Raw genomic sequence first — 144,179 nt, 5'->3', positions numbered from 1 at the left:
GCAAAACTCTTGAGGCCCAGGCTTGGGACTTGCGTAATGTCCTGTTTTATAAGTTCTATTATCCAAACCAAACCACAAGGTCAAGATGGAGATTCTACCTCTTGATGGGAGGAAATGCAAAGATTTGTGGCAATTTTTTGCAATCGACCCCAGGTGTCCTCTGTGCTTTTGTGAGTGGTAAGGGTTTGCCTTCAGCCCTTTGAGGTCCCTCAGGTTGTCTGGGAAAGGAAAACCTGAGAAATGATAAGGATCGCTTTTTAACGTCAAATAGTTTCAAAAATCCCACAGAAGAGCTGATGGACTTCCACAGTCTAGGGTTTGAAAAAGCACTTAATAACTAAAACTTACTATGCATCTGAGACAGTTTTGAAATAAATTTGCACCTTTAAATCTAGCAGCATTGATATGCATTAAACAAGTAAAGGTTATATGAAGTAAAACTTATTTAGCTTGCAGGCATTGCTTAATATGCAGGCAGCTGCATGGGCCCCTTGTGATAGGTCTGCCACTTGATAAAGATCCAGGGCCACAGGTGAGGATCACCGTCCTGTATGAGATGAAAAACTGGCCTCATGTCATTGTCTGCTGCCCTCCTCTGACTCCATGGGCCGTGCACGTACATGCAGTGACCCTGGGTTGAGAGGCGACACCAGAAGCTTCCCTAGGCCCTTTCTAGCTACTCGCGCAATCCATAAACTATCTTTTCCTCACGCTGATCAGTGAGGTCTGAGTTCCAGCACGGAGAAGTCAGCTCCCACGGTCCCGCTTCCCAGGGCTGAACTGCAGTTCTGCTGGGGGGGCGCAGTGTGTGGCCAACCTCGGTGGCTTGCTCTACAGTTCTCTGCCCTCAGCTGGGGCAGGTGGGAGCAGCCTTCTTGGCCACTGAACAGTGCTGGATGTTGGAAGTCCTCTTGCCTCTTCTGGACTTCTATTTTTCTCATGAAAAAAGTCAAAGGCCCTTTTAGGCAAGTCAAGATTGAAATGGGTGGCCAAGAGAAGGCAGGCTTCCAGGCCAAGCATGCATGCACACACACACACTAGTTCTCCCCTTTCGCTCCCTCATCTTCCTCTTTGTTCTTCTTACCCCATCCCCATGCTCTGTGCCAGGACCTGACCTCTGCAATGGCACAACCTTCTTGGTTGGGAAAACCTTGACTTTGAGAGGCGGGGTCTCCTGTGGCTTGTGCGTTTCTGCCTCACATTTGGGAGTTGACATGACTTAACACACTGGGAACCTGTAGCTCTGGCACAGGGCACCCTAGTGAGGCCCCAGGACCACTAGCCACTCTGTGCTCAGAGCCTCCTTGTACCTGCAGAGAGATGCTGGGACAAGAGAGAAAGGGAGGAATGGGAAGGAGAGTAGGAGAGAGCCAGCTTTGGTTTCTGGGGCTTTCTCTTACCTGGCAGGGTTTCTCGGAGGCCTGGTCTTCCCTTTGATGCCACAAGAAGCCTCGTTACCTTCCAACGCACCTCCTTTTGACTTATGCCAGTTCGAGTGGTGTTTTCATTACTAGCGATCTTGAGAACACTGAGTCAGACCCATAGATTTCGCAGATGAAGGCGTTCATCCACTACGTTTGTCTGCGCTGGGTGCTGGCAGCTTCAGCGTTTGGGTCATGTTTCTGTTCTCCCAGCGTAAAGTCTGGCACAGGGGAACTACGCATGGATAGATACTTATAACGTAGGGTGAGAAGTGCAATGCAAAAATGCACTTATGGAAATCATGAATTAATGAAGAGAAGGGAGCAAGGTGAGCAGAAAAGGAGGTGTCATGAAAGCTGGGTTTTGAAGGCTAACTAGAGGTTCAGCAGGAGCAAGACTGAAGTTGAGGGGCTGTAGGACAGGGTGTTTGTGGGGCTTTGAGGTGCCGGAGTTTGGGTTTTTCTGGTGTGGAGTGAGGGGAGATGAGGCCAGGACCAAGAGCCGTGTCGCACACACTGTTCAGCCCTGCTCAGAGAGCCCTTCCCAGCTTGTCTGTGGCTGTTGGCTGTTGAACGGTGCAGATCTGGTAACGTCATTTTCCATATTTTCAGCAAAGGTGTACTAACAAACAGAGCTGTCTTCTGAGCTAACGAAAGACTATCACCAATTTATGTGACAGAATCCTTTAAAACATTCCCACCCAGTGTTCTCTATATTGGCAAGGTGGAGACAAGCCTCCTTAAGAAATGGTTTCCATCCACACCTCCTCTCCCTGACACCCACAGCTACCCCTTCCTTTGTAAGCAGAGACAAATGTTTGGAAACAAGAATGGGAAATGGCAAAAAGCTTCCTGTGTTAGAACATTGTCATCATCCAACTCTGTGACTTGCCTGGCTTGCTGTCCAATGCTTAGGGCAGCAGTGAGGACATGAGATGGGGTCCGCTAAATGGGTCCCCCCGGTAGCCGACCACACTTCCAAAGCGCACTCGGTTCTGAAGACACACGAGGAATGTGGGGAAATGGATCCTTTCCAGCCCTCCTCAGAAAATCCCACTTCCAGAACCACCTCTCTTAGCCAAGCTCATGCACCACCACTTGTAAGAGAGAATGTGGAGCTGCCTGGAACTCTCATTTTTTTTCTTTCAACTGGGATTGAAAAGAAGCTTTAACATTTCCTCCAAAAATGTATGTCAGGGTTCATGTTTGCTCCTGAGGGGCTGCTTTGGCTGAGGACTCCTTATTTCAAGACTGATTTAATCCAGGAAGTGCCTGGGAATCAGGTAATGCCAGCAACAGCCAGAAAGCTCAAAAGCTGCTCTGAGTGGTTTGTCTGCAGCTACCCCTGTGCACCAGAGTCAGGAGTCTGCCCACAGGTGGTTCCCGAATGTTTAGTTTTCATCAGCATTTGTGCATCCACTGTCCTGCCTCCATCACGTTCTCTCCCACCTCTTCCATCACCCTCCCTACCATCATGAAAGTCACCATCACCAATATGGTTTCCACCATGGCCTCCTCCTCATCTTCACCCTTATTATGGTTTTCACCACTGTGGGTGCCATGAGCTCTCACTCTGGGGCCTGTCCCATCATGGGAGGGTCTGCAAGTCAGCTGTCCATCCTTCCCTTTGTCCTCCTGCAAAAACAGAAGCAGCAGATTTTGGCCTAGCAGTTCGCTCTAGAGGAAGATAGAATGAGCTTCTTGAACTCGTCCCCCTGGGAGGGGACTGCACGTCCCATCACGCAAATGAGAGAGATTAACCAGTACCATATGCTACGTAGCAGCTCCTAGCTGGTTGGGAGCATTCATGGGCACAAAAATCACGTTTCCTGGGTCAACTATGCAATGACACATGTTCATTGATGGGGTCAACAAGATAGGATTGTTGAATTTCAACTTTCTGGGGAAATCTAGGATGTTAGACTATTGAGAATAGGGCCTAGAAGAGTGAGTCCTATTTCTCAGAAAACCCCGGAGGCTGAAGTCTTATGTGTGACTTCTCAGCCTCTGGGCCTCAGTAGGTTACTGGTGGCAGATGCTCCAGAGAATATTCAGAGGAGGCCCCTGAGGTGACTCCCAGTGTCTTACTGGAAATAAAGATGTTCACCTTATAGAGCCTGAGCCTTGTCCAGGAGTATGGTGAGCTTGTGTCTTTCCAAAACAGTAATTCTCAGCTGGGATGATTTTGCCCACAAGGGAGCATGCAGCCAACACCTAGAGATATTTTTGGTTGTTGTCACTGGGAGAACGGTGCTGCTGGCATCAAGTGGGTAGAGACCAGTGTTGCTGCTAACTGTCTTAGAACGAATAGGACAACGAAGGATTATTTAGCCCCAAAAGCCTGTAATACTGATGTTGAGAAAACCAGGCATGTGGAGTGGGGATATTTCAGCAAAGGCAGATGCGGAGATGCCACACATGTGTGTAGAATGAATGAGAGGAATTCCCAGGAGTTGGGACTGATGACATGTGGGAGAACTCCAAGGTGACAAGGTGACAATCCTTGCGTGAGTAGTATGAAGAGACTGAGAAGTTAGTTAGATTTGGTGGTTAGCATTCGGGGATTGATTTTGGATTTAAGGAACTTGATGGTCTTGGAATAGGCAGGTCAGCCAAGCTCAGGAAGGTGCCAAAGTTGCATTCATACTTCCCTCTAGGGGGCGCTAACATACAAGGGCAGATTCTCCAGCAGGGACACCTGGGACAGATAGGCTCCCTGGGATGCAGAGATTAAGACCCTTCAGAGAAAGAGTGGGACAATGCTGACTCACTGGAAGAGGGGGAGAGAGTCAGACCTCTTGGTTTCTCTCAATCTTATCCAAGTCCCAAGAAACTTGTTCCAAGATCCTTAAGAGGTTATTGAAATAGAAAAAGCCAGTTTGCTTCAGGATCCCCATCAGAGCTCTACTCCTTTGAAGGTCATTTGAAGTTTGGCTGGAAGTTGAGCTCACGGTTGGGAAAGCCCTAGTTTCAAGGCCAATTCAGAGGCAAGAAGGTAACCACAGGGAAGAAGTCCAAGAAGCATATTGGGGGAAACAGCAGAGCAAGTTTGCAGGTAACTGTAAGGAGAGCACATGAGCCTCAGGGCCCAAGGAAATGAGGGAGAATCTTAGGGGCTTAAAATTCCAGAACTTTCCAGGGTGGAAACCTAGGGTCGAAAGTCACCAGGATTGTTCTGTATAGCCTGGGCAGTCCCCAAGACCGAGGAAACTTAGAGAGATCAAGTCTATGACCCCCCAAAGGTGGTCCATGGAAACTTTGCCCTGTACCCAAAGAACCCAGTTTAACTCAGAAAACATGTTCAGGGTTGAACTGATACCCCTGAAGAGAAAAAATATACCTTTTCAGGGCTGAAAAGATACCTTCGTCTCCCATGTAGGCTCCCTAACAGCACAAGGAGAAGCTGCTTGTCCCATGGTAAAGCCTGTGGGGAACTGTTCCAAGCGTGGGAAATGTGGCTCAGCCCCCACTTGGAAAAGCCAGTGGAGAGCGAGGTTGGCAGGCAGGACCCACGTCCATGGATAGGTTCTCCAGTGGGAAATCAGGCCTGCATTGTACCTAGACTGCTATGAGACTTGCTCTTGTTAAAACTCCCTCACCCTGAGGCAGCAAATGTTTACTGAATATCTTTATCTTCCCAAAATCTGAGCTAGACCTTCCAGGTATGGAACATAGCTGTTTGGACCATTTATCCTTTAGATTGCAAATATCCTCCTTTGATGTATTCAGTGACATCCTCTCCTTTGTCTGTAAAAGATAACCACCAGAAACAAACCTTTGCATAGTAAAGGAGGACCATCTTTGATGTAAGGGGCCTAGAAAAACAATAAAAGCCTGTCAAGGCAAGGGTAGGGGTGTTCTCCTCTTGAGAGAGTGGCCGAGGTGCTCAGAGGCGCTCTCCTCTTGAAAGAGTGGCCTCACCATCCCTTTTCCTCCACAGGATTTCTGTAGTCCGTGTGTATTTGCATATCACTGCCACAACACAGGATTCCGCAGGCCGGGATCCGCGTCAAAAGCCATTTGATTCAGGCAGCAATAATGAGGGGGCAGAACAGAAGACAACGGTTCCACTAGTCTGGAAGGTCACGGGTAGCTAGCTCAGGAGTGCCTGGGCAGCCACCAGCCCCATCTTCCCTCTGGTCTGGGCCCTGGGGACAGAGAGGAAGCGGGAAAGAAACCACAGCTGGAAATGCCTGCCAGGGGCCATGGGTAGAACTGGAGGGTGAACGTGAGTCATTAACTGAGTTCCATGGCAAACTTCTGCGTATTATTTTATATTTGTGTTTGCAAGTCATCATTCTGGGTTGTGACAGAGAGGGATGTTCAATACAGAATTTCTGCTTTGCCTGAAAAACTAGCTTTTGGCTGGGGCAGTGACACATTGTCGATGGTCTGTATTTTGCCTTTCACTTTGCATTTCCTTCCCCAATGTGAGGCAGCGACCAGCCACATGCCTCCACTCAGCCTGCTGCCCGGCTCATCAGAACCATCCCTGTCCTTATACCAGAACCATGACAATTCTCTTGAGGCAGAGACCTGGTACTTGAGCCACTGCGTGTTCCTGGACAGAGGTCCCACCTGCAGACCATGACCCCAACTTTCTGGGAGAAGAACAGAAAGGAATTCTCATTTGTTGAGAATCTTCGAATCACTGTAACTCGAATAAATGCTTGTTGTCACAGTGACAAGCTGCAGCCAGCACCCTCTGGGCATGGAGTAACCAGCAGGGGCATGGACATTGAGCCAATGGGCCTGGCCTCTAGCAATTAAGACCCTAGCTTTTGGAGTTAGTCTTGGGTTCAACTCCCTGCTGCATCACCTCCTAGCTGAGTATTGTTGGCTGATTTGCTTAACTTCACTGAGCCTCATTTTTCTCACTGGAAAAACGGGCATAATAATATCAACTTCAGAGGTTTGCGGTGGGGATTTAATGAGAAGTCACAGGCAAAATGCTTCTCCCAGTGACTGGTACCTAGTATGTACAAGGAAAGCATTAGCTTTGTTAGTGTCAATGCTGTGTTTGCACTCTGCCTGAGCTTTAACGGCTGGTGTAGACAGTGCAGCGAGGCAGGGAGAGCTCGTGGCATGCCTTAAATAGCATCTTGGAAGCATCTTTCACGTTCTGGAGATGCCAGCCAAAGAACATTTTATTTCCAGCCAACCACCTTGTTTGTCCAGCTTCAGAGTGTGGCCTATTTTTCTGAGACAAAGTCACCCCAGCCCCATTTTTCATATTTACTTCTCAAGAAGTACAGCCAGAGGAGGAAATTAAGTTGTGGCTTGGTTGCAGCCCAAGATGCAGAGCTGTTGTTTTTTTCCTTTGCCTTTTTGATAGGCACATCCGCCCTTCCAGTGGCCCCGTGAAACAGGCAGGAACTGAGAATCACTCACGGTCATTGGAGGAACTGATACCCTTTGAAAGAGGGTTGAGAGTAATGCAAATGTCACGTGACATCGGCTCTGCACAGCATAGAAGGAACAAACCAATTAATGATGGAATGTGGAGCATCCAGGGGAACTGCAGGGGCCAAGAAAAGCAGCAAAGTGCATCCCCGCATGGGCAGGATTCTGCTGCTGGTGCTAAGTTTGCTCCAACTAAAGGCAGTCTGGTGGCTTCCACGGGCTCTGGGGCATCCTCCTAAGTTCTCTGGATCCTTATTTTCTTTCTAGGTGGGTACATCTCTCTTTGAACTAGTAAGTTTCTACATCAGGGCCCAGGCACCATGCTCAATAAATGCCCCCTTTTTGGAATCTTAAGTCTCTACTTGTTTGTGACTTTGCTTTTCTGCCGCAGTGCTGGCAGGTGTGACTGAATCTGCCTTGTTTGTTGAATTACCAACTCGGGCTGAGGACACTAACTCTTACCCAGCTTTGAATCCCAAAGGACACCCTTCTGTTTGGCACATGAGGCAGAAGTAGATGTTTAGCAGGTGCCTAGTGCACCAAGTGAAGGATCTTTGGGAAAGTGTACAGTCGACCAGCAGTGTCTGCTATAAACAAGGACACACTCAGCATAGGCTAACAGGGGCTAGTGCACAGCGAGCGATTTAGAAATGTCTTTAAAGCAAATTGCCAAATGAAGAGAGAATGGAATAGGTAGGTGATGTGTCTTCCTGAAGGCCACTTAGGCAGTGTGTTGTAGATTATAGGACCAGAACTCTGTCTTTGGACTGGCAACTGTGAATTCTTCCTCCATGTATCATTTGCTCTTGCCCTTGGTTCAAAGCATGGGCATTGTGGGAAATCACTAACAAAAGGGGGAGAGAGAATCTGATAAAGGCCAAAGCTCGTTCTCCAGCTCCTGTTTGATCTGGTTTGAAACGGGAGCATCTGGAGCCAGCCTGGGGAAGAGACCTCAGCTGAAAGGAGACAGACTAGCCCAGGGGGACCAGGCTTCTCTACCACACACAGAATTTGATACAAGTTTCAACTGGGGGCTGCCAGTCACATGTAGTCTCCATCTAGAAATCATTTGTTAATCAATGAGGGTTTTTTTTTTTTTGGTATGTACAATCACATCTGGAAATGATCTATCCCCAAAAATTGATGTTCAGGAAGATGATTAAAAAATTCTGATTGTGCCCAAATGAGTATGGAAATGTTTATTAAGGAGCAAGGGTCTGGGGATGCCTGTGAGACACATTTTTGAATCCTCCTGGCCTGGGCTTCCCTTCGGGCAAAGGGACCAAAGAGAGGATTAGGGAGGTGCCAATTTACTTAGTTTTGCATCCCGGTGTGGGTAAGCACTCCCCTGCTCCCTGCTCACCCCTTGCCTGTCTTTCTGGAGCCTGAGTTCCCACTGCTTGATTCGCAAACACATCACTAGTCCTGTTTCCCAGGGCGGAGGGAGGGAGGCAGGTAGGAGAGTGTGGTTATTACAGTGCTGGCATCTCACAGAAATACCACGTGGGTCCTGGCACGTGGGGATTGCCATCCGTTTTCACCCTCGGAGTGGCTGTGGTGATCTGAGGTCTTTGTGAGCCTAAAGTCCCACGTGACTTCCACAGGGTCATGGAACAGGCCAGCTGGCTCAGGGCTGGTTGGCTGGAGCTCTCTGCCCAGTAGAAGCCTGAGTGCAAATGCTGGGTGGAAGAGTGAGGGCTGTGTGCAGCCCAGGTCACTGTCTTGGGGACTTTGCTATGTGCAGTGACGTGGGAAGTCTGCCGGACACCCAGAGTTGGGAGGAAGGGACCTTCTGGGCTGTCCCAACTCTCATTTCCTTCGGTCTTCCCTGTGAGTCTAGGGAACCTGACTGCGTGTGTGCTTCTGAGGGCTGAGGAGAGGGATCCTGGCCTTGCCCCTCAGCCAGCGCATTAGCCTCATAGATGGTCCCCAGTTGGGCCCCAGTTGCCTTAGCACCTTCTTCCAGGGAGGCAGCTCTCCAGGCCCCTCAGAGGTGTTCTGCTCTTTGGCCTCCCTCTGAAGAAACAAAGGAAACTGAAGATGAGAAGAAGGTATAGATTTCCCCAAGATCTCATGCCCACTGGGGGCAGAGCTAGGACTCCTGCCCGTACTCCAGTTCCAGCATTTCCTGACGCCCTTCTATGTGCCACCTGGTGAGTGGGCATTTTCCCTAAGCCCCCAGACATCTGATAAATTTGGTGGTGCCTACTTTTTCATACTCCAGGCAATAATTATGGAAGATGTAATCAAATAAAAAGCTAGAAGTAGGAAGAATACAGAGGGAGCCGAAGCTGAAGAATCAACTGGTGCCAAGAGCCTTTGGAAGGGAGAGGAAGCAATGCTCTCTCCTCTCAGGAGGCGGTGGAGCACAGGGCCCTCGGCCAGGTTTGCGTTTAGTCCTGTGCATCTGGGTTCTCACCGGCCCCCCAGTGCCTGTCTTCTTGGCTGGGCTGGAGATCTACAGCTTCCTTTGTGTGGCATAAACATAACATGGTGAGAGTTTTAAGAGGGAGAGATGTAAAAACAGACAAAAAACAAATCAAATGAAAAGAAACAACTTGGTTCCTGTCCCTCATTACAGAATTCTAGATCGATGCTTAAGAGTGTCTCAGAGGGTAATGCCTCTACAGCCAGGCCGTAAAAAGGCTAATGACCACCTTGCTCTGGGTGCTGAGGTTGGAGTACAGAGTCCAGGTCTCCATGGGGCTGTCATTTCACGGGGCACACTTTATGTTTCGCAAAGTCTTGATGCCACTGAGTGGGCTGAGTTTTTCTAAGTAGTTTTCTAAGGAGGAAATGGTAAATTTCCCCATTGTGAGTCAAAGCAACATTGTGTTCTTGTCTTTTGCTTCCTTGTTCTGTTCCTGGTGAGGGCCAGGAGAGAGCAAGAGAACAGTTCTGTCCAGTGGGCTGACCAGCAAGGCTTCCTGTCACTGGCGGTGCCTGAGGCTTTCTGCTGTCCAGCTGGCTGTCAGGGGTAGGGACTTCGGAGACCCGATACAGAGGACCCCTGTGAATTGCAAGGTTGGGTGGCGAGGCCAGAGAGAAGACAGATCCCCATTCTAGAGAGGACTCGGGCTCCGAGAGCAGCTCCAGGCCCGCTGCTCCACACGGGTGAGAAATGCACAGTCAGCTTAACACCCATGGCTTGGCAACGCTCTGCAAATTCCTATCGTGGGCTGAGCATTTTTGGCACATTTCGAGCTTTAGCTCAATTTTGAAAGTTGGCTTGGAGCCAACCATGGGCCTTCCCCTGCACCTCGAGGTTGTGCATAAAATGTCAGCCTCCTCGGGTTAGGGACAGCCGGTGTGCAGATGTTGCCCCTCTGCCCGAGTGGCTGCAGGTGCAGAGGGAGGCTGGAGGTGAGCAGTGGGGATGATTCAAGTCAGCTCCCGGAAGGCTGGAGCTATCCCACCAACTGGCTGCCCGCCTTGACCCCTCCAGCTGATGTGGACCTGGAGCAAGGGGGACAAGGAGAGAGGTGCTGGCTGGCAGGGACGGGGAGATGCACAGGACACATGGGCGTGCAGGGAAGGGTCAGAAACAAAGACTGTGCCTTTGTTGAACTGATTCTGCTGGAGGCCAATGCAATCAGTGTGCTAATGGGGATATTCCTCTGCCGGGTCCTGAGCTGGGGGTGAATATGTTGTGACATGTGGCCCTTGCGAACTGGGAGAAGCGCAGGTCTCTTTCAGGCTATGCACAGAAAGGCGGCCTCTGTCGAGAGTGGCTTGGTCCCACGGCGGCGGCCCTGGTGAATGACTTGAGAGCACGGAAGTTTGCCTGGAACTGTCTTCAAACAGCCCTTTTGGCCTTGGCCGTCTGGCCCTGTGGGTTCCATTCATCAGTGTCACCTCTGGAATTCCCCCAGGCCCTTTTACCTGGAATGAAACAGACACAGCACGTGTGTGCCTGGAAGTGTGTATCCCCAGCATTCAGGGCCCTGGAACGGTCGGCAGGAGTTCTTTGGGGGAGGTGGGTTTTATTTTAGAGGTGGCTTATTAAAGCTAGGTATTCCCTGGAGAAGCGTAGGTCTGCAGCCTGTGCTGGGAGGGAGTGCCTTCTCCTGCAGGGACCTCTTGCTGCTGTGCCCGCCACACTCGGACCCCACGAGGAGACCGAGGAGACCGCCGTCGCTGCTGTGCCTGCCACGCTAAGGCCTTGCGGGCCTCCTTTTGGAAGCTTACCTGCTCTCCTGGCTGTGAGAGATTAGATGTGTCTGGAAGTTACCCTGATAAAAGTCCAAGCTGGGAGGGAGGTTCTGAGACCCAAATACTTTAAAAAACAGAGGACGAGTCTGTGGCCCCCATAGGAGAAGCACAGAGGCCAACAACTGGCCGGTGCCTGAGGCTTTGTAGGCTCCAGGCAGAACCAATTTGCATTTCTGTTCTCTCCAGGGAGAGCCTCCGGCCCGTAGCAGGTGCTCATTGAACCTGTGTTGACAGAGAGAGGAGAGCCCCTCTACTTCTGAGCCTGTCTCAGCACCGTGACCCAGGCTGGAGTCGGAGGCAGGGAGCCCCAGGAGCCCCCTTTGTGCTCAGGCCAGGGAGTGTCGCCTGACCTGCGCTGGAGCGCAGTTGGGAGCAGTCCTGTGACGCACTCTTGTGGGGATTTCTGTCACTGTTCCAGGAGGGCCACCCCGTGGAGAGTGACAGGCCTGCGTGTATCGGTGTGCATGCACGTGCCTGGTGTCTTTAAACAGGTGTGAAAGGTGAGCTGAGGCGTATGAAACATTTTAAGGGTTTATTTGAGCCTGGGAAGAGCTGGCAGAAGCGCCTATGCACCAATGGGTTCAGATGCCTCTCTCCACTTTCACAGCCGGCTCGGTCTTCCTTGTGCCGGTGGGAAGAGCAGAGGTCCTTTTGTCACCAGCGGTGAGCATGGGTAATTAGGAAAGTATTCTGGCTAAGGTGAGCTAGCGTTTCCATCATGGGAGTGACAGCACCAGCCTCGCACGTTACAAAGGGCACTCTGTTGGCTCTGGACAAGTTCCTTGATCCTCCCATGAAATTGGGACGACCATACTCACCCGTGTGTCAGGTTGGTGCAAGGGCGAAATGGGATGACACATATGCAGTGTGCCCAGCCCGGGGCAGTTGTTAATATAGGTGTCATCGTTTGTATTGTACCAATGGTACCACTGTACTACTGTTATCCCAGCTTTATGTATGGCCAGGTGGAGATCCAGGACAGCCCAGTGACCTCACAAGGCCACGCACTGGCTCACAAGGGAGCTGGGGTGAGATGCGGGAGGCCAGGCCCTAAAGTCTGTTCTCTCTGTGTCCCTTGTCGGAGGGTGGAACTGAAGGACAAAGCCTTTTTTCCCCTTTGGGGAGACCAGGGCTGAGTGCTGGAAATTGTAAGCATGGACATTTCTCCTGGCAAGAGGGAAGCCCTGGAGTTCGCTGCGGGCTGGGTGGCGGGAGAGGCAGCTCGTTCTGCATTCCACGGCAGCCACGTGCAGTTGCTTAGAAGCCTCTGGGGAGCATCATTAATCACGGTGTGGCCCCTCATGGGGACCAGCTTCACCTCACCCTGCTTCTCTCTCATTTGCTGAATTCTCACCCAGAAAGGAGTATGGCTTTCCTTTGGAGGGTGGGTTTCTGGCTCCCCGCAATGTATGCTGTTGGGACCAACTCTGCCCAGAGTTGATATGCAAGGTTTTGTGCCCTGCCAGGGACCTGGGCCTGGTGAGCTCAGAGGGGACGAGAATGGTGAAGCCCAGGCCTGCCAGGGAGGGCGCACAGGCCACAGGTCCAGGAGAAGAGGGGGTTTATGGCTCAGAGGAATGCGGGTCTCCGGGGTTTGGGGAACTGGGTCAGAGAAGGGTTCCTGGGATGGGGGATTCTGGGAGGTGGGCAGACACGATGTGGCATGTCACCAAGGAAGGGAAGGACAGGTTTGGGGGCTGCTGGCACAGCCCTGGGGGCCGCATTGGCTGAACGCCCTGTTCCTGTAGGAGCAGCTCCCAGTGCTGGGCCACAGAGACCCTGCGCAGGCTCATTTGTTCACCGCTGTGTGCGCACATGGCCCCTTGAGGAAGGACCCCAAACACACGGGAAGCACTTGGAGGAACAAAAGAACCGAGGCTGAGTAACCAGGTAGCTCCCTGCCCTGACCTCGGAGCCTCCGCAGAGTGCATGGAGCAGAAGGGCTGGCCAAGCCAGGGGGACGGAGGTGTGGCCTGGACCTCAGCTAAGCCCTGTGCCTGCCCAGCTGTCACAGTCTCCAGATTCCCATCTGGGGCCTGGTGCATGGCCATGGGGATCCCTCGGCCCTCTCCCTCCCACCCTCTCCCATCAGGCAGGAGGAGGGGAGATGCTGGGCAGTGCCAATGGGAGGTCTCAGCCTTGGCAGGTGCCCCTCAATCATTAGCTTCCATGGGGCGCACCCCAGCCTCACTTTGGCTTAAAGTGACCTCAAGGCAAACACAATGGTGTTTCCTGGGAGCCAGACTGTGGAATGAAGAAGTCTCCCCCTCTTCCCCAAGGGAAGACCACAGCAACTTCAGGGGTCCTCTCTAACCTTCCTCTCCAGAAGGGGTGAGACTCTAAGGGGTGGGCACGTCTGTGTCTGCCTGTGGGCAGCTGGGAAAACCAGCAGAGGGTTTATGTCCCGGGGAAGTGGGCTCCTTCCTTCCCACCCCTGACCAGGCCTCAACCAGACCCCATGGTCCCACCCCAGCTAGGCGGGGGCATGGGAGGAAGGCGGCTAGATCCTCAGGGGTCCATGGGGCTAGAAACGTAACCTCCCCTGGGGCTGTTTTATATTCTCACCTCCAGCTTTATATTTTGTTCAGAACCGATCACATTATCCTTTAGCACTTAATTCAACGGCCATAAAAAAAGTGCTTTTTTTTTCCCCATCTGTTTGACCTAAGATCATGTTGGTGCCAATTTCCTTTAAAATAATTCATTACCTGTAGGCCACTGGTGTGAAATCCCAGTGGTAGCCCTGCCGACCCTCTCTCTGTAATTCCCGGCCTCCCCTAGCTCCCCCTCCCCTCGGGGGGCCTTGGCCTCGGTGTTTATACACTAATGTTTTTTCTCACACATTCATTGTGCGGCTTTCCTTAATTTGGTGTCCCGCGGGCGCCAGTGGGAGGCCACTCAAACATTATGTCAGTGATCTCAAAATTGAACCCCAGGGCTTTTCTCTGCCAGCAGCAGGAGCAGATGTGTGGCACACTTTATTAACTCAAGTACCCGCGAGTTGAAAATTTCATTAGTTTGAGGGGAGGGCTAAGTCCCATCCAGAGACCTGGTCTGGAGAGATTCTTTGTGTCAACCTGACCCCTAGCAAAACGGATTATTGTTCTAAGTGAGACAAGTGACCTAATGTTCTGCCTGTTACGCACACATGGTCTGTAACCTTTTAAAATACGAGTGTGGGAAAACAGCGCATTCGGCCACATCCCGGACCGAAAATTCCTGACAGGTGGCAGCTGGGCTCTTAGCAACAGCTGAGGAGCCTGGAATTATCCAGGGGCCACCGTGGTTTCCTTAGGCCAGGTACGGCCGGGTCGGGGGAAGGCCTGCTGCCGGGAAGGAGCCCCAGTGCTGGGCAGGGCCCATCCTTAGCCCTGTGGTGAGTGGGTGGTGAGCACTTCTGTACCCCCTGGTATGGGTCCTGGCATTCTGGCAGCTTCGAGGGAGCTTGGCCACAGAACCCAGAGACTAACAGGGAAGCACTGGCTTGTTCATTGTACAAGGACAGTTTACCAAGGCCCTTTGCTGGGTGTTGGGTGCAACGACATCTCTGCTTGGAACACTTTGCACAAGGCCACCTGCTTGCCTGGGCACCACCCCTCCCCACTGTGACCTCCTGCTCTGTAACCTTTAAAACAGCACGTTCTGCCACATCTCCAACCACAGATTCCTGTCCCCTGGTAGTGGGTTGTGTGTGAGAAGGAAGGACATGCTCTGTTGGGTTCCGCACCTCCTGAGGCCTCCTAAGCAACCCTGAGCTGGGGCCCGTGTGGGAGGCAGGGTGTGTGCACTGGCTGGGGATGAGAGGGTGGGTGAAGGGCCAGGTCCGGCAGGAGGTACAGTCACCATTTGAGTGTGGGCGACTTGGGGAGGGCCCCCAGTGGGGAAGGGATTGAGCAAGGCTTGAAGAGGCCAGAGAAGTAGGGTAAGTAAGGAGGGGTCCTTGGAAGGAGGGAGACACGGTGTGGGTCTTGACTAAAGGTTTGGGGGTGCTAAGGAGTGGTTATGATTGTCTGCAGAATATTTACTCTGGACGGTCTGTGTCTGTGGCTCAGACACGGGGTAGTCCCTGGGACGAGAGAGGTTTCCACTAAAGAGGGTTCAGGCGGCCTTTCTGGCGTCCCTGAGGTCTCTGGGGCTGGTGGGGGGTGCTGCTGTGGAGGTCCACCCTGTGACAATCCCAGACCTCGTGGCTGCCTGAGAATGCCGGAGACCTAGGGACACGGCCCCCGGGCCCAAGCCCGGCTCTCCCTGGAGCCCCAGTGACCTGGCCTCCCAGGGAGCTGAGGAGAGGGCTGCCCTGGCCTCTACCTTCTGACAGACACAAAGCAGAGCTGGTTGTAAAAACTTAATTAAATGAAATATTTTAACAAGAAATTCCAAGAACAGAATGCCCTGCTCGCAAGCAAGCCCTCACAGAAATAAAAGCTGACGGGAAGCGTGTGTTCTGTCCAACAAGAGAATGTTTCTGCAGGAATCGAGACAGTGCAGAGAGCCAGCCTGCGCTGGCCAGAGTGGTGGGCCGGGCTGGTTCCGGAGTCCGAGCTGGGCAGCGGGGGTAGAGTAGGGGCAGGGCCCGGGAAAGCGAGGGCTCTGGTCACCCTCGCCCACGCTGCACACCTCTACTGAGCATCACTGTGCGCCGGGCAGCGTGCGAGGCTGCTTGTGCCAGGTGTGTGAGCAACGCCTTCAGCAGTGGCCAGGTGTTTCTGTGCTCCTGTGAGATTTTCAGATGAAAAATAGAGGCTCAGGGATATTCAGTGACTTCCTAGACTTAGGTCAAAGGTATGACAGAGGCAGAGCTGAGATCAGAACCTGTCCCCCTGACGCCCAGGTCCAGTCTTGTTTCAACCTGACCTTCTCTTTCCACCACAAAGACATTCCTGGGTGGCCTGAGGAAGGGCCACTTCCAAGGCTGGGCAGTGCCATCAGACCTTTGTTTGGGGGAGCACAACCAAATCCGGTCCTCACAGGGGGCTGAGTGGGAAAGGGAAGCTCATCCCCACTCTGAGGAGAGGGCCTGCAGGCTAGGTGAGCTAGGCTGGCAGTGCTGAGGGGACCAGCCTATGTCAGGCACAGAGGGAACATCAGACCTGAAGGAGGGCAGTGGGGGTCTGCAGCGGGCAGACAGATGGTCAAGGCTGACAGAACTCAGGAGAGGGTTGGCAAGTCTTGGAAGGCTTCCTGGAGGAGGTGAGACTTGAGAGGACACTAAATATTCCATAGAGAGTCTGGAGAGGATGTTCTGGACTCGGGGAAGGGAGGAAGCAAAGCCTGGAGGAGGGTGAGAAAGCATGGTGTATAGCCAAGGGGGCAGGAGGAACCCAGGATTGGAGGTGAGAGTGGAAACTTTATTAGTTGACTCTTCAAGGAAACCTCCCTCTCAAGTATGTGTCAGCGAGAATGAGGCGACGGGAAATATCTCCTGTTCCCATGTCAGTCTGAGGCCTCTGTGAGGAAAATGTACTGTTAAAGAGAAAAATCACCGGCCAAGATGGTGTCACTTGTGCTAAGCCCATGCGACCAAACCTAGACAATACCCGACCTGATTGCAATTTCCACCTCTCCCAGAAATGTATCTTAATCACATGGTCTGAAAGTTTCTGGTCAAGTCCCAGTAAGGTAATCTGTCACCTGGGTGGGCCCCCTCCATCCCCCTTCAGGAAGAAGAGGCAATCTGCATGACAAAAATCTTTTATTCTCACCCTGACTATGTGCCTCAGTTGGTTGGAACCTCCTCCCCATACAACAAAAGGTTGCGGTTTGATCCCCAGTCAGGGAGTGTGTGGGAGGCAACCAATTGATGTTTCTCTCTCTCCAGTCAATAAACATATTCTCAGGTGAGAATTAAAAAAAAAAAAAAAAACAACCTCTTGCATTCTCTTCTTTCCAAAAAGATGTCTTGGCCTAAAAATAATCCTTTGTTTTCTTTTTTTAAATATATTTTATTGATTATGCTTTTACAGTTGTCCCATTTTTTCCCCCTTTATTCCCCTCCATCCTACACCCCTCCTCCCACCATCATTGCCCCCTTTGGTTCATGTCCATGGGTCGTACATATAAGTTCTTTGGCTTCTATGTTTCCTATACTATTCTTAACCTCCCCCTGTCTATTTTGGTATCTATCATTAATGCTTCTTATTCCCTGTACCTTTCCCCCCATTCTTCCCCCTCCCCCTCTCCGCTGATAACCCTCCAGGTGATCTCCATTTCTGTGATTCTGTTCCTGTTCTAGTTGTTTACTTAGTTTGTTTTTTTTTAGGTTTGGTTGGGGATAGTTGTGTTTGTTGTCATTTTACTGTTCATATTTTTCATCTTTTTTCTTTTTCTTAGGTAGGTCCCTTTAACATTTCATATAATAAGGGCTTGGTGATGATGGACTCCTTCAGCTTGACCTTATCTGGGAAGCACTTTATCTGCCCTTCCATTCTAAATGATGGCTTTGCTGGATAGAGCAATCTTGGATGTAGGTCCTTGCCTTTCATGACTTTGAATACTTCTTTCTAGCCCCTTCTTGCCTGCAAGGTTTCTTTTGAGAAATCAGCTGACAGTCTTATGGGAACTCCTCTGTAGGTAACTCCTTTTCTCTTGCTGCTTTTAAGATTCTCTCCTTATTTTTAATCTTGGGTAACTTAATTATGATGTGCCTTCATGTGTTCTTCCTTGGGTCCAACTTCTTTGGGATTCTCTGAGCTTCCTGGACTTCCTGGAAGTCTATTTCCTTTGTCAGATTGGGAAAGTTCTCCTTCATTATTTGTTCAAATAAGTTTTCAATTTTTTGTTTTTCCTATTCTCCTTCTGGCACCCCTATGATCAGGATGTTGGAACATTTAAAGTTGTCCTGGAGGTTCCTAAGCCTCTCCTCATTTTTTTGAGTTCTTGTTTCTTCATTCTGTTCTGGTTGGATGTTTATATTTTCTTTCTGGTTCAAACCATTGATTTGAGTCTTGGTTTCCTTCCCTTCATTGCTGGTTCCCTGTTCATTTTCCTTTATTTCACTTTTCCTAGCCTTCACTTTTCCCTCTATTTTGCAACCATATTCAACCAGTTCTGTGAGCATCCTGATAACCAGTGTTTTGAACTGTGCATCTGATAGGTTGGGTATCTCTTCATCACTTCGTTGTATTTTTTCTGGAACCCTGATCTGTTCTTTCATTTGGACCATATTTCTTGGTCTCAGCATGCCTGTTATGTAGTAAGGAGCAGAGCCTTAGGTATTCTTCAGGGCGGGGCAACCCACGTCACTGCGTTGTGATGCTGTATGTGGGGGAAGGGTCCGAGAGGGAACAATGCCATTTGCTTTGCTCTTAGCTAGCTTTCAGTCACTTCCCCCACTACCCACAAGCACATTGGGCCCTTCTGATGCTGATTTCTGGGTGGCTAGTTTTGTGTACATTCTAGGATCCTATGGGTCTCTCCAACGAACTCTCCTGTGAGGCTGGGAGTTTCTCCCTCTGCTGCAACACCCACAGGTTTTTTCACTCAGAAGTTGTGAGGCTTTATTTCCCCACTCTGGAACCCTGGGTTGCTTGGTTTGTCCCACTCCCGTTGTTCCTCCTGGTTCATCCACACATGAATGTGGGACTGCCCGCTCCACCAGCCACCGCCTTGCCTGGTCCACCAGCTACTGATTCGCCTGGTCTGCCAGCTGCAGCCTTGCCACGAGTCCTCTCCACCTCAGCTGCCCATCTCTGTTCCTCCTACGGGTCTGGGTGATGTTTATTCTTTTAACTCCTTGGTTGTTGGACTTCTATACAGTTCGACTTTCTGGCAGTTCTGGTTGTTTTTTGTTTTTAAATTTGTTGTCCTTCTTTGGCTTGTGCGAGGAGGCAAAGTGTATCTATTTATGTCTCTATCTTGGTCAGAAGTCCCTGTTTTCTTTTGCTAATATTTTTCTCACCCCACCCTTCTTCCTATAAACATTTCCATTTGTACAACCCCTTGGAGGGCCCTTCTAGTTGCTGGATGGGACACTGCCCGATTCATGACTGCTGTGGTAGGGGTGGGGCTGGGTCCTCCTGAGTAGTGGCCCTGGCTCAGAAATGGCTGCCTGCCCACTGGCCGGATGAGGGACTCCTGGGGGGCCAGATTTCCACTGGGGCTTCCCAGGACTCAACAGATCTTTCCAGAAGAGAGTAGCATTTGAATCAGTAGACTGAGTATAGCAGATGGCTCTCACCAGTGTGAGTGGACATCTTCCAATTTATTGAGGCCTGGATAGAACCAAAGGTGGAGGAAGGAAGAATTAGCTCTCTCCTTGAGCTGGGACATCCATCATCTCCTGCCCTTGGACATTGGTTCATGCTGAGTGTTGGGTTTGAACTCTGACTGGGACTTACACCCTTGGCTCCCAGATCCTTAGGCTTTCAAATTCAGATACTAGCAGTGCTCCTGGTTCTCCAGCTTGCGGATAGCACAGAGTGGGATTCCACATCCTTCATTTCCTAGACAATTCCTGTGATAAACCTCCTCTTACAGCTCTCTGTCTTTTCAGTTCTGTTTCTCTGGAGAACTCTAATACATCCATCCTTTCTCCTGCCTCTATCCACCAGCTGTGACCTATTCTGAATCTTGAGTTTATCATTCCCTTTCTCTAAAACTATTTATAATCCCAGAAAGCACATTGTTTGGCTTTAGCTGTTTCTAACTTTATCGAAAGGGTGTTGTGTTGCGTTTAATTTTCTGGGACTTACCTTTTTTACTCCATATCTTATCCACAAAGTTCCTCTATATAGTTGTGTGTAATTGTAATTGTACTGCATTCATTTTACCATATTCTTCAGAATATAAGAGATGCACCAGACCATAAGATGTACCTAGGTTTTAGAGGAGGAAATTAGGAAAAAAACCCCCAGCTCCACCGCCGTCACCCCCCCACCCCCCAGGGAGCCAGGTAAGCTACATTCGGACTATCAGATGCACCCCCATTTTCCTCCCAAATTTGGGGAAAATAAGTGTGTTTTATAGTCTGAAAAATACGGTAACTTTCATCAATATGATACAATCAATTTATCCACTCTCAGCGTGCAGGCACTTGACACGCACTGTTTCATTCAATCTTCATTGCAACCCTGTAACAGAAGAGAAAACACCTTTCTACTCCTGCTCAGAGTGCCTCACCCTATCCTTTTTTCATGATCCCCATTTTCAAGACGAAACTCAGGTTTAGAAAGATTAGGTTACTTTCCCGAGGTTACAAAGCTCATGAATGGTCACACTTGAATTTGACCTCAGAGTTTAGAGACATAATTGGCTGACCCAGGTTCCTTGACCTCAGCTCAGTGGAGCTACAGGTGGTACTTCCCCTTCTCCCTACTGTTCTTTCCATAGTCTTCCAGTGCACTGTGTAATTCCAGACACGTTCTCGTGATGCCAGCTCCTAGCCAGCTAGCCCAGCCCCAGGACAAGGGCCTTAGGTCTTTTGGAGTTATTCAGGGCCCACTGCTCTATAGGGATCTACATGCCAGCCTGGTCTCACTTGATGGGAGAGAAGAGAAGGAGTGGAGAGTCCACTTGGGCAGCTGAGGCCTGTTGGTGGGGCTGGGCTGTTGACTGAGTTGCCCTTTCCTCAGGCCACTCTCTAGTTTAGAGTCTAAACTCTGGAGGCCTCTGCTCAGTGTGGCTTTTGGTACAGCTGCAGCCCTCGCCATAGCTTAAAACCCAGGATAGGGCACCGATTGACAGCTCATGGGCCAGGCCAGCTACAAGGCTTGGGTTATCCCTCTTGCCCAAACTGGGCCTTGGTGGTGCCAATCAAAGGGTAAAATTGATGTGAGGGTCACAGTTGAGTGCCGAGTGCCTATTATCACAGATCTGCAGGACTGCTCAGACCTGAGGCAGTTCATAGAGGGGAAGAAGGCAGGGCCCTGTCCTTGGAGGAGTGTGTGTATGTACTCCATCAACTTTTATGAGGCTCTGAAATGTTATTTGTTGGTGACCACCCAACCATCCCACCAACAGCTGAAGGGAGTTGTGGCTGGTTTCTTAATGGGAAGACGCAAGACGAGGAGATGAGCTAAGAGGTAGGGTCTGTTTCTGCACATTCATCTCCGGTTATTAGACAATTTTAGAGGGGACATCTGTTTGTCCACTCTGGCTCCCATATTGCAGGCCCCATCTGAAGGCCAGTTTGGCCCCTTTTCTGACTGAATAGGGACTGTTATAAATTAGAGCCACAAGAGGGATCTACAATATGAAGTCAAGGAGCTTTGCTCAGAGCACCAAAAAAAAAAGGGGGGGGGTGCAATTTGGCTCCTCAGCTGACTAGAGTTCAAGGGAAAAGCGAAGAAAATGAAGGTTGTTTTGAATGCACCTGGGGATGCCCAGTCCCAATCAACCCATTTATTATAAGGCACATCCTGGGGACAGCATGGCCAGTCTAGGCAGGATGTGGGAGTCACCTCAAAGCACACAACCTGAAGGTCCTTCCAACACTCCATGGACCTGGGCTGTGCCCCCTTATTTCCTTTCTCCTTTGGTTTTGAACTTCGGATATTTGTTTTATAGGAGGAATAACTGTGTTTATAGAAGGACTTCCCATGTCCTTGCACAGCATGTTCTTAGGGGATGGACCCATTGGCTGGTTCTCAGGACAATAGGCCAATTAATTGTACAAGAGCAAAAGCTCTGTTTTCTTGTGAAGTGTGTAAAGGTTCTTACAAGAACATCAGATCAGTACAATCATTGGTTGAAATATTCCTTCGGGTATTGTTTCTGTAGCCCACATTTTCGATTTAATAGCCTGCTAGATATTTCTGGTGGATATACCACCGAAGCTGGAAACTCACCATGTGACCTCCTAGTCCCTTTCCAGCTCTGAAAGTCTGTGAGTCCATGCCCTAAACTAAGAGTCTCCCTGCCCCCTCCCACTCCTCCTGTTTCTAGTGGTGCCTGCCCCATAGCTCTTCAAGTTACACAGGTTCGAAATTTCATACCTCTCACCTCTCCTTTACTCAGTCTTCTCCCTCTCTCTTCTTATCTAGGCTCCAGGGGCTTACCAAGGCACTGTCCCGTCTACCCTAAACAATCAGCCATCTGAGTCTGTTGGTTGTGCCTTCATAATGCTTCTTGTATCAACCCCTCCTCACCATTCCTAACACCTATGACTTGGCCGAGGTGCTCAGCATCTTCTACTTGGACAGCAGCACAGTCTCATTCCAAGATTCATCCCTTTATAGTTCACCCTGCATGAGAGTTGCCATATCAGTTTTTATGAATCACAACTCATTCACCCTCCTGCTCAAAAACTCTCAATGGATGTGTGTATGGCAAAGAAGGTAAGAGTTTTTACTTCAGTTTTTAAAAAAAATATTGTATTTATTTATTGTCCATCACCATTTATTCTGCACTGTACCATCTTCCACGCCCCCTCCCTACCACATCTGTGATAATAGCCAATTACCATGTCCTCTTCAATAAGGAAAAACCTGCCTTCCCAGTCCTGCTTCCCCTTCACTTTTCCTGTGCTCTGGTTAAATGAGATGTTCAGTGTCCTGCAAACATACCTACCTATGTTCTTCCCTCACGTTTCTCTTCTTCCTACCGTGTCTTTCCTTCCCTATCACTTGTCAAAATCTATGTATCTTCAAGCTATGTTTCAACCTTCTTCATGAAAACTTCTTGGTCCTCATTTTTTCCTGTTTTAAGCCCTCATTGTACTTTGTTTATACCCACCATAGGACAATGCATTCCTCCTCTGACAGACAGACAGACAGACAGACACCCAGGAACTGCATCTCACTGATCTTTGTCTCCTCTCTGGAGCCTTTGTGTTCAGCACGTGGAAGCATTTCATGAACGCTCATTGAACTGGATAGGTTTCCCTGATTCCATTCTCCCTCCTTGCCAACAATTCGTTTAAATAATTATCTGATAATAATGGCACTTTGTTCCTATACAACATCCAAAGTTACAAAACTCTTTCACATCTGCTTTTCATGAACAGCCCTTCAAGGATGGCAGGATAGATATTATTCTCATTTTATAGATATGAAAACTGAAGCTCACAGAGGGACATAAGTTGCCCAAAGCTGCAAGCGAGTAAGGAACGTAGCCGCTAATTGAACTCAGAGAAGTATCCTGATGTGCAGGCGAAGGTCGAAGAAGAGAGCAACTGAAGTCCAAGTCCTCCCGAAGACCCCTTCTTCTTCTTCTTCCCACTTTATTGAATGTGATGGAGATATTCCAAGCCAGAAGGGGGTACCTCATATCGGGTTACCAGGTGGGGAGCTGGGCAGGTGGTGCTGTGTGATTACACGATCATTTTAAATTGGTGCCTATTTTTCCCCTTCAGCCCCAGATACCCATATCATCATGTGAGCAACTGTGGACCCCTCCTTCCCATCCAAATTAAGCCATAACTCCTATGGCTTCCTTTCAATTTGCACACTCAGCAGATTCTGACTGCTCATACCTCATCAGGAAACTCTGGGATCTGGGCCTCATCTTCCCCCTTTTCTCACACTTGGAACTGACCCCAAGTTCCAAGGGTTTACCTCCTCATTCATTCATTCACATATTCACTCATCCATGGATTCATTATCCAATAGACTTTTCTTGAGTTCCAGATCTGTACACTGCCATCGATTCCACTTCCCTAGGATTCTCTCTGGATCTTCAGTTTGAGGCAGAGAATCCTGCTAAATTCTTAATGGGGTAATGTGTTCTCTTTCCCAGATAATACTTGTACACTTTAACAGTGGGCTTCACCAAGAGAATGTGAAGACTTTATGAAAGGACAGTGGAGGCTGAAGGTGTTTTGGTTAAAAAGGATCTTTCCCAAACAGCCCTTGTGTAGGACTCAGGGGGTGGGGGATGATCTCTAATTTCCTTCATTCTTCAGTGCTGCTGTACTTAACCTTCCCAAGGGTATTAGTGAAAGTCCCCTTCCTTTCCCTTATTAAAGCTCACCGTGGTCACCCTCCGCAGACCTTGCCAATGTTTAACATCAGAGTTTGAAGTGAGTGGATGTGGCAAGGGAAATCCTTGGGTCTTAATTACACTTGGGATTGTTAGATAATAAATTTGGAAAAATAAGGAAATTCAAGAGAATAAATATATTCTGGTCCCAGAAATGTGAGGAATCCACATCCCCCTACCTCATCTCCCACCCTTACTTTCTTTGCGTTGAATGGATCCTGGCTGAACTGTAAAGAGACTTCTGGGGTCCCTACTGCCAAGAAGCCCTTGGAGCCAGGACTTCCTAGCTGCCCCTTCTCCACTCCTGGAAGGTTGAGTGAAATAAAGGGCTTGTTGGCTTGTCTCAGAGCCTAGCAGGGAGCCTTGCCTGGCAAAGGCAGATGGCTAGTGAGCAAGATTGTGTGGTACATAGGGACTAATGAGATTTGAGATCAAATTATGGGAAGGCCTTTGTAAATCAATTTTCCTTTCCATGTGGTAAATACAATCCCTGAGATTAGTTACCTCTTTCTCTTTTTATCAAGTGGCAAAATATTTCCCTCCACAAATTCTCCCTTTTCCCTTTGTCACTCTAAACACAGTGGGTGTTCTTCTGGGGTTTTGAAACATCAGATATTGGAATCGATACCCTCATTTTGCTATCTTTCAATATGAATGAGCCATAATGAGTGGTATGATACACAAGAAAGAATTCATTTATTTGTTCACCCTTCCCTCCCCGTAGTTCAGCAAAATAATTCAGATCCTGATTTTCCTCAACTTGCCAAAAAAAAAAAATGTTGTTTCCCAGAGTGCAGAGACCTTCCGAGATCCCACACCAGCCTCAGTGCAGGCCCAGCTCACATGTGCTTCTGCTTGTAGTCAGCTGCCTGCTCCAGGGCTGCTCATTGTATAATTATATCGATGCCTACAGTTTGGATTTTTTTCTACTATGTGGAAGCTAAATTGGAGTACAAGAATAAATGACAATTGCTTTACAAAAATTAGAAGGTGATAGTAAATTCTCCTGGAGCAATCTTTATATAATGGCTCATGTCACCGACTGTGGCTGATTTCAGCTCTCTGAGTAACTCTGTGATATACCTCAGAAACATCTGGTATTTTTGAATGGACAGGTCAATCAATCTTTTGGACTCAGCAATGAATTTTTCATAGTAATCAGAGAGTTGGTCTGAAAAATTCTGTAGTTTATATTTGAGCTGCTGGTGGTAATCAAAAATGATTTTCTTCATTGCAGCGGTCCAGCTCTTAATTATTTCCTGAGCACTGGTAGAAAGCTCCATAATCTTTTCTTTCCCTTTTCCATCTGCATCGGCAAGGATGCTAAGATATTTCTGGATATCTTTCTGCACAAATTGCTCAATTTCACTTGAGAGTTGGGAAGCAAAGCTAGTGGCATTGACAGTGTATTTGGAATGGAAGTCCTTAAGGATATCTACTAACATTTTGATCAGGTTGATTATCTTGTCTTCAAGTTCATAATATTTCATTGTCCAGTTGATCACATTTGAATCAAAATATTCTTTGCGAAGAGCCTTTATGTACTGATGGATCTGCTCTAACCCTTGAGAAGTTTCTTGAAGTTTGTTTTGAGTAAATTCATTAAGCTTACCCAGGTCAAGGTTTAGGTTTTCTTTCAGAAATGTAAAAACATATTGAGTATAACTGTCGAGGGTTGTACTGATATCATGAATGAGATTAGTAAATTTCTTCCCCTTTAAGTGGTTCATTGCTCCTTCGATGTCTTGGAAAACATTTTGTACATATCTCTGAAGATTACCTAGCATCTCTGTAGTGTTGTTAGACTGGAGGTCATTAAATACCTTTTGGATCTGTTGTGATAAAGATTTCAACAGTTTTCCATACTCCAAGGTTACATCTGTTAGTTTGTGACTTTTTGAATCAAAAGGAAATTTAATCTTTAGGTCCTTGATTAATTCAGATTTCTCCATCAGGTCTTGGAAAGAGGAAAACAGTATTTCTAACCCACTGTGGACTTTGGCATGTACCTGGGACAGTACCTTCCCTACTTCTTTCATGACCATAGTACAGAGTTCCTCTATAGTGTATGTCCTGGCTCTTCCTGGGAGCTGGAATCTGGTGAACTTCAGGTAATCAATGAATGAGTCAATCAGACGTGTGACTATTATTTTGTATTCCCTAGTAACTCCTATTAGGCTGTCAAGCACCTTATTTTGTAGTCTCTGGAGATCGACTTGGCCTTCCTGATCCAATAGTTCCTGGTATAGATTCTGGGCCTTGTCATTCCACAGCTGGTAGGTTCTCGTAGCATCTCTGGCTACCCTCCTGAGTTCAAGTGACTTGTCCACCTCATCAATCAGACCCACCGCTTCTTGATAGGTCTGCTCAGCTGTGTACTGCAGACTCTTTCTCAGTTCTAAAGACACATCTCTCAGATCGAGTCCTGTGCACTCCTTGTGGTACTTGTTGACCTGGTCATAAAGGGCCGCGGTTGCCTTGGGCATGTTGTCTTTCAGAGAGTTCAGCAGTTCAGACACTGCCTCTTCTTCCCAGTTAACTTTCACCTCAAGTTTCTCATGAGATTCAGGAAAAATAAACTCAATTTTGAATATGCTGAGTTTTTTATCTGGAGATGTCTAAAACCAGGGGGACAAAAAGGATAAAAAGAACATGTTTTCAATTATCCCGATTACATAATATACTACACTAAAACTTCATTAGCAGTTAAAAGATCAGAGGATCTTTCATATTCTGAAGGGGATTTATCTTTCTTATGTCAGCTCATGTGTTTGTCTTACTGTGAAACAAGCCTACTGTTGTTAATTCCTTTTTATCACGTGCCTCAGAAAGGATAAAATTATGCATAGCATTTACACAGTAACACTTAACATTAAGGCCTTCCTAGGACTGAAGATCAGAGGGAGGGGGGAGCGGGAGAAAGAGCCTGGAAAAGATTATTTCAGAGAAAAAAAGAAGTAGCAAGAAAGGAAAATGTCCAGAACCCATCCAGCCAAAATCCATTGTAGAATACCAGCATCAGGAGCCATTCATTCGCCAAGCCTATGCCAAACTTCCAGTAATAGAGCCTCATAACTTCTTCTTGTCTACTAAATCTAATGGCATCTCTGATTTGGCCCTGGCAGGGCTTGTAAAGTACAGAGAAGTCTGGCATACCTCATATAAAAATTCTGTTGTGGGGAAGCATTGTGAAGCCTCAGATACTCAGAAACCGCTATCTGAAAATGCACTCAGCATGTGGCAGAATTTGCTCGTGACTTAGGTGGTGGTGAGCCATAAGCCCCTCTTTCTAGATATGCCCAATAGTAATAAAATAGTAGTAGTAATGTGATGTCATAGGCACATGTAGTAATTAGAATTAATAAAAGACTCATTGCAGTGTTTCCTAGAGAACAGTTCCTCAAGGGAGAAGCGTGGCCCGCTCACCGCTGTGTTTCGCCCAGTCTGGGAAAGCCCTGGGAGAGTATGTGGTGCTGAATGACATTCATCTGCCCCAGGTCTCTACTTGCTGCTAAGGGGGGTAACCTGTTAGGTGGGACTCACCTGAGGGCGGTAGTAGAGATTGTATTTTACGGTACCGTTATCCCGTTCCGAGTCCATGGCCACTGTGCCTATGGCTGGAAAGCCTGCTGAGTAGTAGGTATTTCCATCTGAGTAGTAGTGCAGATGGACATCAGTGAAGGTCGGGCTGGTGATGTCCAGGCGAACCTCTCTTTCCCAGTCCCTGCAAGCAGAAAAGCAGGTGAGCCACCAAGAAAGGGGTATGAAGATCTGAAAAAATCATAGTGATCTGAAAAGGGATGACATTTCAATAAAAGTTTTATACAGAAGTCCTTGATATTTGCCATCTTCTTTATATTCTGCACTGATGTCACGGTGAGCAAATGTTCCTTTAGCCTTAGAGACTAATGTGCCATCTTCAATCTTGTGTGTTCCCACAACTGTAGAGGAGAGATTTTTCATTTGGTTAATGACTGTAAGACACAGACATTTTCATTGTGACAACCAGGAGAAATCCATCTTAACTTAAAGGGCTTATTTATATATTTGAAACATGCAGCCCACACTTAAAAAATAAATAGGAGATATTATCAGTCCTAAAATCATTACAGAAAAGTCTATTTTCTTTGAACCTATTCCTCTGAAATGTCAGTAGGTTTTCTACAGGATGTTACATGTGGGTATATAAGTATCCCTTCTTTCAAACTTTTCTGTAGAGAGGAATTGTGCCTCTAGTCATAACTAAATACACAATTATTGGTCCACAACTCTCACTGAAAACACGTAACATATAGAATTCTTATACAGAAGAAGTCAGGACGTTTCCTTACCATTAAGGTTATATTCCAGGAACTGCATGGTTGAGCTGCATGTGGAATCCAGGAATGTTTCAACGTGACCTTCTCTGTCTTTCAAACCAGCACTCCAAGTAGTATTGTACAGGGGAGAGGTCACCCCGAAACGTGCAGTCAGGGCTCCAAAGGAAGGGATGTAGATTCCAGCAGGTACAGAGAACTTCATGGAAGGAATCTTAATAGTCTGATCGGGCAGGGTGATGTTCGGCAACTTGAAGTCTGCAGTCCTGCCAGCCATCTCATTTAGATCCAAAACAGCAGTGCCAATGGGAATACTTTTTGGATAGGTGAATGGAGGTATAGTTAATTCATATTCAGGCACCGTTATCTCAAAAAATGGAATGGAAGAGTCTTCTGGTTGAGAATACTTTGTTAACATATGAACTTCAGGGAATTTCACTGTGGGTAGTGCTGGTACTTTGAGGGCAAATGGCGAGGTACTTAGCTTCTTGTAGATTTTGATTTCACTGAAGTCAAGTGTGTAGGATGGAACCTGCAGATCTGTAAGCGGGACTTGGAACATAGGTGTGACAAAATTGGAGTTCAGATTATTTAGTTTCAGTCCAGGAATAACAAATTTATCAGCCAGTTCTTTCACAGGGACAGAGAAAATATAGCCCCTGGGGTTTTTGGTGTACACAAGGGCTGCTGAAGCATGAAGAGACTGTTTTCTGTCGGTGCTGGTGGTGACATCCAGCTTTAGAAGTTCCCATAAGGTCTTGGAATAAACCGGTAGGGGAATGTTGAGGAACTGTAGGTGCCCTTCTAAGGAACCTGCAATGTCAAGGCGTGCCTCTTCTTGGTCATTGGAAAGCTGTACATCATTCTGGAGAGACCCAGAGAGGACCTCAATATCACTTTTCCAGGTAACCTTCTGGTTCTCAGTGTTAACATTTAGGGACATTTCCTGGCCAAAGTAATCAAAATCAAGGAAGTAATTGGGCTGACTTGCACTGACCTGAACAAGGGCTGACAATTTCCATGGGGAGAGTTCCAGAGTAGCTTTGCCTGTATGCTCTCCAGGTTTCAAAAATGGGGCCCCTAGCTGTAAGTGGTTTTTGGTATTGTGTTCCCAGATGGCATATATGTGTTGGAGAGTGGCTTCTCCAGCAAAACTTTCTTTTACTTCAAGGTTCCAGATACCATCAACTTTGGAAGCCCCTTGTAGCTTCACTGAAGACCGGGTACCCTTGGAATTTAAATAAGTGTTGACCTCACTGGCAATCATTCCTGAATATTCCTGTGAAAGGACTGAACCCTTGACATTTCCGTTGTGGGATGACTCAATGGAAAAGTAAGAAGTGAGGGTTTCTAAGCTGAGTTTGTGGTCCACGGTCCCCGTGGCAGTAGAGTACAGCTTGGTGGAATTGAAATCATACTTTAATTCAATGGATGAAGAGACAGTAGGATTTGACTTGGGATTTCCATTAAGTTCTTGCTTGAAATCCATTTTCAAAATTGGACTTTGGACTTTGGCTGTTGTTGTCACTGAAGCTTCCATGGCCTTCTTGGTTAAGCTAATGGTGCTGTCATGCTTGCCTTCCACGAATTTGTTACTCAGAGATAAAGCTGTGGCTAACTTCAACCCCCGTTTCCTGGTCAAACTTGAGGTGCCCTCTAATTTGTACTGCAGCGCATCAATGACGGAAGAAGCAGAAGTAAGGAAATGAGCAACGATATCTGATTGGTTGTAAAGTCCAACATTGGTATTCAGAGTGATGACACTTGATTTAAAGGAAAAATCATAGGTAATATTGCCCATGGCTGGAATTACAATATTGTTTGGGGTATTTAATACCTTGACTTCTGGAAGAGAAAACTCAAGAAAATTCCTAGGGACATTAAGGACTGGCATATCTAGGATTAATTTTTGTGAGGGCACATAGAAGCCAGAATCTGGGATGGTGACATTGGGGACGCTGATCTCTTTTGGGATCACATAGCCGAATGGCAACATCTCTACTGTGAATGGAGATACTTCAGCGTTGACTACTGGGATAGTATATCCAGGAATCTGAAAGGTCCTGGGTTGCTTGTTCAGAGATGTTTCAACTTTGTACTTATCAACTCTAATTTTTACATTATTATAGAATCTGGTAAAGAGATTTAATGCCTTGCTCCTACCTTCCTCAAAATGCCTGTTGAAGGATTTGATGTTCTTATTCATAAACACATACAACACATCCAAAGGAATTGGGATGGAATGTTTGTTTTTCTTATACCGAGCATTTACACTTAAATCAAATGACTGCTTTGTTGTTTTCAAGAATTCTTTCAAACCGGTTTTTTCCCATATGGAGAAATTTTTCACGTGGGGAACTGTGAGTCTTGTATAAGGTAGAGTTGTTTCAGGAATTGTTAAAGGAATGCTCAGGAAATCCAGGTTGGCTTCTCCATTTACTCCTACATGGGCCTCAATGCTGTTCTCATTGTTGGCAGCGGAGAAATTTTGATTGTATTTATACTTATTGAACCTGGCGCTGGCTTGCCAACTTGCTTGCTGGGCATTTGGACCTAGAAACAGAGCATAATTATTCAGGAAGTCTATTTTCCCTGTCAGTTTTAATGGAAAACTAACTTTCAGGTTTCCTTCATTATTAGTGGATGCAGTAATCTCAAATGGCTGTGCTGAAAGGAAGAGAGAATTCTTCAAAGTTCCACTAACTTTTCCATGTAAATGAGCATCATGGTTGCCCGTTACCTCGACCTTCCCCTCTCGAAGCTGAGCTGTGCCTTTAGCAGTGAGAGCACTGTGGCCCACGTGCCGGGATTCAACTTGTGACTGAATCTCCAATTGGTAAAGGTCGAGAAAGCTAGACTCATAATCCAAGGTTTGGTTTACTCTCAGGTGTTTGCTATTGATCTTATTAGACAATTCAATGGATGTGAGGGGTCCTTTCACAGCGAAGTTAATTTGTGATTCGTGTGTTCCCTCATCTGAGAATGTGGGGCAGGCCCATTTCCAGGATCCCATCCCAGAAGAAGTCCATTCTATGTGTCCAGCTTCAAACAGGGTTTTGATGTCATTGTGGAGGTTGGCCTGACTGGAGAAGTCCAGTTTGGGGATGTTCAGTTTGTGGAAGTACTTGGTGTTGCTGTCCAGGGTAAGCTGATGGTTTACCTTGATGAGGACGCCATTACTGAGCTCCACTGTATTTTTTTCTGTGTGTAAACCTGCCACTGTGTTTGATTTCCCCTCAACAGCATTTCCCAAGAACAGCACTTCACTCTTATGCTCTGTTTTCAGGTACTTGCTGGAGAAACTCACGGATTCCATCAGAATGAGTGGATTAACCTCAGGGTATGAAAGTTGTGCATTTGCCTGAAAAACAAATTTGAGAACTTCTAATTTGGAGTCTCCTTTGGCAGTGACGGAAGCCATAATCCCTGCCTCGTTCACTGAGGTCGTTACATTCTGAACGTCAGCATTTGCATCTAATGTGAAAAGAGGAGACTGGATTTTCAAAACGCTATGGAGCTTGCCAAAGGTAGGCACTGCGATTGTGTGTGAGATGTTGGGAAGCTGGAAGTCTGGTATGTGGAGGTCAGGAACTTGAAAATCTCTGAGGTCCAGATTTGGGATTGTGAATTCTGGAATTGTGATTTCTGGAACATGGAAGTCTGGCAGAGTGACTCTAGCAAGAATGGTGTCCATCCCCTTCAGGTCCCTCAGGTACACTTCCGAAGCTGGCCACTGCAGCTCACTGTCCAGCAATTGGTCAATGACTTGGATGATCTTTGCTCTGATTTCTACCAAATCAATTGTAAAGGAAGGAATGTGGAAGGTGTTGAGGACAGTAAATTTTGGTGTGGAAAACCTGAGTGGGACTTGTATATCTCCTAACTTTTTAAAGTTTATCTGAACGGATGGAATCTTCAAATCTGTCAGGGGGACAATGAAGTCCGGAGTCTGAAATGTAGCTTCCTGAAGGGCACGGAGACTGACTTCAAAGGCAGGCATGGTCCCGAAGGTGGTCTGGATTTCAGGGACAGTGAACCCTTGTTCTACCAATGCTTTCAGGTTTTCGGCCCAGCCTTGGATAGAATACTGTTCTGCAAAGTCAGTAAGGTTTTTAGCAGCAGAACTCCACCACTCAGAAATGTAAGTAACAACTGTGTCGTAAACTTGGCCTACCAGCAACAGGTATTGCTGAACTGTCTGTTGAAAGTTCATTTGATCTATTTGGTCTCGGATATCTTGTAGGGCCTCTTGGAATTTAGCTTTCATGTAACTTAAAGATTTTGAATTTAAAGCCTCCTGTAACCAATCAATGAACAAGGTTATATTGGTGCCTTTTATATTTTCCAGGTGCTCTGAGACCACAGCGTTGATGTCCTCCACAAACAGTTTTAGTGCCCTTGCTTTCTGTGGAAGTTCCAGGGCCTGGATTTCACCATTGATTCTCTGAGTCACCTCATGGATTTTGGTATTGGTGTTATCTACAAACTGGTGGTAATCAAATGATCTTAATTTCTTTATCAACATGTCAAGGAATCTGTTTACTTCTTCAATGAATTTTTTGAACGACAATGCTTTAAGCCGTGTGACTGCATCATCAATAAACCCAACCAATTTCTCAAAGTGATCTTTTATCCCAACTTGTTGTAGGACATTGCTCAGCTGCTGAACAGTCTCCTTCACCTTATATTTGTGGGCCAACTGTACTGATTTATTCATTAACACCTGGATGTGTTGGTCTATTTCATACATCTTAATTAACCTCTGAACCATAGCTCTAAAAGCATTGATTTTCTCAGTTACTTCATAATCTTCATTGAAATTTCTAACATAGTATTTGACATGCTTAATCATTTGCTTTATTTTTTGAAATGGAATTGCAGTTTTCAATTGATTTAAAAGCACTCTGACATTGATAGCTTCAACCTGTTGTTTTAATGTTTCTGCAAGGTGCTGGATGTCAATATTCTGAATTTGTGTCTTGAGCTGTTGCAACTTTTCTTGTACCTGGATTCTGATTTGATACTTAGTATCCATGTTTTGAATCCAAGATGCTATACTACTTCCACCTTTGTTAAAATCAATCTTTTCAATAAACAAAGATAGATCATGGATTGCTTTTACTAAATTCACACGAATATGATACTGTTCATCAAGAATTTTTAATTTTTCAATGATTTGATCAATAATCTTAGTAATAGCTGTCTTAAAATCATGCAAATCATAATTATCTTTAATATACTGATCAAATTGTATCACATATGCTTGTAGTTGAGATAGTTTTTCATTAAAATTGATTTTGGCATTGTCCAGTGCAATTTTTAGATCATTTTCTGTAATTCCATAATTTTCTGTGAAAGCAGCTAGTTTCTCCTTGGCGCTTGAAACTTGTTTCTCCCAGCTGATTTCATTCAGCTGGTCATTAACTTGCTGTGAGAGTTTGTCCAAGGATGTTCTGTATTTCATCATGAATTCGTCAATATTGACACGTTTCAATTCTTTCTGTATGGTTTCCAATGAAGTTATAATGATTATTCGACTCTTCTCGTAATGTTCTGGCAGGAGGTTAAGGAATGGGAGGTTGATAGTGTGAACATCTTGGTTCTTATCATATTTTACAGAGGCGACCATAGTGAATTCCTGGGGCTGGTCAATACTGTCCCTCATCTCCAGAACATCAATTACATTGACAGGAATCCTGAACAAGAATGGCACTTCAATCGGGGAGTCTAGCACGGTGAGGTCAGCCAGGGCTCGTCCAGTGAGCTCCACACCGACTTTGTCTTCGGTGTTGTACGCGTCAAACTCATGACTGTATTCATTTTTGTTGAGCTGGGTCTTGAGTCTCCAGGAGCCCGACTGCTCAGCTGGAGTGAGCAGGGCACTGGCTTTGTGATCAAGCGCAGTGCTGATGCTCCTCCCGGACCTGAGATGGTGACTCGCGGATCCTTTGTAGTCATGAGAAAACGTCAGGGCCAGAGGTTCTGCTTTCAAGAGGAATTTGCTGTACAGTTGCCCAGTGTGTTCTCCCCAGAGAACCAGCTTCCCATTGCCGTTTGTCTGCGCACTGATGGCCACGGTAAAAGGGGCCATCGCAGAGTGGAAAACGTTGCTGAAATGCAGTGAGTCCGAATTGTAGTTTGTACTGATGTCAACGGCTGAAGCCAGCCCGGCGATGTTTGTGCTGAGCCGATGGCTAAACTCTGTGTCCTGCACTTTTGCTATGGTGTCTGCTTTGTAACTTGCTGACAAGTCTGTGTAAGACATGGTGTAGATGTGTTTTATTTCATTGCTTTGGTAGGCTCCTTTTATGTTCCCACCCACGTTCAGCTTCAGGGGTGCTAGTTGTAGTTTGCCATGGTTGGTCAGCTCCAGGGCAGCGAATTTCAGTTCATTGTTCAAGGTCGTTACAAGAGAATAGGGCTGCAGCTGTAAATTATACGTTTGCTTATAAAACTTGTCAGAACTATAGATGTTGTCCAGCTTTGAAGAGAAGTCCAGCAAGAACCCCGCAATGTTCAGACTGTTTGTGTAGTCAAGTTTCATTTCAGAGTAGGAGCCCATCATGTCATTTGAAAGCTTAAGTCCCTCCGGGTTAATTTTGAAGTTGAAAATATTTTTGCTGTCGACACCCAGCATCATGGCCTGATAAACACTTCCCAGCGACACCTCTGTAAGGGTAGCCTTTCCATCGAGACTGAACTTTGCATTGTGTTCCCTGAAGCGTCCATTTGTCGTCACCTTTACAAATGCTCCGGACAGTCCCAGGGCTGCATTCAGCTCGTTCTCCAATATCAGGGGACTGTACTTCAAGCTGGTCGTTGCACTGGTCGACATTCCATCTCGGGAAATCCTTAGTGTTGCTTTGTGAGCCCCAGTATTACTTCTGTCAGTGCCCAAGACGTCAGCATTTATTTCAAGCCCTTGGGAATTCAGTGACCCAGAAAGCAGGGTGAAGGACCTCAATGTCTTGTAATCAGCCTGGTACTCAGAACGCAGCAATGCATGTTGCTTAGAGAAGGTCAGGTCTACTTTGTTAGAAGTGGCAAAGTCCTCATACTGCCCGTTGGTGTCAGATTTCAGAGTCAGTTCATAGTTCTCATATTTCAGGGAGGCAGTATTTTTAATCATGCCACCCTGCAGATCCGAGGTGGAGATGAGGGAGACAGTTCCATCTTCATAACTTCCTGTTATCTGGTTGGTGCCCTGGAGGTAGGTGGAGTTAAACCTCAGACTGGACTCTCCGCTGCGCTGGCCAGTGGTAGGGTCCTTTCGGTAAGACAGGCCATATGCACCTTTAGCGTAGATGGAAGAGACGTGGAACTGCCCATCGATCTTGACTTGATTGATATACAAATGCTCTTTCTTTCTTGAGTCCAGATGTACTGAAGCAGACATCTGCGGTCCCCAGGCACTGGCTGCACTGAATGTCAGCAAACCTTTGGAGGCTGGATTGTTTCCAATCTTTTCTACATGACTGAATTTGACATTTGAATCCAGGAATTTGTGGTGTAGAGATCCATCACATGATAATGTGAACATATTCCTGTGGTCATATGTTGTTTCTCCAGATCCTAACCAAAAAATTAAATCACATGGGTTAAATTAGGCAATAAATTTCCAGAACAATTTCTATGTTGTAAGACTTTCAGTAAAAAAGCCCCGTTGATCTGGGTCAATTGTGCCACAGTCTCCTCCATCTATAACATGAGCATAAAATCTGATAGCAAAAGGCATTCCTGCAGGAAGACTTCCCAACCCCCTATAGACCTTGCTGGGTTCCCTCATTAAGTGTTTCCTCTGTACCTTACACTTCTACACAATATGCTATCACAGCACCTCTTCCATTAAATTATAACTGCCAGTTTACCTTCTGTTTTCTCTGTTACTGCCTAGTGGAATGCTGGATATATTTAATACATATTGCTATTGGTTGAATGAATGAATGAATGAATGGGTTTCTGAGTAGCAAGAAAAATATCTGTAAGTAAACCCAAGTCTTTTTCTTCCTGGAGAAGCCTATCCCATCAGAGCCTGCGGTAACTTAGCCCTGTGCACCCTCTACCCAAGCATGGCTCACCTTGCACACTGTAGGACAGCAGGTCGACCACAGAGTCAGCCTTCATGTAATAACGAGCCTGAAGGCTCAAGTGGTCTGTGCTGGTGTTGCCGCCGGTGTAGGAGGCGGACCAGTTGTACAAGTTGCTGTAGACATTTGTGGAGAGGTCTAGGACGCCCAAGTGAGGCACCCGCAGTTCATAAACTGTGGGAATGGTAAACGTAGGGACTTGGAACTCTCGTGATGGCAGGTGGAATCCCACAGATTGCAAGTTGATGACTGGTGTCCGAATAGTGTCCACCATCTTTAGATCTTCAGAGGATTTGCCACCAAAAGGCAAAGGAATCTCAATTTTCAAACTGTTCTTGTTCAAGGTGTATCTGGCCCGGCCATCACTGAAATGAACAACAAAGACAGCATCCCCATGGTCAGGTATCAAGAACTCAAAATTCTCTGCCATCTGACCTGCCAAGTGATGGCGCATATGCCTCATTCCCAAACCCATTCTCGCTTTTCCTCATGCTGCTCCCTATGCCCGAATCCCTCTGCAAAATTTCGTCTCCATCTATCAAACACTCACATCCATTTGAAACCCTTCCAAGAGCCGCTTCCTTATTAGTACCAACCAAAGTTGTAGTTAGTTGCTCTTGTTCTAATAGTGACACAGTCCCTTATACCCATCTCAAAGAGCATGTCATAATTCTGCTTATGTAATTAGAAACTATTTGCTCCATTGTCCATGTCTACATGTTATCTTCCTGGGAGGAAGGGTTACAACTTGTCCAGTTTTTTTCTTCTCACTGTACCTAATCTAGTATCTTGCCCATAGGGGACACTTGGTACATATTTGCTGAACTGAATTCAAGCAACTTGACATGTGGAAAGAACACAGGTGTGGGACAGAGTGTTAGCTTCCACTGATGGTGATACCATGTTAGTGAATTCACCTCTCTGAGTCTCAGTGATGTTATCTGTGCAGTGAGGGTAGTAGTGCCCTTTCTGCTGACCTCACAGAGCTAAATAGCAAAGGAGAAAAATAGCCAAACGACTCTGCAGTCTTTTCAATACCATGCATATATCATGGACTATTATAATAACTTATGAGGATAAAGTAGAATGGCCGAGTTTTAAATTTTGTAAGGAAATCAACTGTTCATTGCACTACTCCAACAGCAACTGGATGGTGTGCATCCAGCCAGCATCCTGACATCCAGAAGAAGGATGCTCGATCAGACCCTAGATGAGTCTGAGATCCGTGGTCCTATCTTGTCAGCACAGCACAGGGAAGACTGCTGGTCAGAGGCACTAGTGGTGAAGGAAGAGGTTTCTGAGTCCTATGAAGCTGCCACTTTTTCCTCTTATCTTGAATGGTTTTGCCCATGTAAGGGCTTTAGCAGACTTCCTTCCATTCACACGTATGTGGTTTATTAAACTCTGCTGCTCAGCCGCAGACTATGGAAAGGCCCCTGTGACACAGGCAACTTGTTTTCTTAACCCTGAAGATCATACAGAGAACAGCCAATCTAAAAAAGACAATTGTCTTTTTAGATCATGCTCTGATTCTTTATTTTCATGAAATAAAGAAAAGCACTTGCGTATTTCTGTAAATACAAAAGTGGCCTGAGTAGTTTGGAACCTGACTTCCTTGTAAGGATGAGGCTTTTTGCTAAAGGGAAATATTCTCTCAGAATGCTCCCTTCGTTCAGCGCTCAATGACCCTCTGGAGCTCCACAGCAACAGTCAACAGTCAACAGTTCCACTAGATATTCTTTCATTCTTTAAGTCAAACAAGTATGAGTATATTCTGATCCTGAACAAAGGGGGAATTCACTTACAATGGAGGAGAATGGATTGGCTTTCCAGTTAGGTTGTGTAAATAAAACGTTTTAGGGTGAAAGTACTAGAATACTCAATTATTTCTTAGGTTCTTGCTAAATGGGCTGGCATTGACATTCTGACCTCATGTTGAATAATACAAAAATGCCACAGTGTGTATGCCACCGCTATTAATATCCTTAAAATGCTTAAATCATTTCCCTTAAAAATGTGAATTAGAGTCTCAATCGTGCTAAGTAGAATCTTCCATTTACTATGCATGGTTCAAGAAATATTTCTGGTTTTTTTTTTATACCTTTTCAAGAAGAGGTTTTCTGGGATGTGGAAGTCTGGCAATCCCATCGTCTGAAGGTTCAAGTCTTTTAGGCCACTAAGGTAATCTTGCAAATTCTGGGCATAAGGAAGACTCATGGACACCTTCTGAAGCCATATATTTGTTGTCTACAAAGTAACAGAAAATTTTCAGAGCAATGGGCATAGATTAGGCGATAATCCATATTTGACAGATCAATCACTAAGCAGGATGATGCCCCGAAAGGCAAAAATAAATCACAGAAAATTATGAATTTTTAGTCGTCATTGATTGCTTCCTGTATTTTATTAAAGGAGCATATCACATAGTCAGACTCCTAGCCAGTGTCCTGAAGCTTCCTTTGATATCTAGTCACAGCAGATTCTTCCTCTTAGTAGTATATTCACTTAGCACTTACCGTATCCAGCCATGTGTAACAGTGTAACCAGGCATGGCTGTTTCTTTTCTCCCCAGAAAGTCTCTGGGGGTAGGAAGCGTGCCTTATCCATCTTTGGATCCCCTCCTTCACCTAGCTCAGGGTTGGGTATGTAATTAGCACTTCTAACCATGTATTTGTTGACTGATTTGTACTTACAGCTATTAATTTGGAACCCATGTGCCTGAGAGTCATGTCTGTTTGAGGAACTCTGTGATCCAAGAGACTATTGGCATACATGTGCAAGCTTTTAGGATAATCAGAGAGATCCACGGGGAAATTGGAAGCTGCTTTTTTTGTATTCACGTTGGTGCCTGTGTTCCATTCAAATTCAATCTTGTCCTCATCTGAAAACACACATGTGAAATAGTCGTCAGTGGCACCAGGTCAGCCCCTGACCAAAAAAATGGCTCTCAACACTGCACCTGAGTACAGAGTGCTCTTGGAAGCTCTCCCGGGGGGAAGAGGCACGCACCGTAACGCCAGGCCAACTTTTGGGAAATCGCAGAGCCATAGGCTGTAGCGGATGAGTCCACTTGGAGGAGCAGTTTTGTGGGAGACCACTGGGCGAGGGTTTCACTTCTGGCTTCTGCTTGCAAACGGGGTATGGAAATGACACCTTTGATTTTGCCTTCTTCCTTCTTGTCACAACTATTGAAAAGAAAATCAGTTGATAGCAATGACTTTGTCCCTGCCAAAGAGGTGTGCAGGATTCAATAGAAGTTCGACTTGTGGTGATGAAAATGAAATACGTGGGTGGCTCAGAGAAAATGACGGGAGATTATACTCATTGCCTTCTACAGTCAGCACAAACTCAGGACTTTCCAGGGAGGTAGGGGAGAAAGAGGTTTTCAAAAACTTTTTGAAAGCTGCACCACCACTGACTAGCTCTATTATCTTGTCCGAATTATTTAACCCCTCTGAGCTACCATCTCCTTATCAATAAAACAGGGAAACTCATACCTACCTTGCAGTTTATTATGAGGACTGAGATCATTTCTTTAAAGCACCCAGCACAGGGCCTGATGAATAGTAAGTGCCCAGTGCATGGTGGAAAAATCTAACTGGGCATGTGCAGGGGGTCAGAAAGCTGAGGGTTCTATCTGCCCCTCGGGCTGTAGACCAGGAATGCCCTTGTCTGGTCAGCTTCAAAGATAGGAAAGAACCACGGGGGCTAGCAGCTCAGGTCAGGTCACCCTGAGCCTTCTGTACCTTATCTGGCCAGTGAGGGTGACCTCCGTGATTTTCTTGTTCTGAATGTCCAGGGTGAGTTTGTAAGATGTTTCTTCCTTAGCAGATTCATCACTAACTCTGAGGACTGTCCCAAGGTCAACGTCAAAATCTGGAATTTGCATTTCACTGGTCAAAGTCATAGTCTGCCGGTTATATCTGAATGTCATAGAGGCCTCGGTCTGCTTTACACCTAAAAGAATGTACAAGGTAATCAAAACGTGTATTCAGAAGCTCTGTTTAGGAAGGAGAGAGAAGAAAAGGCAGAGAAACCCCAACTACTTACTCCATGGGCTTAAATGAGGACCCTGCAGAATTTTACCCTCATATTTCAACTCAGTGATGCTCATGTATTTATTTGTTCAATCTGAAAATATTTATTGATTGCCTATGTCATGTGTGGTGGTCAGAGAAGCTGTCCGTGGTAAGGGGATATTTGGGCAGGGACTCGAATGAGGAGAAGGGCTGAGCCATGCTGCATTCTGGGGGGAGAACGTTCCAGCAGAGGGAATCGGAAATACAAAGGGCCTGCTGTGGGAAACACTCCGCACACTCTGGGGACAGTAAGGGCTCGAGGTCCTTCTGTGTCAGGCAGATGTGACAATTCTATATGACTCTCCTCTGATGACACCCTCCCTGGTGTTTTGCCCTTCCCCTACACCCTGCGTCATCCTTCCCAAACTTCTTCCTTTCCGACAAGGACCCCATGTTTCCTCCAATCCACAGGTTTACGTATTTTATGTCTTCTGTAACATTGTCAAATGACATATTTTTCCAGCATGCACCCTGTGGATTTCCCCTGTGGATTTGTTTTCCTAGTTTAATTTGGAAAGACACTATTCCTACCTAAGAAATCTCTCAAAGTGAACATCTAAGTTTGTCTTATCCCCTAAAACCCACTCCTCCAGTGCCTTTTCCATCTCAGTGGATGGCATCTCCGTTTTTCAGTTGCATAGGCTGAAGAACGTAGTTGTCTCGATTCCTTTTTTCCTTACACTCAACACCCACTCCATCAGCACATCTTGTCAGCCTAATCTTCTAACTATGGCCAGAATCCAATCATTTTGCAGCTCTCCACGGCCACCACTCTAATCCAAAGCCCCTCCCTGCAACCAACCTTTGGCTTGGATTAATGCCATAACCTACATACTAATTTCTCTGTCTATGTCCTCCTAAAGTCTTTCCTAAAATAAACATAAATCAAATCGTGAAAACTCTCCAGTGGCTTTTTATTGCATGTAGTAAAAGCCAATGTCCTTACCAAACCCACAAGACAAGACTACCCTTCTTCCACATTGCCCTATCTTTCTGACCTCATCTCCTCCCTGCTCTCTCTGTTTCAGCCATACTGGCTTCCCTCCTTTTCCTCAAACATTGCAGCTATACAACTACCTCACGGCCTTTGCACCTGCTGGCTCCTCAGCCTGTAAAGCTCTTTTCACATGGCTTATCCCATTACCTCCTTCAAGTTTCTCTTTTTATGCTCCCTTTGGCAGTGAGACTTTACTTCCCCTTCTCCTGCCTCCTCCCTCCACTCCCGCCATTCTCTGCACTCCTCTATGTCCCCTTTTTCTCCTCAGCACCACTCTGACGTTCTAAATATTTACTGGTTTGGTTGTCTGCTGCAAACTCCATGAGGGCAGGGACTCTCTCCACTCTTTAGTGTTCTAGCCTCCACTCTTAGAATAGTCTGCCACTGATCAGGCACTCAGTACCTATTTGTTATACACATTACCTTAAAGATGTTCTCCTCATGAGCTCTGGACCTGCGATGGACCTGAGAGCAGGGATGGAAGAGCCCTTTTCTGGATACCTACCTTCTGCCTGAATTACAAACTTCAGCGAGTCCACCCAGGCTTCGCCCTCTTCCTGGAGATTGTAGATTGCACTGGCAGAATACTGCTCAACTTCTCCCGTGGGCTTCAGTTCTAGTTCATACCTAGAGATGCTACAATACATGTGGTGAGTGATGTTAGAGCTTTCCATGATGAGGATGCCAACAAAGCAACTCAGCCTCAATAGCAACAAAAACATGGTCCTTATTTTAAGATTGACTCTTCTCCTTAACTGATGATGAGCTTTACCATCCCTTTCAAGTCCTTGCCCAAGGCAAGGGCAGAGCCCAGTATTCCCAGGGCTCCTGGACAAGCTGAAGTTGCTGGTTATGTCAGGAAAGCTGAGAATAAGCAGTGAAAGTGGGGGATGGGGAGTTGAAGACAAGTTACTTTTAAGCATGGCCAGGGCTTTGAACACCTGTGGGCTCTAGGCAAGGCCTCCCCAATGTGTCTGGAGGCTCAGAAACACAGACACTGAATTAGAAGCAAACTGGAATATGTGCTGTGATCCCCTTATCATATGGGAGAAAGGGGGCACCAGCTACAGGGAGATGCTTTTACAGGAGTGGTTCTCAAGGGCAGTGGGTGCAGGTCCCTTGAGGAGTATGAGAGAATTACTTTGGCTATTTATTTTTGGAGCTAAGACCTCCCTTAGTGGTCAGGACTCCTCACCTTTCACTGCCACCACTCCCCTCCTGCCTACGGAGGAACCCAGTCCTAGACTCAAAGTTTAGGCAGGAATCTGTGTGCCTTTCAGGTGTGTTGGGTAGAGGACCACTGTTTTAAATAAGATGGTACAAACTCCTGAGGCTGGTGACAGAGGCCTACAACACAGCAGTTTTTCCTTTGCCCTGTTAGGTAGAAGGTAATCAGACGCTGGGCAGGACTTGGAGTGTGTCTGACCTGGTGTCTCCGATCAGAGGATAGTAGGAACTGGTGTTGGAGTAGGCACTCGTGGTGCAATAGTTCAGGCCGGTAATGAAAGGCTTGCAGATTGACCGGGACTCCATGTTCTCCATTAAAGATGGAATCACTTGCGTTTTGGTGGTAGAGACCAAGTGCAATGTGTTGCTAGTGAAGAAAGAAATACCCAGAGTTATTTTGAAGTCATGAATCAAAATGAACATCACTGATTCTCATAGTGCAAATGCCCTCTTATCCTGCTCTCTATCTCCCCTCTGTCCACACCCACCTCAAATTCTTTGCTTTACGAAGACACAAATCATACTAAGAAGAGCATCACAGTGACTATATTTCAGGCACTGCACTGAGTTCTTTACATTTGTTATCTGTAATCCCCACAACAGTAGGTATTAGGGGCTTCCTTTTATACAGGAAACAGGCTCAGCGGTGTAAAGTAACCATCTCCAGGACTTGACCTCAGGTGTGTTCCTTCCTTCCTATGATGCAGGGTAACAGGTGCCTGTCTCCTTTCATCTGAAATCTCTTAGTCTCTACGGGCTTCTTTCCACCAGCATTACACATACTAAGTGTCTTCTCCCATTCTACACGTGTGCGCGCGCACACACACACACACACACACACACACACACACTTTTTCCCTTCTTCTCCCTCTCACTTCCCTCGCCATCAAGAAATTCGTCTGTCTTTGCAGTCTCCACTTTCTTTCAACACCCTTCTCCCTGAACTTCCATCTGACTGCCACCCCCATTGGGCTTCTGAAACTGCTCTCATCAGCATCTCCAATCACCTTGCTCCCCACTCCAATGGACATTTTTAGGTTTCATCTTCCTTGATCTCTTAGAAACATTCAGTGGAGTTGCGCACTTATGGCCAGATTAAGACTTTAGAGTCCCTAACCTACAAAACAACTATGGCATCCTTCTCCCAAGTGTGTACTTAAAAAAGTAGTCAGTACGAGAAAGTTCAATGGTATCTTGGTTTCACCCAAGTATTTCTTTGATTGATCATGCTCTTTCCTCAGTATTGTTTCTGCATCTTGGAGGTGCCCTAAGATGCAGCTATCCTGGTGGGCCGGAGCCCTAAGTGCCAGATCCACCTTTCTGGACACTCCTGGGCTTCGGTGACCTTTCACAGCCTTGGCTCTCCTTCTGTGTCTCTGGTCACTCCTTCTCACTCTCTACTGCTAATCCCCTCCTCCTTTACATGTTTATATTCTCCACATTCCTGTTCTAGTCCCTCATGTTTTACTCTATACCAATTGCTGTTTGACTTCAATAACCTCTCTATGCCAACTCCCAAATCTGCATTTGTAGCTCAAACCTTTTTACTGCACTCAAACCCATTGGCCCAGTTGCCACCTGGATATTCTAATTGGTTCCAATGCAATATATCCAAACTTGAATTTGTCATTTTCCTCCACACCAGCCCCTCTCCCTCATTAGTCCCTTTTTCAATGAATGGCACCCCCTACACCCCTTTCCTCCTTCTTTGGCCTCACCCCACCCGTATCCAGTCAATCACCAAGTACTCACGTTTCTAAGACTTTCTAGAGTTGGCTCACTCCTTTCTACGCCCAGCAGGCCACTGGCATCTCTCACCCATGTATGATTGTGACAGACTTCTAACCAGTCTCCCTGTGTCTGGTCATGTCTCCTGCCCACCCGTATTCCACTCTGGAGTCAGAGTACATCTTCTAAAACACCAACTTATTTTATTTATGTTCCCATTTTAAACTCCTTTGCCTTCAGAAGAGGCCAAACTCCTTAAGATAGTTCAAAAGACAGACCCTTGCCAGCCTCTCATGTCATCTCTCATTCTGTTCCCTGGGCACGCTATTACACTGAATTTATTGTAGCTCTTGAACCGTATTCTTTCCCCCCACCCCAGGCTACCACGCATGCTTTTCTGTTGGCCTGGGGACAGTCATTCCTTTCTGTTTTGTCTGAGTAATTCTGACAGAACTCCAGATATCAGTTCCGGTATGACTTTCTTCAGGAAGCTTTCCTGAAGCTTTCCAGCACAGGCTCCGTGCTGCAGAACTTCACGATCCTCTAATACATCCCCTAACTTAGCCTGCACTTTACAGGTACTGCTCGCTTCTTCGTATGCCCTTCCTGTAACTGTAAGCTCTCTCACTCAACATGCTTGGTCTATGGTAGGCAATTCAACACTATTTTTACTATTTTTGAATCAACAAATTAATGTGCCCCACATACAGAACCTACGGTAAATCACTATTTGAGGAGATCACTGAAAATAAAGCTCTTAATCTGAGGCTCTCTATCCTGTAATCATGAGATAAGGACTCCCATGCTGTATCTACTGAGCTAGCTGCCACCTATCAGTATGTCCTTTGGTATTTTTTTCTGGGAAAAATGTTCATTTCCCAAGCATGATTTATCTAGAGCTAATGCTTTTTTCATTCTCAAAACAATGAACAAATAAAAAACAAAAAACCCCATAACCTAATAACAACTAGGTAATCTAGATCTTAAGTCTCCATTTAGTAAAATGCAGAAAGTTGGGAAAATTATTTAATGAGTGTAGGTTAAAAATAGGTAATCCAGCACCTTCTCTCCCTCTGTCGCACCAGACACACTAAGGCCAAAACCATCTCAATCGGCTGTCTCGCTGGGTCAAGTCCTGCAGATACAGTCTCAATTCTCCTGCAAACTGGCCAGTCAGATCCAACTGAAAGAATCACCTGATGCTGAACAGCTTGACTGGCCTCTTTGGAGCTTCAATGATGAACTTCAGATGCCCAGCACCTGGGACAACTCGTGCCGTCAGGCCCGTCTCGTGGAAGAAGTTGACGTTCATTTGGACACCACTCCTAGCAAAGTCTGGGATGATGATGCCCATATTTGTCACAAACTCCACAGACACAGAGGGCTTTGCCACCAGTTCCGCCTGCATTCTCTGTGAGTCAGAAAACGACCTATTCAGCTTTGTTAAATAACTTAGTCCTCTGCAATCAAATCAACCGTCTTTCCCATCTCTGGGCAAACATCTCTGGATGGCTCACACCTCAGGAAACATTACTGTGCTTGTTTGAAGGGAGAAAAGCCAAGTTCTCTGTTTTCCAGGGCCAGACAACACTGATATCCAGGACTAGGAAGTGCCCAAGTTAACTTTAAGCATAAGATAAAAAACCAACAGGAATCCCCATGTACTGAGAGAATAGCTGGGTTCTCGTGTGACTGCCATGCCCCATGGGAGCTAGCAAGGTGGAGCATCCTAATGGATCCCTAAAGTTTTTCATCCGAACTAATGAGGTGATTACATTGACGAGGCACTTCACCTTGAGCTTGAAACACATATGAAAATGGCAGAAGATACCCGCCCCGGAAGAAAAGAACAACTGGAGGAATCTGAAGGGAAACAGAGTCTTACATTGCCTTCTTCCAGTTTCACCCCGGCCTTCATTCCGGGAGTGAGGACTCCAGAGGAGGACACTTGCAGTGGTAAGCCAAGGCCGGTGGGGAGTTCAAAGGCATTGTCCATGAAGATGTAGTGAAGAAACAAGTCACTCATTGAACCTCTCTTTATGGCCTCTGCAATCTGCAGTTACAACAGGGGAGAGTAAGTGAACCTGAGCCTCCTGGAGGTGGGCTTTGTGGAATAGCCCCTCCCACACATCAGCAAATAATTCTTCTTCTTTACCCAGAAAAAAAAGTCTAGCATATTTTGATTAGCTGAATAGTTTAATTAGTAAAGATAAATTATTATTATTTAAAAGATTTTATTTATTTATTTTTAGAGAGAGGGGATAGGAGAAAGAAAGGGAGAGAAACACTGATGTGTGAGAGAAATGTTGATCTATTGCCTCTAGCGCATCCCCAACTGGGAACCTGGCCCACAACCCAGGCATGTGCTCTGACCAGTAATCAAATCGGCGACCTTTTTGGTTTGTAGGATGATGCTCAACCCACTGAGCCACACCAGTTAGGGCAAGATGAATGATTATTGATTTCAAAAAATTGGGATATAAAATATTGCCCTGGATAGCTATCATATCATTTTCAACTGGTAATTCAGAAGGCGTTTAAAAATATTGCTGGGCCTCAGCGCTTCATGAAGTCCCATTGCTCAGCATGGCTTCATTCTGGATTTTTGGAGTCTAAATGTAAATGAAGGATTATTTGAAGTACAATATGTTACAGTAAAACCAATTTTTTGAAACCAACAACTTATTGAGATGATGTACATATTAAGTATGGATTGCTTTTGTTTTTTAAGACATGCCTAGAAAATACTTGAGATCAGTTTCCTTAAGCATTTTTATTTATTAAATCAGGGGAGTAAATTTCCATATTTTCTCCCTTCTTAGTAAATTAATAATAACAAAAATATAGCTCATAATTAGTAACAGATTACAGTTAGCCAAATATATTCTTTCATAATCACTGCATCATTTCAGTATTAAAAGAAGCCTGTAGCATAGGTAGAGAGAGATATACTCAGCATTGTTTTCCAGATGAACAAATGAATGCTCTTCAAAGATACATCTAAGTATGAATAGCTTAATTTCTAAATGTTACCAATTCCTGTGATCCAAGAATCTTCTTCACTAAAATTCAAGACAAACCTGTCTCTTTTTTAAATCCTCACCTGAGGCTACATTTTATTGATTTTTGGTGGGGGGAAGAGAGAGAGACAGATGGGAGAGAAACATCAATCAGTTGCTTCCTGCATGCACCCCAACCAGGCATTGATCCCACAACCTGGGTATGTATCCTGACTGGGGATTGAACCCGCAACCTTTTGGGATGATGCTCCAAACCACTGAGCCACCCAGGCAGGGCCAAACCTGTATTTTTGAAGAAAGTATGAGCACTTTTGCTGGTTTGTGTGACCAGAATCTTAAGGGAGTCTGAGAGATCTAAAAGCAGCACAGGCTAACCTCACCACCTGTGATAGGGCCAGGCCCACTTACCACCTGCGGGATCCCTGTCAGAGTACGGACACTGTTCAGGAGCAGCCTTCCCAGGAACTGGAGGTCATGGAGCTTGACAAAGCCAAGCTCCTCTCCTAAGATGCGGAGGTAGGCTCTGGCTTCTGGGAATTCTTTGGATTTCAAATCTTTGAACAGCTTCTCAACATTGAGCATAATTCCTTTGACCATGTCCTGGGAATTAACCAATAAAAGACCCAGTGAGATATCAGCACTGTCAAACACCTTTAGATTTCTGATGTGGGTCCTGTCTGCTGCAGCTGCCATGGGCCCACACAGAAACACTCAGAGCTGGGGATACAGAGCAGACACTGAAATCAGGCTCTCACCTCCTATTTGAAAGATAAATAGCTTCTCCAAATTGAGATGAAATAACTGAGGTCTGTCAGGGACAGTGGTGTTTCCACACTATTTGTAACTTAAATAATGTATGAATAGAATGGGGAATCTCTACTCTCCAGGATGACAGCGTCCCTAGGCCCCCCAAGATGAGAAGACCCTCTATATTCCACCCCCTCCCCTGTTTACGCCCTCTCTCCTTTGAGTAGGGAAGAATAGTAGGGGTTTCTTGGGAAAATTGGCTGTCAAATAAATTGGCCAAAAGATTGAAAACACCTGATGCTAGACAAGTTCTTCTTAGTGATAAGAAAAATTCCATTGACTGATGCTTAGTCATTGAGAGAGAAAACAGTAAATGACAGACTCAGAATAGATCAATGTCCCTCAGCCTCAAGTAGAAGTAAGTAAATTGGAAGAAAAAGGTAGGGCCATCTGTGAGCACCTAGAGGTAAATTATTGCCCTGCTTTTCAAACTGAAATGTGCAGGCAAGCCACCTGGGGATCTCGTTAAAGTGCAGGTTTGGATTCAGCAGATCCCACTGGGCTTGAAAGCCTGCACTTCTTTAAAGCTCGGCTTTGATGCCAACGACTAGACCACACTCTGGGTAGCAAAAAGTTAAGGACTGGGAAGCTCCAGATTACACTATCTATTTTCTACTCCTTCCGTGGGGGCTTATGCAAGCTTCAAAGTGAATTTGGCTTTTATTAGCTAATGCACTGATGTGGGTGACACACACAAAAAGAAGTTAAAAATGATGAAAATAAGAATTTAAAAATTATAATAGCATCTGCTTATTGAACAATCAGTACCAGAGTCAGGCACTCGGCTTAAAGGTTTACATACTTTATTTCATTTAGTCTTTAAATAACCTTGCGAGGTATGGGTTACTATTTGCACACCAGGGATGCATAAACAGGTAGACATAATATCAAGCAACATGCCCAGGGTTGCATAGCTTGAAGACAGCAAGGGTAGAGTCCAAACCTATGCCCTGGAGTTCACACTCTTAGTATGCTAGAGTGCCTCTGAAGAGTCTGGTTCCTGGGCACACTGCATCTCCAGGAGCCCCATAACTGCAGAGGATACTGGCTCTTACTTTCATAGGACCAATCAATAAAAGCCATAGTTGTCACTTAAGTTAAACAGTTCCTTGATTACTTCCAGGCTTAGATAAGAATATTTTTGTACCGAGACCCAAGGCTTTCCTTGAGATGACACTTAACAAAAACATACCTGCTCATGTTTATCATCTTTGCTGTAGCCAAAGTGGTCCACCAAGACCTTGGAGATATGATCAGGAACTTGGCCATCAACCCAGTACAAAGCCTTGTTGACACTGTCTGGGAAAAATCCTTTCTTCCCAAAGAAGGCTTCCAATGTTGGCTCGAACCCTTTTCCTTCCAAACCAAGCTGAGAAAGAAAATCGGGCAAGAAATGCTATCAGGTTTCTTTGTTGTATGTCAACCTCCTATTCCCCTCTTGATGTCCATTTAATTAAACAAGTATTTGATGAATACTATAAGACAGGAACTGAGCTTAGCCCTTCATAGGAGTTGCATTATTGAAATCTTAGTAGAATCTTGAAAGGCAGAACTTATTTGCCTTTTTTTTTTTTTCCAGAAAGGCAGCTAAGGTTTAGAGAGGACAAATAATTAAACCAAAGATTCAGAGTTGGGAGTGGATTTGGGGTTTGAACCAGTTCTGTCTGAGTGCATACACCATGCACTTCCTTGTATTTTGGGTCTAAGGACTTCTATGAAACATCTGCATTTCCATTCATGATAAGAAGTCATGCTTCAGGTGACCCCCTAGCAGGGAGGAAGGGAGGTGGGAAGAAAAAGTCCTTGAAGGGACGGTGTGGAGCTACAGCCTGATGATTCTTTTTCCTCCTCCACCTGGCTCACGAGTCTCTTGACTTTTTATTTATGGTGTAGAACAGAATGGACTAGAAAACATAAGACTGTTCTTCAGTCTTGCACTTACCTCAAAGAGGTCAACCGAAGCAAGTCCAAAGACAGTAAGAGTAGTTTTCAGCATGCTTTCTTTAGGCAGGTAATTATTTGGATCAAATATAAGATTGCCTTCAATTTTGGCTGAGACTGGGTCAAGTGATGGGAGAGAAACAGATTTGGAAAAGTGGTAGTTCCGGGAAAACGCTCTGAAGTCCATGAGAGTTGGAAGCTGAGAGTTTTCCAGAGCTCCTTTCACGAGGTCTTTCAAACTAGAAGAAAAGAAGGATGATATTTTGAGCTGACACATCATGTAACTTATGCTTTGCCCCTCTCCCCCCAAGTAAAGATGGATTTCCAGGTGCTACCAAACTCATGAATCTGCCCGAAGAGTTTGGCTCAGGTTTGTTGTCCTTTTGTACCACTGTTTGCTGCATAAGAAATAATGCTCTATAAAGGGCAGGCAGGGGCTAAATCCAATTCGAGGTTTGGAATTTCAGCCCTTTGTAACAGGTGGGAGAAAATTACTCTTACTTACTTCTGGACATACAATTCTTCTGAGTTTAAGATGTTGGCAATGTGGGAAGCCACAAAGTTCTTCACTTGCTGATTCTGTTCCCCTGGGAGAAGTTGGGTGATTTTGCTAATATCTGACTGAGAAGGGTCCCTCATCAGCATGAGATAGGCAGCCAGTCGCTTATCCCCTGGAGCAGCAGCATCCAGGAAAGTCTGAAGAAGGACTTCCCGGACCTATAGCCAAAAGAGGGGACTGTTATCACTGTCCTTGGGTCAGAGAACAAGACTTGCAAACAATTGGCATGGTTGCAAGCAATTTATTATGTGTAAGCTGAACTTCTCTCTAATAACTCTTCAAATGATGGTATTGCATCTTCTTGCTAGTGTTCCCCAGAACAACGAGCTTGAGGAAGGTTTCTTGGAATACTCTTATCAAATGCATGTCAAGTTCAATTTCATTAAAATATGCAAGCTACAGCCAAGTTATGACTTGTTGGAGACCTGCCACTAATTGAAAATGAAGTTGTTTTCCCATAAATTATTTCAATATGAGGGTAAAGGTGGAAAGGGATAGTGAGAGTCGGGGCTAGTAAATAAAGTAGTGTCCAAAGATACGGAGCCATTGCCATCGAAGGTGCGGGCAGGCTGACCATCAGAGATTTGGGAGATTGGAGGAAATTAGGCCTGGCTTCCTAAGATAAGAGTGGGAGCAGTGGTAGATCTGATAGGAGGATAACATGTGCTAAAAAAATCTCAAATTCTGCATTTTGGAGCAGCAGCGAAGTCAAATATTTCTCTCATGTTCACATACTGCTAGGCAGTCAAGTCAATAGGCTTGTTGAAAATTTGCAATTAGCAAGCAGCAGAATAAAGACCATAGAATGACAAGATTAAGAATCTTATTCCAAATCCTTGTCGATCTGGATACTTTTCCCTTGCAGCCCTCCTCTGTGGGCTTTACCTCATCTTTATTTTTCATTTTCCGCAGGGCTTGGATGGCAGCCTTCTGAATCAGCAGTGATGACTCTGTACTTCTGACACATTTCAAGAGGGCAGATGTGAGTCTTGGGGTGAGCTGCTCCATGGTTCCACCAATATTTCCAATGACCTGCATTGAAAGGCACCAAGAGGAAATCAGGATGCAGGAGAAGGAAGGGGTGTCCAGGAAAAGGGCTTCTGAAATGGTGCAGATTATACAACAGACAAAAGTTACCCTCAGAATCAAGTAGGTGTGATCTTCGTTGCCAGTGCAGTCGTCGCGGATCTGCTCCAGCAGGTAATCCTCGATGCCCAGCAGGTCTTGAGTCGCTGTAGGGTGTGTCTCACGGTAGCTGCAGAATGAGAGTTAGGACTCAGTGAGCAAGGCTAGGTTTATCTGAAATTCCCAACTTGCGTTGGCTGATTTTGTATTTCAGATCATTACTCTTAAAAAGACCAGCAGAAAAACAGAAGAGGAAGCATCAGAGCCTGAAAGTAGAGGAAGGGGTACAATCTTAATACAGGGATGCGAGGTCTTCCTCAGCTCCTGCGAGGAGAACCAGGGTAAAACTCACTTGTTGATCACGTGACTCAGAGCGTAGAAGGCAGCCCGGCTCTGCTGCTCCTTTGCTGTGTTAAAGATCTCCTGTAGCCGCTGGGCCGAGGGCTCTGGGATCAGGGCCACCAGGTAGGTCACAACATCTATCAACAGTGGGTTGGCTTTCTCACTTTTCAGCCACTGGAGAATGTAGGTGTAACACTGGGGCTGTCCGCACTGAATCAAGGCTTGTAGAGTGATGGGGCTGAGGGAAAGGACCAAGAGAGTCACACAGATTGCCTTCAAGGAAGCTACAATCGCCTTAGCCCACGGTATTCCCTCTGGCCTTATTTCCCTTACTCACTGTCCAAATCCAACCATATTTCAACAACCAACTCAGATTCCCAGAACCATTTTCCCAAGAACAGGAAGTCTTCCCTCTGAGCATTCTCTATGGAAGAGGCATCATGGACACAAGTCTGAAGGAGGACCCCTGGTCTTATCACCAAAAGAGCACTGTTATCCCTGTCCTTTGAACAGAACACAGAACACGCTAGGCAAACATTGGCATGGTCTTGTTTCCGTCCTCACTTTGCTCTCTGCCCTTCACCGCACTGAGAGCTGTGGCCTCGAAGTATACAGAAACCCCGGTATTACTTCGTTTGCCTGAGTTCCCTCTCTATTAGCCTAGAGGCTTCCGACAGGCCCGGACTTGGTCTCCCAAACCTTCCAGGGTAACTGAAAGAGGAATGGGAAGATACCCATCAGAATGTGGCAAACAGCTCCGTCTTATTTTATCACACCAATACACGTCTGCCTTGGATGCCACGTGTGTACGTGTGTGGTTCCCATGGAACTCTAGGCACCTTAGCTGATATTTCTCCATCCAGCAAACAAGAACTGATCGACTAAGTGACTATCTGGGTTGATGTTTCAGTGGTCCCTGAGATTCCCTGTTTGGCCAAGGATCAGCAGTGACCCTAGGTTTGTGACCTCTGAAAGACTGAGTTCCAGCCATTAAAGAAATACCTGGACACCTCGACCAGCTTGGGCAGGAGGGATGCGACTGCCGCACTATCGAGGCCTCGCAGCTCAGTGACCAGTTTATTGAAGAGGTTGGCTCTTTGGGCGTTCTGCTCGGAGACGTGCAGCTTTTGGAGCTCCTGGAGGGTCTTGACCACGGCCTCGGCCTGCTGGGGTGGTGCCGTGGATTTGGTGCTCTCAAAGGCGAGACCTGCCTCCTTGGACCCTGGAAGGAGGAACGTGTCAAAGGTATTTTTGCTTACTTCTCCATCTCAACCCCATCTTGGTCTGCTGGAAACTGGACATCAGCAGAGGATCAGCAGAGGGGAAAAGAAAAGAAATCTATCCTGTACTCCTTGCCTACTATGTATCTGGCTCGGCGTGAGGTATGTGACTCCAGTGTTTTCCCCGACTCCTCCTGCTAGCCCTGTGGGTGAGTATTATTCCTCAATTTAAAGGTAAGGGAACTAAGAGCCAGATTTGAGCAACTCGCCTTGTCCGAGACCTCTCTGGGTATAGGAGGCAGAGCTGGAATTGTATCCAGGCTTGTTTGAATCTGGTTATACAATTACCTCTTTGCCCAAAAGGACCTGTGAGAAGGTGCTGCTGCAGATAGGGCTACTGCTGAGGCTCGTCCATGATTTCCTCCAGTTGAATCTAATAGCAGAGTGTGGGGAGGGGAAGACCCTTTTGTGTCCCCTCCACTACCCTGCTCTGACCTGCTATGGAAGGGCGTTAATTCACCATGGAAGTGTGGTGTGTTGGAAAGAGCACTGGCTTATGTTAGACCTGGGGGCTCCCTGTGTACCACCTCTAATATTCTGTGACATCGAATACATCACTAAGCCTGTCTATGTGCCATTTTCCCTCCTGTAGAATGAGTATAAAAGCATACATTGTTACCACCTGACATCACAGGTTGCTGAGAACAATGAGGTAATGCATAAGACAGATTTAAATACAAGACAAATGAAGGGCTTGCGATCTCTAAAGTCCCTTCTAGCTCTAAAGACTGATTTCCATCCCCAAAGGCCCTCTGCCACTTGCCCAAGGGTGTACAAGGTTATCAGATCTACAAACGGTAGACTTAGGAGGCCAGTTCCCTGCTTTAAAAAACCTAGGTAGCTTTGGGAAACTTCTCCTTTCCTGGATGCCAATGTCACTTGATGTTTTGATAGGAATGTGCTTTCTCTCTAGTGTCGCCCGCAGCCAGAACACCAGAGCCCACTTAACTGGCTAGTCAGCAGAGGTTTCACGGGCCCAGCAAGGAGCCAAGCCACGACACAGGGACCACGCTGGGCAGAGTCCTCACCCTGGCAAACACATGGGCATAAAGTCTCTTACCTTCATCAAAGAAGCGGCTGTTGATCTTAGGTGTGTCTTCAAGTTTCAAAGTCTGTGTAACCTGTGCCATCATCCCAAACTGCTTCCTGGAAATAAAGGAAGGACATCAGGTAACAAAGGACAGGCAGCTCCCCAGAGCAACTTTTCATGTTGAATGTTCCCCTTGTTTCCACTTATCTCCATATCCTGCCCACCTTTCAAACCATGGTTAAACGCAGACGTCCTGACACCCCTAATAAACAGGACCCACCTCCTCCTCCTGGTCACACTCGCTGTCCTTCCAATCCAAGGACATGTGTGCCTTATACCGTCATCCAACCTGGAGTGTCTAGAGTGTAAGGGACTAACTCTGTGCCTTGAAATCCCTTCTTATCTCCCACCACACAGTACTAAGAATATAATGGTTATTCAATAAACATTAGTTGATTGATCAATTTTCAAAACAGATTTGGATACATAGGTCTCCGGTCCAAATTCCAAATCCTTCACAAAGCCTCTTTCTAACCAGGGCAGTCTGCCAAGATCCCGGCTTTTTATGACCTATAATCCTTAGAGTCTGGGTCTCAAATACCTTTTGTTGGTCTCAAATTGTTTTGAATGTCTAAGATTTTCCTAAAAAATCACCCATTAGCTTGAAAAGGGGGACAGGGATGGGCTCTGCTTTGTACCTCGTCCCAGCCTAGCCTGAAACAGGGCACCTGAGAAGTATTCAGCTCCCACAGACCCCATCGATAATGAACCACGGGGCAGTAGGAGACCTACTTGAGGAAGAAAGGCAGGAACAGGTGTTCTTCCTTGCAGGTGGCTTCTGACACATGCTTCCTCTTGGGGTCCAGGGTATACTGGCAGGACTGGCTGCTGCTGATCTGAGTTGACAAGGGGTGGGTCTGTGAATGAGATGAGGAAAAGCATTTTGATCAGTCCCTGGGGCTTGAACCTGAGTCTTCTGCCACAGGCACTTACCTTTAAGGAAGAAGGAGTGGGGTGGAGGGAGAGTGGGAATTCTGAACCACTAGACAAGTTCAGTTAAAGAGGAGAACTTGGCGCTTGACATTTAGACAAGGGGATGCAACAACTTGGCATACCCAAAGCTGAGTCAAGCCATAGACTTCTTATTCTGCCCCAATGGACGTCTCATCCTGTACAAAGGATGTGTAGCCTAGTCTCCTACACATACCTGACCCACCACACATCAGTACTTCACGGGCTACTGCTCCCCATGTTGTCTTTGCCTGGAAGTCCAGCCTTATGTGTCTCTTCCATTCCTACATCCTCTGTATCTTGCAGTCTCATGCTCCACATCTTCCATGCAACTTCGAGTTAAACTCATTGATGCTCACCCATCATTTCTTCTAACTGGATTTACTTGCTATTTGCTCAATGCACTTTGTGAACAGTGCTTTCTCCTCCATGGTCAGGCCTAGGACTGCTTGTCTCCCTTGCTCAACTTATGACTTTGTACAATACGCCACGTATTGTCCTTCACTGGCATGTGTTGGAACCATGCTCCTGCATTAGACTGCAAACACCGCGAGGGGAAGGTCCACACTCATCTGCCACTGTCCCTCCCTCCAGGCTGCCCAGAGTAGGGCTGAGCACACAGCAGCTGCTCAGAAAAAAACACAGACGCCAGTGGACCAGCCTCTTCTGGGAGTGGCTCTGTGGTCACTAGACTCCCTGTTTTCCTGCCCAAGGACAGTGACCAGAAACATGGCCAGGCATGTCATGATTGCTCAAGTCCTTCATGTTTACTGAGATAAGCTGTGGTTCACTTCCCAGAAGATATCACAAGGCATTAGGCAAGCTCAGGTGCTGTGGTGCTACACGACCTCTGTGACCAGAGAAGGTCAGTACTGAGGGGGCGGCCCAGGGAGGAGGTCGAGGGCCAGGCATCGATCAGGGTCATGCATGGGATGGACAGAGAGGACTTGGGAGTGCTCTCAGCCAAGTGTCCCTTCATGGCAGTGGGAAATAGGAGAGCAGAGCACAGGTCTTGGGGCTTCCTTGGAGGCTAGAGGCTTAGAGCTGGGGACATCCAGCCCTTGAACAGGGGGGCACAGTAGGTGGATTGCTCCCCTACATGGAGTCTTGGAGCTTTCTCAGGGATGGACAGTCATTACTCTTAAGAGATGACAGAGAGTTTGGTGCCAGGGACAGAATGGCAGCAAAAAGGACAGAGCTCTGGATTGGGGAGTCAGAAACCTGATTCTAGTCCTGGATCAATTAAAAACAGGCCACGTGGCCTTGGGCAGTCCTTTCCTTGTCTGGTCCTCGGTTTCCCAGTATATGAAGAAGAGGCTGGGCAGGTTCTTCTCTGAGGTCCCTACTAGCTCTAGCTTCCAGAATTCTAATAATGAAGAGGATGGTGTGAATAGCCATGCTGATGAGAAACTCACCATGCCTTTGATCAGAGCCAGGGGGCTCACCCCTGTGCTAATGGGCTTGAAGTGATCACACATCTCCAGTTTTCTCTCGATGGATATTTCTGTTGCCACGTTTCCCTTCCTTGTTTTCACGGTAAAGTCACTGGAACAGTTTCCATACACAGTATCCTATGGGAGCAGAAGATGCAACAGGTGCGTTCAATGCGGGAAAACATGTTTAAGTGCTTTGGGAGGGGCTGGGAAAAGGGGCCTGGAAGAAAAGGCAGGAGCAGCATGGATTTGGAGGGATTTTTTCCTTCCAGGCAGAGTGTGGGCACAGCAAGCACCTGGCCAGCCAGAGAAGCATCAAGGACACCAGTGATGAGGGTTTTCATTCAGAGGCAAAGCAGCCTGGCCTCTTAGGAGCCCACCCACTCTGACTTTATGCTCAGTCCGCTCCCAGTACTGTCTCTACTGCTCATTCATGGCATGTATTCCAATCTGCCTTGTATTGTGTGTGTCACGGTTATCCCCACAAATCCAGAGAAGTCTCTGCAGGACGCAAGCCTGTATTCTCCAACTGGAGTGCGTTCTAGAACTTAGAACATGGCAAGGGCTCAAATCTGGTCGAGGGACTGAAGGAAACTGAATTCTCTCTCAGATCGAAACCTGAACTTCTTAAATGAGGCTAGCAACCGATTCAATTACTTTTCTGTGTTTACAACACACATAGGCTTCACTGTGCTACACCGACAAGGTGTAGAACAACCAGAACAAAATCAAACAAAGGAGTAGGGTGGTCCAGGATCCTACTTTTAAATGAGATCTGCTCAGGATGATCTCACAGTGAGCCCAGAGGACAGGGGGAGCCTTGTGCACTGGTATTTCACATGGTTGTAGGACCCCCATGTAACTAGCACCAGCTAAGCCAGCACACACAAGTGAACAGGAGATCAAACGACCATTCTTATTGGCTTTCTAAATTCTCACCAGAAACAACACTTGTTTGGCCTCTCTCGTTTCCGGGGGAACCAGGAGGGCAGAAATGATGCCTCTCTTGATGTTCAGGATGTGTTCTGGCTCCTCCTCCTCCGGGTAGAGTACCACTCGTTTCCCTTCCGGCATGGCCAGCCTGAGTTCGTACCTGTCCCAGATAGAGGGTGGTCACAGGAGTGTCCTTTCTCCATCGGGAGCCTGTTTGCAGAGGCTGGGTGACTTGGCATTTTCTTTTTCACTTATTATATTTTACCTCTTTTCTTTATAAGTGTATCTCTATGTTTTTAAAAGGTACAAAAGTATGTGTGATTGGCATTCTTTTCTTTCTTTTCCTTTATTGCTGGCTCACCTGCCCCCTCTGTGGGCTCCCCTCACAGCCGTGCATATAAAAAACCCCATCTCCATACAAAGATTTTGTCATTCCTTGTTTTGTACAAATGCATCGCCTTGTGCACACTTTTCTTTACCTGCCTTTCATCAACTGTACTCCACAAAAACCCTTCTGAGTCATTTGGTTGATCTCTCACAGATTTTTTCCCCCTAAAAGTCTGCAAACCATTGCATTCTATGCTTACATATAATTTATTCAGACATTCCCCTATTTAATGGCATTCGCTTTCTGGAACTTTTTTTTTTTTTTGCTACATGAACAACGCTGCAGTAAACATCTTTGTGCCTATCTCTTCACACATTCCTGCTTTTCTTTTCATGGGCTGGAGTCCCAGTTTGAATCTGCTGTGTCAAAGGCTACAGAATTTTAAATTATAATAGATGTCTGCTAATGGCTCGCCTGCCACCAGCAATGCATACAAGCATGCTTTCCGCACAGACCCACCAGCAACAGGTGCCTCAGCTGTTCTAACTTCTCGTAGTCCTATGAGGTGATAAATGCCTCACTACATTCATTGCATTTCCTGACTGCCAGTCCATCGGAGCTTCTTTTCATACATCTGTTGGACATTCACCCTTTGATAGAGTCTCAGGCCCTGTCTGAGGCCCAGGTCACCTTTGATCTCAGGGATTTTCCTTTGGGAACTTCTTCTCGGGGGTTTCCAAGCACCTGGCTGCCCCTGCTCTAGTTAAGTCGGAAGGAGGAGAAGGACCACAGGCGTGTCTCCCACAGCTCTACACTCTTCCCCCCCTTCAAAAGTTCTGGACGCTGTGATGCAGGCTTGGAAAGCTCTGAGGTGGTCAAGAGCAGGAGTCCCTTTTGTTTGGAGGAGGGTAGGGGCCAACACGTTAACTACTGCTCACTCCCTTCCGGCACTGTACCCGCTCCCTCACACACATCTAAGTCTCAGCTAAAATAAGGTGCCTTGGTGAGAGCCAGCTGCATTAGGGCTTCCTCTGCCGACAAAGGATTGGCTTCCTGGTCTAATGGTCGACAGATTGAAAGGTGGGCAGGGAGTTTCCAATGCTACCAAATCTACAGATCTATGACTGCCTCTATTTGGACACTGACAGGACATTACAAACTGATTTGACGATGAGGCAGGGGTGATGTTCAAAATATTTAGCAACTGGTACAGCTTGGCCACTGATTGGTTGGAGGAGATGGCAGCTGTAAACCACAGGACTGGCCTGGTCAGTGTGCACTGGCAGATGCTCGGGCCTGGGCTCTCCCGGGACTCCCTAGGCTAGACCTCGACCCCTGCTGACCAGACCCTGCACTGCCACGTCCTGCCGGGACCCTCCTTGAAGACCACCACATACTATTCTTGCTTAAGTCTTTATACAAGAATCTCCATGTTTAAACCAACCACCTCAGCGTTAGTATCTCAAGTAATGCAAGCATGAGATCTTGTAGAAACACAGTTAAACGACAATTAGGGGAACTTCACTAGGGGAGGGTAAATAATGCTTTCCTCTATTGGATGGTTGTGAAAACTCAGCAATTCCCTGATCCATGGTGAATGCAGACTACAAACACTTACACTCATATGTATGCCTGCTATGAACATGCATATTCATACGTCAGTGGAGACACCCCCCCCCACTCACAACACATCTGGCAACACCCACGGAAACTGAAGTGTGCAGGCCCACGCCTTACTTGGACATGGCCTCAGAAAACTCCTCCGAGTTCCTGGCCTTCTTCAGCAAGGCCCTGCCCTCCGGGTTGAAGCCATGCACCTCTCTCAGGGTGCACTGGCTTGTCTTCAGGATGAAGCTGCAAAGTTGGGGAACCTCCAGCTCGACCTAGAAGACAGGGTTGAGGCCCATGAAGACCCTCGATGGAGGCATTGAGACTGTGAGATCCCCACCCCCACCCCGTGGTCCAGGAATTACTCCCTAATCAGGACACCAAGGGGAATGCAGTAGGGGAACATGACCTCCGCGCCCCAACACCACAGGTGTCTTCAATAAGCCTCATGAGTTCTCCATGGATTATCCCACCCATAGTCCTGTTTGTGAGCTTTCCCATGTCCCGGGGTACCAAGTCTCTAAGTCTGACCTTACGTGTGCAAAGGAGGGCATCTTTTTATCTGCTCTGGATGTACCTACTTTAGTTATAAAGAGGTACAATTGATTAGAAGAAATGTAGCCTAGGAATGAGAGTTAAGAAGCAAACCAGAAGCATGAGGAGGGCCCTCATTGGTTTTTAACATCACAGGTTTCCTTAAAGTACCCCCCCCCCCAATCCAAACCATTTATATCTATTAGGGACTCTTCAAACCTTTACCTATAGCTGGTGTTCAGACAGATCCCGAGGTGTTATTCAGAAATGTTCAAAGAACTTCCTGCAATGATGAAAAGGTTCTACATTTGCACTATCTTGTATGGGGGCCACCAGCCCTGGATGGCTATTGGGCCCTTGAAACGTGGCTATTGTGACTAAGAAACAGAATTTTTACTTTTTATTCAATTTAAATAAACACCTGTGGCTAATGGCTACCTTACTTGACCACACAGACAATGGGGCCTTAGAAAGAGGGCAGCTTCCTGGCCCGATTTCCCCAAACGAGCCCCAGTAGTGGCCCTTGGCTCTGCCCCCCGTGAACATGACCACGGGTACAAGCAGTCTCAGTACACAAAGTTTCATTTGAGAGCAAACAGCATGCTTCCATTTTTCCTTTTCCCATTTGTTTTAAGTTAAGAGATGCTATTTTAGATTTTAAAAACTGCGCTCCAGGATGCTTTCCTGAGATGCCCACTCCCTCTGCTCACCCCCTGGGCTTCTCCCATCGCGCAAATCTACTCTCTGGGAGTGCTGGTGTTCTAGATCACATATTACAATGATATCTTGGAAGCTGGTGTGAAAATAATTCTGGTTGGTAAAATTTTTTTTGTGGCAGACAAGCTCTTGGCAAAGTGGCTGACTTTCAAACTGAGGGCCAGGGGCCCACACTTCGACACTACAGACATCTCGGCACGAGGTGGGTGTGCTCGGCAGTGGGCTCCGGCGCCTCCAGCGGCGCCCCCACCTCCCCTCATACCTTGCAGTTGATCTTGGTGACACTTCTTGAGTCGCCTGTCCCGGGGACTCCGCTGGAACTCTCAGCTTCATAGTTGTATACGTACTTCCTGAGGTGCTTGAATCGAGTTGCATCTTCTAAATGAGGAGAAATGAGTCAGCCACCTGGCAGAAGTAACTCTCCTAAGGATCAGTTCTGGGCAGAGAGGGGCAGTGTCATAGGTAATTAAAAAAAGGTAATTAAACTCAAATTCTTTTAACTGACTTTGTATTATATTTAATTTTTCTTTATAGGCTTAACTTCTCCACTATGTTTTGCTGAAGTTAATGTTTATATCATCTGGAGTTCCATGAATGTATCATCTGAGATACAAGGAGGCAATTTTCAAGTAATAAAGCTCAGAAAGGCAATAGGAGAAGACTGATGAATTAAGAGTTGAGAGCTTTTTCAGCCTGAAAATAGTACAGTTCTCTGGCTCTTTTTTTGGTTCTACTAAATACCTAAGGCAAAGTTTATTAAGCATTAGGGGTAGATGCTGACTGAGAAACTCCAAGAAGGAATATCTGGATGTTTCCACTGTGCTTTAGAGGAATTTTCCGAACAATTTGAGAAAAAAGAACCTTTGAGTCCTGAGCCCAGATGCAGTGATGACAGATGCCCAGAAGAGGGCAGTGCTTCCCCATCACAGACCTGCCTCCACTCGAGGAGAATTCGGTACCAATGCAAGGCCAGCTCCCTTGACCCCTGGGGGTCAGGCAAATACAAAGGGGTGGGGGTCTGGGTTTCTGCACAAAGGTTAAAGTCAGCATTTCCACACCCTCATGTGCTCTGAATCAATGATTAGCCACTGATCAACAGGATGGTGATGTCTCAAAGTTTCCAGTCAGGGGCCATCAGAGTGACATTCCTTTCCCCTCCCAACCCCCCGGCCGGGGATAGAGGCAGAAGGTCAGCCGAAGAGGGTCCAGACCCCTTGGGGGTGGGCAGAGTCTTCGTGGGACTCAGTGCAGAGCGCATCAATCACGGCATCACAGCACCCGGAGGTGCCGGTGGGTGGGTTGGGGTTCGGGGGTGCCCTGCCTTGCCCACTGGGGAAATGCCTTACTTGGACAGATCGGGCTGACATTTTCCAGCACTTCGTCTTCTGTAAGAAATGGAGAAAGACAACTGTAGGTTTTTCCCCATCTTCCAGAGGCACAGAGCTTTCCTCTTTCAGGAGGACGCAAGGTCTGGAGAACTAGCTTCCCAGCCCCTCCTTCCCCCGCCCCCACCCCTACTCCTACCCTGAGGCTGGAGGAGGCACCCACCCGCCCTGCCCCGCTGTCTCTCGACTGTGATTGCCCTCCGTCTGACCCAGGTCCCAGCTGCCCCAGCCACCCCTCCTGCTCCTGGTTTTTCACCCTCTGGCTAGATTCTTGGACACTCCCCAGGCTGCATCCCAGGGGGGCCGGTGGGTGCCTCACTCACCTGCTCGGGCGCCTGTGGCCAGCAGCAGCAGCAGCGCCGGCAGAAGCAGCGCAGGCCCCGGCGGGCCCATGGCTGAGCTGGCTGGTCTTGGCTTCACGTCGCTCGCTGTCTCCTCCGCAGGGACTGGCACCCGCAGGCAGCCTCCGCGCACTGTAGTGAGAATGCACGTCCAGAGTCCGCACCCTATTTATTTGAGGCCGCCCGCCCAGGTCCACCGCAGCCTGGCTTAAAAGAGCGCCCAGCAAGTTGCAAAAGGTCCAAAGGGCAGCTTCCCGGTCTGTTTGCTTTTCGCGGACAGGGCTCTTCTATGAGCCAGAGGAGGGACCCGGCAGCGAGGGGGCTCAACTGGGACCCAGCGGGGGCCCCACCGGGTCTTTCCGATGGCCTGGCCTGGCCTTTCCCCGGGGGTTTCAGAGGATGAGGCCATGGGGACAGTGGGCTTGGCACCTGAGAAGTCCGTCCTGACCCAGCAGTACCTTCAGATGACCAGGCACAGGGGACAAAGCCCACCCTTGCTCCCTGCTCCCTGTTCAGACTTAGTAGCCATTTGGGGAGCCAGCCCTTCATATTGTCTTGGTGGAGACAGTTTCCTCTCTTTTGATCTTTCCCATTTTGGTGGATTTGGGGTTTACCTGGGCACCCCTAATCCTGATCAGTACCCATGGCTGTGGTTACCTGCTCTGGCTTCAGCTCTTGGGGAGGGAGAAGAGAGGGGGGAAGGGGGGAGGTCTGGTGAGTGACTGACCCTGTCACCCTCAGGAACAATGATGTCACTGTCTCAGCAGGAGCTAGGGGCCCAGATCGTCCAGAACGCCCAGTGAAGTGCACCCCCGCCCCCACCCAAGCCACCCCTGTCCAGACGCCACCCCCTTGAGCATGGTCTTGTTGGGAAATTGAGGGGAGGAGCCTTTCCCCTACATGAACCAGCTCCTGGGTTTCCTCCAGAGATGGGCAGGCCAGAGAGGAGAAGGAGAGTAGTGGCCTGGACATGCCATGTCCTTCCTAAACATCCTGGAACCTCCTCCATGAATCCTTCCTTTCCCACAGAAGATGCCCTTCCTCTGCCCACCTGTAGGAAACAAGGCTATCTAGGTAACCCAGCCACGCTGGTTTGGCTGACCCTGAAGCAACCTTCAAGGGGGATGGGTGGGGTGGCCTGACACTGGCCGTGTCCACGGGACACCTCCAGCCTGGTTGGGGAGCCCAGATGTGTGGACAGGAAAGTGCCTGTGAGCAGCGGAGGTAGGCTGTGAGCAGCGCAGGGCTGCGTGGGGTATACCTGCAGGAGGAGTGGGCGAGAGGGGGCCCAGCAGCAATGAAGAGGGACTGTGGGCTAGTGACTACCCAAAGCACCTGTGGCAGAGTCACTATTTGTTGTTATAGTTTATTTGTGTGCTATACCCAGATGTAACCAATCACTGGGAACTCACTGAAATATGGAGGCAAGGCCGGTGGTTCCAGAGGGGTCACGTTCTGAAACAGTAGTAGGGTACAAAGACCGTGGTTCCCGGCCGTGCTCCTGGCCAGAAGGGCCTCCACCCTTCTCATTGATGTGCAGTATTGTTGTTTTTAACACAAAACCCCTGTGGGCAGCTAAACTCCCTTCAGTGGCGGGTTGCTTTGCAGCTGTGGTGTATTAATACCGTAGAAGGGGGCCAGGACAAAGGCTTCAACCCAAGGCTGGCCAAACCTACACCACGGGACTGCGAAGGTTCTGGAAATACTAATTGCCCCCAAATGCCATTTCTCTGAGCTTTATTTTTTTTCTTAATTTTATTATTCACTTACAGTTTTCATTCAGTATTGTTCTGTATTAGTTCCAGGTGTACTCTCTGAGCATTTTCTTTGAACTAGGTTGTGTGGGCTGACTTACCACAGAAGGAGCGGCTATAGTTTAGGAAATGGTCCCGCCCCACGCATACTCACTCCTAAGGAGAATGCGTGAGGACACTCAGCCACAAGCACAAACCCAGGCTTTCTGTTGGATGACAGATCACCTCACTGTCTTATTGTCAGCGTCAGTAGAGAACGTGATTTTTTTACTATTTGGGAATCAAAACGAGTCTGGTAATTTGGATGCAGGGAAAACTTGTGCGGTGTTTGAATGTCCCCGAGGAAGCCTAAGGCTGGGGTCAGCTTCTCCTTCTTTCCCTCGGCTCTGCTGGAAGTCACCCTGTGCTGGGCTTCCTACTTCTCTGACAGGGCCAAGAATCCTCCCGCATCACAAAGCACATGTTGGATTGCTGAGTTGACTTGAGCAGACTCGCAGAATGCTGTGAGGATTAGTGCATAGATTTTTCATAAATTACAAAATCCACTTAGATCTTTTTTTCAAAAGTTGTTTGAAAATACAGTATTATTTGTGACCTCGGATGCCACCCTTCATCCCTTCCCTTTAAGTAGAACATTTCTCAATTCCCTCTCCTAAAAAATGTTTTACATATCAACAAAATATCGACCAATTTTCATAGAGAAATCAAAGAGAGCATCACTCATTGAATGGAGAAAGTACTGGTCCAGAGAGGTCAGCTTTATGTAAAGGAAGTAAGTGTGAGTTTCAGATTCCAGAGGACCTGGAGTTGAGTCTTAGCTGGGTTTCTTGTGAGGTTTGAGACCTTGGCCAAGTGTCTTCACCATCCTAGGCTTGTGCTTAGTTATCTCTAACACAGGATTAAAAATATTTACCTTCCTCATAGGAATTTTTGTGAGAAGTAAATGAAACAATTAGTTAATAATTGCACTGACAGCGTGATGCCTGGCAAAAAGAAACCTTTATAAATGGTAATGTGATCATTTCTTATGTGTGAGTTAAGAGTGGAAGTGTATTTGTAGGGTACCTATTTGAGCGAGCTAACCACAGTGCACGTGAAAACAGGGGTTAATAGAACAAAAAGAGGAAATCAGGGCTGAGGAAAGGGATCAGAAGCAAAACCGGGCAGTCCTAAGGGCTGTGAATAGCTGTGGCCACACATGCATTTGTCTTTGACGATTCCTAACATTTCTGGGTATTTGAAGTCGCTGTTCTTTTGGGGGAAAAGGGGCCTTCCCCCAGCAGGCAGACTAGTGACTCTAGCAGAGACATATTCTGGTGTCACAAAGATTAATCTCAGTGACTGGCTGTGACTTATCAGCTCATAGATGCAGGGTCCCACGGAGTGATGCATCAATCTGAGTAACCACAGAGCTCTGGGTACCTATGAGCAAGCAGTCTGACTGGGGGAATTTCAAGGACTAAGATGATGCAGAATACACCAGCAATGGCCTCTAGAAGTCAAACTATGCACTCCGTTTCTCTGCAGGTGACCAGAAGGGTCCTGGCCAAGTCCAGGGAACTATGGACACTATTCAAGGCCCCTGAGAAGCCCAATATTCTCAGTTCAGTGTAGTTCACGTACTGAAATAAGTGTTTGGTACCTAATTTGGTGAATACAAATGAATGAATCTACCAGTCACATACTCCATCTCTACCGGGAGATTTATGTACGGGGACTATGATGCTAAATGACTCTTTCAGTGACACAAAACAAGGATATGAAACTTGATACAAATTACTTTCAGCTATGCTGTTCAAAAACACATTTGGCAAATAGGGACCAGTATTGACAATGACTAATTAGTTTATTCTTTTTTTGCCTATGACAGCATTATAATTGCAAGTGATGCCCAGAAGCTGGAAATTTTGCCGACTTCAAGAATTGTAGATGAAAAAAAAAAAAAGAATTGTAGATGGAACTATATCCAGCATGGCCTGTACATGCCAATGATCACACACACACACACACACACACAAATGAGAAATATCCAGGATAAAAAATGAGGCATTTAGGTGAATGGCACAGGTGGGAGATGGTGGCGTGGGCCAGTGTTCACCAAATGGAGACATGACCCATGCATGATGAGCTTCCTGTGAAGAGGCAAAAGGAAGCTGTCCTACTCTGTCGTCCTGCTCTCCAAGAGATAAGGCCAGAATGCTGAGCAGCAGTTCTTTCTGGGGGAAATAAGTCAGAAGTCAGCACTGTTCAATGCACAGTGCCATCCCATGGGTGTGAGGTCTCACTTCCCGGACGATAGGGATCTCGTCCACCTGCCCTTCCAGGCCCGCCTACTGCGAGGAACCTTTCCCTGGGCCCAGCCCTGTTCGACCTCAGGGCTGCTGACCCCGATCTCCTATCAGTTTCTATGTAGGGCAACCGATCCTGAAGGGCCTTCATACAAACTATTGTTGCCCTGAACTTACATTTTTCTCTGGTGATCTGATTTAATTTTCACCTGTTTACGTATTACCTTGCCAGCCAGAGAGATAAGCTTGGAGGGCAAGACCTGTGTTCAGTTTTCACCTTTGTATCCCTCTCCCCTCCCCCTCGCCAATACGTCATCCAGGCAGGTGGTAGCTAAGGAGCACTACTGTGGTTACAGTGTGGGCTGCTTCTTGTGAGACAGGTTTTTGTTTTTTTCACGTGCACTTTGTTTTCACTTTTGGTTGCTGCCACATATGTTTACAGCTTCCTGTCGAATGCGGTGAATTTGAATCAGTGTGGGAGGGGGCAGGCTCTGGAAGCTGGGGTCATGGGACAGTCTCGAAGACTCTGAGTGCAAGTTCCTCATCCGTGTGATGAGAGGGACAGGACGAGGTGACCTCTGTGTCCCATTCCAGCTCTGACTACTTTGGTTCTATGAGGACTTGGCAATTTTTAAAAAAAGTACATAAACTACATGGGACTCAACTGCCTGGCAGTTGGGGGCTGGGGATTCAGGATCATTCAGCAGGATGAATTTTCTGGAAGGCCACCTGAGGAATAGAACACTTCACCCACTGAAACCAGGTGTCCAATGAGAAGATGGCATGCCCTCCTAGGGGTGCTGGGGACCTCTCAGGAAGTGCTTCCTCAAGTCCAGCTGTAGTCCTCATCCTTGCCTTGCTCTGAGACGGGTCCTTCCTTAGTTTTTCCTTTGAAAGCCTTTTTTCTCGTTGGCTTTTGTCAGTTGCTCGTTACCCATTTTGTTGTCGTCGTTATTTTATGTCCTCCCAGGACTAGGAGCCAGACAGCGCTACCCTGACAAGGTTGGGAGCGAGATCATGGTAAACAGATGGCTGGCTGGATGAACAAGCCTCACCACTGATTCTAGGGATTTAGGGAGCCCCCGAGCCCTCTGTCCTCTGAGAGCTTACTGATAAGGAGAAGGGCGCGAATGCACGTCACAGCTAGTGATGAGCGTACAGCAAGTTCTGGGAGTGGGGCCTGCACAGCTAGAGTGCAGTGGTCCAGTGTGGTCTAAGGGATCCTGGAGAAGGTGAGACAGGAGCGGGATCTTGGCTGATGGGCAGGATTTGGGCCGGGCGGTGCCACTGAAGAGCAATGGCAGGGAGCTGAGGCTGTGTTTGGCATGTCTGCCAGCCTGTAACCCAGCCGGCCAGCCAGCTGAGTCCGTGGACGTGGAGAAGGTGAGGAAGAGTGGGACAAGAGGCCTGGGAGGGAGCACAGCATTGCTGTGCCTGGGGTGAGACAGAGCTTTCTGTCTCATTCAGTCTTTGACTTAACTATGGAAGGCCATGTGTACTGGCCTGAATTCTCTTTGCCCAGAGCTGTAAAGGGAAACGGAGGAGGAACAGTGTGTCAGACAGAGAGCATCTGAGAGATGGACTCGAGATATTGTTCTTTTTATAGGTAGAGAAACTGAGGGCTTGACATCCTGAGGATTTTTTCCCCATGAAAATAAAAGGAGGTAGGGCAAGAACTTGGGTCTCCTAGTTTATAATCTAGAATATTCATTCTACTCCAATTGCACTCAATCTATGTTGATGACATAAAATTGCTTGGAGATTGCTTTCTGAAGATGAATCTTTGATAGTGTATTTTCATGTAATTTACTAGTCATTAAAAGTGAAAAACTGAATCGATTTTTTGTGGGTTTGTATTCAGAATAAATATTGCTGTGAAACTGATTATATAGAATCACAGATACTCGGGGTCTCAAAGGGCCATGTAGGTCATTGAATCCAATTTGTCTTCCAATATGAGTGTCCCATCGATCTGAGAGTACCTGGTCACCCATTCGCAGGTTGCCTAACTGGTAGAATTTTGTGAATTTAGATGCTGCTCTAGTCAGCGTAGCAATTAAGAGTCCCTAAAAGGGGGGCTTCTGCTGCCCGTCAATCTACCGATGGTCAGGTGGGTCTTGTATATGGGTAGCAATACTCTGTGGTCCTATCTCAGGTTTCTTCGTGTTCTGTCCCCCAACCAGGCCACAGAACATCCATTATTGGGAGGGCTGGGAAAGGTATCAATTTTGGGATGGAAATTCCCCTGACACTGTCTTCACCTCTATTCTGAAGTCAAATACAAATAACGACCAGAATGCCTGATGCCGTTTTCATCTGTACATTGCTGCCTCTCTGTTAGCATAGGGAGGAGGAGTCAGGCCATTCCCAGAACCCATTTGGCTTTGGTTACTTGGCCTCCAAAATAGAAAGGGGGTAGAAACATGTGCCAAGTAGTAGCAGGAGTTCCTTCTCTTCCTTTTTTTAAATGATGACATTTAGCATTTAATACAGTCGTTTAAAAAAAAGAATTACACTACACTCTTCAGTTGTTCTGTGGTCAACCCTGGAAAGGAACTTCTTTCTAAAATAGTTTTATTGAGATAAAATTCATATAGTAAAATCCACCCCTTTAAAGTGTATAATTTAATGGTTTTTAGAATAGTCACAGACTTGTACAACCATTACCACAATTAATTTTGAAACATTTTTATCACCTCAGAAAGAATTCTTGTACCAATTAGACAGCACTTCCTAAACTCCCCATTCCCCCCACTCAGGACAGCCACGAATGCATATTCTGTCTTTATAGATTTGCCTGTTCTGGACCTTTTATATAAATGGGGTCATACAGTGTGTGGTGTTTTGTGATAAACTTTTTTTGCACTTAGCATAATGTTTTCCAGGGTCATCCATGTTGTAGCATTTCATTCTTTTTTATTGCCAAACAATATTCCATTAGTATAGATAGAACACAGTTTATCTATTCATAAATGAGGGACATTTGTGTAGTTTCCATTTAGTAGCTATTTTGAATAATGCTGTTGTGAACATTTATATACAAGTTTTTGCATGGACATGTGTTTTTATTTCTCTTGGGTATAGGCCTAAGAGTGAAATTGCTGGGTAATATGGTAATTCTGTGTTTCATTATGTGAGCAACTGCCAGACCCTTTTCCAAAGTGGCTGCACCATTTTACATTTTCACCATCAGTGTATAAATGTTCCAGTGTCTCCACACCCTTGTCAACACTTGTTATTGTCTGTCTTTTTCATTATAACCATCCTAGTGGGGGTGAAGTGGTATCTTTCGTGGTTTGATTGGCATTTCCATGGTGACTGATGATGTTGGACATCTTTTTGTGTGGTTATTGGACATATGTATATCTCCTTTGGAGACATGTCTGCTCAAATCCTTTGAGTTCTGAACTTTTTAATTAGTCGATTTACTTTTTATTATTAAGTTGTAACCATTCTTTGTATATTCTGGATATGTCTCTTATCAGATATATACTTTTCAAATATTTTCTCTTATTCTGTGTGTTGTCTTTTCACTTTCTTGATGGTGTTCTTTGAAGCACAAACGTTTCTAATTTTGATGAAGTCCCTTTATTTTATCTCTTGTTACTTGCTCTTTTGGTGTCATATCTTAGAAACATTGCCTAAAACAAGGTCCAGAACACGTATTCCTATATTTTCTCCCAAGAGGTTTGTGGTTTTAGGCCTATGTTTATGTCTGTGTTCCATTAATTTTTGCGTATGGAAGATCCCTTTTGAGCCTTGCTTTTAGACATTACTGGGTTCCATGAGCTTGAACATGGCCCTGAGTAACCTCTTCCGCCTTCCTGCTAATAGGGTGTGACCTCTTCCCCGTGAGGGTGACATCAGTCCTCTTGCTCAATGGGTGCTGTGCCTCCCTGGTGCTTTCCAACCAGTGCCCAGTCACCTAAGGCTGAGAGCCATAGCCACTGAAGGGCCAGGCCCTAAGCCCTGGTCTTTCCAGAAGGAAAAAAAGAGATATTCTTGGTCTCTGAAGCTGGAATTTCCCACTGGCTGCAGGAGTCCATCACCCTCTCATAACCATTCTTCTGTTTTTCCCTCAGAAACTATCCAGTGGCTAGAGAAAGGAAGCTTTCCTGCACCCAAAACGGCTCAATACATTTTATAAGAAAACATACAAAACTAGTAATAAATAAATTAAGTAAATGAAGTGACGTCAAACACCTTAGAATGGCTGCTTTGAGGTGAAGTGAAGAACAGGAGTTGGGAATAGAGATGTGAAATTAGGGGAATAAGCAAACAAACCGAAACAATGAGTCGGGGGCCTCACGCTTCACACACCAACAGCGGGCCAGGTGCTGAGGAGGGGGAGTAGTCATCCCTCTGCTCCTGAGCGGCCACAGAACAGCAGTCACATCACTGCAAATATTTATCAAAAACCTGATATTTATTGACCGCTAAAAATGTGCCAATCATTGTGATAGCTAACTTTCATAATTACCTCACTTAATATTCTAACGACAAATCCTGCAAAAAAATACGTATCTGAACCCCAATCCCTACCAATAAGGAAGCCAGAGATAAATTCTGCATAACTCATCTGATCCTGCTGTCTTCAGTAGGCAAGGACAGGTACCTAGAAGGATGATTATGGATGTGTAGCAGCATCAAATAAACACCATCAGGTTGCATTTCAGTGACTCTGGGCACACACAGACACGCACACACGTTTCCCTCTATCTGGGGAAATAAGCCAGTGTTTTATTAATGAGAGCTGCAAGTGCACATTGCTTTAAGGTTTTTAGGGCTTTGGCATTCATTATTTATTTTAATTCTTCTAATAACCCTGTGAGTTTTATGTTATGTCACAGGCGAGGCAACCAAGGCTCTCTGGAGTTAAGTGCCTTTCAGGATCACCCGGCATAATAACCAACTGAGCTAGAGCTCAAACTCAGGTGTTCTGATCACATTCCAGACAGTTCGCACTCCACCACCCTGAGTCTCGGTGAGAGCATTAGGAAATGCACTTCTCTGAATTTGGCTGTTTTTAGAGAAATAAGGCATGGGGGTTCTGAGCCTCAGCTGGCTCCCAGAGAGGACACGCAGAGGGACGACATGAAGATGCCATAGAAATACCGCTACCTGCGAAGGAGGTAGGTGGCTTAGTGGCATTGGCTAGGGTATGCCTTTGATAATATCCAGATTTCTGATGAAACGTGATTGGGGAAAAGACATGGATGTGCTGAGACCCCTGTGGTTGTTGCTCCTGGATGAGTCCTTAATGAATGTGCTGTTTATTGTCATTTTCCCCTTCTAAATGCCTGCATGCATTCTCCCCAAGTAGGTAAAAAAGAAGCTGGCTCAGACAGCTCAGCTTCCGTACTTACCCTGTAATGGTCTTTGCGTGGTTAATCCTACTGGATGAATACACTGCATCACACCCAGAAAAATATCTCCAAGGATGTGTCAATAGGAAGTGGTGTCTGACCTCTCGTTCCAGACCGGGTCTTGGGACTGGAGTCTCTTGGCAGAACACTGGCTGGCAGCCTTCTTTGTCACTGCTGACCCATAAGCATAGCTAAAGGCCATTTATGTAACTTGATTTGGACAAGTCCAATATAAAATGGTAAATTGAGGCGATTAATTCAAATCAATCTATTCTTTTTGACTCATAGACCTTTTTTTACCTGGACATTTTATGCGAAAATGATGATGGATGTCTGTATTATCCAGAGAATTACTTCATTCCCACTTCATTAGTAACAGAGCTGTGTCTCCTTGTTAGAGGGCAGATGAGCTATTTCTCCCTTAATGCTCAGAGAAGCTGGACCCTTCCAGAGAGGAGGGGGATAGAGAGGTTGGGAGACTCATAACTCAAGCAGCTTCTGCCCTTCCCACTGGTGACGGGATCCCCATCTTTGGGGCAGATCAGCCGCTGCCCTTCTTTCACCCCTCTGTAAAGGTCTTCCCTCCCTAAAGTTCTTCCATGGGGAGACAGCTTTGCATGTGACTTCCCCCATCTCCTATCTTCTCACGTCACTCCTCTCCCCCTCAGTCTTGCTCTCCGTCCCTCTCAGTGCACTCACTCCCTTGCGCCTGTCACCAAACCTCAGCCCTGAGCTCCACTTTATTAAGGTTGTCTATCCTGCTGCTCCTCCTCCTCCACATTTTCTTTATCATGTCCACCATTTGGGTAGCAAATTATTACTGAACTGATTTATTTTTTGAGTTGCGTTATGGGCCCATGTAGAACATGCCACAGTGACTCCCCACGTAGCCTGTGCGTTAGTGTCCTAGGGCTGTCACACGGAGTACCTCAGACTGTGTGGCTTCAACAACAGTTTATTTCCCCACAACTGTAGAGGGCGGGAGTGCTGCTTCCTTCTGAGGCCTCTCTCCTTGGCTTGTAGACATGCGTCTTCTCAGCTGTGTCTTCGCACGGTCTTCCCTCTGTACACGTCTGAGTGTCCTAACATCCTCTTCTTATAAGGACGCGAGTTATATTGGATTGGAGCCCACCTTGGTGACCTTGTTTTACCTTAATTACTTCTCTAAAGACCCTCTATCCAGTACAGTCACATTCTGAGGTGGCTTGGGACTTCAACCTGTGCGCAGCCTGCTCAGGAGAATATGCTGAAACACAGACAGAGGGCTCAGGGTGCCATCCCGGGGATCTGTCGTCCTGGCTTGCAGATGGCCAGGCCACCTTCTTCCTGTGTCCTCATGGTTTGGGAGTGGGGGTGGGGGATGGGGGAGAGGGAGAGAACTCCCTGTGTCTCTTCTTACAGCAGCACTAATCTGATTTTGAGGGCTCCACCCTTGTGAACTTGTCTAACCCTAATCAGCCCCAATGGTCCTATCTCCAAATACCATCGCTTCGGGGGTTGGCTACAACATAAATTTTGGGGGAAGTCCGTAATCCCTGAAGGGGGACTACAAACTGAAGTTCAGACTCTCCTTACAGTATGTAGAGAGGTAGAGCCACATTTCCTGTGTTCCCTGAGAAGGGCTTTGAAAAGCTTCCAGAAGATTCTGTTAACTGACTGTCTGACTATGGGCTATGGTCCGAATGGCCTTGAAACTGCCTCACTGATTTCAGTATGGCTCCCTCAGGGTCCCAGTGCTTCCCAGGTGGGTTTGGCTGTGTGACTGCCGCAGGGGAAGGCTGTGGTTGCGGAGCGCCTCTGGGTGCCCTGCTGGGCACCTTCGGTGTGCTCTGCGGGCCACAAAGCCATAAAATGCTGTGGCATTCATTTCAAGGGGAAGACAAATACAGACTGGCCTGGGACATTAAGATAACCTGTCAAGAAAAACAAAATAACTCAGGAAAAAGAATGATAAAGCTTGTTGACTTTTGATCTTTCAGGGCTATTTTTCTCCTAGAAGAGTAAACTCATCCCAGGAAGCGGTGGGTTCCTTTGTACCTGCAGACCAACAATCCCCTTAGCTTAAGAGACAAGGCAGCCAGTGACCTTGGCCTTATCAGAAAGGGTGGATTAATGCTTAGATACTGTGAAGGTTTTGGGTGGAGAAACAGAGAAGTAAACATTGCATCAAGTCCTGTGCTCTCTCTGGGGAGGATGCCGGAGGAAATATTTTCCTCTCGTTCCCTCTTTTACTTCGGCTCCCTGTCAATGACAAAACCCAGTCAAGTCTTCTTTCTAAATGTCTCTACCTGTTTTTGTACCCCTTCTCGCCTGCCACTGATCTGGACACGTGTCCCCTGCACTTTTGCAATAGCCCCTTGCACCCTAGCTACAGCCACACGATATCCCTGAATATTTTAAGCTTTCTCATGACTGAGTCCTGGAAGATGGCTTTTTCTCTGCCTGGAAGGCTCCCTTCTCATTAGTTTGACAAACTTAAAAGTCTCTTTGTCACCTTCCTCGATGTCCCCAGCAGATTTAATTAGTGCTCCTAATGCTATGTGTATGCTTTGTATATATTTCCATTATAGTGATATCTTGCACTGTAATTGTCTATGGGGCTACCTATCTCTCCATTCCTCTGGGTATTTTACAGGCAGAAGACACGCCTTTTAATTTTTGTCATCTTAATGCCAGGCATACAAAGCACCTCCACTTTGATGTTCCACAAACATTTCAGACATGACATTTGTTGAATGAATGAATGAATGAGTAAATAAATACATTTGTTGAACAAATCTTTCCCATCTTCAGAATCTTGAGTGTAGGAAGGAGCCATCTTCATTACCTTTGGTGGCAAATATTTAATCACTTGTCTTGATTGGTGGAGATTCATAACTTGCTAGGTCTCAACTATCATTCACGACTGATCCCCTCCCCAAATCTCAGTTGCCCAGAAGATGTGACAAACAAGACTGTTTTTCTTCCCAGGTCGTTTCTATCGTTCCACGGGAGGAGTGTCTTTGGAATCAAAGTGCAGAGTTAACAGGAATGCTCCCTCGATGCACAGGTGGGTTTGACGGGGACATGGGAACTTTAACAGAGTAGATGTCTTTTTATCTGGAAAACAAAAGATTAACAAGATAACCTCTCTTGCAGATTCTTTGCAGTTCACGTTTTAAAAGTTCTGTTTGCACACACACATACACAGTTCATTCAAAATCTCAAACATTTAGCAAACAAAGAAGGAAGAAAATTCACATTATCTTGGTGCAATAGATTTTTTTTTTAGCAATTTCTATGGTGCGTCTGGTCAGATAACATGGAGAATGTTCTTCCTTTGCATCCTAAGGAATTCTTTCTGGCTCTCCATTTCATAAGACATTGTTCTGCTCTGAGCAAAAACAGAGAATCTACTTTTTAATTCTCTTTTATGATTCAGTAATGAGATATAACTTTCACTCCAGTAAAATTCTTTGAGATTTAGAAAAATGAAGTAGCTTAGAATCACAAATATAAATGTTCTGGTACATGGACCACAAGCTCACTTCCTTAGCAAAGAACCTATCGATTCACACCAATGGAGCATAAAGCTATGGAGGGGAGAGTATATTTCTTATATACCTGAGCCACCTGGAAAATGTCACTGGGCCGATTCTAGTCATCTTACCCATGATCATCTACATACATACTTGAAATGCAGCATTGTAAACTGAATGGATATTTTTAAATTGTCACGTTAAATTTTTACTGGTGATAAAGCTGCTTGATATTATTTTCTATTATTTCAGCAGCCAACCGGAGCTTATTTTATACAACTTTTATACAGCCCTCCACAATCAACATTACATGACTGAAGTTACACGGTATAGTTAACTATGAACTTTTCATACCCTTTTGTATTTCATCAGAGTAATTACCCAGTTATGATGGGGGAAGTTATTGATTTAGGGTATCGGAAAGAATGAATCGAGGGCAACTTACATTGTCTGCCTCCTAAAGTTCTCACTCACTGTCAGACCACTGCTTTAAAAGTGAAAGAATTAATGTTGCTAGTATTAAGTGTCTGTAAGAAACTTACTCCCCTAAATAAGTAGGTAGTTTCCTACAAGGAGAAAGAAGCAAACTCAATTTAGCTATGGAATCAACGCCCCCCATCCCCAGTTTTATTGAGGTATAATTGACAAATGAAATAGTAAGATGCTGAAAGTGTACAATGTGATCATTTGCTGTATGTGTACATTGCAAAAGGACTCCCCCATTGAATTAACATAGCCATCACCTCACATACTTACCTTTATTTTTTAAAGAACACTTACGTTCTCCTTTCTTAGCAAATTACAAGTGCCATCAACAATAGTTGCCATATTATTATACATTAGATCCTCAGAAATAATTCGTCTCATAACTGAAATTTTACATGCTTTTACTAACCTCTTCCTGAATTTCCCCCACCTCCCAGCCCCTGGAAATTACTTTTCTACTTTCTGTTTCTATGAGTTCAGTTTTTTAAAAAGATTTCGCATATAGGTGATAACATGAAGAATTTGCCTGGTTTATTTCACTTAGCATGTAGTGCCCTCCAGACCCAACCAAGTTATCATGAAGGGCAGGGTTTCTTTCCATTTAAGGCTGAATAATATTCTAAATTATCTGTTGTGTGTGTGTGTATATATATATACACACACACTATATACAATATATAATCTTAATGCATTTATATAATATTTATAAAAATATACATTTATGTAACATATTATAATAAATATATACATGTATACAATGTATAGTCTTTATTCATTTATCCATTGACAGACACTTAGGTTGTATCCATACCTCGGTTACTGTAAATAATGCTGCAATGACCACTGGAGTGCAGGTATCTCTTTGAGATACTGATTTCATTTCCTTTGGATACATACCCAGAATTGGGATTGCTGGATCATATGATAGTTCTATTTTTAACTTCTCGAGGAGAAAAATACTCCATACTATTTTTCACAGTGCCTGTACCAATTTACATTCCCACCAATAGTATACAAGGGTTCTCTTTTTCCACCTCTTTGCCAGCACTTACCTCTTGTCTTTTTGGTTATGAGGCGATATCTCACTCTGGTTTAATTTTTTTCTTTTATGGTTTGCATTAAACATTATTTTGTATTAGTTGCAGGTGTATAGCATGGAGAATCAAAGTTCTTTAAAGTTAGGAAAGCTACAAGCTGTGAAGTTAGGTCACAGTTTATCTTGATAAAAACACCCAGATTTAGATTACACAATTGTGTAAAAGTTACTTAGTAATTTAGAGGACAATTTGTGCATGGAAACGCTGCCCGCCCCCCGCCCCGATCCTCAGCAATAAAGAAAATAAAATGCCTCTCCCACAACAAAAGCAAAGAGAAATTACCCAGTTTCAAAGAATACATTTTTGATTTTCTTAGATTCAATTTTTAAAAATCAGAATGTATACATACACAATGCAATCAAGTAATAATTAGCCCCACGGGACTCTGAATTCCATTAAGTCAACTCAAAGAGAAACATCCTGGCCCAGCTGGTGTATGACAGCCTAGGCCTTTCTCGCTACACTGTCAACAGTGGCAATCGTAGTGACAGAATCTGCCATGGGGCAAACGGCACTTTTTGGTTTTTTTTACAAGCTTGGTTTTTGTTTGTTTATTTATTTATTTATTTATTTTTATTGTTGTTCAATGACAGTTGTCTGCATTTTCTCCCCACCCCTCCACCCCATCCCAGCCAAACCCACCTCCCTCCCCCGCCTCCACCCTCCCCCTTGATTTTGTTCATGTGTCCTTTATAGTAGTTCCTGAAAACCCCTCTCCCCACTATCCCCTCCCCACTCCCCTCTGGCTATTGTTAGATTGTTCTTAACTTCAGTGTCTCTGGTTATATTTTGTTTGATTTTTTTTCTTCTGTTGATTATGTTCCAGCTAAAGGTGAGATCATACGGTATTTGTCCCTCACTGCCGGGCTTATTTCACCTAGCATCATGCTCTCTGGAGAGCAAACGGCAGTCTTCGCCCTGATGACGGAAGCAGTGGGACTGGCTGCATTTCACAACAAGTCGACTACCATCGCTTTCCTTGTTTTTGAACCTGCTACTACACTAGGGCAGACACGGGAATACCCGCCCAAATTGTAGAGTGCGGTGACTGTATTTTCAGGAAATGAGGGTCAGCCCTTAGACTTGGTTAAAGCACTTCTACCTGATCTGCAGGACGCATATTCCCGCTGAGGCGGTGACTCTCTGATCACTAGAATCTGCTAACTGACCGCTGGCTAGGTAGGTACTGGGCAGTAAGCCAGCTGGAAGCCAGCTTTGCTTACTTAAATGGCTTTTCCCCATGTTTACAATCCAGGGTTACAGGGCTACTCTTCTTAATATGAGACTATATAAAAATTAGTTGAGAAAACTAATCATTTTTAAAATTTTGGGACCACAGAGTCCTGCCTGTTAACGATCTGCTAAGAGCCAGTGCTCTCCAACTCTAAAAACTTACAAATGTCCAGTAAAGTTTGCACAAACTTCAGGAGCTTGTGAAGGCTCTGACACCCATCGATGGCCCCAACAACTCCTTAGTTAAGGTGCTCACTGGGACAACTAGAGAACCGGGTTCACTTGTCCCTGTGTCTCTCACCTTCCTAGCTCGGTGACGGGCCTGGAGGAAGTGTTGAGATTCCGGGGGAATAATTTACTGGGGGTTGAGGTTGCTGCCATCACCCACAGGGCACTCCAGGGCACCGGCAGGAAATGCGGAGCTCTAGCGCCTGCCATCTCCAGCAGACGCCCCGTCCTCCCACCACTGCCTCTTGCCTGTGCTTGCGGGAGAGAAGGATCCCATCAGACCGGCAAGGCGGGGCGGCACTGGGGAGTGCTCGGTGTGGGTGGCAATCGAAGGCAAGCCACAACCACCCCAACCTGGCCACACTGGGCAAGTCATGAGTGAGGTCCCCGCTCTCAGGCAGACTCCAGTTTGGGGTCTTTTGTTCATGGTGTTAGATTATAAGAGTATCACTGTCCTTCATTAAATAATGCTGTTAACTGCTCCTGTGTCTCCAAGAAACCTCTGGAGTGAGCCGGAGGATCAGTGCCCTGAGTCACAGATCCAGAGCCAGTTGTCTCGTCAGAAAATTTGAGCTATGGACAGAATATAGGACATAGTTTCAAATTCGGTTCCTGCCCTAGTTTTAGAGCCAGATCTTCCTCAGGGTGGGGATTGTTGCTGTGTGTGTGTGTGTGTGTGTGTGTGTGTGAGTGAGTGATAGGAGGTGGGGACAGAGAAGGAGGTCCCGCAGTTATGGGCTCCATCCATGCTTCGAGGGATGATTCAAGGCAGATTTCCTACGGGGCCTGTGACCTGTGACGTGACTGGGGCACTGATTCAGAGCCTTCAGCGGTGTCGCACAGGACCCCCCACCCCTTGCCTTAACACCGCCGTGATAGTGCAGCCTCACCAAGTCATGCAGGCAGCATGTGTCACTGATGGCTCCTGAGTGCAGAGGTCAAGTGTCTGTGGGAATGTCCTGGCGGCAAAGGTCCACTTCAAGCACAGTGTGTGAAGAACACTACTGCGGCAGGTCTCGGGCTGGTCTCCTCTCTGCCTCTTGCCCTTTGCTGGCTTACAGCTACTGTGTGCGGTAACTGGCCGATGTCGAGGGACGGGGATGATCTAAGGGAGAGAAAACCCAGGCTGTCCAAACTGTTGGAAAATGACTCATATTAAGAAATTATTTTCCCATCACTGTACAGTATATATAAATATCTATGTGTGTGTATATATAAAATATGCTATATATAAAATATATGTAGTTATATGAGAGAGAACTATCAGCTGAAACAAAAATACCCATGCTACCTGTGATATACTCTGATATATCCCATTCTGTTCCATTTCATCACAAAAAAATTTTGGCCACCACCCATTCAATTGATTTCTTGAACCACCCACCAGTGGATGACTGTTTGTTTGCAAAACACTGGCTTTTCTCATTGGGTTATATTGAACCTGACAAGGAATCCTACCCTGTTTTGAATCCTTCTCTGAAAGCCATAGACATGTTTTTTATCCATACATAATTTGCATAACATCTAAAACAAGTCCTCACAACTGTTCTGTGCCGAGTCTCACAACTGACAGAGGTGACGTTGAGAGCTATGACCAGTCTTAAGGTTCCAAAGGGCTCTTCCCACTTGATCAAGCTGCAGCTGTCATCGTATTTGTTCCTGCCTAGCCTCCCCCAGCTGGCTGTAAGTGCCAAAGGGACCAGGAATGCGCCCAATGCCTAGTGCCATGCTGGCTGCCCAGGAGGGGCTCAGTGAGTACCTGACGGCAGAATGGTGGAGTAATCGCGGTCAAAAGCCATGTCCTGCTTTTGACATTGTGCTTTAGGCCATCTCTGTGCCAAAACCTTATGTAACACCTAGTAATCATGCCTTTTATAAGGTATAATTATACTTCATTTATGATATCAGATCTGTGATACTCTGTGAGCCATTATTTGATGGGTTGTTATTGGAAAAAAATTCTGAAGCTTGTAGGGCTTCTTCAGTGGACACATAGGGGGAGAGAGAGAGAGAGAGAGAGAGAGAGAGAGAGAGAGAGAGAGAGAAACAGAATGAGAGAGATGGAGACTTGTTCCTACCTGAGCTTGGGCTTTCCCCAGAGCTCACAGAGAGTTCCAGAAAGGTCGACAAGAACAACTAGACAGGAAGGTTTTTGTTTCTGCTTGTTTTCCCAAACAGCTGGTTTCCCCAAGGCTATAATTTGTAGGCCTGATGTTACCAGACTCTGAATTGTGATCAGTGAATGCTAAGCTATCGAGAATATGTCCCAATCTCTGCCATCGTGGGTCTCTCCAGCTAAATCCAATGTCCTTGAGGAAACACAAACACGTACCTGTCCAGAGGTGTAAACAGGTATGGACGGGGAGGTAGGGTAAGGACTGTTAAGACTGAACTGACACTGAATAATCTGTTGAATGAGTAACTGACTATGTGGATGAAAAAAATCAAAGTATGATGTACACAGTATGTCTTGTGTGCATATGTATATGTATTTGTATATGTGCTCACGTGAGGTTCTTTTCCTGGATGACCTAGGAGGGGAAAGGTGACAATAACCCCGTCCTGTGGGTACGTGGGAAGGAAAGGACAGGTAGAGAGAGGAGTTGAGGGGAGAAGTGGGAAAGTAAGGATGGGGACAAAGAACAACAGGGGAACAGGTGGCTGGAAGGGCAGGAAGAAGGCCCAGCAACCCCGAATGTGGATCACAATCTTTGTTAGTTCTAGAATTATCTTTATTGCACCTGCTACCATGTATACGCAGTCGGACTCAAAGTACATGTTTCACATGGTGGAAAGTTCCCTGTTTACGAATTCTTCCGGAACAAGTTTTAAAATGTGTTTCACCATCTCAGTTTGTGCCTTGGAAAGGAATTAGGAGGAAGCCGTGGCCTCCTAAATCCAGTTCCTGTGTAAAAACTGATACAGGAAGCCTTCCCTAACGTTAAATCAAACAGAACCCCACCAGTAGGAGGAGCATAGGTGATGTTGCAATGACAGGACTCACCTTCCAATCTCATGTTCAATAAGCTTTGGGAAGAGAACAGCATTCTCTCCAAAAGTCAGGTCAAAAATCTCTCCACACTTTGGTTTCCCAATCCAGGACCTGTGATATCAAGTGAAACAAAGGCCCTTGATAAGCCAAAGCTCTTTGCTCTCCTGGGAATCGTGTTCTCTCACAACATCTTTCTACATGATCACTTTGTATTGAGACCAGAGTTTAAATCTTCAGACCAAGCATTTGGAGGCAGAAGAGGCCAGTGGGTGCAAGGGCAAGGCAGGCGGCTGGTGCTACCCTTGTGTGTTCGAGAGGCATGGAGATGAAGTGCACAGATCTGACGCTGGTTCTGCCACCAGCTGGGTAAGTCACCTAACCTGGCTATGCCTCATACATGAAAGGGGGATACAATGGTTTTATCTCATCGGAATAAATGAGTTAACACAGGTGATGCGCTTCAAACAGTGCGTGGACATAGCAGGCATTCCTCAAGTCCCGGGTGTGAAGAGGATATAGGGAAAGAAATATTCCTTTGCGAAATGTAAGCACCCAACACTGAGTTAAGCTCTCTATGAAGGTGTGGAAAGTAAAACAGCCTTCCTCCTTATAGGATTTCAGCTGAAACAGGAGCAGTACGATAGGCAGAAATAAAAATGATGCAATGATAGTCATTTATATAATGTGAAAAGTATTAGAGAGGTTAGGCATCTTTTGCTATCTAGCCAATCAAAAGTCCTGTAAAGGAGGTATGATAAGGTTAGCAAGTTAACGAACTACTACAATGAATGAGGCCGTGCGGGCTGCTGGGACTTGGGCTGTGTGTAACGTTTGTTGTAGCTGTAGGTGCCGGAGGAGTCAAACTTCTGTAGTGTCTGTTTTTGTCACCCCTGTTGTCTTGAGGATTTTTAAAGCACTGCTCCTAAGAGTCTGTTCGGTAGTCTGGCTGTGACCCACCGTCGTGGCAGAGCCTTGTGGGCGTGGTGGCGAGATGTTGGGGAGGGATGTGTCCTGTAAGTTCATGGTTAAATCTCAGTGTTTTAGTGGGCCTGGGTCCCGGGGATGTGACCTTCACAAGTGGTTCTTAGGCCCCTTCCCCCTTAGGCAAGAACTGAAAGTTCGAGGCGCCGAGAGGCAGGGCAAGGTACACCTCCCAGGTGGGATGAGGCTCTGGAAAAATCTATTCCCTGGAGGGGAGGGCTTTGTTCTGGAGGATGCTCCGCACTTACCTCCTGCCTGCTACTGCAGACTATATACAGACATGAATCTAGATTTCTAACAGATCTTTTGAAGGAAAAACACATTTTTCATAATCATGTTTAATTTGGTATGAATGCATGTATTCATTTTTAGAATAACTGAAGTGTTATTTACAGTGAAATGAATGGGTCTTAAATGCACAGTCTGGAGAGTTCTGGCAAATGCATAATTTCTCACCCCTATCAAGCTATAGAATATTTCCATTACTTCAGTAAGTTCCCTGGTGGCCCTTCCCACGCAATCCCACCCTCTTTGGGCAACCACTTCCCTGACTTCTGTCATTATAGATTAGATGTGCCTGTTTTAGAATTTTATATTAATGGAAACACAGTGGGTATTCTTTTGTGTCTGGCTGCTTTTGCTTAGCATAAGTTTTAAAGTTAGAATTTGGGAATTACAGGAAATTATCCTGATAGAAAATTCTCATTATTACTAAGGTGACTGAATGCAGGCCAGAAAGAAGGCCCCCATGCAAAAGACTCCTGGTGTGCTTCCTCCTCCGGGATACTTGGCCAAGGAACCGGGCGGCAGATTTTAGTTAAGCATTACAGGAACGAAAGCCCGCTTGTCTTTGTGCCCCCTTCACCACACCTTCCTGAACTCTTTATTGCTTTTGAAACGGAAGAGGGAGAAAATAGTTCCTTTCCATACCTCTGAGAGGGATAGCAAACCTGCTATGTGCTTGGTGGGATGATTCTATTCCTGCCTCAGGGCATACGAAGAAAACCCTGAAATATACTCTCGAACTTAAAAATGAAATCCCAGCTTAGACGTGAAATCCTGGAATAGATTTCTTAACATCTGTTTCAGTTGAAACCAGTCTGAGAATATATCTTTTCCTTCTTTAAAACGGTGCTGACGCATGTGGCGGAACTGTGGACAGAATGTTTGTCTCCCCCTCCAAGTTCATACGTTGAAACCCCTAACCCACAGTGTCATGGTATTTGGAGGTGGGGCCTTTTGAAGGTGATTAGGATCAGCTGAGGTCCTGAGGATGGGGCCCCATGATGGGATTAGCGTCCTTATAAGAAGAGATACCAGAGAGCTCGCTTGCACACTCTCTCTGGGCACACAAAGAAGAGGTGTGCGATCGATCATGCAGCGAGATGTTGCCAAGATGAGAGGCCTTGCTGGCATCTTGATCTTGGACTTCCCAGCCTCCAGAACTGAGAAATAAATTTCTGTTTAAGCCACTCAGTCTGTGGTATTTTGTTATGGCAACCTGAGCTAAGGCAGGCGACATCTATTAAATACTAACTATGTGCTGGGCATGGTGTGACACCTAATCTGTGAAACAAGACCAGGAGGTCAGTATTGGTCTCTCCATTTTGCCAGGGAGGACATAAGGCTCAGCGTCACACAGTAAGTAATGGCAGATATTATCAAATTTCCCTCCCCTCCAAAGAAGCTGCATCAACATTTTCTCTCATTAATAATCCCCATATAGTTACCAAATTTGATAAGTGACCTCTAGCCCTTTTTAAAATCCTGATAGGTCTGTCTCACTGTAAGGCCTTTATCTCATTGCTTCCTTTGGGAGCTGATCATTGAAAAAGGGGACAGCTTCTGAAACTGGGCAAAATATTGGTTTTGATGTTTCCATATCAGCGTATTCACAACTACATTATTTTTTTGAATAGTGTCACTTGGTACTATTGTGTATATACATATACACACACACACACATATACACCTCTTATATGTACCATATTTACTGAACCAACCCCCATGAAGCACATTTAGGTTGCATCAATCTTACGCAATTAAAACACAACAAAACAAATAAACAAAAAACAATGATGTTCTAGTAAACAGCCAGTCTACTTATATCTGTAGCCACATATGAGTCAATCAGCAGGATATAGTCTCAGAAGAAGAATCGATGGTTTATAAGCAATATAAATTTTGTCTCTTTCTTCGTCTTCCCTACTAAAAAATTATTCCATGTCTTCTTCTACTGCCTGTGTGATTTCATTCTTTTAAACATTTAGTTCTTGGATCTTGTCTGTAACGTATTTTGACATAAAGAGTAGGGAAAGGTCCAGCTTTCACATTTTTTTGCTAACACCATTTATTGAAAAATCCATTGATTTGAAACGCTACTGCTATTGTATACAAAATCCTCATATGTACTGATCTCTTTCCAGACTATTCATTCTCTTTCATCGATCTAGTTCTCTACTCACATACGAATTTTAAACTGTTTAATTTCCCTATAGCAGACAGAGTGCTAAAGTCACAGGCTCTGGAATCAAACTGCCTGAAGTAAAATCTTGACTTCACTAACCATAGGTTGCCTTTTGATATTGTTGGTTGGTTTCTTTGCTCCGCAGAAGCTTTTTAGTTGTATATGGTCCCACATGTTTATTTTTCCTTTTGTTTCCTCTGCTTTGGTGTCAGATCCAAAGATCATTGCTAAGATTGATGTCAAGCAGTGTACCTCCATGTTTTCTTCTAGGATTTTTACTGTTTCAGGTCTTAAATTTAAATCTTTAATCCATTTTGAGTTAATTTTTAATGTGTGATGTAGGGTAGGGATACAGTTATATTTTTTTGCATGTAGCTCTCCAGTTTTCACAATACCATTTATTGAAGATACCATTGTTTCCCCATTATATATTGTCAGCTCCTTTGTTGTTAATTAATTGACCACATATGCGTGTTTTTTTCTTGGTTCTCTGTTATGTTGCATTGATCTATGTGCCTATTTTTATGCCATGCTTTTTGATTACTGTAGCTTTGTAATATAGTTTGAAATAAGGAAGTATGATCTTGAACCTGGTCTCTTTGATTACAAAAATTGTGTTCTTCCTACTGTGTAATTTTTCTCTATTCAGGAGAATGTATCAGTAATGACAACGGTGATGTTTTCCTTCTTATCTTTCAATATAGAAAAATTTTAGACCCTAAAGGAATTTTTTGAGTAATAATGATTATAACAATAATCATAATCTAAAATTCTAAAAATATTTCCTTAAAAATATAGAATGTTGAGAGAGAGAGTTATTTAGTTGCTTAACATTTACACTATTCTGGATAAATGTGCTTTGTTGAAAAGTGAGTCAAAAGTTTGGTATCCTAATAACAGGCTTTCTGGTGTGTGTGTGTGTGTGTGTGTGTGTGTGTAGTGAGCAGTGGGCAATACTTCACTGAGGAACACATTCCTCAAAGACAGCTGGAAAATTAGTATTGTCTAGTCTAGCATAGTTTAGTCAAAACATTTTTGTTTTAAAGCATGGGCAATAAGTTAGGCTAGTTTAACTTCAAAAGGAGAACGGAGAACTTCATGGAAGAATATGGGGCATTGTATGGGTTCCAGGGAAATCTAAACAAGGAGGCCTTGGAACTTCAGGATCTCAGTGGAACAGACTTTCCGTTTAGCATTTTACCATCCGTGTAATTCAATCACAAAATTCCAATCGCCATCTTTCTCAGATCCTCAAGAGAGGGACAAGTTGAGGGTTCTGTGGATCAGGCATCCACAGGTGAACTCGATTTATGGAAAAGAAAAAGGAGATGGTATGCACTCTTATCTCTACGCTTGACCTACTTCCAGATACTTTTCCTCTCTCCAGTCACAGATGCCAGAGCCATTAGAGATCATCTAATTCAACTCCGGTTTTCAGGTGGTGAAACATGAGGGAAGTTCAGCCACACTGTCAGTGACACAGGTAAGGCGACAGTAGTGTAAATCAAGAGACTCCAAGCCGTATTTCCACTTCTGTTCCTTTCCCTCCATTTCCTTGGACAGCACTTTTGTGTTGGCGTTTATGACCTCGGGTCCAATACAGGAGACTCCTAACTGGCCCTACTGATCTTCTCAGGCTGACTGATCCTCAATCACCACAAGAGATCCCCCAAACAATTATGATTGTGCCATTATTTCTTAAGGTGTCAAAGAAAAGAAATGGCTTAGTAAGTAGCAGGAAGGATTTAACTCAGGTATTAACTGGTGGCTGATGTTGGGAAAACATTGGAAAAGATTACCAAAGGATATTTTGAGATAATTCAAGTCCTGAAAATGCTCTGGGTTGAATTTCTTCCCAGTACCTGCCTGTGGGCACAGGAAGTAATTCCATTAATCCTTGTTAATTGTCTGAAAGCAGGAAATAAACGAATGACTTCATAGTTTCTTGGAGTTCTCTAATTCTAGAACAAATATTCTACCAAATGGATTTGTTTTATTCAAGAGAGCTGTTGCTCAGTGTTTGGGGATGGCTCTTGTTTCTTGACCCCTTCATCCTTGGTCTCTGGAGAATGCAGCTTCCATCCTTAGTTCTATTTCATACCCTCAGGCAAGAGGACAGAGGTGGCCCAATGTCCTGAGGCACATCTTGGGCAGTATAGCGTCTATACCACTGTTGATTTGGTTCTACTCTGCTTCCCAGGGAGATGTGAAGGTGTTGCCATTCTGGCCTGAAATTAAAGGGGACAATTTTAACAGCTAACCTTTATGGGTTGTCAGTGCTGGAGCATAAGAAAGGGACACGGTAGCTGGTTTCAGATAGTAAGCTGAAAGAGAGCTGGGGGGAAATACAGTTGCCTGGGTGTGTGCCTAGATGCTGCCACTAGTCAACGATTTATTCGCCTTAGATTAGCAGTCGGGGGCCGGGGGGAGTATTTATTTATGTTTCTTCTTACGTATCTACTTCCATACATCTATCTCCAAAAATGACTTTGAATTACATCTTACAACTTATGATAAGTCATATCTGTATTATCATTAGTTCAAAATATTTTAAAATTTCCATGATAATTTGCTTCGACTGTTGGATATTTTAGATATGTATGCATGTTTTAATTTTTATTTTGTCCCTTTTTCATTGTTATTCTGATGCCCTGTGATTTCACTCAGGCTGAGCAGTCCCTCCCCTCTCCTGCAGAACTGTAACTGCACAACTTTCCGTGACCTTGTACGTGAGACTAGTTCAGTCCCCTTCGTGGGTTTCGTATCCGTGTGTTTTAGTTCCCTCACTGTGCAGAAGAAAGATTCAGAACTTCCCACCTCACTGTTCTTAGAGAGCTAACTAATAAACTTTTGGAACCATAGCCTGCATTCCAAGCAATTAAAAGACCTTCTTAGGAGAATGTTGAAATTAAGGAAAAATTATTCTAGCAATCAACAAAATGCTTGCTGGAACATTAAGGTGATGTGCTATGCAAACAAAAGTGGTCGTAAGTTAGTGTCACGTGCGTCTGAAACTAAACAAACAAAAAGGAAGCAAATCATCAAAGAAAAAAAGCAAAAGTACGGCATCTCACCTACATCCTTTTTTTCTTCTTTCCCATCCTTTGAAGTCCCTTTGTCCGTGGCCCTTACCTCCTACTCTGTAAACAACAGGCGAAGAACTGGGTTTAGAGGGACAGTCAGTGCAGCAAATCCCAGCTGTCCGGACAGGCCGACACTCTGACCTGGAGCAGCGATTGCTCTTTCCTCCCTGTGCGGGAGATTCAGTCTTTGGCTCCGCAGAGCAGGGAGTGCAGAGCAGGGTTGGGCACTCAGGCTCGGTCCCCTTTGGGTGCCAATCATTTTTCTATTACATCTGAGGTGGACATGGAAGAACGCAATGGAAAGCAAGCTGAAAAAGGCAAGGGTGTGCCCATTAGCCCCAGGTCTAGGGAGCCATTATTCGTAAGCAGACTTGCCTTCAGATATCCCATGTGGTCTGCAGAGTTACAGAACAACTTAAGATCACCACGAACCAGGTATTGTTTCAACAAATATACAGAGTGAAGGCTGACAGCACCTAGCTTAGCGTTTAGCTGATCCTTGCGCTCAACTTAACTTCCTTCTGAGCCTCGGAAACTTCACGTAACGTTGAAAACCACCCTCCGGAGATCTGCGTGTTTACCTCTGCAGGGCAGCTGGAGGCTGCTATTGGCACCCCAATCAGCGCGAGATCCACGCGGCCCTGCACACCACCATCGCTCTGTTTTCACCCACTCTACGGTGCTTTTCCCGAAATGCAATAGCCTGAACTTCAGTGTCTGTGATAAGAACTCAGGGGTAATACCACACACCTCTGGAATCCCTCCGCTGATTGTGGCCTGTCGCTTGCAAGTGGCTGTGGCAGGATTTGGCCAATTCGGTGCTAGAGTTTTCCCTATTGTAATATACCCTCTCGAATAAGCTCCCCGTCCAAGTGTGCTTTGATGTTTTATGTAATGAGTCGCAAAAATTTTTAGATTTAAACATCACATGAAGAAATCCATACTTCCCCTTTTTATTCTGTGAAATTTAACATGTTTTATTTTTAATCCCAAAAGACCTTGAACAAAGTGCATTGTGGTGGGATTATGACACCCCATACCTGGAAAGTGTTTCTTCAGCGAAAATGTATTATATTTATGAATCCCATAAATGTGTGAGAGAAGCTCACAGGTGTGGTGGGCACTGGTGGGCTTCTGAGGGGCTTTGTGACATGGGATCGCAGGTCACTCCCTCACCTCTGCCTCGAAGTGAAACTCGGTTTCCAGGTTGTGGGTCACATTGAAGATTACAACTCCATGAAAGATCTGAACTCATCGTCATTACAATGCATCTCTAGGGACGGTTTTGGTATTAGTTCTATTGTATAAAAAATCCCAGATTTGGAGCCAAAATGCTCTGAGAAATCTCTACTTGAGGAACTGAAGGGAAGGCAGGTGGCCCTCCTGGAGGGGAGGGGACAGGGGGACATTATTAACTCTCCCAGGGTTTCTGCATCTTCGGTGTTTCCCTCAGTGTGACTCACTCATATGCTCTTTGTTCTTTGTTCTAGAGTCAGAGAAACATCCCCGCCACGTGTCACCTGGATTTATAACTCTGGGCAAAGGTTTCAACAAATATGATTTCTTCATTCCAAAGTCCCATCTCTGTGTGTTCCTGCAATAAAGAACAGCACCTTTCTCTCGGCCGGTCTCTAGTCCCCGGAGCCTTGGCAACACAGGTAGGAGGAGCCCCAGGAAGGTCCTCCCATTGCTTTGGAGATAATGACCGGCCCCAACAGGCCAGAGCCTCACGGGGACACCGTGGACTTTATCGCTCTCTCTTTTTTTCAAACTGATAGTGTCTGCACTGACACAGGCTGTTCTAGAAAAAGAAACTGTGTCTTTCGGAAGTTTTACCGAAGTGGTGTCAATAGATCATAACCCAAACATCTGGCGAAGACACATTTCTTACTCAGAGAATCCATTGCAATGTTGCAATTGAGAAGTTCTACTCGGAGAAAGAGAATGAGGTGTTTTTTGTTTTGTTTTGTTTTTTAACGGGCAAGATCTAGGACTAGGTGTGCTATCTAGAGCCTACAAGGAACGTAATAAAATTCCTGATTCCGTATCTAGGATCTGAGCAGGTCACCTGGGACATAAATCAGAATCTGCAATAGCTGTGCTGCCCTGCCCCCCATACCCGGCCCTCCCCTGAAGACAGGGAGCAGGGACGCTGCTTGAACCCTCTCAGGCCCCAACGCCGTCTCTGAGCGGTGCCTGTCCTCAGCATCTCACGTGAGCATGACTGACGCAGCAGCTGAGGCTCCCCTGGAGCCCCGCTGACAACGCCGTCTGAAAAGCTCCTGGATGGAAGCGGCGCGACCGCACGGAACCCGCTCTAGTGAGCCGTTGTGTGGAGGGCATCCGTGCGGAGTCCAGCCCTGGACCCAGTGGGACTCAGTGTTACAACACGATCTGACCCACCACGAGGACTTGCAGCTGAGTTCAGCTGTGGGGCTAACCGTTGAATTACCTAATCTGGAAAGGAGCCAGCTGGCCTATGGAACACCGGAAAATGAAACACGACCCACCAGAGAAGGGAAAGTATGCCTGCCTTAGAATCCCTGATAAGAGTTGCTTGAAATCTGAAAGCCACACAAATGCTCCCAATGTCTGGGTTCTTGAGAAGTTCACTGTCTAATGGGGAAGGCAGATAGAGGATAAGAATCTTAAAAAAACAATTGAACTGTTACATTGAGTGCGTGTCCAGGGTGCTGTCAGAACACAGAAGAGGGACACCTCACGCAGCCAGACAGCGAGGGCCAGGGAAGGCTGCCACTGTGTCTAGTTGTAAGAAATGCTGGGTTCAGTTGATGGATCTTGTCTTGGAGATGACACTTGCCCTCCAAATAAATTAGATTCTTCCCAGAACCGTTCCAAAGGACTCAGCTCTTCTCACAAAGGCTTTATGCATTTATTCATCTGCCTCCTCAGGGAAGGGAAGGGGGCCAGAAAAGGGTCAGACATGGACCGGTGGCACTTTTACCCTGTGGTCCTCTGCCTTGCCTCCTGAACGACTTACTGAATTAGTATTCCTCCCTACACATTTTTCCTTTAAAAGCCAGTTCTTTCCTGTCTTCCACACTGAGCCTTTACTTGTCTTTATATAATTCTTATCAGATCTCTGGCCACCTAGACAAGCTGTATAACTTCATGCAACACTATTTATCCTGGAAGGTAAAAGCATAATTGCCTTAGGTAATTTGGGGGGGGGCTTACATTATACAGAGTTTTACCTCCCTTGTTACTTGCCATCTTCCCTTCCCCATCATCTGCATACTTCAGGGATTCTCCCGAATAGTACACCCTTACGCAGCATAGCCTGACCGTTATTGTCAGCGTCAAGTCTCGCTTTACAACTAAAACCCTGTAATATTCCCTTCCTGTAAAGTTATCTGAGTGGGATGAGCTCAAAAATAGAAGACTGGGCTCTCTACTTAGAGAGCTCGAGGCCCTAAAGGGAACATCTGCCTGCCCGAGGAAGTTGTTTATCTCCCGTGGCTCAGCACTTTCATCCAGAACAGGGTCTGACCGGCCTGACTCATCACAAAATGTGTCTGGATGTTGGAATCCTATCATCCTTTTATCTCTTCTCATGGACAATGTCCACGTGTCCATTATTCCTCTGGAGAGGCCCGAGGGGCTCAGGGATGACAAGGAGGGGCCCTTCCCCTCGAAGGCTCTGTGCTCTCACTCACGGTCCTGCAGCGGTCTCTGGCGGTGGGATGACGTGTTGTTGAGGACGGGCCCAAGGATTTTCAGCCCGACTTTGGACACAATGCAGAGTCCTTTCATTTATCTTGAAAATGTGGGTGGTGTTAGCCAATGGAGAGCTTCTTTTGAAATATAATAACATTATCCAAAGCCACTTCCAGTTCAAAAATAAGTATTAGGCACCAATTGATACGATCATGCGGATTTTCGTGTTAGGTTTATTAATGTGGTAAGGTGGGGCAAAGTAGGTTTATTCTTGTATTATTGTTTATTAATTATGGTATTACTTTCCATATAGAAAACTGTAAACTTACTTTGCTATACCCTGAATAGTGAACACATTCCTGAGTAATCTCACAACGGCCAGAGCTGCTCGATTTCAGGACCGGCGTCAATACCTAGTTCTATCGGAAAGCTTCCTCAGAAGTACGACCAAAGTGAAGATGATGTCAGTCGCTCTTGTTGCAATTCTTTACTGATTAGATGTTAACCACCAGTGATCCCCTAGATGATTGCAACATGTTACTAAGTAGCTGCTGTTGATTCAATGCCAGGATTGAATTATTGCTAAGGGTGAGTGAGTGCCCTGTAATCCTGGCCTGGTAAGTGATGTCAGAGAAATATCTGTGCTTAAGAGAGGAGGATTCGGTGTGATAAAACTCCAGACAGTGATTAATTGGATCGTGTCCTTCCCTCTCTTTACACCAATCACTCTGAGTCATTATTGCTTGCTTCCATGCTTGGGACACAATATGCACACAATAAATAATTGTTAACTGACTGACTAGTCTCCAGGAAATAAAAGTCCATGAGTAGAGGGATTGTGTCCACTTATCTCCAGCTCCTAATGTGGTGGATCTAGCATGAGGTAGGCACGAGTGAAGGCAAAGCTACAGAGGTCAAATGTGTATCCTCTGAGAATATATCAGATATTGTAGTTCCTCATGCTCATGTCTTATTTCCATTGCTACCTTTTACTCTTTTTAAGTTACTTAAGAGCAGGGGCTATGTTGTTTTTGCAATTTACTAGAGTGATGAAAAGTGGAAAGAAAAATGTCTTAAAGCTAAAATTAATTAGTTTGTACAGCTTTCTAAATTCAGCAGAATTATACTGATCTTAAAGTATGCAACTTCAAACCACTTAAAATGCATTCCACTTCCATGCATTAAGTTAGCTAGAAGCAAAGAGTAGCTGATAATATGACATGCCACACTGCTTACAGGGCTGGGGCACCTGTTTGCTCAGCTATTCCCATTGAACACCGGTGAACAAAGACAGCTGCCAAACATTTTCTAGGTCATTTGTTCTGTGTGTAAACAGAAAATGTGTAATATGTGTAATACTTAACAAGTTATAATCATTTGCAAACTGGATTTATGCAGAATGAAAGAAGTAAAAAAAAGAGAGAAGATGGAAATTAATGCATGTCTTAGATGCTTAATGACCTCATTAATTGAGAAATAGGTAATTGGGGAAAATAAACAGAAGAGGTAGTGCCTTGGAGCCATTAATCTATTCTGGGAGTACTGCTAATGTTTACCAGCTGATTTTCTTCTGAATTAGGAGCTGAAAGTCAGTCTACTTTCACAGTTCTTAAATCTGGCCCACCATAAAAATCACCTGGAAAGCTTCTGAACAACACAGATGCCTGGATTCTCTTCATATTTCCTGACTCAGGATCTCAGAGGTAGGACTCAGACATTTAGATATTTTTCAAAAAGCTGGACAGGTGATTCTTTATTTAAAAATTTTTTAATCCTCACCCAAGGACATTGATGTACAAGGGAGAGATTGCCTTCCACAGGTGCCCAGACCGGGGACCATATGCACCTGGACTGGGGATCGAATCTGCAACCTAGGTATGTGCTCTGACCAGGAATTGAACCCACAACCTTTTGGGGTATGAAACGATCCTCCAACCAACTGAGCCAGGGCAGGACAGGTGATTCTTTTGATTTTTTTTTTGATAAAAAGCTAGCCAGGTTTGGACATCATTGCTTTCGAACAGGTTCTCACCCTTGGCACTAGTGACGTTTTTGGACGTCAATGGAGACCGTCCTCTGCACACAGCTGTGGACCCCATATGTCGTGGTGGTCCCATAAAGTTATAGTGGAGCTGAGTTTCCTGTAAGGAATGGAAGGAGCTTGGGTTCAGGAGGAATTCATTTTTCTCTGATGGGAGCAGTATCTGCAGGGCTTAGCCATAGATTCCCCCTCACTCACAGCACCTCAGTGTTGAGTGCACAGGTTTCATCCCAGTCAGCCAGTCCCTGACCCGGCTCAGCACAGAGGAACCTGTGCCCCCAACGCTACGCATGCAGAGGGCGCTCCAGCCGTCCCAGATCTAGCCTGATGGTCTTCAGAGAACACTGCTGCACATTGTTGGTTGAAAGCCTAAGACCTCGTACAAAGATGTAGGTCCACAGGAACTACCGTCGTAAATATTAAGTGCTATTGTCACTTATGTAAACGGTTTCTGAGGTGGTGTGGAGCCAGCCTGTCCTTGTACATTGGAAGTACTTTCAGGTTGTAATGAGGTAAAACATTGATTAGTTTTATTTCTTCCATCAATTCAATGCCAGAAAGAGACCTTTGTGCCAGATGGGGCCAGTGGAATCAAAAACAAAGTTCCAGAGTCAAAATACTGAGTCCTCAGTTCTACACCTTCTCCATATTAAGCACCCTCTTTTAAAAAAATGAATACCACAAAGTTTTCCTAATCTGCCCACTGCTCCAACCCAGGATAGCCCAACCCACAGTGCTGTGATGAGCCCCTATGTTCCTTTATCGCTCCCTCTTGATCTCTTACTCCTACTGGTCCTCAGGCCAACTTTCACTCCCTCCTCACCGTCGCTATCAGGTGATCAACACCTAAGTTTCTCCTCAGTATTTCCGATCAATCGGCCCACATCCCTGTTCGTGGAGTGGCACGGACAGCTTTGATATTCCATTTCTGGCCCTTTCGGAAGGACGCAGGGACGGTGTGTACAGAGTCTCCAGCAGTGGTCAGTGACGTCCTAGGTCTTCATGTTCACTCAGCACTCACTCACTGACTTGCCCAGAGCAACTTCCAGTTCTGCAAGCTCTGTTTATGGGAAGTGCCCTATACAAGCGTACCACCTTTTTTTTCCCTTTTTATCTTTTATGCTGTATTTGTACGGTACCTTTTGTATGTTTAGCTATAACTAGATACACAAATACCTCTGTGTTATAACTGGCTATAGTATTCAGCAACATGCTGTCCACATTTGTAGCCAAAGAGCAATAGGGGCTATACCATATATGTCTCAACAGATAAGTCATAAAAATATCGAGATTTTAATATATTAATATAAATCTTAAAAAATCTTTAAAAATTAAAGAAGCTAGTCGCCAAAGAGCACACATTATGGGATTCCATTTATAGGACATGTCTATACGAAGCAAATCTATAGAGACAGAAAGCAGAGAAGCGGTTGCCTAGGCCTGGGACAAAATTAGGACATTGGGACGTGATGGTTACTGGGAACAAAGTTTCTGTTGGGTATGATAAAAATGTTCTCAAATCATATTTTGGTGATGGCTGCACAATCCCGTGAGTATACTAAACACTATTGAATTATACAATTTAATCGGATGAACTGTATGACAAGTGAACTGTATCTCAGAAGAGCTGTTCACAGCTCTGAGTATATGTAGGTTCACTTCACTCATTTTCACGGTTGGACAGGAGTCCATTCATTCAGTCTCATCTGTGGTTCAGAGCGATTTTTCCAATAATATTTTTCATGTGCCTTTCCTTCTTTCTTGATCAGTCCTGTGAGAGGTCTCTGAAACTTACTATTTTTTTGGAGCTATGGATAAATTGTTTTTTCTCTTTCATTAATCTTGTTCTGTATAATTTTTGAAGGCTTAAAAGGTTCTATTTTTATTTTTTGTCAGTTTCATTGAGGTATAATTCACATATAATAAAATTCACCAGTTTTAAGTGTCTAATACAATGCATATTGACAAATGGATACAGTGGTGAAACCACCGACACAATAAAAATATAAAATATTCCCATTCACCCCCAAAGTTCCCTCTTACCATTTTGCAGTCAATTTCTTCCCTCCTCTCTGTAAGTCCTGGCCACGACTCTCCCTATTAAGCTCTGTTATTATAGCTCTCTGTTATTATAGCTTTGCTTTTTCTAAAACTTCATATAAATGTAGATAAACAGCAGGTGGCATTTTGTGTATGCTCGCTTTCAGTTATGATAGTCCTGCTGAGATGTATCTCTGTGGTTACACGTACCAATAGTTTGTTTCTCTTTAGCGCGGAATAGTGTTCCGTGGTCAAAGAGACCGTTCTGCTCCATGGGTCTATGTGTCTACAACAAGGATCTTTTGACTGTCTTCATAGTTTTGTCTTTTCCAGAACGTCATGTAGCTGGAACCACACAGTAAGTATTCTTTCCATGTGGCTTCTTTCCCCTAGCGATATGCATTCCAGTTTCTTCCATGTCTTTTCATGACCTGGCAGATTATTTTTTTAATCACTGAATAACATGCCATCGTGTAGACATAGTTTATCTACCCATTTCCTACGGAAGGAATTCATCTACTTGGTTGCTTCCACCTTTTGGCAGTTATGAATAAAGCTGCTATAAACACCTATGTGCAGGTTTTTGTGTGAATATGTTTTCAGATACACACGTTGTATTTTTAAATCTCTCGCAATTCAGTCTGAGTCTCATTTATATCTTCTATTTCTTTCCTCATATTCACAGTGTATATCTTCTTAAAATGTGGAGTTGATTTTTAATAGCTGTTCTAACATCCTTGTCTGTTAATTTTATCATCTCGGTCATTTCTGAGCTTGTTTTTTATTATTATTTTTTCTCTCTGGTTATGGGTTGTATTATTATTATTATTTATTTATTATTTTTTTGCCTTCTTGCATAATTGATTTTTCATTGGATTCTTGTCACCAAAGGCTGCTGGATTTGTTATACTTCTTTAAATACCTTTGGGCATTATTTTGCAGTTAAGTTACTTGAAATGAATTAGATGTTTTCGAGGTTTGTCTTAAAGCTTTGTTTAGGTGAGGCCAGAGCAGCCTTTAGTCTTGGATAAATTAATTCCCACTACTGAAGAAATACCTTTCTGAAGATTCTATTTGATGTTTCAGGTATTAGGAAGGCTTCTTACTCTGGCTGGCTTGATGATGGACTATTACTGGTCTTAAGTGTGCAGAAAACCTAGATATGCCTTTAATATCGATTACATTTTGTTACAAAGATCTGTTTCGATATCCGCATTCCTCACCAGGCAGAGCTTTTGAAGAGAGCTTGCAACTACTGTTAATCTTAAATTCCCCAGGACTTTACCAGTTACATACATAATTTATACATGTTTGCTAAAAGTACAAATGGAATAACAAATTGGAAAGTAGATTTCAAGAACCTTGAAGGGTCTGAGATTTCACCCAGCTATAAGCTAGCAAGTAAGCTTGCCACAGTGTCATGGATGCTTACAGAAGCCATGAGACTCCCTGAGCCAGACTCAAAAGCGAATGCTCGCAGCAAAAACAGTAGCTCGAGTATCAGCACGTTTGCACTGGTTCCTCCAGCCCCGGTCCCCCAGGGCGATGCAGCTGGTCCTGGCTGTACTGCAGACATAGTGGGTCGTGATATAGGAGAGGAATGCTGAGTCTAGGAAAGCTCCCTCTTTCCAGCAGCCTTGGTCTGGGAGCAGAGGTTCCTGAATCTTTCAAGGTTGTGTTTGTAGAGAGTAACTTGAGAAATGTCCCAGATAAGAAGTGGTTAGGGCTTTGCATTCTTGGCATAACCAGTAAGATATTTAAGAGCTTGAGAGAGTCATGGAATAGTGTTTCCTAAAGGTAGAGATGGTAGCTATATGCAGACATGGTACCTTGTATTGTTACAATAGCAAAACAATAAAAAGCAGACAAGAACTCTAACGTTTTACCTTGCTGGGTCCATTTATTATTAGGGGTGAGTCCCCTCCTCGGCCCCCACTGTACTGTGATGGAAATTCACAATGAAACCTTGAACTATCCAGTAAAAGTTCAGCCACTTAGGAAGACAGGCAATGCATGAAAACACAATACATTTAATAGAAATTCCATGTAAAACTACTTAAAATAAAGACTTGGTTCCTAAAGAAATAAAGTTCAGAAATCTAGAAAGTTAGTTAAATGGAACTATTCAATTCTAGATAATGGTGGATAAAAAATGCTTAAAATCACGGTGAAATTCAAGGTAATGCCACGTTGCCGAAGTCGATGTGTGTCCATATTACTAAAAATCGTATTTTTCACATACTTGCCAGATGCTTACGTATATCTCTTTGACTACTTTAAAGTATGATTGCCGTACTTTAAATACATTTTACATTTTATCCACCTTGACAGTTTTAGGACTGTTTGGTACTTAAAACAGTCCTTCATTTCAACGACATCGCTGGTGACAGCCCTGCGGTCATCCATGATATGATCCGAATCCCTTATTGTTGGACATTTACATTAGTTCTACTTCATGTCATTATAAAAAATGCTGTACTAAGTAGCCCTATTGCAAGATCTTTGCCGACAGCCACAATAATTTCCTTAAGAGAAATTACTGGGGGTGGGAGAGTGGCTGTGGGAAGGGGAATGGCAGAGGAAAGGATAAAAACACTTTTAAGGCTTCAGACCTGCAGTTTGCAGATCGCCCCAATGAACATTTCTGCCCCAAGTATGTGGCAGTTCTTATCCCCCACTTCCTCATTAACACTGACTATTAATTTGAAAAAAAAATGGTGTGGTTTAATTGCATCTAAGTGGAAAGACGTCTTCTCTCAGGGAGTGACAGAGGGACTGTACAAACACAGGCACGTAGAGTGACAGCACCACGAGGTTTGTGCTGCCGCCTCGTGGCACCTAAAACACCCGACGAGACAGAAAACAGTCCAACTGGAAACAACCTACCAAGTCGTAAATGCTAATTTATTTGGGGCTAAATCTAGACAGTGGGTGGCAGAAACATAGGAAACCATGGGCCTGACTTCAGGATGTTGGAGGACATGGCAGCTAGAGGGGAAATATTCTTACCCATAAATACAGAGCACAGGGGATGACATGCATTATGAAATGATTTATTAAACTGAAGGAGGACTCAAGAAAATTGATGTTACAATGGAGGATTCTGAGGAGGGATCCCATGCAGCTTCCTTGGAGGGACAGTGGAAACTACTGTATTTTATGTATTTATTGAATAATATCTGTTTCTCTTACAAGATGGGGAAAGCAACGAGGCACCAAGAGATGAAGAGATCTGCCCCATGTCTGTTTTCTAGGGTAATGGTTTCATGGAAAAAAATATTCTTAATGGTAATTATATACTCCAGATCTTAGATTGGTTGGGTGAAGCAGGGTTAATTTTACTTAAAAATTTTTTTCCATTACCATTTAGCCCCCTTATCCACCCCCTTCCCTGCAGTCACACACTAGACTGTGTCCGTGAGTCCTTTCTCTTTTTGCTCAGTCCCTCCACCCCCTAACTACCCACCCCCCCAACAACTGTCATCCTGCTCTCCATCTATCAGTCTGCCCCTATACTGCTTCTTAGTTCAGTTTGTTCATTAGATTCCACGTGAGTGAAATCGTATGGTGTTTGTTTTTCTCTGACTGGCTTCTGTCACTTAGCATAATGTTCATTTTACTTTTGTATTGTTCCCGTGTGCAAACACTGTGCTCCCTGTTAGGGACAAAGGAGGGAAGAGTTGCAAAGACAAATGCCACAGTTGTTTGCTCTAAAAGAAGTTGTTACTCCACTGCTGATCTCCGGAGTTCCATCCTCTGCTCTGCTTACGTGTTCCCGGTATTCCCATCTACTCCCAGGGCTGCAAATACCACCAGCACAGTCGTGCATCTGCTCCTTCGAACTTTCATGTAAGACTCACTGAGGAAAAGCAAGATGCTCAGTGTTGTTTCTATGAAACTCGATGTTGTAGGAGAAACAGACACCAAATAGTCACAGAAAGACATATATTTGCACGCTATGATAAGTAAGGGAAAAAGTCTGGGTTGCTATGAGAAAATATAACTTGGTAGTTCAGTGGTACTTAATTTTTTTTGTTCTCATATCCTTAATGCTCTCATATGTCTGATGATGGATTGATACATTGCGGACTTGACTGGCTTCTTCAATCTAAATGTAAGGACATAGAAGGTTAGAAGGTAAAATGATAGAAAATGATAAACCAAAGCAAATACCAACTATATGAAAGTTGGCATGGTTAAATCAATACCAGGCAAAATAAGACTGGAAGGCAAAATTTTTGTCTGGATAGGAAGTAGGTTATGATAAATTGATAAAATGGTAAATTCATCAGGAAGACATTTGAAATCTTTATGTACTTTATAACTTACATTCAACATATATAAAGAAAAAACTGGCAGGCTTATAAGAAGTTGACAAAAATCACTTTCTGTAACTGATACAGCCGACAGAAATGTCAGTGAGCATATAGAACACTCAGACACAATTAACAATTTGATCTAATGGATATATATTTGAAAAATGGCCAGGTACTAAGCCATGAAGCAGTCTGAAGACATTCTAAGTAACTGGTATGGGACAGACCACATTTTCTGATCATAATGCAATTAATGCAAGTAAGCTCTAAATGAGTATTTAAAAAGCTAACAATATACTTCCATATATTTGGAAATTAAAACATTATCTTTGAGCCATTGACTACAAACAAATCTGTATAGCAATGAGAAAAACTTAAAACTGAAAATAATAAAATTATGCCATAAGGACAAAGGATACAACTAAAGCAGTACTTACAGAAAGAGGTTAAAATATCAACAGTAACTACTCAACAGAAGTTGAAAATAAGTACTGTAATATAATTAACTCAAAGAAATCTTCAAAAATGAAAGAAAACATAAAGAAATATGAAGTAGAAAACAATCAGAACAAGAAAAACCAATAGAAATGAACAAGATTTGTCAAGAAGAAAAGTGAGAAGACATAAAATAGAGTAAAGGAAGAAACGGTCACACACAAATTTAAAAATAGTATGCTTGTATTATTAAAACTGTATAAAATAAATTAAAAAAGCTAGGGGAAATAGATAAGTTGATAGAAAAATAAAATGACAAAATTCATGCCAGGTATAGAAAACCTGACTAGACGTGTGAGCATGGAAGAATTTAAATGGAAGTCAAAGACTCTGTCTTCTCCAAAATACTCCTGCCTACATGACTTTATAGCTGAGTTCCTATTCTTTCAAAGAACTGTAATTACTGTGTAATAGAAATTGCTGCAGAATACAGAAAAATAGTGAGAGCTACACAGCTCATTTACTGAGGACCAGTGCAATTCTTTATTTTTATTGTTGACACTATTACAGATGTGCCCTTCGCCACTTCCACCCTGCCCCACCCCCTTCCCTCTGGCCATTACCACGCTGTCGTTTGTGTCTATCGGTCAAGCGTAGGTGTTCTTTGGCTAATTCCTTCGCCTTCTTTCATCCAGTCCCCCCTCCCGTCTGACAGCTGTCAGTCTGTTCCACGTGCCCAAGCCTCGGTTTCTATTTTGTTCGTCTGTTTATTTCGTTCATTAGATTCCACATGTGAAATCACGTAAATTAACTTTTTTCTTTATCTTTTGAAATCTTAAATTTCCAGGAAAGGCCCAAGAAGAGTAGAAAGGACATACCCTCCGTCCCCCAATAACGTGAGGGTGAAGTGCTGATGACGTGCCAGGTCATCCCCAGCACTTCGCTGTGCATTTCCTACAAGCAGGGGCTTTCTCCCTATAACCTCAAAACTCCCATTGGGTCAGGAGATGAGCACGATAAATTACTACTATCTGATGCACAGCCTCCATTCCAATTTCTTCCAAAAGGAGAAACAATTAAATACAGTAACATTCATAAACACCTGAGTCACAGGTGTTCACTGAATGGCCATTACTCTCACTAATCTGTGAATTCACTGGGGACCCCCAGGTTTCTACCTTGGGCAGCCACAGTTCGTGCTTTGCAACCTTTGCCCAATAAGGCAAATGGGGTGACCCCGCCGTGATGTGCCACATCCCCATACAAGCTACATCCTCTACACCATCCTGGCCCAGGCACGACCCCCCACCCCCACCCCCACCCCCACCCCCACCCCCCCCCACCCCCACCCCCACCCCAATAAGGCTCTGGCCGAGGCTTTAGCCAATTTCTGAGAGACAGGGCTGTGAGGTCGCCCACCTGGGGCTTGGAGCTCAATTGGGCACAGCCGTTCCTGGGCCCACGCAGCAGCCTCACCCTCCCGGGCCTGCCTGGGTCGCGGAGTTGGGGGTGGGGCGGGGGCAGTGCTACCGGCTGGGAGCTCACGCTCCGTGCATGCGCCCTGGGGCCTGCGAGGGGCGAGGCGGGACCTCAAGATTGCCGCCATCTTGGGCCCCGGCACCTTCCCGGAGCTTTGGGAGGAGCGGGCTGACCCACGCTGGGACTCAATGTAAGTCCAAGCTCTGCCTACTTAGGGCGCGGGCGTTGTCGTTCCTCCCTGTGGTCCCCTGAGCGGTGTGGCTTTGGCCTCAGGGGAGTGGCCCCGCCCCTCGGCCCCCTGCTGCGGGATGCCCTCGGCTCCCTCCGGCCTCCCTGCCTCCAACGGCCTCTGCTGCTCAGCCCGGGTCCGGCGGGGGCGCCGGTTCGGAGCGGGTTTGCCCCAGGTCGGCTCGGGGGCCTGCTTTTACGCGTGGAGAGCCAAAGGCGTGAAGTCAGGGTGTGGATGCGCTCTTCTGGAGGACTTTGTTTGTGCTGAGCGTCTTCGTTGTTGGACTACTTTAGTACACATGCAGAAATAACTTTTTACCTTTGGAATTGTAAAAAAGAAGTAGCCCAGGGCAGCATGTCAGCCAAAAGAAAGGTCACGTTAACCCTGCATCATTTTGCCAGTATCGTCTCCTAACTGACCCTTCGCGGGTGCGTCTGTTGGCCCCCCGCCCCCCCATACCCTTCGTGTGCTCCAGACGCGTTACTCCCACCCTGCCCTGCCCAGCCCAACCGGGTGCAGTAGATTCGTTCAGCTCACTGCTTTTCATTACTAATTAAAAGAATACAAGAGCTCTATAATGTATTCTGATGTTCCACCAGTAATAAACATTTGGGTTGTGTGGCGTGTGTGTTTTACGGCTTCCCTTAGAGTATGATTGGAGTGCAACATGAAGTGTAGAATTGGTGACTTTTAGCACATTCCTACATGCAGGAAAGCACTGTAATCAAGACAGACATCTCCATCACTCCCCAAAGTTTCTTCTGGGCCTCACCTCACAGCACTGAACTGCCTTCTGTAATTGTAGGTTAGTTTGCATTTTCTAGGATTTTGTATGCATGGTGTTAACCAAAGAGGAGGTTCAAGCGATAATAAAGGGCGAAGGCATTTATTTGAGCAAAAAGAGGTGCAACCTAGGAGACACAGATTCAGTAACTCAAGGACACTGTGGAGGGAACAAAGAAAGGCCGGGATTTCTAAGGGCAAAAAACCGGAAAATGCAATTCCTTCATGCAAATGAAGAGGGATTGCTGGCTATGTTAACAGGGATTGGTTAGTTCCAATATGCAAATGAGGGAGGTGATACCGAGGAGGAAGGGGGTGGGGTCTCTATGTGTCCTTGCAGTATAGTGGTTCCAGGATGTTTTGGGCTCAGCCTTACACAGTTTAGCAACAGGTTGAGCAGCTCGATAGTAACAGCTCTCAGAGCTGAGCCTTCTGACTCTTATTTTAAGTGTCTTTCTTAGTGATACTTACTCCATTTCATTTTTCCCCCACTATCAATGGAGTGCGATTCTCAGCTTTTTCCCTCGGAATAATTATTTTGAGATTCATCTATGTTGTGGTGCGTATCAATACTCGGTTCCTTTTCATTGCTGAGCAGTTTCCATTGTAGAGCACACAGCCATTCTGTGGTTCTATTTGTACTTCAGTAACAGACTATGGTTATTCAGATTTGGGTATTTTGCAGACTTCTTTTTTTTGAATGAGTGTAGCAAGCTTGACACTTAAAGCAACTGACAGTGTTTATCAGTGACACAATTTAAGCTTTAAAGGCCGACTTAGGTAGCTGGGAAACTTGTGCCTGTTCCTGCAAGTTCGAGGGCTTCCCCAATACCCGAGCTTTCTGATGAGGTTGGTGGTGATATTAATTGGATTTGAGATGTTGGTAATGCAACATGTCAATATATGTTAGTTCTGCATAACTCTGAATCCATGTGCAAATCAATGCAATGTCTTTAAAATCGTTCACTTTACAAATTCTGCTAACATGCAAGGTGGACCAAGGGATTTTAAGGTAACAGAATACCAGGAGTTCATTTATATGGTTTAATATTCCATTTTTAAATAACTTGTAAGAAATGACCACTCATTGAGTTTCTGTGAATATCAAATAATAATATTCTCAGTTATAAGAAAAAGGTGTTACAATACTCTTCCTTTCTCTAACTATATGTCTGTGTGTGGCCAGATTTTATTCACATACTTTACTCAAAACAACCTACTGCAGCACATTGAATGCAGAAGCAGCTATGAGAATCAAGCAATTTTCTGTTGATTAGATGTTGAGGTTTTGAAAAATAAAATTAGTTTCATAAAATATTTAACCTTAAATGGGCTTATTTTTAAAATTAATAAATATTTTAAACATTTGTTTTTATTTAAAATATGGTAAATGTTGACAGGTTAGAAGCCACATAAACAAAGACTCTTTGAGGTCTGTCTTAGCTCGGGCAGCTGTAGCAAAATACCTTAAACTGGATGGCCTGTGAACAACGGAAGTTTATTTCTCACAGCTCTGTAGTCTGAGGAGTCTAAGATCAAGGTGATGGCAGATCTTGTGTCTGCTGAGAGCCTGCTTCCAGCATCCTGTAGATGCCTGTGTACTCCTTGTGTCCTCGTATGGCAGAGAACAGAAAGATCTCTTGTGACTCTTATAAGGGCACTAATCACACAAATGAAGGTTCTATCTCATGACCTCTTCTGATGCTAATTACCTCCCAAAGGCTCCACTTTTTAATACCATCACATTGGGAGGTAGACTTTCAACCTAGGAATTTGGGGTAGGGCACAAAAATTCAGTCCATAGTAGGATCCTTAATATTTAGGAGTATAAGGGTCCTGAGACCAAGTATTTGAGAAGCAATAGTTTAATAAAACCTTTTTTTTTTTTGGTGCTCGAGAAAGAGAGGTTAAGGAGGTACCTAGAATCTTCTAAATGAGGGGAAGGTTGCAGATTTAAATGAAGTGGGCAGGAAATGCTTCACCTACAAGGAAACATTCTGACAAAAGCTTGAGGGAGGTGAGGGAGCAAGTTGTTTCTGGGAACAATAAGCCCCAAACCCAGAGTCAAGACCTTGAAGGAATGGTATGGCACTGTAGCTGTGGTATAATGTGTGTAGTAGGAATAAGGTAAGAGAAAATGTGTGGGTATTGGGTGGGGGGTCGCAGTGGCATGGGTAGTGGTCAGATCTTGTAGGACTTCATAAGCCATTGTTATGGCTTTAGTTTTCACCCTGAGTGAAATTAGGAGCTACTGATTTTTTGTTTTTGAGCTGAAAATAGTCAAGGAGTGGGGCAAGGGGCATTGGGTAAGGTAAGAGTAAGAATAGAAGCAGGAAGACAAGTTAGAAATCTGGTGTTACAGATCGTAGAGGAAGGTAGTTTGGACTAGAGAGAAGAGCTGGAAAAGTGTCAGATGTTTAGTCTGAGCGCATCTTTTGTGTGGTAGGTTATATTGATTTTAAATTTGTTGTAGCTTTATTGTTTTGCCTATGATTTTGAAATTTTTAATATTTTTTGGTAGCCTCTAGGTCATGAATCTCTTTTGTCTTCAATTTTTTAATTTAAAAAATGAAAATATTAATGTGAAAATCAGTTAAACTAATGTACTGAAACCTTTTAAAAACATTGAATATATAATAACTTTCTCTGAATTGTTAAAAGTCTGATCTTCAGATACACAAGGGTAGGAGCTCTATCCATGACACTGAGGACTTCATGGTTTCATTGAGCAAGCACTGGAGAGACAGGTGAAGGAGACTGATTGAAATCCATGGAATATTTTTGTATATGGTGTAAGTTGGTGATCAAGTTTCATTTTTTTAGATGTAGCTGTCCAGGTCCCCCAACACCATTTGTTGAAGAGGCTTTTTTTTACTCCATTTTATGCTTCTGCCCCCTTTGTCAAATATCAGTTGACCATAGAGACTTGGGTTTATTTCTGGGCTCTCTATTCTGTTCCATTGGGCCAGTACCAGGTTGTTTTGATTACAGTGGCCTTGTAATAATACAGTTTATATCAGGTATTGTGATCCTTCCTACTTTGTTCTTTCTCAAAAATTGCTGCAGCTATTTGACATTATTTATGGTTCCATATAAATTTTTGAAATGTTTGTTCTTTATCTGTCAAGTATGTCATTGGTACTTTAATAGGGATTGCATTGAATCTATAAATCGCTTTGGGTAGTGTGGCCATTTTGATGATGTTAATTATTCCAATCCATGAGCATGGTACATGCTTCCATTTGTTTGTGTCTTCCTTAATTTCTTTCTTCAGTGTTGTTTAGTTTTCTGAGTAAAGGTCTTTTACCTCCTTGGTTAGGTTTATTCCTAGGAACTTTATTTTTCTTGTTGCTATATCAAATGGGATTTTTTCCTGATTTCTGTTTCTGATGTTTCATTGTTGGTGTTCAAAAATGCCTTTGATTTCTGAGTGTTGATTTTGTGTCTGGCTGTTTTGCCAAATTCATTTATTAGGTCGAGTAGTTTTTTGGTGGAGTCTATAGGATTTTCTATGTGTACTATCATGTCATCTGTAAACAATGACAGTTTTGCTTCCTCCTTTCCAATTTGGATGCCTTTTATTTCTTTTTCTTGTGTGATTGCTGTGGCTAGGACTTCCAATACTATGTTGAATAGGAGTGGTGAAAGCAGATATCCTTGTCTTGTTCCTGACCTTAGTGGGAAAACATAGATGGAACTGGAGAGCATTATGCTAAGTGAAATAAGCCAGGTGGTGAAAGACAAATACCATATGATCTCACCTTTAAGTGGAACCTAATCAACAAAACAAACAAACAAGTAAAATATAACCAGAGATACTGAAATTAAGAACAATCCGACAGCAACCAGAGGGGTGCTGGGAGGGGAAAATGGGGGAAAGGAGTGAAGGATTTTCAGGAACAACTATAAAGGACGCATGGACAAAAACCAAGGGGGAGTGGAATCAGGAGACGGATGTGAGGATGGTTGGGATGGGGGGGAGTGAAAGGGGGGTAAATGCAGACAACTGTACTTGAACACCAATAAAGTAATCAAAAAATAAAATAATAATAAAAAGAAATCCATGGAATAGGTTATTCTGTGTATCTGAATAAGAATTTTTTCCATAGTGAGACCCTTTGGTGAGCATTACATGGGACCTACAAATTTTCTTTTCATATGTCAGTTTTTAGAGGTTCATCCACATACTTCTTCAGACATCCTTGTAAGATTCTATTGAATCCTCTAGTCTTCTGCAAGACTAGAGGATTACTAATCATCCTGCAGAAACTATTAGGTATTGCCAATTAATGGGCAGAGATTAACTCAAGCAATTTCTTCTACAGGGAAAGTAGATGTACTAGTAGTCTCATCAACTGTGAATATTTCCTCGTGTTTCTCAGGTAAGTTCTCCCCTGGGTTGGGATGCAATGTGTTAGCAGTCTGTTTCTGGAACTTACTAGCATTAAGTGAGAGTATGTGCAAACCAGGCTCAGATTTTTTTCGCCCTTCTGCTGTGAAACGCCCCATGCGTATTTGAGAGCCATTTGTATTTGAGGGGAGGGAGAGAGGTGTGGAGAAGGCTTCTGGTAGATTGAATAATCTGATCAGGCAACTTCCTTAGGTCTTTGGGCTTTCTTTGGCTTAACATGGTCTAGACCATATTCACTGAATGAAGCAATCCTTCTGGTTACATCTGCTTTTTGTGCTTAAAAAGAGTTGTGGTTCTGAAAGATTTATGTACTTTTCTTTCTTTTCCCATTTACTCAGGTAAATGGTCACATGACTCTTTGGATGACTGCCAAAAAGAATTTTCTTGGCATAGTCCAGTACAGGATCCTTTCTTAAGAGTACCTGGTCGTCATTCATGTAAGGAATTGTAGGTCTATAAACAGACAAAAGTCTGGAAATTGGGTGAAGGCCTGTCACCTTAAGTAATGGTGGCTTAAGAAGGCCTGTCTTGTTCTGAAGTGTTTTGGTTTATTCCAATCAAAATCTTTAGTGTATTGTCCATTGATTTTATTCTTAAGAGATTCCAGGATCAAGTACGTAGAGCCTGGAATCTGCATAGGTCAGACCAAGCTGATTGCCACAAAACATTAATTATTTAGGATGAAATGAAAACCATAGTCAGAACTCCAATGTTCCTAAATCTTATCTCTTTCTCTAGCTTTCCCATGCCTATTTCCATTTGGACTTGGGTTTTAAGTCTTACAGAGGTCTGTTCTGTTATTTTTATCTCTGAGATAACATTTATGCTTTGATAAGATTTTATATTCCTGTCCTCCATGCTCCTATTTCATCTTTTTATTCTTTTTCTCTGAATTTTGGTGTATTCTCTCAAAAATTTATTTCTACCCTATTTATCTTTATTTTGTGTTAACTTTTCCCATGCAGTTAAAATTTCTTTTTAATTTACTGATCTAAGTGAGAGACAGACAGACAGGCAGACACTGATTTGTTGTTCCACTCATTTATGCATTTATTGGTTGCTTCTTGTCTGTGTTCTGACCAGAGATTGAACCTACAACCCTGGTGCATTGGGACAATGCTCCAACCAACTGAGCTACCTGTCCAGGGCTCCCATGCAGTTTTAAATTTCTCATGTGTATATAGTTCTTCCTAATCTTAGGGGTGGCATCTTAATAACGACTTAGCCATATACAATGCATTATTCTCTTTTGACCTTTTTGGAAACAGGAATTAGACTTTTGAAAAACAATTCTTTGCTGTTTCCTTCAGTACATTTATTCCTGAGGGGAGCATTTCCTTGGTTTCTTTTAAGTGGTTTCCTCATTTTTTTTTTTAGGTTTTTCTCATCCTCATAAAAAGAAATTGATAATTGTCAGCTGTTAACTCACATCCAAATATGAGTCGAGCTGTATCCTGTTATAATAGATGTTGGTTCTCACATGAATTTGTGGAATATTTATAGTTCTGAATGTTCACCTTGCCATTTAAAAAATTCTAACAATGTAGAGAAAGTGAGTTAGAACTGCAGGGAACTTTGCCTCTGTGCTAAAGAATTCTTCTTCTCCTCCTCTTCTTTCTCCTTTTTGTGGCCAGCCATGCTGGCAACAAGGCCTGAATGTACCTAACCTGCCTCAAGGTCTTTCCCGGAAAGACCTGGGTTTCCTTTTTTCTGTCAAGGACTCAGCCTATTGCCCTCGATCAAAGAAGAATCCTGGAGTTGCATAGTGAGGCTGATAGGGTCCAAATATCACTAATTGACACAGAGTGGGGAGTGTGGACAGTGTCCCCTGTTGGTTCTCCGTCTGCCCTTGCTTCTAGCACTCCTTTGAGTTATGGGTTGTTGGAAGAAGTCTGCGTGAAGGAAAGTAGTTTTCTCACAGGAGCAGGAGGTCTTCAGTGGGCTTTTTTTGGCTTCCTTCTATTTGTACCACATCTGTCTAATATCTAATAGAAATTTGTTAGTTCCTGGAAAATAAAGATTATTCTTTTTTGTTTTACAGTGATTACACACACACACACACACACACACACTATCTATCTATCTCTATATATCTATGTATATATATATAGGGATATATATGCAAACATATATATATTTCCTATTTTTGTATTCTCATTATTTCAATAGGAAAATATGGAAGGCAATGAACAGTTAGATGCATTTTGTTTATCTCTCTATCACCTTGTCCAGTGTATGTAATTTTTATTAACACGTCCAATTTGATAAATACAGGGATAGAATTAGTTTTAAGGTTTATGTTTACACACCAATTTTATATAAGGCTAATATCATTTAGTTTTTACAGCTAATTGTCCAGAAGCTAATTAGTACTTATTATTTGCTTTTTAGAACATGAATCCTTCATCTCCATTGCCAACATTTTTAGATGTGGATATGACAATATCACGTATAGAAATTTGTCCAAAGGACATTCTGGTGAGATTTCAAGGCAGAAGTAATACCGAATGTGAATTTGACTACCACATATTGCAAAGGGAAATACAGCATATTCCAAAAGTAAAAAGTACTGTGGACATTAATGAATTTTGTTTGGTAGAAGAAAGAGTATCTGGAGAATGGCAGAGAGGAAGAGTTTTGGAAAAAAAAAATGAACTCTATACGGTGCTCCTCATAGATCGTGGAGAAGAACTAAGAGTCGGTAGTATGCAGGTCGCTTCAGCCTGTGGCAAGTTATTTGAACTACCACCACGGATAGTATTTGGTATTTTTGCGAACATACTACCAATTGGAGAAAAATGGTCTCCTAGGGCTTTGAATTACTTCAAGTCATTAGTAGGACTGCAAGTGAAAGGTTGTATGCAAGCTATGTTTCCTCTTCAAATGATTCTTCTTGAAGTGCCAAAAATTATATCCCAGGTTCTTGAATTAAAATTAGGAAGACTTATTGATGGGGATTCATTCTGTCTTATTGTTGAAATGTTGAAAGAATTTCCACAACAACAAATGCCTGATTTATTACAACATAAGAGCCCTGAATTATCATTAAGTAATAATGACACTTTACTTGATATCCAACATGTTTTGGATAATTTGCAGCCATCTTTGTCAGTAGGTAGTATTGAAAGTGTAAAGGTATCATCTGCATTGAGCCCACGTAAATTTTACTGTCAGTTAATTAAATGGATTCCAGAGTTGGAAGACTTGACAGTATGCATGAATTTGCATTATGACGTTATCAGTCAGGAAAGCAGTCCTATGTGTGATAACTTTGGGCTACTTTGTGTTGCCAGGCGGAGAGATGGGCAGTGGCATAGAGGCATTCTGCAGCAGCTCTTGCCCAATAATCGAGTGAAAATTTGGTTTATGGATTATGGCAGTAGTGAGGCTATACCCTCAACTCATGTAAAAAAACTTAAACAGGATTTTATTTCCGTTCCATTATTTTCATTTCCATGTTCTCTGACATATTTACACAATCCAGATATAAATGCAAGAAAACTTCAACTCAGGGTATTTAAACAAGCTTTGTTAGGTCAAATAGTATATGCACACATTGATTGGCTTAATAAGGATGAACATGTGTATTATGTCACATTACAAACTCAAGACTCTACAATTAATTCTAAGTGTCTGCTGAAAACTCTAGGCACACAAGTACTTTGTCCAGTGCCTGATTTAAAAATTTCTAATACGTTGAGAGACACTAGTGCTTTTGATGTAAACAGCTTTGCAGTTGAGAGTTTTATTGGAAATACTGAACGGTTGATAGAGTCTTTAAATAAAAATGATCCTTTGAAAGTAGATTTTCCTATTAAAAATATAGAAATGGAGATAGACACTGCCTACATAGCTTCTGTGGCCTATGTATTAAACCCATCAAATTTCTGGGTACGCATCAATGAACATCAGAATGAATTTCAAGATGTAATGAAAAATATAAACACATTTTATGATACACATGAAAATGATGAACTAGTTCTAAGAAATCCAGAACCTGGAGTATTTTGTTGTGCAAGATATAGCAAGGACAGATGTTTTTACAGAGCTGTTGTCACTGAAATTAGTGGTTCTAAGATTGATGTTTATTTTTTGGATTATGGAAATACTGATTCCATACCATTTTTTGATGTAAGAACTCTGCTTCCAGAGTTTTGTGAGTTGCCTGCCTTAGCCATGTGCTGTTCACTTGCACATATATTTCCTGTCGAAGACATATGGGTGAAGGCAGCAACTGATTATTTTAAAAAAATTATCTTGAACAAAGCAATTTTGCTTCAAGTTATAGGAAAAAAAGATGACAAGTACACTGTAAATATCCAGAGTATTGAAGCCTCAGAAAATATGGATGTTGTGTCTCTTATGGTACAAGCTGGATATGCAGAATATTGGGAAGTAGAGCCAGAATGTTGCGCACGACCTGTAAATCAATGTTCGGTGTTGAATTTAAAATCTAAAAACAAAGTTAATATTAAAAAGATCTTATCTGCCCTTCCTAAAGGACATAAACCTAAAAAGTTTTATTCAAATAAGCTTAAACAAAGTAATTTGTCTTTGTCAAAGTCACCAGCTATTAATTTCTTGAGTTTAAAAAATCCTTTTACCTTGTCTGTGCATCCTGAGTCCCCATGGCCTTATAAAGAATATATGTTTAAACCGGGAACAGTCCTTGAAGTTAAGTGTTCTTATTCTTGTGGCCCAGATGACTTTTCATGCCAGCTTCAGTGTAAGTTAGAAGACCTAAAATTACTGATGGAACAAATTCAGACTTACTATAGCATTCACTCTGATCCTTATCGGATTGGGCAGATTGCTTGTGTTGCTAAGTATTCCAAAGATAGGAAGTGGTACAGAGCTGCTGTTTTGACTCAAGTATCAAATAAAGAAGTTGATGTAGTATTGGTTGATTATGGTTATCAGGAAAGAGTTTTAATTAAAGATCTTTATGCGATTAACCCACATTTTCTTGTTTTAGAAGGCCAAGCCTTCCGATGTAGACTTAACCATTTAGTTGACCCCACTAGTTGTAAATTATTAAGTTGGACAGAAGAAGCATACAGAGACTTCGGGAGTTTTATTTCTTTGTCTAGAGGGTTATTGACTTGTGTGATCTGTGCCTTGATTATTTTACATTCAAATCATTTATGTAATCTGGTGGATTTACAGTCTCCACTTGCTAGTGCAAAAGAATTTCTTATTAATCGTGGCTCTGCCCAGTATAGTACGTTATCAAAGCCATTCCCATCTGCAGTGAGTCTTTACAGTTACTGTTATTCCTCCTTTAATGTAAAAATTGGAAGTGAGGAAGAAATGTATATATCCCATATATATAGTCCCAAAAAGTTTTATTGCCAACTTAGTAGAAATAATAAAGACCTAGAGATGATAGAAACAAAAATTACTGAGATCAACCTCAACAATTGTCCAAAATATTCTGGCAAAAAGAGATTGTGCTTATGTAAATATGCAGAGGATGGTCTCTCTTATAGAGCTTTAGCAGTGCCCAAGTCGGGTTCATTTTCGGACTTTCTGGTTTATTTTGTGGACTTTGGAAATAAGCAGTTAGTAGAAGGAAGCATGTTGAGGGCTATTTCTGATCAGTTTTCAGAGTTGCTGTATATACCTGTGCAAGCTGTTAAGTGCTTTTTGTCAGACCTTAGAGATGTAGACATTCCAGTGGAAATCAGCAGCTGGTTTGAAGATAATTTCTTGGGGAAACCATTAAGGGCAGTAGTATTGTCCAGGGAGTCAGACGGCCAGCTTGGTGTAGAATTGTATGACGGGTATCAACATATAAATCAGAAAATCAAAATGCTACTTCATGCATATGGAAAAAAACATTGTGACCCAGGACACTGTGTGGAAAAGGGACATAAAATAAATGAGAACAGGAGACTTGCTGTTTCTTTGAAAGGCAGAATAGAAAACTATCACCATGATATGATGAATAAAACTTGTCTAGTAACATATTCTGAAAGCAAAATACATCAGTTAATGAATTCCAAAAGTATATATGCCAGGCTTTTGAAACCATCAGTTTGTTATAAAATTGAACCTGGGTCTAAAAACAAAGTAAAGAAGTCTTTGAACAGTGGACTTAAAAATAAAGGTGTAAAAATTGTCCCTGGATCCGCACACACTCCTGATGACAGTGATGTGGGTGAGACATCGGCAAGGGCTGTGTCACAGTCTTTCATCAGAGAATTACACCACGTAGCCTCACAGAACCTGCGTAGTCTTACAAGACCACAGATCAAAGACCTTCCTCAACCCAAAATTTACTTGAATGCCAGAGTTAAAGGATATGTTTCTAATATCAGTAATCCAGCAAGTTTCCATATTCATCTTGCCGAGAATGAAAATGTGATCGTCAGACTTGCAGATGCTCTAAATGAAAGCAGAGCAGACATAGTGAGAGAGAGAAAATCAGTTCAGTATAGGGTGGGGGATCTTGTAATTGCAGAATACTCTGCTGACGGTGCCATTTACAGAGCAGTGATTAAGAAAATTTTGCTAGGAAATTTGTTGGAAGTGGAATTTATTGACTATGGCAACACTGAAGTAGTAAACCTATCTAAAATTTATGAACTTAAGAGAGAGTTCTTAACTATTCCTCAGCTAGGAATCCATTCTTTCCTTAGCGGAGTAAAGTGGAATGAGCCTGGTGAAATATGGGACAGCAAAACTGTAGATTATTTTGCTTCTAGAGTAAGTGACAGAACAGTTTCTTGTGAATTCTTGAAAAAGCACGAGCAGAAGTGGGAAGTGAATATAATTTGCGATGAAAAATGTGTCATTAATGAACTACTGAAATGGACAGCCTGTTCAAAATTACAGAAAACAGTATTTTCCCAGAAGGTGAGCCCTGGCGGTGAGAGCGAAATAAAGAAAGGAAGACCCAGTGAGTATGCAAGTCCTGTGCCCCTCCAACCGTCCCGCCAACAGCTGGTGACTATCCCTGTTGAGCACTTAAAACCTGGGCAACTTGAAGAGGCTGAAATACTTGACGTTTCAAAAAGTGGGACGTTTTACGTGACGTTATCTAAAAATAAAAAGAAATTATCAGATTTAACAGAATCAATTGCTGAAGAAACAAAAAAACCTTTTTCATCAATGGAAAATATTGAAGAAGGCTTAGAGTGCTTGGCAAAATCTGAAAGTACTTTGAGGTGGTATCGATCAAAAGTAGAAAAAAAGTGTGTCGATGAGAAAGTGCTTGTTTTTTTAGTAGATTGTGGTAGGTATGAAACTGTGCCTTTGTGTAATGTCAGGGTGCTCAGAAATGAGATCAGGAATATTCCAAGACAAGCTGTGCCTTGTAAGTGGATTTGGTCTGAAAATTTTAGGAACATGCCATTTGAGTCCATTGTGCAATTATTTGCTCATTTGGAAATAGACATCCTTTTCCTGAAATACGCAGACTCTGCCTGGGCAGTGGAAGTTTTGGTAGATGGCCTGTTACTTTTGGAATTTTTAAACTCAAATACAGCTCATGTTGAAGAAAACACACTTAGATCTTCAGAAATTATTGTCGATGTGGCATCTAAGAGTCCAGAGTCACCATGTACAAGCAGATCGTTTACTTGGGCGCGGCTCGAGAACGGGAGGCCATACTCTGGCATTGCCACTGCCGTTGCTGACCCGTCAGACTTCTGTGTTCAGTTGGAAGATTTCTTTGACACCATGAAATCTGTCTTTACGTGGCTTTCTGATCTGCCAGAAAACTTACCGACAGTGTCTCCAGAGCACATACGTCCTGGTTCTAGTTGTTTGTTCAAATGGGAGTTGGAAGATCAATGGAATAGAGTAGAAATTTCTGAAGTCTCTGATCAGTCTTTACTTATGGTGTTGATTGACTATGGATTTTCCATTTGCATACCTTATTCAGATGTAAACAATCTTAAAGTTGTTCCTGAGGAACTTCTGAATCTGCCAAGGCTAAGTTATCCCTGTGTCTTATATGGTATCTCACCGGCTAAAGGGAAGCATTGGGATGAAGAAGCCAAAAGTTTCTTTCTAGATTTCCTGAGTAAACCAGGCTTAGTTTTTCAGTTTCGGGAATACAGCTTTGAAACAAAACTGAAAGTAGATGTCATTTGTGACAAAGACAGTCTGGCAGATGTCTTAGTTGCATCTGGTCTTGCAATGTATTCTAAAGATTCAGATCATCTTGACGCTACTTCTATTGGATCCACTAAAATCCAATATAAATTACAGAGGAAGCCTATTTGCCCATTGTTAGGTCACAGTTGTTACAAAAGAGAACATATCAATTGTTCACGCACCAAGAAACAGAAGCTCAAAAAGCAGAAAACTGTAAAGAGAAAAGATGTCTGTAAGAACCTCTTAAGGAAAAGCCAAAAACATAATCCCCCAAATACCATGACGTTTGATAAGTGTGCAGCAGCTTCCTTGTGGGAACGGCCTAATGGTTTGAAGAATAACACCAGTTGCATCGAAAACCTATTCGAAAAGCTACCAATTGAAGAAATACAGGAAAATAACACAATGGGCTTGAGAACAGCCATAAAAGCACTGCGTGTTAATGAAAAAATAGCAGAAGAACACTTAAAAGGTAAGTAGCCATTTTTCAAAGTAGATTCTTTTTTGTAGATTCTATTTTTGATTCTTTAAAAGTGTTAAGTACAAAAATTATCCAAATTGAAAATATCATGCTCAAGAAAATTTATTGGAAAACGTGAACAAATGAATAAGTTGGGAGTGATCACTAGAAGGATAAAATGATGCTTCACTCTCTCTACCTTTTTTGAGTGGTAATCTGCATGTTCGTGTTACATACATGTACATTTTACAGATAATTTCAGGGGTTGACACAACTCCTGATGGTCCATAGATTTCAAGTGAATAAATCTTGCTGCTGCTATTAGTGAGCTTCCTGGGCTCATTTTGAAGAATCAGTTTTCTATTATATATTTTTATCAGATGAAACATATCTTTATTTAGGTATTTTATGTGCTTTTGGCTAATGCAGTTAAATTTATAGAATAAACTGACTAGTGCATTTTTTCTTAAAACTTGTAGACACCAAGCTGATTCTAAAATACTAAAATGTTACTATTTCATGTGCTGCAGCATTGTCTGGCCCTGCCCTGCACATTGTACTTCATTTTCTGTATGGAATATTTCCTGGGGACCTTGTAGGCTGTAGAGAATGTTCCCTGCCTAATGAATGTTTGTCCTGATTTTATCAGTGCCTTATTATAACTAGTAACAGATTACGTTTCTTCAGCAAGTGGAGGCCTCTCTTTTTATTGATGTATTTTAGAAAGAATATTACATTTGAATTGATATTTAGATACTTTATAATGATTTGATAAATACTTTTTATTTTTGAGTCTTTTATTATTTCATTAGCGGTTAAGTTAGAGTGCTTACTATGTTCCAGGTACGGTGCTCAGAGTTTATGTGTTACCTCATTCAAAGCTTACCCCAACTTTATAAAGTAGGGTGATAACTGATGTTCAGATAGAGACTAATAAATAGTGGCCCAGTTCCCTGCCTGAATTCTAAGCCATTTTAGAGAGAGATGGGAGAAAGACAATTGATGGGCAAAATGTCACATTTATTAAAAAAGCCCCAAAGCAACATTGATGAGTGTGGCTTATCTCCATGGGAAAATGCGGTTATGGATGAAAAACTGTTAGATTTCCCCACACAGGCACAAAGATAGAGCGTCTTCAAGTGAGGGGCCTACCTCAAACTTACAGATCGAGTCAGTTATCTCTGAAAAGGAAGGGAGAGCAGAGAAAGAGGCGAATCTAACAGGAACCTTTTTTCATCTAAATGGACCAGGCAGATTGCTCCCACTCCTGGTGTGTGTATACGGGAGCAAAAGGGGGAGGCAAGCGTTATCCCAGGAGAGTGCCTCACTATTTTGTGCGAGGCCCAGAGACATGAGATAGGTCACCCATGCATATAAAACTTACCAACTAAGGAACTGAGATTTTAAACTCAGATGTCTCCAACTCCAAAGTCTGCTTGATTCATTATTTAAAATTTTTTTTTAATTTATTTATTTTTATTCAGTTACAATTGTCTGCATTTTCTCCCCATCCCTCCATTCATTATTTATATTGCCTTTTGAAAAGTAGTTAGATTATTTGAAGAAGTGTTTTTTATAAATCCTTGGTTATTAGTCCATATTTTTAGCACTTATTATGTCATATTATTCCTTGTGTGTATTTCTACCTTCTTTATGTTTTTCCCATAAAATTATTATTTTTAAAGTAGAACATTTATAATATATTATAATAAAAGTTATGTGAATGTAGTCTCTCTCTCTCAAAAATACCTTATTGCACTGTACTTACCCTTCTTCTTGTTTTTTCTTTAATATATTTTATTGATTATGCTATTAACAGTTGTCCCAATTTTTTTCTCCCCTTTATTTCCCTCTGCCCTGCAACCCCCCTTCCACCAGCATTCCCTGGCCTTAGTTCATGTCCATGGGCTGTACAAGTTCTTTGGCTTCTCCATTTCCCATACTATGCTTAACCTCCCCCTGTCTGTGTTGTACCTACTATTTATACTTCTTATTCCCTGTACATTTTCCCCCATTCTCCCCTTCCCCCTCCTGTATCCCCTTCCCGCTGATAACCCTCCATATGATCTCCATTTCTGTGATTGTATTCCTGTTCTAGTTTGCTTAATTTCTTTTTCTTTTTGTTTTTTTAGGTTAAGTTGTTGATAGTTGTGACTTTGTTGTCATTTTACTGTTCATATTTTTGATCATCTTCTTTTTCTTAGATAAGTCCCTTTAACATTTCATGTAATAAGGGCTTGGTGATGATGAACTCCTTTAACTTTACCTTATCTGGGAAGCACTTTATGTGACCTCCTCAAATCAATGATTTGGAGCAGAAGGAAGAAGTAAACATTCGACCAGAACAGAATGAAGAAACAATTCAAAAAAATGAGGAGAGGCTTAGGAACCTCCAGGACAAGTTTAAACATTCCAGCATCTGAATCATAGGGGGGCCAGAAGGAGAAGAGGAAGAGCAAGAAATGGAAAACTTACTTGAACAAATAATGAAGTAAAACTTCCCCAGTCTGTCAAAGGAAATAGACTTCTAGGAAGTCCAGGAAGCTCAGAGAGTCCCAAAGAAATTGGACCAAGGAAGAACACACCAAGGCACATCATAATTGCATTACCCAAGATGAAAGATAAGGAGAGAATCTTAAAAGCAGCAAGAGAAAAGGAGAGAGTTACCTACAGAGGAGTTCCCATAAGGCTGTCAGCTGATTTCTCAACAGAAACCTTGCAGGCAAGAAGGGGCTGGAAAGACATAGTCAAAGTCATGAGAGGCAAGGACCTACATCCAAGATCACTCTGGCCAGCAAAGCTATCATTTAGAATGGGAGGGCAGATAAAGTGCTTCTCATAAAATTCTTCAAGAGCCTACTTTTGGCCCCCACCTGCAGGCCTCCTCCTTCATTCCTAGCATACAGTGAATCAACCAATAAGTGAATTAAAATGAAATAGCTGTTGCAAAGGCAGTTTGAGGACCAAATATTAGATTATACTTCTAAAAAATAAAAAAATTAAGTGTTTATTTATTTTTTAGAGAGAGGGGAAGTGAAAGAAAGAGAGAGAGAGGTACATCAATGTGTGAGAGAAACATTGATCGGCTGCCTCTCGCACGCCCCCAAGCAGGGACCTGGCCTGCAACACAGGCATGTGCAGACTGGTGACCTTTCAGCTTGCAGACTGATGCCCAACTCACTGAGCCACACCAGTCAGGGCAAAAATAAAAATTTTGAAGTCCATTCAGGGAAAAACCATAACTTAGATAAGACAAATACAAGAAACACAATTTTGTGGACTAAGAGTAGATCAATGTACTTGCTATAGTCAAAGTTTTAAAACAAAGTAAGAAAACAAAAAAGACTGGTTTAATTGCCTCAAATTCTCTTCAAGCTCTCCTGCCATGACTTCTCATCTGGGGGTGGTAGTAACCACTGCGGTTTGCTGCTACTACTGCCTGTCGGTGCTCTGCAGAGTCCAGGGCAACTCGGCGTTTAGTCGTTCTTGGCTGAAGACATCAGTACTCGAAACTCTCTTGCCTATTAAAACATTTAGAAAAGAGGCTGTAACAACAGTGCTTTTCAGCCTGGGCTTTGCATTGGAATTAAGAAAGGAAACGTTAACAAATTCCGGTGGCTGGATCTCATTTTTAGATTGTTTTAATTGGTCAGGCTGTGGCCTTGCCCTTAGGACCTTAAGCTTCAGGTGATTCTGACGTCTACAGCCAGGGATGAGATTTGTGGATGACTTCCTGAGTTACTTTGTCAGATAAAATAATCCTGGACTCTGTGTGGAGGTGCTTGGACTCTGCCCCTCCTGTATTCGGAGTCCATGCCATACACAGAGTCACAGGAATTCTGTGCCAAACTGAATTCGGAGTAAATACAGTAGTAAAAAGGTCATTGTGCTAGAGATGGAGTAGCAGTATATGACGCATCTGTTTTATCCTGACCAGATGCTGTTTTAATTACAGAAGTTGCTGCCCTTACCTTTAGAGAATTTTCTTAACTTTCCCGTAGTTTCAGCCTACTATAACATATCAGTGTTTAATTTTCCAAGATAATTGTTTTTATTTGCAGACTTTCTCCAAAAGTTACTGGTCTCTTTTCAGGATGTTTTGTAGGGTTTCGTGTGTGTGTGTGTGTGTGTGTGTGTGTTGCTTGCTTGTTTATTCTTGAATAGATCATTATGGGAACTAGAGAATATGCCAACCTTTTTGAAAGAGCACAAAATACCTGGTCAGTCTTTGGTAATGAGGCGGTGCTGGGTGTTGATATGTACTTATTTCACTGGAAGTCAACTCTGAGAGAAATCTGGAGTGGCAACCACTTTTAGAAAAGAGTGTTTTATCTGACAACTTGAGGTAACATGTAGACACCCAAAGAGTGCCTGACAGACATGCAGAATGTCAGCCTGGAGTTTTAAAATAAAGAGTAGTAAGGGGTACAGATTTATAGTTGCGTTGAATTTGGCGTGGTGTAAACAATTTTCAACCTATCTGTGCCTCAGTTTCTTCATCTGTAAAACGTAGATCATAATAACAACTACTCCATTGGCTGGTTGTAAAGATTTAAATATGTTAAAACATGTAAATTGTTTTTACTAGTACCTGGAACATAGAAAATACTGTTAGAAGTATAAATAATCATTATAAGAAATCTACTATCAATTCATTTGTTCTGGAATGTATTTTGGAAACTAGTAACTTGAATTTCTGATACTGCTCTGCAAGAAACAAATAGGACAATGAATACATGTGTAACATACACACATTTGCAGAGTAGTGGTTAGGTTAATGGTTAAATTTCTATTTCGAGATAGAATTTATGAATAAGAGACAATTTTAGTTTTAAATAAAGACTAGAATAGGCTATATGTATTTTTCCAAAGTAGGTATATAGCACTAATTATTTCAGAAAAGATGTTTTTATTTTGTACATATGCATAATTATATGTTATAGTGTATGTATAATTTGTTTATGCCATATTTTGTTCTATTGTGACTTTTAGGAATTGTTAAATAAAAAAATTCTGGTTATAATGGGAATTTTCAAAATAAAGTCTCGGGTAATTCTTAATAAAATGTATAATGCTCTGAAAATTACAGTACAGCATACTTAATTAAATGTTGCTTGTTTTTCAGTAGTGGGAGATGAAAGCTCAGATTGTTTATGCATCAGTTTGGCGACAAATGATACATAGGACACCCAGTAATCACTGTTTGTTTTAGATGCTCCAGATATACAATAAAAGTGGTAAGCATAGGACAACTTTTAATATTAAAGTACATTAAAGGAATCTAGATTGTTCAGATTATTTCCCCAGGAGACAATGATTAGAATGTAACAGAAATTTTATGTGACCAAGAACTGTGATGATGTGATTTGAAAAAAAATTACTTAGGAAAAATGGCTCCCACCTAAAGTATAGTTGACCCTTGTCCCCATATTGCAGATTTGTTCCTCCTGAGCCACGGCAAATAACTTAGCCAGTGTCCACTGTGTGGAGTCTGTATGTACAAAGGGGTGGGCAAAAACAGGTGTATAGTTGTGAGTATGCAAAACAGCGTTTATTCTTATATTATTAATTATTGTATTATTTATTTGTATTATTTGTCTTTCTCTTATTGTTATCATTTTGTATTCTTACTTATGACTTATCTTTTAGGTAGTAATGGTTGGTAATTTAGCCTACTTTTGCCCACCCTTGTATATACTTAGGTTTCTTCCATTTCCGTGAGAAGAGGAGGTAGGCCTGTCCCAAGGGAGAGTTCTTTTTTTTTAAATTTATTTATTGTTATTTAATTACAGTTGTATGCCTTTTCCCCCATCCCTTCACCCCACCCCAGGTGAACCCACTTCCTTCCCCCCTCTCCACCCTCCCCCTTGGATTTGTTCATGTGTCCTTTATAGTAGTTCCTGTAATCCCCTCTTCCCACTGTCCCCGCCCCCACCCCCCACCCCCACCCTTGCTATTGTTACATTGTTCTTAACTTCAATGTCTCTGGTTATATTTTGTTTGCTTTTTCCTTCTATTGCTTATGTTCCAGTTAAAGGTGAGATCATATGGTATTTGTCCCTCACTTCCTGGCTTATTTCACTTAGCATAATGCTCTCCAGTTTCATCCATGCTGTTGCAAAGGGTATAAGCTCCTTCTTTCTCTCTGCTGCGTAGAATTCCATTGTGTAAATATACCATAGTTTTTGGATCCACTCGTTTGCTGATGGGCACTTCGGTTGCTTCCAGTATTTGGCTATTGTAAATTGTGCTGCTATGAACATTGGGGTGCACAGATTCTTTTGGATTGGTGTTTCAGTGTTCTTAGGGTATAATCCCAAGGGAGAGTTCTTCTCACCATTGTTCCTTAGGGATGCCCCACACTGGGGTGTGTTTGGCAGTATTTTATGTTGGCTTGCAGTGACATATTGAGTTGACCAATTTATGGGTTAGACTTGATTTTTTAAAAGCCTGTTAATTGCTTATAAGAAACCTTCCCATGAAGACAAAGAAAAGTATGTGATTTTTGAGTGTTAAAATGATGTTGCATTTCTAGGATAAATTGCACTTAAGCATGTTGTGTAATCCCATTAATGTCTTGTTTGATTTGTTGGTGTTATATATATATATATTTTTTTTAAAGGAATTTTGTGTATGAGGAACATTGGGCTGTAGGTTTTTATTTCCTTATGATGTCTTTGTCTGGATTTGGTATCAGAGTAACATAGTGAGTTGGGAAATGTCTTCTCTATTGCCTGAAAAATTTTATGTAGGATTGGTTTTATTTCTTTCTTAAAAATTTGATAGAATGCACCAGTAAAACATTGTAGGCATGGGCTTTTCTTTGTGAAAAGATGTTATTTACTATTTCTTTTCTTTTCTTTTCTGCTTGTTTTAGATGTGTTCAGTTTTTCTACTTCTTCTGAGTCACTTCAGTTTTGGTTATTTGTGTCATTCTAGAAATTTGTTCATTTCACCCGTATTGTCTAATTTGTTGGCATAAAGTCATCATATGACTTGTAATACTTTTAATTTCTGTAGTGTCAGTAGTGATGTTCCCAGTTTCATTCTTTATTTTGATTATTTGGCTTTTTTTCAACTTAAAAAAAATTGTGGTAAAAGGCACATCAAGTTTTCCATCCTATTTTTCAGTCGGAGTTCAGTGGTGTTACCTACATTCACGTTGTGCAACCGTGACCACCATCCCTATTCAGAACTCTTTATCTTGCACAGCTGAAACTCCGTATCAGTGAAACACAAACTTCTACTAAATCCTCCTCACAGCCCCTGGCAACTACCAGTCAACTTTTAATTTTTATGAATGCTACCTCCCATGAGTGGGATCATGTAGTATTTGTCCTTTTGTTACTGGCTTATTTCACATAGCATCATGTATGTAAGGTTCAGGAATGTTGTAGCAAGTGTTAAAAGTTTCTTTTGAGGGCTTAATAATCTTTGGATCTAAAGTAAGTCTCTTGTAAGCAGCCTATCATTGCATCATGTTTATAAATCCGTTCTTCCAATTTCTTTCTTTTGTTTGGAGAGTTCAGTCCGTTTACACTTAATTACTTGTAAGGAGGAACTTCTGTCACTTGCTGTTTATTTTCTGAAAGCTTTATAATGCCTCCCCCCATATTTCCTGCATTACTTTGGTCTTTTGTGTTTAGTTGCCATTTTTTGTACACAAACATTTAATTCCCTTCTCATTTTCTTTTGTGTGTGCTGTAGCTCTTTGTAGTTACCCCGAGGATTGCATTAACATCCTCAAGTTATAAAACTAATTTGTTATGCCAGCTTAACTTCAATAACATATACAAATTCTGCTTTTATACAGCTCCATCTCCACGCCTTTTATTTTTGTCACAGAATAATATCTCTCTCTCTACATACTATATGTCCAGAAATATAGACTAACAATTGTGCTTTTATGTACTAGTCTTTAAATCATGAAGAAAGAAAAAATGGATTTCCAAACTAAAGTTACTATAATATTAGCTTTTAGACTAATTATTGTTTTATTGCATGCATCAATATCTTAAATCATGTAAATTACAAAATGCAAAGTTATAAATCAAAGTTAGAACAATACTAAATGTTTTACTTTCTCTTGTATATTTATTGTGACGGAGATCTGTATTTTTTCATATGGCTTCAAGTTACTGTCTAGTTTCCTTATATCTCAACCTGAAGGATTCCCTGAAGCATTTCTTTCAAAACAGGTTTAATAGAAATAAACTCCTTCAGTTTTTGTCTGGGAAAAATTGTGGTAAAATGCACATCAAGTCTTCCATCCTAACTGTTTTTCAGTTGGGGTTTGGTGGTGGTACCTACATGCACGTTGTTGTGCAGCCGTCACCACCATCTCTGTTTCAATTTCTCCCTCACTTGAAGAAGGCAGTTTAGCCTAATATAGGGTTATGGTTGACAGTTTTTTTTTTTTTTTCTGTTAGTGCTTTGAATATATCATACCACTACTTTCTGGCCTACAAGGTTTCTGATAAAAAAAATTTGCTGAGATTCTTATTGAGGATCCTTTGTATGTGATGAGTTGCTTCTCTCTTAACTCTTTCAAGTTTCTCTCTTTATCTTTGACTTCCTCTTAACAGTTTGATTATAATGTGCCTTAGTGTGGGTTTCTTTGAGTTCATCTTGGAGTATAGAGCTTCTTGGATGTTTATATTCATGTATTTCCTCAAATTTGGGAAGTTTTGGCAATTATTTCTTCAAATAATATTTCTGTTCGGGGACTCACAATGTGCATATTCATGGTCTTGATGATGTTCCCCCAGGTTCCTTAGGCTCGCTTCACTTTTTTATCTTTTTTCCTTCTGTTGCATAGGTTTGACCATTTCAATTACACTGTATTCAGGTTCACTGATTCTTTATTCTTCCTACTTAAATGTGCTTTTGAATCCTTGTAATTAAATTTTCATACCTCCAGATTTTTATCTGGTGTGATTTTATATTTTTAGCTTTTTAATTTTTATTTTAATTTTGTTTGTACATTGTTTTACTGACTTTCTACATATCTTCCTTTAGCTCTTTTAGTATCTTCAAGACAGTTGTTTTAAAATTCTTTGTCTATTATGTCCACCTTCTTTCTCAGAGGTGGTTTCTGTTTGTTTATTTTTCATTGAGTGTGCCATACTATCTTATTTCTTTGTATGCCTTGTGATCTTTATTGAAAACTGGACATTGGAATCTTTTAATATAGTAACTCTGGAAATCCGATTCTCCCCTTTGCCCATGGTTCGCACCGTCTGTGTGGGATTCACTCTGAGGTGTAAACTTAAGGTCTTTTTTGAGCCTACACTCTTCCCTGGGCATGTACAGAAAGTCAAAACTCCTTTGTACAGGTGGCTGCTTCTGAATAGAGTAGTCTCTAAATATTTGGCTCCTAAAAGAAAAAGAGAAAATTGAAGAGGGGAAATAAAAAAAAATAAAAAGGCTCTGGCCCTTTAAATTTGGAGGGCACGTCACCTGGAATGGGAGGAACTTGCAACAATGTCTTCCCACTTCTGTGCCTGCGTCTCCATGATTAGAAACAGCAATTGGTGATCACAGCATAGATCTCTGATATTTGGAGACCATGATACTTACTGCCCACCTTGGATCCTGAGAGCTGTGTGCATGTTGCTCTAGGTTTGCTCCAGGAAATGCATAGGGCTGGCTGCCATGAGGTTGGGAGGTGAAGGATGTGTAGCCATTACTGTGCTAAGAGCTGAACTTACTGCACTAAAGCACAATTCACCAACCAAGTCTTTCCTGGGCAGTTGCAACATTCAATAGACCCTAGGGTTCCAAAAGAAGTGCATCTGACAGATCTGGCCAGTGCAGTTGCTGTTTAGGCGGGGAGATGAATTCCTGGTGCTTCTTACTATAGCACCTTCTGAGAATCCTGTCTAATTTTTTCTTTTGGTCTCACTAATGATTAACTTATTTTGATCATTTCAAAGAAGTTTCATTGTTTTTTTTCTATTTTTTAATATTATGTTTTATTATTTCTGCATTGATTTTATTATTTCCTTTCTTGTCTTACTCTGTGATTTGCTTTTCTTTTTTCTAGGTTCTTGAGGTAGAGACCAATTATTTATTTTAGATCTTTCTATTTTTTAATAGAAGGGTTTAGTGCTATAAGCTTCTTTCTAAGAGTTCTTCAGCTGCATTCATAAATTTGAAAGTGTTTGTTTTCATTATTTTAAATTGTTTTCTAATATCCCTTTATTATTTATATTCATTTGGACCTAATAATAATGAATTTTCTCAGCTTTTGTTTTTTTGTAAATGTCTTTTTATTGCCATTATTTAAAAAAATAACTCCATGAAGGCATATTTTCATATCATGTAACACACTGTTTCCAAGTGTGCAATGCCATAGTGCTCTGGTTGTTTTAGTAAGTTGTGCAGCCATAACCACGAGTAACGTTTACACCATTTTGGTCACCCTGTGTCCTTCCTGCCTCTCATTCGCTGTTAATCCCCACATCCTTCCCCATCCCTACTCCCTGCCTCAGGCAAACACCGATTTTTGTCCTAACAGCTTCTCTTTTCTGGACGTTTTATGAAAATGAAGTCATACAATATGCGATCTGTTGTGTCTGCTTTCAGTGAACAGAAGGTTTTTAAGGTTTGTCCATGTCATAACATGTCCCAGTAGTTCTTTGTTTTTAATTGCTGAGTAGTAGTTGAGTGCGAATATGCATTGACTTTTGAACAGCGTGTGGGTTAGGGGTGCTGACCGCCTGTGCAGTCACAAATCTGCCTATAACTTAAGTGAGCCCTCCCCAACTGCCCGCTGACCCTTGCACAGTGTGGGTTTGAACTGTGGTCAGTAGAACTGCGCAGGTCAGTTGAAGACTATCCATGTAAAAGTGGACTCGTACATTTCAAACCTGTGTTGTTCCAGGATCTACTGCACTACATTTAGGTTGTTTCTAAGTTTTGGCCGTTATGATTAATGCTGCTAAAAACATGTATACAAACCTTTATACAAATATGTGTGTTCATTTCTCTTGGATGTACACCTAGCAGTGGAATTACTGGGTCATGTGGTAAATTCATGTTTTTCACTTAAAGAATTAACACTTTTCTAAAGTGACTGCACTATTTTTATGTTTGTGCTGGTCATATATAAGTGTTCCTGATTCTCTATATCCTTGTCGATATTAGTTATTATCTTTTTTATTTTTGCCACCCTAGTGGCTGTGAAATGTAATCCTCTGGTTTTAATTTGCATTTCATTAATGAATGTTAGTGATAGGGAGCACGTTTTATGTGCTTACTAGACATTTGTATATCTTCTTTGAATAAAAATGTGTGTTCAGATTTTTTGCCATTTAAATTATTTTTTGTCGTTTTATTGTTGACTAGAAATAGTTCTTTATATATTGTGGATACAAGCCCCTTATCCTATATATGATTTACAGATACTTTCCCCTCATGCTGTGGGTTGTCTTTTTACTTTCTTGATGTCATTTGAAGCAGAAGGGTTTTTAATTTTGATGGAGTTCAAATCTTTATATATTTTTTCTTTTATCACTTTGCTTTAGGAGTCAAATATAAGAAATCATTGCCTAATCCAAGATCATAAATATTTACACAAGTGTTTTCCTAAGAGTTTTATAATTTTAGCTTATATATTTAAGTCTTTGATGTATTTTGACTTAATTCTTATGTACAGGCCGGACAAAGGAGGTTTACAGAGGTTTGTATGGAAAATAATATAATAATAAATATTAATACAAGAATAATCTTTGTGTTTTGCATATTCACAACTGTTACCCTACGTTTGCCAACAACTGAATGGTGTTAACTGGGGTGTAACATTTTTTTTGCTGGTGAATTTTCATTTTTTAAAAAAAATTTTATTGTTATTCAATTATACTTGTGTGCCTTTTCTCCCCATCCCTCCACGCCATTTAGTAAAAAAGACTTTTATTTGTCTACTGAATTATTTTGGAAACTTTGTCAAAATCATTTGACCAAAAAATGTAAGGATTCATTATGGTCTCTCAGTTTTGTCCCGTTGATCTGATGACTAGCCTCCTGCCAGGACCCGCTGTCTTCATTGCCATAGCTTTGGAGGGTTTTTGAAGTCAGAAAGTGTAGCCCTCATATGGACTCTTTTTCAAAGTTGTTTTAGCTCTCACGGGCCCCTTAGAGTTCTGTGTGAATTTGAGAATCCACACAAAACCTGGTCCATACAAAAACCAGCTTGAATTATAATAACAATCGATTGAATTGAGGTTAATTTGGGGAGAGTTGCTACATAACAATATTGAGTCTTTCAAACCATGAATAGAGGAATATCTCCCCACTTGTTGACCTTTAATGTCCCTCAGTAATGTTCCTGATTTTCAGTGCCTGCGTCTTAAACGGCTTTTATTGTGTGTATTTCAGTGTATTTTCTTCTGATGCTGCTATGGAAGACACTGTGCTTTTGTTTCCTTTTCCAATGCTCATTTATAGGACTAGAATTGATTTTCGATATTGTGTCCCGTGACCTTGTTGTGCTTGTTCATTAGTTCTAATTTATGTGTGTGTGCATATGTGTGTTCTTCTGGATTTTCTGAACACAGGATTTTGTCATAGGCCAGTAAGTAAAATTTTAGTCCTCCCTTCCCGGTTTGGATGACTTTTTTCCTGTCAGACGGCAGTGCCTGGCACCTCCAATACAGTGTGGAAACAGTGGCAAGAGCAGCCATCCACCTCGCCTTGCTGTCTCTTCCAGGAGGAGGACCTCTTTCACCTTAAGTGTGATGTTTGTGTAGGCATTTTAACCTTTAATTATGCTGAGGAAGTTCCTTTTTATCCTGTTTATTGAGAGTTTTTATCATGAATAAATGCTTGCTGGAACTAATTATTTCCTTGATTATCTGTACTTACTCCTGCTTCTTTCCCTAATTTTTATTACACGGTAAGCAAAGACAGTATAAATATATGTGATAGCAGCTTTGGGTTATGTTATCTTCCTCTAAATATTTTAAATTTTTCTTCTGGTAGACAGGGAAATTGTCAATGGATCACTTGGACCCTTTCAAGGTTATGTTTAAGGGCAGACCTATTTCGGCTAAGATGAATACACGTGTTGCAGCTGTTAGCTCTTCCTCCTGTCGTTATGTTGGTCTTCTTCACCGTTTTTTCTTGATAAAATGGTGTAGAGATTTTTTTCCCAAAATAAAATCACAACACTATTTTCTGTCTTCATTTTCTTCTCCAAAGGTCGTAGGTAAGTGGTGCTGTGTGACATCCAAGGCTGGGTCAGATAAGGCTCTGAACCTCTAACTTGTTCACTGGAATACCTGTGCTTAATGCTCAGTTGCCATGTAAGAAGGCCACTTACCCTGAGGTTGCCATGCTGTGAGGATGCCCAAGCCACATGGAGAGGCCATGTTTAGGTACTATTTTGATAGTTGCAGCCTGCGACTATTAGAGTATCCCTCGATAAGGCCTAGACGTGGTGGAGCAGAGATGAGCCAGCCCTGCTGTGTCCTGTCTGAATTTCTGCCTCAAAGAATACGTGAACATCATCATATCATTATTTTATCATTAGGTTTTGGAATACGTTGTTATATAGAAGTGATAACTAGAGCAGATTTTGGTACCAGAATGAGATGCTGCCATACATTTAGACCGAGCAGCGGGCAGAACCCGGAAGGGCCTCGAAGAGAGGAAGCCTGGCAGGCCTCAGGGAGGCCATCAACGAGGGCCCTGAGGAAGTTGGAGAGAGTGTTGGAAGCTGGAGGAAAGGAGACTGGAGACCTTTATTAAATATAGTGAGGAAATTTAGCAAAATTGCTACTGCCATAATATGGAAAGTTGAAAATGTACCTATTGAATTGAGAAATCAGGTCAAAGAGATTTCCGAGTGATTACCGTGTGCCTCCTGGTTCTTCTATTTTTTTTGAATGAGAGTTCCTATGAAGTTATTCTATGCCAGTCCCACAATTGTATGTTGGATGGGTGTGGGGTAATATGCCACTCTATTTCATAGGTCTTCGGATCAAGAGGAACTCTACTGAGAATCCAATGCTGGGGAGCCTAGTCTGCACTTGGACCTGATTTAAAGGATGAAGTCTGAAACCGTGCTGATGACATAATGGACTGAGACTTTGGGGGTTTTGGGGAGGGCGTAGTGTATTTTTCATGTGGGAATGATGCAAATTGTTGTGGACGGAGGGAAGACTAGGTTACACTCTATTCTCCAAAGACGTCACTGTAATATTTCTCACCTCACATACTTTCATCTAGTGTGACCTTGCCATTCCCCATCGAGAGGTCTGATGGGTCTGGGCAGGCATGTGGCTCTCCTGACCAAGGCAGAGGGTCGAAGTGATGCCATGTGACCTTATGAGGCCAGGTCACAAACAGTGATGGCAGCTTCCACCTCACTTCTACCTGGTGCCCTGGCCTATCACACAGGGAATTCAGCTGCCACACCCATTCTGTGAAGAAACCCCAGCCACACGAGGAGGCCATGTGTAAGGACTCAGCTGGACCGCTGCTGGCTGTCCTGGACCCTAGCCGTGTGAGGTACCCTTGCTGAGGCCATGGGTGTCATGCAGAGACAAGCCAGCTTCATCGTGCTGTTCCTCTCCAAATTCCTGAGCTGTGGGATCCAGGAACCTGATAAAATAGTCGTACTTGATACACTGAGCTTTGGGGTAGTAACTGAAACAACTGCATTGTAAGACTCCTTAGACGTCTTGGTGTTAGAGTGGCTTCATAATGAGTAAAGTAGGAGTTTGAGTGAAGAAGTTTATGATACACATTTTAGCTGCCTAGTGTCCTGCTTATGTGTTCATTCATTTGGTTTTAGGGTACTAAGTCATGTGGCTATTTGTGATTTCTAGATAGTTGATGTGTGACTGTGCATTAGTTCGTACTGGTTCATTTGTAAACTTTACATTTAATTTGCATTTTGTTCTTCTTGATTGAAAACTCAATAAATATAATACTTCTTTCAGTTTGCCTCTATATTTTACACATAATTGATATGAGATAAATGCACATTGATTGACTTACTATTAAATTTTAACATTTTTTCAGAGGACATGTCATGAGCTTCAAAAATAATGTGAAATGTTGTAGATGATCTAAGAAATAGGGAATCATATATCAACATTAATTCTCACTAATAAGGGTTGTAATCTGCCTTCTAAGGAACTTCATTCCTGGTAAACTGTACATCTATTTGAATATTTTTACGAGGTGTAAGGATTGGAGATAAAAGAACAGATGTTTCTAGCAGTCAAGAAAATGTTTTTATAATTTCTTGGAGGGTTTTACTGACATCTAGTGGCACTTAGTCGTGTATGGTTGAAATTCCTGTTAGCTTTCCCCCACTCATCTATGCATGGCTGGCTTCTCTTAATTTTTGACTTTTTTTTTTAAAAGGAAAAGATATTTCAGGTGTCTAAAGTGAGGACAGCAATTTTTTTTGAGGACGTATGTTCTACCTATACCTTATATATTGTGATTTAATATAAATGAATAAATATGATCATGTCATTCATTCTTAAGTGTAGTTTATTTCCTGCATTTCTTTTTTTTACTTCATGTACTTGGTATTTCCTACCTTCCTCCTTTGTCCATTTATATAATTTCTGTACCCCTGCCCTAAGGCAGGCTGTGGTTACAGCCTGGATTTTCTCCGTGTGCATCCCTTTCAGTGCATGAATGATTATAATTATGTAAATATACATGTTTTTGTTATATGTTTTAGAAAAGTAAGACCATGTACAATTTTATACATTTTGCTTTTCTCAACATATCTCTTTCCAATCTCAGATAAGTAACACAGTTCTAATTATTCATTTAAATGCATGCATAACCTTTGAAAGATGGGTGTGTGTTAATTTGCTGTCAGCATCTTCTCTACTGATAGCCGTTCTTCTTTGCGGGTCATGCCACCTTGACCATAGCAGCGGCGTGCGTCTCTGCGTCTCTGCATCTCTACCTAATAGGGGTGACTTGGTTTCTCTGAGATGGCTTTTTGGCTGGGAGATCGGTGGGTAAAAGGATGTGTTTTTAATTTTAATAGATGTTGGCAGATTGCTTTTAGGAGCACATGAAATGTCAATCAGCTGTGTGTGAGAATACCTTTTCCCTACACAGCATTAGTAGATTTTACAGTATTTTAAACACTTTTTCCTGCATAAGAAGAGTGAAGTGATTTATTAATTTGAATTTCTTGATTACTAGAGAATTTGAATGTTTTCTATTTAACTCTGAATTGATTCTTCTATGAATTTTAGAATTACAACTTTTGTACTTTGTATGTTAACCCCTTGCCTATCATCCAATTTACAAACGTTTTATGTGGAAAAAGATAAAACAAAGTTTTAGCACTTCATACAGTTAAACATGTCTATCTTTTGTTTCTGAAACACTTTGAGTTTCCCGGATAAAGTTAAGAAAGTCTTCCTCACACATGGAAGGGACTTCGCCTTCCTTTTTTATTTTACAACATTTTTATTGTCCAAGTCTTACATTTAAGTCTTATTTCATCTGAAGTTTAATTATTTTAATAACTTAAAAATATACGTATACAGTAGATATACATACACGCAGTAAAATGCAGCATTAAAGAATTACCATGAAGTGAACACCGACCAGTCATTCAGAACAATTCTTGTCCCTCCTTAATTACTAAGCCTGTGTTATCGCCTTCCTGCTTTTCTTTATATTTTGCCTCCTAAGCTGAATCCCTGAACACTGCAGTTCCGTTTGTCAGTAATTAGCCTTCATATAAGTCATATAGTATGTAATTTTTTACATCATATTTTTCACCGAGCACTTCGTGAGTTTGTCCACACCGTGGTGTGCGCAGCAGGTCACCCGCCCTGCTTGCTGTGTGCTGTTCCGCTGTGTGCGTGTGCGAGTCGTGGCTGTTCACCCTCGGTGCACGTGTGGATTGTTTTCAGTTCGTGGCTCTGGACTACTGCTGCTGAGAACATCTTTGTGCATCACTCTTGATACTTGTTGTGCTACTTTTCGTTCGGGTGTGTGTTTCAGAGAGAAACTGACGGCTCCTAGGGCACTTGGATGTCCAGCTGGAGCGGGTCAGTAATTGCTGCCCGAAGAGTTTTCCAGAGTCGTCATTTTCTGCCAGTGCTGTGAGTTCCCGTCACTCTGTCTTGGCCACCACTTAGCACCGCCTGTTTCTTTTTTGTCCTGGTCATTCCTACGGGTAGATGTTGGTGTCTTGTTGTGGTTTTGGTTTGGATTTCTCTGATAACTACTGAAGTTGAACAACTTCTTGTTTCTGTTGGTCACTTAACTAAGAGTTGGTGTTTCTCGGTCACTTTTGTATGAGGTAGACATTTCCTCATTGATTTATTAAAATTCTTTTTATATACATGTTCTAAATACAGGCCCTTTGTTGTCAGTATCTTTTCCGGTGAGTGGCTTGCTCTTTTGTGGTAGTTAATTATTATTTTTTTATTAACAGAAACTCTTAATTTTAATTAGTTCAATTTATACATTTATTTTGTTCAATGCTTTTTGTGTCCTGTTGAAGAAATCTTTATACCCCCAAAACTGATGAAAAGCTGATGAAAACAGTTTCCTAGAAAAGTTTATTATATTGCTTTCAAATTCAATCTATAATTCAGTTAAAATTAATTTTTATATAAGACATAAGAAACGGGTCAATGTTCATTATTGTTACATACAGATACTCAGTTGGCCCAGGTTGCATTTGCTGAAAAAGGCCCTACGTGCCCCAGTGCACTGATGTCTCCCCTTGATCATAAGTCAGGTGTTTACAGACTCATGGGTTGGTTTCTGTGCTTCGTTTCTTTCCCTGGCGATGCCGCACAGTAAGTCAGCACCACGCTGTCCTAATAACACCAGCTTTACACCGAGTCTTGATATATGCCAGTATGAATTCGGTAGTGTTTTTGTTGTTTTTTAAGTTTGCCTTAGTCCTTCTTTGCTTTTGTATTTGTATAAATATTTTAAAGTTAGCTTTTTAATTTTCTCCAAAAATATGCTCTTACGATTTTCACTGGGATTTCATTAAATCTGTATATCATTTAGAGAAGAATTACAGCTTTAGGATGTCGAATCTTCCAGTCCATGATTATGACATGTTCTTAGATTTACTTAGGACATTTAAAATTTTTTAAAAAATACTTTATAATTTTCAACATATCAATCTTGAATATCTTTAATTAGATATATTCCTCAGTATTTGATATTTTAGATGCTATTGGTGATGGTATAAGTTGATTTTAGTTCATTTTACTTTTATATATTGATCTCATATCTAGTGATCTTGCTAAATTCATTTATTTCTAATAAAGCTGCTTCTAAAAATTACTTACTTTCTTTTCCTTATATATTTAAATTTTATTTTCTTGCTTTAATGTGCTCAATTTTTGAGAGTATCCTTGTATCATTCCCAGTCTTGGAAAACCTCTTATATTTCACCATTAAATAAGATGTGTGTAAAATTCCCCTTTATATAGTATTTAAGAGGTCAAGGAAGTTTGTCTTAACTTTAGTTTGCTTAAAATTTTTAGGATGAATGAGTATTGAATTTTATCAAATTAATGATAATGTGATTTTCCCCCTATTTTTGTTGTTTATTTCATTGTTTTGTTTAAAAATATTAAATCAAGCTTACATTTGTGGACTGTATTTTACTCAGTCATGATGGGTTTTAATTTTTGTATTTTTCTGGGTTTAATTTTCTAAGTTTCCCACTTTTACCTCTGTAATCATTAGGAAGATTTGCCTACATGTTTTCTTTTAATAACTTTTGAGGTTGTGATATAAAGCTTAATTTGGTCTCATAATTGAATTAGTTTTATTAATTTCTGTCTACGAAAGGCTTTGCATAAGACTTGCGTTACACTTTTCTTCACGTGGATGTAGTGTTAGGTTTGACATAGCTGAAGGGAGGAGTTAGGTGACCAGGAGATATGTTAGTAGAAAATGTATATACTGAAGCACAGAAAGTGAAGAAGATGGAAAATAAAGAAAATGCCATAGAACAAATGTGACCAGGTGAAAACTTCTCACATGAGTGTGGTTGGAATCAAGAGAAGAAGGGAGATAATGGGTGAAATAAATATTTAAAGATACAGTGACTGACAATTTATTAAAACCCTCCAAATCTAGCTTAGGATTCGAAACATACAAATCCCAAACTGGGTGATTACAAACCACAAAGAAAAATGTTCTAGACACATTACAGAATAAATTTTAAAAAAAGGTAAAAAATCCTTAAAAACAGCCAAAGGAGAAAATGCACATTACTATGAAAGGAAACAAATAGTCCTTACAAATTACTTCTCAACAAAGTAAATGTAAGTCTCAAGGCAATGGAAAGACACCTTTGGAAGTCTGAAAGAAAATAACTATTCTAAAAGTCTATACCCAACAAAAATTCCTTTCAAAATTGAAGGCAGAATATATTGACAGACAAAAATGAGAGAACTCCTCCTCCTCATAAAGCATGTGTTGAAGGAAGTCCTAAACAAGTTCTTCTCAGAGACGTAAGCGGATCCCAGAAGGAAACACAAAAAGGCAGGAGGCAGTGAAGGCCAGCTTAAATAGTAGATACCTGGGTAGACAAAGAACTGTCTAACGCTATCAAAACAACAGGCCACGGGACTGAAACGTTCGGCGGCAACACCGCAAAAGCAAGAAGTGAGAACGGAGTGAAGGTGGGCTACCCCTGCCATTGTCTACGCAGTAAAAAAATTAATGTCACTCCACTAAATCCTGGACGCATGTGGTAGTCTTCTGGGCACCATTAAAGGAATCATGCACTAATATATAACTCTAGTTAATGGAAAACTGCACTAAAAATAAATGGACTTACTCAAAAGAAAACCAGACAAAAAACAGGTAGAACAAATTGAAAGCAAATGGTTATACAGTATATATAAACCAAATATATTCCTAATTACATAAATGTCAATGGAATAAACACTCCATTTAAAAGAAAAATGTAGTCAGACTGGAGGAAAATAACTAAAACTAAGATAGCTATACCAGTTTATATTCTCTAGAGGTAAAAGGGTAAAAGGGTTTTTTCCTCCTCATTCTTGCTGGCCCTTGATACTATTTGACCTCTCGATTTTTGCTTATACATACTGTGAGTTCCCTCTATTTGTAGGGACAGCTCAATCATAAAAAATGTTTGCATTTTGCTTCTTATATCCAATTTTAGATAGATTTTTTCTATGATACTGAGATAACTTGGGCCTTTTGGGCAGGCACAAAAGAGACAAAAGTTTTATTGGGAGACTTTGAACCAGTGAGCTTTTGTGTGACTATGTTGCGACCGCCTGGATCAGGAATGCAAGGAGAAAAATACGGGGCTGCCTGATTGCCTTATTTTTGTCCTCCAGACCGAACTCATGAGCAGGTTCCCTAATCCTGTGCGTGGAGATGACCGGCCCACTTATAAAAATGCCTCCCCTCTCACACTCTGGATATCACCCCAGGCTGAAGGAAGAGGCTCAGTATCATACAAAGGACTGGTAAATCTCCTTTTAAAAATTAACTGTTGGTTCAGCACACATTGTTAATTGAAGTCCTATCCCCACCTTACCCCCTCAGACTGCAATGTAATTTAATATATCTGATTATATGTTTATTTATTGAAGATACTCATCTAAATTTTTAATACTTATACTATTACCTTAATTTTTTAATACTTAATATAGGGCTCACCATATAGTAAACATTGAACAAATATATATTGACCTAATGTAGAGTTATGTTAGCTACAATATATCATTCTTTTTTTTAGACTCTTTTTTTATTGTTCAAGTACAGTTGTCTCCATTTTCTTCCCATCACTCCCCCCCACCCCCACCATCCCCACTTCCCACCCTTGATCCTACCCCGCTTTGGTTTTGTCCTTTATAGATGTTCCTGAAAACTCTCCCCCCTTTGCCCCCCATAATCCCCTGCCTCCTCCCCTCTGGTTACTGTCAGTTTGTTCTTAATTTCAATGTCTGGTGATATTTTGCTTGTTTGTTTGGATGATTAGATTCCACTTATAGGTGAGATCATATGGTAAAGACAAAGACAATACAGCATTCTTCATCCGCAAACTTGACCTACCTTATCTCCAAAGAAGAAACCAAACAGTGTGCTTAGATTTTCAGTGTGTAGCAACATTGTAGCAACATGCCGGAATGAGAAGGAAGAGTAGAGGCAGAGAATCAGTGGCAGTATGTCAGGTGACAAAGGCCAGAAGGACAATGGTGGTGACATGCCCAGGAAGCTAAATTATAGAAGAACAAAACTTAATATCTTTTTTTTTCAAAAGCAAGGGCTTGTTTCATGTTATTTTTTTATTATTAATTTATCTTGCTACTCTCTCCAGAACTGAAGGCTTCTACACGGTGTCTGAAACGTTTTTCTTCGTGCATCAATCACATTGCCTGGGATGTTATGGGCGGCACATAGAAGGAGCTTTGAAACTCATCAATTGTAAAGTTTACCCACACATTCCGAATTGTTCAGCCATCAAAGTGACGTGTGTTCAGCTAATGATGGATTGCACTGGGTGAGCCATCTACTTTTTCCCTAGTGATCAACAGTACAAGTTCTAAAACACTGGTCTGGGGTTTATATCTCCATTTCTTTCATTTCCCTTGAATTGCAGGCCCATATATCCTACTTCTTCTTTGACATTTTCAACTGGATGCCTAATAGCCAATTCACACTTAACATGTTTAAAATTAAGTTCTTCTTTCTCCTTTACAACCTGCTTTCCCCCCAGTGTCCTTCCTGTTGGTAATCGGCCTCCCGTTCCTCTGGTTGTCATGACAAAACCCTGGTATTTCTTATTGCTCTTTTTCTCTCCTCAAGAACATTCTTACCAGCCCTGTCTTTAAAACAAACCCCTCTTCGCCTTTTACCCCCTGCATCACTACCCTCAGAGGCTAAACCACTGCCATTTCTTACCCGGGTTGCTGCAGCAGACTTCCGATTGGTCCCCCTGCTGCCCCTTTGGCCCTCCCCTGGACGCAGTTTGTTCTTTATGTAGCTCTCTGGTTATGGCCAAAACCTCCAATGGCGTCCTCTGCATTTAGAATAAAATGCAAAGTCCTTAAATTGCCTATGAACATCAAGTCCTGCATGATCTGGATGCTTTCTACCTCTCTTTTCTCATCTTCCACTTTTTCTGTCACTCACTATTCCACTCCCTGATCTTTAACATGTTTTTACCTCAGGACCTTTGTATGTGCCACTCCTTAGCCTAACATGCTTTTCCTTAGAAATTTTATTCAAGTCAATAACTCAGTATTTAAATATTGCTGTGTTACAGAAGCCAGTCCTGAGCATTGTCTTCAGAGTAACATACCCTCACCTCGGCAACTCTATTCCCTTACTGTACCTTGTTTCATAACACAGATGGCAGACTAATGTCACAGCACGTACTTGTTTATTTTTTATCTGCCCTCACTAGAAGGGAAGCTCCTTGAAGGAGAGAAATTTGCTTATCTTGCTCACGATAGCCCCTTCGTTTAGGGCAATTGTTGATGTATAATACGTGCCCAATAAATATTTCCTGCGTAATGCATGAATAAATAAATGCAATTTCTGACTGTGACAGAATTTCTCTCTGTGTTCATTCCAGCTGCTCTCTTGCTTCTCTCGCATGGGATTTGGCCCTAAAGAGTGCTGGCCTTTATTTTGTAAGCGTGCCTTTAATTTGTACATTTGCAAACTTACACTCTTCTGAGTTATTGTTTGTGCATTTTTCAGGATAATTTATGATACCGTTCATCTTTTGTAACTCGCTCTCCGGAAGACAGACTGAAAAATCTTTTACAAGTTACAAGTAGAAATTCTGGCCACCAGATGGAGCCCTAGTACTGTTTCTTACGATAGGCTGAGAAGCAATTGCAAAAATTAAAAAAAAATGCTTAAACCAAACAGCGTGATTTTTTTGTCTCATTTTATACATTTCTAACAACTTTTACCCTTTAGAGATAATTTAACGTATATCGGGAAGGTTTGGTGTGGTTAGCAAGTTGTAGAAAAGGAATCGTAAATAGATTCACTCAAAGGTGATTCAAACATCGAGGCACTTGGCTAATTCTGTGGCGAGGTTAGTTTGGAGGAGCACAGGTTGTGGAAGAAGGTCAGAATGTGTGGGTAAGTCAGTGTGGTAAGATTTTAGGAGTTAAGGGATTTGTAGAAGTGTGTGTGCGGGAACGGCCAGTCAGGGAAGAGTGTAAAAAGGAAAAATAACCCATGATATAATAGGTATAACTGAAGTATGCTTTCCTGGTCCAGTGGAATACAGAAGCAATGAAGGTCCCCAAGTAGGAGGCTTCTAGAATTTTCTTTGCAGCCAAATGTTCTGAGGGATTTTCTAACTGTCCAGGCAAATTGGACTCTGCTTGTCTTTCCTAAATAAATGTAGAAGTTTGCGGATTTTGTCACTTTATTCCTTTTACTTTTGGTATTTTTCCATAATGCCAGGCAGTTTGGAGACTACATGTGCTATATGAGATGCCTAAAGCCACCAACGTTTTCCATGACCTTCTTAGCAAATATGATTTCCTCATACCAGAAAGAAAAAAGACCCCAGAAGGGAAATTAAAAATAACTTAAACATTTTTCCTCACCGGGTTTCATTCATTTGCTGCATCCAGAGATGGCCAAAACAAAAATTAAATTAAAAAATAAATTCTTTTTTGTGGTAATGCTGTTTGACCAGAACATTAGAGGAAAAATTGCCTTTTCTTCCCCCGTCACCTCACGAACAGGTTGATGAAGTCCGCTTGAGTTTTCTCTCACTCCCTGCAAATGGCCATCACCTTTTAACTGGTCTCTCTGTCTTTGCTCCCTCTTCTGTCCCATTGGCCTTCTGTAACCCTGTCAGACTAATGCACCTCAAACAAAGCTCACCGGCCCAGGCCTGTCAAAGACTGCACTCAGCGCAGAGTGGAAGCCAAGCTCTTCATTGCAGTCAGGGCCTGCCCTGAAATGTGACTCTCCCCATCTTCTGGACTCAGTGGCTCAGCTCAGGTGTAACCGTTGAAACCTCTCTAATTCTTCTGAACCAAAGCGACACAGCCTTCTCCATTGTGTTCTCGGGTTTGATTGTACTTTTTATGTCACTTATCACTTACTGTGTTTAACTTTAATTGATTTTGATCTTGCATAGATTTTGAATACTTGAGGCCTGGAATTCTTATTTCCCAGGGTCTTCAGTGCCAAAATGAGGACAATTGATACATTTTTGTTCAACCTTTCAATTTTATTTTTGTAGAGATAGGTAGAATCATTTATTTCCTGCCATGCCGTACTAGAGACTTTAGATAACTAATTCCGTTTTTAAGTTCTTGCCTTTTAATGTGTAAAACCAATATAGCCTGTTAGGCAAAATGACAACCGAAGAGGGTGTTACTGTTTTAACTCTTAAAATATAAATAGTTTCTTTTATGTTACATTATGGTAATTTTTCATAGAACTTATTTCTCTTTTGAATGTTATTTGCAAATTGGACACCTATGAAGTATACTCATAATCTTGGTAGGATTAACCAAAATGAAGAATTAGTTGCTATGTGCACCCTGGCCCTCAAACATGTGTACTCCAAACATGCAAAACAGCAGTGTACATATACTGATTGAAGTAAAGTGAGACACTAGTAATAAATCCAGCATTGAAGAGTGCTTTAAGATTTATTCACTTGTCAAAAATTTATTGAACACCAACCATTTGTCAGGAACCATCCTAGGTCTGGGAGATCATTTATAAATAAAACGGTCAACTCAACACTCATGGAACTTGCTGTTCACTGTTTAATAAAAAGTAAACAATGAATGAGCAACATAATTTTGGATAATGATGATGCTATTAGGAAAAGTCAAACAGCAAAAGTTTATAGAATAGCTGAAAGGTCAAGGACCATTATCTTTTCTACATTATTATGCAGAAGTGGCACCCTGGCGATCCCCAAACAGGACATGAATCTGTTTACATTCTTTGTTCTTTCTGAGAGAACTCTCCACGTGTCCTTTCCCAATACTCTCTGTCTAATCCTCTAGTCGTCTTGTTCCAAAGATTCTGATCATCCACGTGGGCATTTTAAATTTCTCATGGGTGGGATTTTCCATCCCCATCCTTCTCTGCAAGGCTACTTGAGTCGAGTGGTAGTGCCGCTGCAATCTGATCTTCCACAGTCGGTGGGTCATTGGGAACTTGCCGTGGGGCTGTAGATGTGAGTTAAGGAGGAAGTGGCAATGCAGTGTACATGATTGTTGTCTGTTTTATACACAGATGTGCTTAAAACAATGCCTGAAAGATAGTGCGTACTTGTTACAGGACGACCTCTGTACCCTTTCCCCGTCCTCCCCCAAAAGCACGCACCGAAGTCCCTGTGCATCAGAATGTGACTCTGTTGGCAGAGGAGGTCTTTAAAAAAGTACAATAATTAATTTCCAATGAGGTCATTAGGGAGGGCCTTCATCCAGTACGACTGATGTCCTTACAAGAAGAGGAGCTTTGGACACAGACGCACGTGGAGCAGAGTCTACGTGAAGATGCGGGGAGAAGACAGCCATCTGCATGTCAAGGGGAGAGGCCTCGGAAAAAACAAACCCCGCCGAAACCTTCATTCTCGACCTCTAGCCTCCAGAATTGTGAGAAAATACATTTTTTGTTTGCACCACCCAGTCTGTGGTACTAGGCGCTGGTAACCCCAGCAAATGAATACAGTGCACGATGTGTATTTGTTGAGTTGAATTACATATTTATTTATCAGAATGTTTGCCTTCTGTTATTTAGGAGCCCTTTATATTGTAAAAATATTTACTTTCTCATGTTGAATGTTTGTTTCCCCCCTTTCTCTTTCATCATTTAGCTTTGTTTACATTTGATTACCTTTTAATTTTGTTTACAGTGAGGTTTAAAGTTGTACACAAATTCATAATATTAGTGTAGTCAAATCAATCATTAATATATTTGGAATTATTTCTGGAATTTTTATTGCGTCCATTTCCTTATCTATTTTGTTGCTAGTATCATAGATTTTTTTCATTATTATAAATTTATAGTATATTTTAACTTCTGTATTTTCTTCTCTATACATGCAGTGTTTTCAAATTTGCATGAGAATACTAAGTTAAGATTTAATAATGTCGATTTTTGCTTCATAAAAATATATTTGTTTTAATTTCTTTAGATCGGTCACTTACTGTTTCTCACTTTGTCACTGATGGTTGTGTAACAGGATGAAAGTATATGTATTTCCCATAAGGGAAGTGTGTATTAGTTTAATATTAGACGTTACACGGCGTCTTACTAGTGAGAAAGAAATACTAGAATTATTTTAATTTTAATTTTCTAGATTAGAGATCTAACTGCTTTTCAAGGTGTAGGGAATAAGTAGACAGCATTGTCTTCACAATAATCTCACTCACCATGCTCATGGGCATCTTTTCAGAAGGTTGGTTTTGTTTTCTTTTTTTAATGCATCCCAGCTTGCTAGATGCTCACAGACTGGTGTGAGGCCAGTGAGTAGCCTAGTGGGCTTGCAAACCCCTGAGGCTAGGTGCCTTGTTAAATTTCTTAAATTTTGCGTCCTAGGAGCTTCTCTTGCTTTACTCTTGGCTCTTCCTCCGGCAGGCTGCGTGCGAGTATCTAGGGGCTGCTCTGCTGTGTGCTGGAATAGGTGCCTCTCCTTGGGGCTGCGGGCAGCCTTTGCTCCCTCCTTATTATTTTACAGCCCATTTTCGCCTCCAGTTGTTGACACCCAAGGTTTGGAACGGTTAGTGGAGGTTTTGCTTGGAATATCTGTCCCACCCACTTACTTCCAGGTTAGGAGTTTCTTTCAGATACAGCAATTCAGAATTTGCCTTTTCCTCATTCTGACCTCTCTTGTGGTACGTTTTACAGAGATTTCTGGCATCTGGGTGTATTACCTGCCTCCTTCAGGACTGAAATAGAGAAGTTTGTTTATATTGTCATTTCAGTTTCAAAGAAGAGGGGTTAAATATATTTGATTACTTTATGATCTCAAAGGATATGGTTAACATATGAGTTTTGCTTTGCCATTTGGCCCCTGATTTTTCCCTCTGTAAAAGATCTTATAGGCTAATTGATAATCCATTTTGCTATAAATGTGTGTCTACTTTATGCAGTACCATGTGTTTCATTTATAACCCTGGTGATGGAGGTGGAGGTGTGTAAGTGGGATTTTGGATTATAAATTATAATGAAATGTATAAAAATTGCTTTTGGAACAATGAGGAGGGAGTAATTTATTTGCCCTTGGTATTTGGGGGGTATAAGTTCATTGATGAGTGGCATTTGAAATGGCTTTGAAGACTTTGCAGAATTTTCAGAGTAAGGACGAAAGAGCCTTCAGGATAGAACAGCATAACGGCATGGAGCACTAAAAATTCAGAATTCAGTGCTGGCATGTTCCGCTGTGTTTACAGCAATCCACCAGTAAGTCTAGACTCTATCCTAGCAAACCCTCTAACTATATCCGTTTTTAGATTCTCTTAGCTGCTGATAAGAAAATCTAGTCAATTATGTTATCTCTATATTATATTATGTCTACATATTTCCTCTCCTCTCCTTTCTCTGGTGGCAGCTGTGAAAAATTAAATGGTTAGGCAACTGGCTCTATATGTTTCTTTTCTCTAGTATTCTGAGTTTAAATTTATTAGTCTTATAAGACATGGTTTTGGGAAAAAGTAATAACCATAAAAAGATAGGAAACAACCTGAAAATGGCTTCAAGGTCTTATGTAGAAATGAACGGATAGTTTTTCAAGAAATAAATGTGGTGGTTTAGCTTTTGTGAAAAACAGAATATAAAGTAGAAGAAAATAACTTTTCTGAATCTCCACCCTTACTTGTATGCAGTTCCCTTAACATTGAGAATATCCAAGAATTGCGGAAAGTGAAGAATTCTGAGAACAAAGGTCTTCTGTTGTACATATTATAAGCTTTAAG

The 144,179-nt window shown here is 43.2% G+C and overlaps 2 protein-coding genes and 1 long non-coding RNA gene across 3 annotated transcripts; 2 read left to right on the top strand and 1 right to left on the bottom strand.

Annotated features, from left to right (window-relative positions):
- Nucleotides 1-24,623: 24,623 nt before the first annotated feature.
- Nucleotides 24,624-62,956, bottom strand: APOB (apolipoprotein B). Its single transcript, XM_045189621.3, has 29 exons — nt 62,762-62,956; nt 62,400-62,438; nt 61,316-61,431; nt 59,932-60,077; nt 57,873-58,026; nt 56,916-57,071; nt 55,282-55,406; nt 54,520-54,605; nt 53,182-53,401; nt 52,190-52,417; nt 51,850-51,967; nt 51,598-51,744; nt 50,659-50,870; nt 50,155-50,392; nt 49,405-49,581; nt 47,814-48,005; nt 46,271-46,438; nt 45,582-45,796; nt 42,857-43,024; nt 41,936-42,066; nt 40,101-40,311; nt 39,364-39,539; nt 39,048-39,235; nt 38,456-38,601; nt 36,346-36,719; nt 28,283-35,839; nt 27,778-27,892; nt 27,495-27,675; nt 24,624-26,569 (listed from the first exon to the last, which is right to left on the bottom strand). The coding sequence occupies exons 1-29, from the start codon at nt 62,829-62,831 to the stop codon at nt 24,935-24,937; spliced, it is 13,689 nt and encodes a 4,562-aa protein (XP_045045556.2). The 5' UTR covers nt 62,832-62,956; the 3' UTR covers nt 24,624-24,934.
- A 15,161-nt stretch (nt 62,957-78,117) lies between these two features.
- On the top strand, nt 78,118-91,616 carry LOC123478999 (uncharacterized). The gene is made up of 4 exons (XR_006654447.3): nt 78,118-78,467; nt 81,850-82,107; nt 86,577-86,672; nt 89,763-91,616. It is a non-coding gene; the product is annotated as an uncharacterized lncRNA (long non-coding RNA).
- Nucleotides 91,617-107,525: 15,909 nt separating this feature from the next.
- Nucleotides 107,526-116,267, top strand: TDRD15 (tudor domain containing 15). Its single transcript, XM_024552936.3, has 2 exons — nt 107,526-107,655; nt 110,076-116,267. Exon 2 carries the CDS (start codon nt 110,079-110,081, stop codon nt 116,265-116,267), a length of 6,189 nt encoding a protein of 2,062 aa, XP_024408704.3. The 5' UTR covers nt 107,526-107,655; nt 110,076-110,078.
- Nucleotides 116,268-144,179: the final 27,912 nt, after the last annotated feature.

Source organism: Desmodus rotundus, chromosome 5 (assembly GCF_022682495.2).
Source record: "Desmodus rotundus isolate HL8 chromosome 5, HLdesRot8A.1, whole genome shotgun sequence".
NCBI lineage: Eukaryota > Metazoa > Chordata > Mammalia > Chiroptera > Phyllostomidae > Desmodus > Desmodus rotundus.
This window is presented reverse-complemented; position numbering and strand designations above follow the sequence as displayed.

Excerpts from the sequence above, each read along its gene's own strand:
- APOB (XM_045189621.3), bottom strand. The coding sequence starts at position 62,831 with ATGGGCCCGCCGGGGCCTGCGCTGCTTCTGCCGGCGCTGCTGCTGCTG. Across the intron at positions 60,078-61,315 it reads TCACCAAGATCAACTGCAAG|GTCGAGCTGGAGGTTCCCCA; the intron begins GTATGAGGGGAG and ends CCTGTCTTCTAG. Across the intron at positions 27,893-28,282 it reads CCTGGAATATAACCTTAATG|TTGTGGGAACACACAAGATT; the intron begins GTAAGGAAACGT and ends TCTCCTCTACAG.
- TDRD15 (XM_024552936.3), top strand. The coding sequence starts at position 110,079 with ATGAATCCTTCATCTCCATTGCCAACATTTTTAGATGTGGATATGACA.